This window comes from Varanus komodoensis, unplaced genomic scaffold (assembly GCF_004798865.1).
Source record: "Varanus komodoensis strain SLA01 unplaced genomic scaffold, ASM479886v1 scaffold55, whole genome shotgun sequence".
NCBI classification, from domain to species: Eukaryota; Metazoa; Chordata; class Lepidosauria; order Squamata; family Varanidae; genus Varanus; species Varanus komodoensis.
The window spans coordinates 4,855,796-4,995,841 of NW_025336157.1; the positions used below are offsets into that span (position 1 = coordinate 4,855,796).

Sequence of the window (140,046 nt, forward strand, 5' to 3'; positions counted from 1 at the left end):
GACGAGCCGCGCCCGCCCGCCGCGCCCCCGACCCTGGCTCCGGCGGCGGCGGCGGCGGGCCCCCTGCGGGCTCCTCCCCCGGCGGCCGCCCTCCGCCCTGCCTCGCGCCAAGGCAGCCAGCCCAACGTGAGCGGCGAGCACTGGGTGGCCGCGGGGCACTCGCCCAGCTCCAGCGGCGGCGCCGGGGGCGGCGGCGGCGGCAAGCACCGGCAGGCGAGCCCGCTGGCGCACCGGCGGGACAGCAACCCCTTCACCGAGATCGCCATGAGCTCCTGCAAGTACAGCGGCGGCGTCATGAAGCCGCTCAGCCGGCTCAGCGCCTCCCGTCGGAACCTCCTCGACGCCGAGCCGGAGGCGCAGCCGCTCCAACTTCTGGGCGCCGGCGGCCACCCGCCCGAGATCGTCATCTCCCGCGAGGACAACCACTCGCCCCAGGGGCTGCTGCACCCGCACCCCAACACGGCCGGCCCGGGGCCGCCGGGGGGCGCCCACAAGCACCCGCCCGCGGCGGGGCCGCCGTTCGCCAAGGCGCCCAAGCGCAAGAACCAGAACATCGGCTACCGCCTGGGCCACCGGCGCGCCCTCTTCGAGAAGCGCAAGCGGCTCAGCGATTACGCGCTCATCTTCGGCATGTTCGGCATCGTCGTGATGGTCATCGAGACGGAGCTGTCGTGGGGCTTGTACTCCAAGGTAGGCGCGGCCCCGGGGGGCGCCCCGGAGGAGGGGTGATGGGGGCGCCCGCGCGCACACGAGGGGGGCGACCCCCAAAGCGGGCTCCCCGGCCTCTCCAAGCCGTGCGCGGCCGGCCTCTCCAAACCAAGGCTCGCAGTCGCGAGGTGAGATGCATGGAGATCTCGGGGGGGGGGGGGGGGGGACGTTCTCCAGAAATAAATTGGGGGGAAATTCGGGGGGGGCATCTTGCCCCCTTCGAGGGCAGTTCGGTCTGGCAGGGGGCGGCTCGGGGGGGCGGAGGAAGAAGGCAGAGCACCTGTGCCGCCAGCACGAAACTTGCGCGCATGGGTGTTCCCCTGGTAACGTTCGTTCCTGTGCAAGTTTGCCTCGGCGTCTCCATTCACAGCCGCGGCGGGGTTTTCGCGAGGGCGGGGAGGAGGTGTGGAGGGGGAAAGGGAAAGGCACCTTCCCTGCTTCGGGCGCTCCCGCCCCGCCCCCCGTAGCAAGAAGCCTCGAGGATTATCCCCCCTTCCCTGGTCTCTAGTAAGAGAGGGACTACAGGTGGTGGGGGGGGGGGGGGGGAAGGGCTTTGGAAATAACGGAGGAGGGGGAGGAGGGCGGGGTCGTTTTGCTTTCCCACAATGGCTTGCCTTTTCCATCTGGCTTCATCTATTCCGCCCCCCCCCCCCCCCCCCCCAACGGGGCCGGGTTCCCCCCAAACGGGGGGGGGGGGGGAGCCAGGGAGAAAAGGGAGGAAATTCAGCCCCCCCCACCCCCCCCCCCCCCCCCGCTGCGGCTTGTTGGCAGCCTCCCTGCTGTTCTCTCAGCAGGAGAGAGTTTTCAGAGGTGGGGGGACAGGCAGGGAGAGGAGGAGAGAGGCTGCTAGTGAAAGCAGGCGGTTGCATCCTAGGAAAGGGTGGGCAGATGGGTTGCTAGCTGGTTGGTGAGCATTTCCTTCCTTTCCCCCCAAATTTATAATCTTTAGCAAGCCTGGTTTGTGCTTCCCTTCAGAGGCACGTTGTGGGGGGGGGGGGTCTGCTTGTCTGTGAGGATCTGGGGGCAGATGGCTGGCAAAGAGGCCCCTTCCCACGCCTTGCAGCCAAGAATTTGGAACCAAATCGACTCTCTTGGGGGTCCTTTCTCCTTGTTCCCACCTGATTGGCCCAGCAGCGATTCAGCTGAGGGCAGATGGGCAGAAATAGGTTCTCCAGCCCTTTATTTAGGGGCCCCTCTCATGTGCCACCCTAGTTTTCGGGGAGAGCACTCGCACATGTGTGCGCATTCTGCAGGAAGAGCCTAGAGGCCGGTTTGAGGGTCCACGCTTGGTCCTGGCTTGATTCTGCTCTTTCCTGGCCTGACGCTTGGGACCCAAACGTGGGGGAGAGGGCTTTCACCATGGAGCTCCTGGTACTGCAGCCCTGGATCCTGCGTGAGTTCAAATACTGCAGGAGAATCCTTTGGTGAAGATTTCTGAACCAGGAATGCTGCAGCCAGCTGTGGGAAAGGAAAGGGCCGTGTTCCCTCCGTTTTCTGGACCCTTTCTCTTCCTGTCCGAGTCTGGGCTGTCCGGTGGCATGGAGTTCCATAAGCTGATTGAGGGTGTTGTTTATGCTTCTCCCACTTCTCTCCATGTCTGGTCTCTGGATTCAAGGCACGGCTGTGGGATTGGGATCCTCGGCTGTGGGCCTCGAGGGCCACGGCTGATATGCGCTGCATCTGGCAACATCTGGCTTCAGGAGCAGCACTGGGCATCACATCTGCACAGCTGGTGCTTGACAGAGCCGCCTCTCCTTCCCCGAGATGCTGCAGACTACACCTCCCATCCTTTTGCCGGGGCAGATGAGATTTACAGTCCCAAGCACCTGCTGGATGCTAAGTCAGGAATGGCTGTTTTCAGAGCAGTGTAGGCAAAAGAAGTCCCTGCCCGAAGGAACCTACAGTAAATGTGGTCACAGGTCCAGTGGGCAACAAAGAGGGGCAAGCTGATCATTTACTGCTTTTATTTTTAAGGTGCCTCCTAATCAATGGCCGCAAGGGTTGGGAGAGAAACACAGGAGTGAGCTGCTCTGACCTAGCAAAACAGGACTCCGGGGCTCTGTTTTATCTCCGAGCCAGAGATCTGTATCACCCCTGCTCTTCCTTTCCCTGTCATTTTTCTCCAGCGTCAGGCATTCGGGTTTCTCTTTCGCCACCCACAAAACCAGAGAGCGCAGATGTTGCCCCCGGATTAAAGGGACCGTGTGTGTCTGGGGCTCCCTCCCTGCTTCCCCCTTGAACAGTCAGGAGCGTTGCTTGGCCTGAAGATGTGCAGTCCGGCCCCCAAATCCATTTCCCTTTCTTCCAGATCCCTTCCGTGGAACCCTGAATGCTTTATTGCTGCCAGCCGGCTTTTTCCCTTTAGCTTGATTGTCATGCAAGGAGGCTTTCCTTCCTCCACCCCCCCCCCCCTTTCCCCCCCACCCCCCCCCCCCCCCACCCACCGATTCCGCTTCCGGAGCTCCCTTTCCACTGAGACCAATAGAAAAGTTAGGCCCAGAATATATCAGTTGCCTATCCATGACTCTCTCACCAGCTATGAAAATTCACCTTGATATATGCATGTTCATGTTCTCATCCTTGCCAAGGGAAGAACTGTGCTTTATTTGGTGCCTCTAGTTCAGAATTTCTCCCATGGGAACCGACAAGAAGCAGAGCATTCAGTCTTCTTATCGGAAAGGGTTAACCTTGGGGGTCCTGCATTGACCCTACTCCTCCATCTTACGCTCTTCCCAGCCCACCTTGCAGGGATGTTGTGCTGCTAAAATGTGGTGGCAGGAGGAGAACCCCCTGCAGGAAGGTTTGGGGGCTGAGGGTACGTGGTGAATAATGTGGGGTGAAGAACCCAGGTGCTCATGAGAAGTTGTCTGCTTGAATCTGGAAAGCCCACTTGCCCTGGGGCCTTAAATTTTATTTATTTTATTTTATTTTTGATTTATATCCTGCCTTTTTCCTACAAAGGGCTCAAGGCAGCTTACACCATTCTCCTCCTCCCATCTTATCCCCACAACAACAACCCTGTGAGGTAGGTTGGGCTGAGTCTGTGACTGGCCCAAAGTCACCCAGTTGGCTCCATGGCTCATCGGGGACTAGAACCCAGATCCTCTGAGTCCCAGTCCCAGGCTCTTAACCACTACACCACATTTATTTATTTATTTAAGGTTTTTATATGCCGTCCCCTTGCTGCATAGCCTCGGGACGGCTCACAGGTATAAATAAATAAAGCAATAACAATTACAATTAAAACCTGGAAACACACTGGCTGCACAATTAAAATCTATAAATATTAAACATTATTAAAATACTGCAGACTGCAAGAAATCCTGCTCAGCTGGGATTCCAGGGCAGCCTTCTGGGTTTTCTGATTTTCTGGCGGCTTCCTGGCTTTGTCATGTTTCTCCTTCCACCCAGGTCTACTGCCGTGCCTCAGGCTTGGTCCCTGCCAGTGAGAACTTCCATATACCTGGGGGGTCTGGCCCCGCCCCCTTCACTTTCGGCCCCGCCCCTTCACTTTCGGCCCCGCCCACCGATGCATTCCAGCCCCTGAGAGCTGCTCAGATGCAGTGCCCTCCTTGGTTTGTAAGTAGTTGACACCCCAGCTGCAGTGTCTCCGCTCCTCTGTGCATTATGGGTATCGTGACACCAGCATCAGCCTGCCTTAAAGGGTTGTCGTAAGAACCACCCAGAGCCCCTTTGATGCAATTCTCTGCTTTGAATGCTCTTGCCCAGCGGCTTCCGGTTCCCTTTCATTGCCCCCCTTCAGATTGTTCGCTGTGGGAAGGTGTTTGCACTGGGGTGGGCTTCTTGGCAGGGGGTTATTCGGGGCCCGGGAAGCACAGCAGGGAGATGGGGTGCTCCCTGGATGTGTTCCCCAGTCCCCGAAATCCAGCGGAATGGGGCGCTGGCACCCTGCCCTCTGCTCGGCTGGCGCATCGGGAACCTGCTGCTTGCGGAGACACAGGTCTCAAGGTTAGGCTGGGGGGAGCGCGCTGGCTTTCTCCTCTCGCCAGTTGGTAGCTAAAAATATCTGTCTTTTCCTCCCTGTCACTGCCTGCCCGGGCTCGGCCACCGGGAAATGGAAGGAGGGATCCGAGTGGCTTGGGGGCGCGTCACAAAATACCCAGGGGGCCGAGAGAGAGCCGGTTCCTCGCTGCCCTGGGTCCTTTGCACGTCCCCAGAGCAGCTTATCCCAGCCGAATGCTTTCGAGTCCAGTGGCCCCAGCTAGCAAGGCCCATGGTTGGGGAAGCTGGGTGCTGTAGTACGAAGCCGCTGGTTAAGGAAGGCTGGCTCAGAGGCGGCTGCTGTACGACCTCCAGGGATGGCACAGCAGCCGCAGACTGGAAGTTGTGAAGCGACGGGATGTTGCGTGTTCCTGGCTGGTCTGCATGTCCCGTCCCGCCGGGGAAATTAAATCTGGGTTGCTTCTGGCCTGTCCTTGAGCCAGGAAGTGTGAATTTTTGGGCGGGGGGAAAACCCCTGGAAGGGAAACTCACAACTCACACCGGCTGGGCAGTCCCATTGGAGGGTCTGCCTGCTAGTAAGTCGTGTTGCTTTCAGTGGAATCACAGCCTGCGTCTCAGAAGTGCCGACATTCAAAGACTGGTCTTCACTGGTGGGCATCTCGTGGCCCTCTTGCTAATCTGGGCCTACAGTTCCCACCACCCCCCTCTGTCGGCTGCAGCCGCCGGGAGGTATAACAAAAAAATCAGGGGGTTCGGAGGTGGCCCACCCACTGCGTCGCGCTCTGGAGGCTGCCATCTCCCGTTTCATGCCTGGAGAGCTGACACTCCCCTGATGCTGCCACACTACAGTCACCATCATCCCCCGCCATTGGCCAGATGGGAAGTGGACTCCAGCTTGGAGAGCTGCAGCGCTCCCAGCCCAGCTTTGCGCAGTAACCTGGCCAGAAGCTCCCTTGGGCTCAGAGGGGCAGACGTGGGAAGGCTCAGAACCGCAATCCTTGTGCCTGAAATGCCCGCAGCTCCCATAAACATCTATTTTTATTCAATGTTGTTCAGGCGGCCTTCAAGGGAACACTTATTACAAGATCTCCTTGCCTTTCTCTCCTATGAAGTAATGGGAGGTGGCTGTCAATAAATTCGTAGGATGGCCGAGTTGGAAGGGACCTTGAAAATCAGCCAGTTTTACACCTGCCTCCTTGTGGGAATGGCAATTGTTTATTTACCATTGTATTTATATTCCATTTTTAACTCTTGCAAGGATGTCCAGTTGGCCTGCGTAATAGCCTCTGTTTTCCTTTCATAACGCCCCCGTGGGGTAGGCTAGTTGAGAGACAGCAGCTGGCCAGGCAGCACCAGGGAGCTTTGTGGCCTCGTGGTAGATCTCAGCCTGGGTCTCCCAAATCCTGGACCAACCTCTGACCATTATACCGCACTGCCTACTCCACAGCTGCAGCATCCATGCGGGATGGCTGTCTAGCCTCTGTACCTGCCTCTTGAACACAGTGCCTCGTGGAACCGGAGTGGATGCTGTGGCGAGATTGTGTGGTCTTCTGCAGAAATTCACGTGGCAGAAGCGTTGCATTAGCAGCTGGAAGCAGGAAATTAAAATCCTAATAAAATTTGTTAGTAAGCGTAATAGCAATAATCCTCTGATAGTGATAATCTTATAATCTGATTCCCTGTAGTCTCAAGATGAGTCTTCTGGGCTAACTTGCTCGCCTCCCGCCTTTCCCCCACGGAGCTGGACTGAAGCCTTTCCTGGCCACCATCCCCCAGGCATGTGCCACTTCACCTGGGCTCTCATTGGAGGAACGTCCGTGCAGACAGCTTACTCTTGCCAAGGGGGCCAAAATCACTCTGTGCATGCTCAGGGGTGGGCTTGCATTTGACAGTATTCCCATCTGATTGTTCAAGCCAGAGGCAACGTGGACGGGAGGAGCTAAGTGGGCACGGTTAGAGGAGGAACTCAAAGAGGAAGCGCTTGTACACCAGAGGTGCAGAACCTCAAACCCACGGGTCAAATCCAACCCGGCTGCTGTTTTTGTCTTCCTGATCATTGGAATGCAGCCCCCGAGAGGGTTGATGAAAGGGGATTTGGCCCTAGGACTGTGGCCCTGCTAAGTGGAGTGCATAGGATATCATTTCTCTCTTCCCCCTTAATGCCCCCCCTCGCCCCCTGCCCTGCTGCTACGTACCAGATCCACCCATTAGGCCAACTTGCCCTGGGGGCAGATCCCCAGTGCACAAGCTAGTACCCGCCAGGGCTGCGATCCCATATCCCCCTCCTGCCTCTATGCAGCCTTCACCAGCCTGGCCTCTCTGAGCAGTCTGGACTCCAATCCCCATCAGCCCGAGCCGTCATGGCCCGCAGTGGTCAAAACCTGCTTAAAACGGAGGGCGTAGGTTTCTGAGGTTGAGGCTCAGGCAGGCTCTTTGCCTCGCAGTGGGCTGGAGATCCCTGGAAAGCTATAAATAATGCCGCATAACCCCCCCACCGCCCCCTCCCCGCTCCACTGGCTGGTGTTCCCTCCCCGCGAGTCTATTGTGCTTCGGAAATCGGAGCTCGCTTTGGCAAGGGGCACCCTTGCGTGGGCGGAGGTGGAGGGCGGGAATTAGCAGCTGTGAGCTGGAGCGGGCAGAGAATTCCCTCCGCGTGGCACAGTGCCAGCGGCACCCTTGCGGGAATACCAGCTGGCTGAGCTGCGTTCCCGGAGGCGATGCACTGAGGTCTCCGGACGGCCTCCACGCCTGAGCCGAAGTGGAGTCTCTTCCTTTCGGAACCGCTCTGCTTCCTTTCTCCGCTTTCCAGCAGGGTGAAGCTGTTGCTGGTTACAGGGGTGGGGGGCTGCTTTGTTTGCCCCCGGAGCAGTTGACTGAAGATCCTTAGGACCCTCGATCAGAGCGGTGCAGGGGCTGACGTGTTGGGCTGGGACTGGCTCGCCTGCCCGTCAGCATAGCCTACCTCGCAGGGCTGTTGTGAGACAAGGTCGGGGAGGACCACATAAGCCAGTTGGGGTTCGTGGCATGCCAGTTGGTGGGATGGAAAGATAATAAATAAATAGTAAGTGATGATCTATTTTAAAATACTGAGGTTATTCATTTTTCTGCACCACAGGTGCAGAAAATATCTTGGGCAAAGGAAATAGAATGGGGGGGAAGCAGAGGGGCTGTTATCGCCCCATCTTTTGGCCTAGCCTACCTCATAAGGTTGTGGTGAAGATAAACAGGCTGTGAGATTATGATTCGCGTCCGCTTCCATTTATATCTCCTCTATTCAGAGATCCAGCCCCATAAAGTCAATGGAAAAACTCTGTGAAAATGTTTAAGATGTTTAAAATTAGAACTTTCTATCTGCATGCTGTAAAAGTGACCTAGGAGAACAGGCAGGGTGGATTTAAAAAGGGAACTAAGAAATAAGAAAATGTAAGTTTTCTCCGTTAATGGGGACCTCCTGCGGGTTTCCTTCCTGGGCTGATGCTTTCGCTATCTCTGGGGCTGCCTCGTTCCTGCTGCTAAGAGCCAAGCAGGACTGGCCTCTTCAGGAAGGAGTCCTGGGTTGCGAATCGCATCCAAGGGATGCAGGGGTCCACCTGGCTGGTGTGTCTCCTCCAAGGAAGCTTGACAGGCAGCTGTGGCTGAGGAACTGGGGTTACAGGAGGTCGCTGGGCAAGCTGGTGCCTTTTTTCTTCTGGGCTGCTCTGGTTTGGGTGCTCTGCATGCGAGAAGAAGGCTCGGCCAAACCGGGGTGTGCCATCTGCAACAGTCAGACCAGAATTAATATTTCAGCGCCGTCGAAGCCGTTCCCGACTCAGACCGCTTGCCAGCTGGGGGCCCAAGAGCAGCCTGCGAAAGTTTCGCTGGCAGAAGCGAACGGCACGGAAGCTGTTTGTCATCGGGTAGCTTTTCTAGTGACTCCTTCAGCATTCCCGATGTTCATTGGTCATGCAGGTTGGGGCTGATGGGCCCTGATGTCCAGCAACACCTGACAGTGTGACAGTAGTTTCCCACCTTTGCTGAGGGCTTTTCTGTGTGTTCGCTACAGGAACGTTGGCTGAATTGGAAATTATATTAGATTTCTTTATCCTTTAAACTAGGGCTTTCTGAATCTCAGATCTGCTAGCCAGCTCTTACCTCTTACACCCCATTCTGACCCTCTGTGCTTCCTCGGAAGGAAAAGCTCCCTTTCTTGCAGCCCCACGTGTTTGGGGGATGCCCAGCTTTCTTTCCATTTGGAAAGGTCAAAATTCCAGGACCAGCTTCAAGCTAAAACAGGCTATTATTTATGGGGTTACAAAGTTGGGGTTTGCCTTCTCCCACTCAAAGACTGAGATGCAAGCACCTGAGAGCTGTTCAGAAATGGAATTCGGCCTTTGGCTGAAAGATGTTCAGCGCCGTGACTTAAAACACTGGATGTGAAAATTTAACTTCTCGGTGATTGCTTCTTCCGGCACCTTGAGATGGCACAACGTGAGATGGAAGAGGGAGTGAAGGTTTTCCGGTGTTGGATTTAATATTATCCGAATAGCACTTAATAGGAAAGCTATCACGCCTTCATGGACTCCTGCAGTCTTGGTCACCTTCGGATAAATACATCCACCCCCCCCCCTGCTTTTGCAAAATGTTTCTTGTCTGTTTGCCTATGGCGAGTCTTGAGCTCTTCTAGAAAACGGGTGCGAGACTGTTTTCTAAGAGCCTGCCCAAATTTCTTGTACTGGGAAGGGGTTGGCTCTCAAACCCTGCAGTTCGGCCCAGCCATCTCCATTAATGGGAACCGGTAAATGCCCATTACACCCTGTGAATTAGCACTTGGCCTCGGCACTGGGGACACCAGGTCACTTGTTCCTCCTGGAACAATTCACAAGGGGTTCACTTGTGAGGAATCCTAATTGGGTTTCTGCGGATGAGGAATATCTAATTCTCAGGGCTTGGAGAGGGCTGGAGCTGAAGGGAAGCTTTTTGTGGATGTTACGGAGCAAAATAAGATGTCTTTTTGGTAACTGGGGGGCTTCTCCCCACACAGGGAAATCAATGCCTGGCCATAGAGCGGATGGTAGAGAAACCTTGCGAAGAAAAAAGCCTAGCTTTTTTATTGCCTGGAGAGGCCTTTCTTTTAAGCTTCCAAACTTATCCTCTTCCAGAGTTTGGCAGCTTTCCTCTTTGGCAGAGCTCTTGTACCTTTTTATTACAATGGATCCACAGGTATATCCCCTGTTGGCTCTGCATATTGTCCAGACTGGTCAGGATGGATGGAAATTATAGTCCAGTTGCACCTGTGGCTGTAAGGCGCTTTAAGAGTTGCAAAAATCCAGGAGACAAAACTTCTTGCAAGCCACCATTGCTGCTGAATTTCTGCTTCTTAAAGGATTTTTTTTTTTTTTGCTTTGCTTTGTTTTGTTTTGTTTTGTTTGTGCCAGCAGACTGGCACCAGCATTATCTCATGGACATTTCCGAACACAGCCCAATTGGCTTCTGCTTGGACATAGACCAGTTTTTAAATGAAATTTTAAAAGCACACACAGGGAAGTGTGAGTGCGATGCCCCTGAGCATGTACAGAGTGCTTCCTTGCAAATAGCAGATGAAAGCGCTAAGTGCACCTGCTCACTCTGTCTTTTAATTTCATATATGGACATCTTTATTTCATTTTCACTAAATGAAAAATTTGTGACATTTTCTTCTGCGGAAGCAGAGTGAGGAAGGGAAAAGAAAAGAAGAGAGAACCTCCAATTTAATCAAGCTGGAGAAAGAAAGGACATTGTTATTACCCAAATGATGGCGTCAGTTAATGGGTAGGAAAGAAAGAATGGGTACCCCCGGGCAACCAAAGAAGCAATTACCTTTAAAAAACGAAACGCAGCCAGGGATACAGGCTTGGGTGATAATGGCATTTGACTGCTACTTTCATTTCCCTTAATAAACGATAATCAGAGTTTTGCACCCATTATGACACCCCAAACCACCCAATGAAATGATTGGCATGTTAAAAGTCTGAAATGACTTTTTGCCCTTTTGAGCGTTATCTGGGGGTTAAAATGGGGTTTCCTAACAGTTGTTTTTTTTTTTAATTAAAACCAGCCAAGGGTGGGGCGTGGAAATGTGGCAGAAAGGAAGCTTGTCCCTTCCCCTCCCTCTGTTATTTTTCTGTATCTAAATCTTTACCCTGTGCCGACTCGTTCTTGAGTAATGCCCCAGTTTTTAATCCAGTTTTTTACCCTCTTCCGTTGTCCTGCCTCTTTCCACCCAGTACTGGTGACTCGGTGGTTTCCCCGGCTTTGCTGGGTTTCCCATCCCCGGATGCTGTCAAGATGAAATGCCTCTCCTAAAGTTTGCTTAGAGCATTTTGCAAACATCGGCTGGGAGCCTTGGCTTCGCCCATTCTGCCTTTGCCTCCACCCCAACCAACATGGCTAGAAAGCGGCCTTTCCAAGAACATCTCTGAAACGGCTTTTTGGTCTTGTGCTAAAAGAGAAACTACCCCCCTGCTGTACAGTAATCCTCATCATGGGGACGATTCTTTCTACATAATTTATGTATGTCTGTATGTATTTAAAGTTTTTATATGCCGTCCCCTTGCTATATAGCCTCGGGACGGCTCACAGAAATAAATAAATATAATACAATACAATTAAAACCTGGAAACACCCTGGCTGCACAATTAAAACCTCTAAATATTAAACAGTTAAAATATTGTTTCAATAAAAAGGTCTTAGCCTGGCGCTGAAAAACAAATAACGACAAACAAATAATAATTTGTTGTTTTTCCTCTTGCAAGGCACCTGAGGTGGCTCACATGGGCCGCCTCCTCTCCATTTTATCCTCACAACAACCCTGTGAGGTAGATTAGGTTGAGAATCAGTGACTGGCCGAAAGTCTCCCAGTGAGCTTCATGAACAAGAGGGACTAGAATCTTGTTTTCTAAGCCCTGGTCCAACACTCTAACTGCAATGCCAAATGGGGTTGGGAGAGGGGGATTTCTTCTGGGAAATCGCATGGGGAAGGGGGATAATCCTATAGTAACTCCCCCTCCAAGAATTGGTCCAACCCCCTTTTAAAGTCACCTAAACTCACGACCATCACAACGTCTTCCCCCATGACTTCCAATATTCAACTCTGTGCTTGTCCTTCCTTTGATCCTTCCTCCGTCATCCTGCTAGGAACTTCATGGGAAGGCACCATCAGAATCTAGGATGAAGCGAGAAGGAGAAGAGGGCCGATGCCAAACCCCCTTTGGGCAAGTCAAGCTCCACCGCTTTCCTTCTTTTTAGATGGCCGGGCCCCCGATCTGAACTGGCCCACCACCTTTTTCCTCGAAACGTCGCCCAAGCAGGAGTGTGGCATTTTTCTCTGGCAGCCCTCAGTTCTCCTTTAAGTAAGCATGTGGGCAGAGAATCAAGGACAAAGTATTTCCCTCCCTATTTTCCACCCACAATACTAGGATTCAGGGTCAGAATCCCCTACTTAGAAAAGGGGACATTTCTACGTTGTCCTGGCCTTACCGCTGCTCTTATTGTTAATCACGCTTAATAACGCTTATTGTTGGAAGCAGCAGTCACACCCTCCTCTGACGCTGTGACAAATTTGTTGTGATAATTGCCGGTCTGTTTGAATGAAAAGCAAAGCTGAGGCTGTGGGACAGGACAGACCTGAAGGTCACTTGGCATTGCTACTCTGCAGATACACTGAGACACTTGCAAACTCGTCTGTACTGGAAAGAAACTTCTGGTTTTCTGGCCCGTATCTCTTTAACCTGCTATTTCTTTCTTTGCTTCCCAGGGCTCCATGTTCTCTCTGGCACTGAAATGCCTTATCAGCCTCTCCACAGTCATTTTATTGGGGCTCATAATTGCGTACCACACCCGTGAAGTACAGGTATGTCCCTGCAGTTCTGGAGTTGATACGGGATGGGGATGATGATGTGCTTTTTGTTGTGGGCTTTTTCTCCTATTTCTTTTTAAAACCTTCAGCAGAACAGTAGGATAGAGCAATAATACAGTGTTAGACTGGAGCGTGTGGGGAAAACCGAGGCTCAAATCTGTTGTGAAATTCATGGGTTGACCTTGTCTTCCACCTGGCAATTAAGTTGCAGGGATGAAATTGATGGCAGAGCAAAGAAGCCCCTGCATTTATTTATTTATTAATTTAAAACTTTTCTAGGCCATCCGCTACAAGTGTCTCAGGATGGCTTACAAGAAAAAGAAAAGGGAAATAAACATGAAAATATACAATGAAACAAGGCACTGCATCCAACCTCAATATTAAAACTCAGAATAAAACTAATTAAACAGTAAAATTCTGGGAAAATATAAGGGTTTCGTCTGGCCCTTAAAAGAATCAAGCATGTCACCCTGAACTCCTTGGTGTAAGGAGCAGTATGTATAACGGTCATTGCAGGCTTCTGAGTTCAGGCTTGAGTGCTGGCCAAGCCAAAAGAAGTGCTTTTTTTCAGGTGATTTCTCTGCCTTCCTGGCCTGAAAGATCTTAGATTGCTGGAAATTCAAATGTGCTGGCAACTTTGATTTTATTTGGTTGGGACTAAGGTTTGCTCATTGGGCCAGAACTGGTGTTATTTCCATCAATTGCTCTTTGGAATAATCACGGTGCTTCTCTTGTGTACGCTTTGGTCTTGATGAGGTCCTCCTGGATTATCCTTTTGGAACACTCTTGTCTTTGGATTTTGTGGGTAACAGACCCCCCTTTCCCTCCATGCCAGTGTGTGTGTGTGTGTGTGTGTGTGTGTGTTCCAGTTAACAGTCTGGCTTCTGTCAAAGTAGGTCTGTGGAATCATATACTGCAATAAATCTGTTAGTTTTTAGACTGCTGCAACTCTTTATGTTTGCCGTAACAGAATTAGCATGGTAGCCCTTCTCAAATTGTAGGCAAGAGCACAGCTGAAAGAAATGGCGTGTACTTGAGCTCTCATATAAAGGGTATAGGGAGGTGGGCAGGATTAAGCCACCGTTTTTGGAGTTGGCAGATGTACCAGAAAGCCACCTGGGTCTCCTCAAAGGCTCAAGACCCAGTAAGCCACGGATCCTCAGCATGGTGCCTGTATGCATATCAGTTTTTAAAAAATTATTTCCTTAAAAATGTTTCTTTTTTGTATGTGCATTTGTATGAAATGCATACAGCTTCCTAGCAGTAAACCTCAACAAAAGCAGATCCAAAATCCGAGAAGGTATCCATTTAAAGTTGGCAATTATATGCCACCAGTCCTTATACAGAAAGTGTTTCCAGATCCCCAGAAACTAAATTGTATTCTGGGAGGTGGTGTGCTCAATGCTTTTTTTGTAAAAAAAAAAAAAAAAAAAGTGCCGGAACTCACGTCTTGGGGTCACACTTTGACACTAAAAAAGATTTTCAGTTCACCAACTTTTTTTGAAATAAAGAACTTATTTACCTTTTGCACGTAGCCAGTCACTCTATACACACATAAACATAATGGTCCCGAGGTTTCGGCAAGGGGCGGCATAGAAATGTAATAATAGTATTAATAATAATAATAATAATAATAATAATAATAATAATAATAATGGTTGCCGCCGGCAGTAAGCACACACACCAATCCCAAGCTGAGCAGCATCCCAAGCTGAGCAGCGCCCTCAGAATCAGCGCCAACACACAAGCAGCCCGCATGCACCATTTTAATGATTTTTGCCGCCGACCTGCTACGCCCGACAGGGCGATTCAAAATCACTTGGAAAAATCCAACAAAAAAAGGTGCCGGAACGCCGTTCCTCTGCATTCTATGACAAAAAAAGCCCTGGGTGTGCTTATCCTTTCTGCGTTGTAATATCAGAATTTTAGCTGGCAAAAGGATATAGGGAATCCATTTCCCCTTCTATTTGTCAATTTGCACAAAGCAGGTGAATAATTTAGAAGAGTGTGTATACCACTGAATATTAAGGACTGTCCCAGTATATATTTATCTCTGTAAAAAAGAAGCAATGACTGGACATTACCCAAACAGATGCTTAAAAGAAGCACTGACTGTATTGCAGTGCCAGCAATTAAACAAACCATCCTTCGTCAGAGAGGTGTTGCGATATCCAGTAAATATGAAATGAAAAGCTTTTGCTGAATAAGATGCAGTCGAAGATCCTTATATGTGGCAAGCAGACTCCAAAGCAGCCGTTCTGTGGTGGTGCCAACGGCAGTTTCTCAAATTCCCAACCGTGCCCATGGGCCTGGAAAGGTTGAGGACCTCTGCAGTATGGTGTAGTGGTTAGTGCTGGAGTGGGGCGAGCCCAGTTGCTCCTCGGCTATGGAGCTGCCTGGCAGGCTTGGGCCAGGCCCTGCCTCTCGATCTGACCTACCTTGCAGGGCTGCTAGGAGGATAAAATTGGGAGGGAATCCCTGCGAAGTGCCACACATTCCTTGCCAGAGAAAAGCTGGTGGGGAGAGATACATAATAAGAGTATAAAATGAGCTCTGCCTGGCTAGATTGGAAGGCGGCCCGGCCCCGATTTGCAGCGAGTAACGGGGTGGTGCAGGGGGCTGCCCGTGGGGCTGCTTTGGCTGGGCATCCCCCACTTCTGCACCATGGCCTCCTCGGTTTGCCAGACGCCAGGCGCGCTGCCTCGCTAGGCCTGGAGATGGCTGCCATGGAAACGGCTTCTCTCTCCGTCTCCCCTTCCTCTCCCTCAAATTTGGGTGTGGTGAGCCCTTCTTGGGCCTCCTGCCTGGCGAGGCATGTGGTTCCCTTTCTTCTGGGTCTCGCCTTTCCGCCCCCCCGGCAGTCCTCAAGGATGTGGGGACGGCGCCCCACGGGGCCCTGCAGTTTTGGGGCGCAGGCCGGATGGGGCCTCCCAAGGCCAGGCGGAGGGCGGCAGTGAGACTGAAGGCCCTTTTGCGGCTGCCGGCAGGCCGTGGGTTTCCATGGCGACCGGAGGAGCCGGTGCCATTTCTTGGCACGTCTTTCCATTTTATTCCGGTCACTCCATCTTCTCCTGCACACACAAAATACCCCGGCTCTCAGCTGGTCTTTCCGGAGGGGACACTAAGCTGCACCCCGCTTCCCACGTGTGGCCTGTCCAACCCATGCCCTAGCAGTGTGGGGCTTTTCCCTGGAAGAAAGCCCCGGGACGCCTGGCTCAGGCCTTTCCTCAGAGTGCGTGCAGAGTGCATTTCAGACGGCATTGAAATGGAGGTGGCGGAGAGGCACATGGAAGCGGGACTGGGGTGGTATCCATCAAAGAAGAGGACGAGGAAGGAGAGCGAAGCAGGTTAGACCTGGAACAAGGACCCCATGAGACCCCTGTGGTATTTAGGGGGGATTTTGGTTGATGTGGTTTGTCAGCTTGCAATAGGGTTGCCCAAATGCAGCCAGGGGGCAAATAGGCCCTCCTTTTTAACGTCCCCACTAGAAGGATGGGGGGGCCCCCACAACTTCCACCACCCATTTCTTTGTCCCTCCTTGGTCTTGTTTTGTGGACTTTGAGATCTGTGAGTGGCGATCAGGACATTGGGATGTATATGACGAACTACCGCTGGCCTGAGGTGATCATTTTAAGTGGGGCAGTGAATCTCCCAGTAGCAACCTGGCACCCCCTCATTAAGACAGGAGCAGGGGCATTTGTGACCTTCTAGCCATTGTTGGATTTCAGTTCCCATCAGCCTTAACCAGTCTAACCAATTGTTAGAAATGATGGGAGTTGAAATCCAGCAATGCCTGGAAGTTCGCACATGTCTTGCCTGTGAAATAAGTAATTTCGTGGACAATTATGTGACTGTTGAGACAGAAAAAATCCTCTAATCTCAACTAGCATTTCACAGCTCTGCACTGAACCTGGGGTTGGGCTAGATGACCTTGGAAGTACCTTCTGACTCTAAGTTGCTTATATTTGGGAGCACGCAGGAGCCTTTAATTGTTCCTGGACATAAAAAGGGGGCTCTATAGGACTTTTTTGTCCAAACATGTAGGGTTGCACCCTTAATAAGCAATCTTTGTACCCCTCTCTCTGTCCAGTACAGGGCACCCTTGAAAACCAGCTAAAACATGGAAGTGGAAACACAGAGCAGGCTAAATTGCAGCCACAGAGCCAGGTTTCAGTGTGAAACATTAAATCTTTAACATTAAATCTGCGACTTATCCTCAATATTCCCTAAAAGAGATGTCCTAACATGCCATCTAAAGCTCATATTCATATTGTCCTAATTCCTCAGTTAAGGTTTTAGTTTGGAAAAAGACATCAGATCATAGATCTAATCAAATCATAGGTGGAATGGCCTGGGAAAGTGGGGTAAGCAGAAGTAGTGGGAGGAATTATTTTTAAACCCCCTCCCCCCCGCAGATATTTAGATTTTATTTTTTATTTTTTTTTTAGGAGAGGTGGGGTTTGGGGTTGCAGCCTTTACCCTTATTCGATGTGGCTTCTGTCCTGAATTTATAGGAGCTCTCCATGGTGCTGAACTCCAAAGCCCCAAAATAGTTTCATCAGCATGGAAAGCCTCCATTGAGAGGCTGCCAATTTCCTACCAGGATGGGTTTAAGGTTGGAGTATTGACTTACAGAGGCTGGAACTGCTCTGGTCTACAACACCTGCAGTAACACCTTTCCCAAACTGAATCTACCCAGGTACTATCATCAGCATCCAAGAACTTCCTCCATGTGCCACCTCCGAGGAAGCTGGGAACACAGAAGCAGGCAAGAGGGCCTTTTTGGGGGTTGCCCCCAAATTTAGGAACGATCTCTCCACTGAGACCCATCCGGTGCCAGGGTGGACTTGATGTACACAAATCAAATTACAGATTAAATCATGATTTAAATCACTAGGCAGTAAGACTAGATTTAAATCACGGGTTTACATGCATGCCTGCCTTACCTGTAGGTAGCGGAACTTCATTCAAATATTCCCAGTGTTCTTTTTATGGACTGCTATTAAAAGTTTTCTCCTTCAGGGAAAGAATAATGGGAAAAACCTCAGGTCCAAAGACTTGTGGAGTATTTTGCTCAAAAGCGAGCACTTTCATTTTTACTGCTTGCCTCCCTCCTCACACTTAGCTTTTTCTGTGCTGATCTATTCCTTTCCCAACAACCTTCTATTTGTTGAAATTCTGAAACTTAACACTTAAGAGGTAAATCTGTATACATAGATTTGCAATTAAGGCCTTTTTCTCAACTCTGTATGCTCATTTTGTAACATTTTTGCTTTAAAAAAGAGGCATGTGATCTCTGCAGATACAAATGCATAGTTCTGAGAACTGTAAAACCAAGCATCTGTGATAATATCTTCTAGAGAGAAAAAAATACCCAATAATCTTCCAGAAACCTCTGGAAGAGCATGACATTGTGAATGGATTAATGGAATTCGTTTACCAAAAAATGTAAAGATTGCATGAATAGACAGCCTCATGCTGCATAATTAAAAACTAATCCTTATTGCATGAGGAATAACCTTTGGACTGTAATATATCTTAAGTAGAAAACTATCTTTAGATAGAGTTTTCCTCAAAAAGCATTTCATTTAAAAATCTAACATAACATTTAAAAATCTGAATTATTAAAAAATTATTTTCATCCACCCTGCCTGGCGCCAGTTGGTCATTTTGAGGGGGGCTAGATGCAGCCTGTCCTTTACTCCCAGCATTTTGTGGTATGTAAGAGTGTAAGATTGGGGCATTTAGGTTAGCTGTCTTATTCTCTTCTTCCTATTCTGTTACTTATTTCTTTAAAATCATTATACTGCCAGTCGTGAAAGTATAACCAGTCTTCTGTTTTTATTGAAATGGTTGTTTGCTGTTCAAACAGTTTTAAATTTTATGTCTTGCATTTTATTTGCTTCTTATGAATTGTTCTAAACTGTACAGAGAGCTGCTGCTGTTTAGCTGTATAGAAATGGAATCAAATGAACGGTTAATACAGTTTAAAATTATGAATAGTTTAGGACTTGAGAAGTCATCTGTTCCCATATAGATCTGCCTGAACTCTTGCCAAAATCTCATGGTTGTCCCACTTCTTACAAAAGCTCATCATTCAACAGCTCAGAGAAAAGCGTCCTCTCTGTTGGTGTCTGTAATTTAGGATATCCCTCTTCCAGATACAACCAACCCCATTAGAATTTCAGCATCTGTGGGAGACCTCAGCATTCATTATTTCTTTAAAGTATTGTTATATCATATTTCAGCTCCAAAACCTCCAGAGCAGCTTACAATGAATCAGTAAAGCAAGAGTGTCTCTCCCCCGCCACCACCCTGGCTTGCAATCTAAAACTCATGACATGCAAGGAAAAAGGGATGGGGAGGGAAGAGGAAAAATGAAGTCATCTTTCAGGCTGACTGATGGGTCAGCCATGTTTCCCTTCTCCTCTCCCTCTGTTTTAAGTTGTTTTTAAGCACTAAATTTGCTAGAGAACTTGGTATTTTATTATCACTCTGGATTTTTTAATTGCAGTTGGAATATATTTGTGTGCTCTTTTCCTTGGACACCGACTGGAAATTGTGACACAGTATATTGAAAGGAATGAATAACTGTGACCTCAGAGCAGTGAGAAAATGCATGAGTTGAGAGTCGCATTTGTGCACTCTCAAGACACAGGCACCCCACTGCTTACACCCCATCTCAATTGTCTCCCATGGAAGACCAAAAAATGAAGAGGTGGAAAAGCATCGTGATTCCCACTGCCCCTCATTCCATAATGGCTTATAATTAAAAACACCCTTTCTCTCTCCCCCACCAGCAGTTCCTTCGTGATCTGCCATTGCTACGGTCATCTTGACCCGTCAATCCTTCGTCCTCTCCCCACAGATTTTATTAGCGCCATATCATGCCAGGAAAGCTGCAGGAAGGAACGACTCCTCTGGGTGCATTTTCCTTGCCTGTTAAAATGCTCTCCGCCAGATGGAATTGCTTCTCAGTCTTCTGCCCTCGTGGTGTGAATCTCTGAACTGGGCTGGCACGCTCCTCGTCGGGTCTAGAGACGGACAAATCTGTCCTTTCCCATTTCTCATGTTTCCAGTCTGACCTTCCTCTGGTTTCATTTTCACATCTTTCCGAGATTTTTTAGAGATTTGCACAAAATTCTGCATGTGTATTTTTAGGAACCTTCCCTTTCTCCAACGGTGCATATTTTGTGTGCAATTTTGGTACTTGCAAGCGATTTCCCTCAAGGTAACACATTCAACACCATTTTTGACCTGTGTGCAATACTTTGTATGCTTTCTGTGTAACAATACTTGTGTTTGTATCAGAGGGAAAGCATTGCAGAATTCTGAGAAGGGCGAATTTTGGAGCATGATTGCAGCTGGATTCAAGTATGGCAAAGTTGGGGAAGGGCACACAGACCCCCAGATGTTGCTGAGTGGCAACCCCAAGCACCCCACACCCCTGCCTGTGGTGGCTGGGGCTGCTGGAAGTTGTGAGTCTGGCTACATCTAGAAAGCTGCATCCTGCTCCTTGTGTATTAGTACAAGTGCAGAAAAATAAAAGGATGCAAGAAGAGCTTGGCTGGGTCAGCCTGGGAGTCCATTTCATCCACTATCCTGTGAGAAATGCACCAGCCAGACAGGAGGGCAAAGGCACCCTCCTGCCCATAATCCCCAGCCATGGCGGTACCCAGGCTGCCTCTACCACTGGCGGGAGCACAGACCCACCACGACTAGTAGCCCTTGGCAACCTTCTCCCGCATGAACTCACCACCTTTAAGGGCATCAAAATTAGCACCCATCACTCCATTTTGGGGTGCTGCATTCCATCATTCCAGGGCAAGCCTTCCCTTTATCTCTCTCAAACTGCCAACCCTTCACTTTGCTCGGATGTCTCTGCTGGCAACAAGAGGGAAGGAAACTGTTTCCCTCTGTACTTTCTTCATGGCAAGTGTGATTTTATACATTTCACTCATGTCTCCCTTCACCGGCTTTTTCCTAAGCTGAACGGTCCCAGACCTCATAACCTTTCCTCGTAAAGGAATTGCTGCAGCCCGTTCATCATTTCTTCGGCATCCCCAGCTGTATCCACAGTGGAGTGTTAGCAATAGGTAATTCTGGAAGTCCATTCTGCTCTCTGCTGTACCTCTCCATCTTGAGAAAGCCTCCTTTGTTATAAATGCCCTTTTCTCGTGTGCACAGGAACCAATAGCTCTTTTAACATTTCCTCGAATCCCAGAAGTCTTGCAGGCTGTACCAAATTTGAAGTGCAGGCACTCATCCTATCAACCCATCCAAAGGAGCCCAGAACTGCAGGGGTCTGTGGGCGTTTGATGCACATAGTCATGCCCAGTGCTCATGATGCTCGATTTTTTAGAACAAGCTGACTGTCCTGAAGGAGTGAGCTGGGACAGGCCGATATTGTGGTTAGTGTGTTGGTTGGCCTTTGGCTGGAGAGACCCGACACGGCACGGAAAAGGATGGATTCCTGAAGGCCCTGGGGGAGTTTCTGGCTGACAAGACTGGTGCTCCTGTCGAGGCCCTGGTCGAACTGTGGAACGAGGAGATGACCAGGGCTGTTGACACGATCGCTCCTAAGCGTCCTCTCCCACCGGGCAGAGCCCGCTCTTCCCCTTGGTATACACCTGAATTGTGGGCGATGAAGCAGGCTGGGAGACGGCTAGGGCGTAGGTGGAGGAAATCACGGGATGAATCTGACCGAACACGCTTAGGAGCCCATTATCGGGCCTATGCTGTGGCGGTGAGGGCGGCGAAAAAGAAATTCTTCTCCATCTCCATTGCCTCCTCAAAATGCCGTCCGGCGGAGCTTTTTCGAGTGGTACATGGCCTGGTTTATCCTGGCCCCAAGAAAGATCTGGTTTCACCCTCAAAGGCCTGCTGTGACGACTTTGCCAAGCATTTCAGGGAGAAAATCACTCAGATTTGTCACGAGCTAGACTCTACTAGTGACTCAGAGGTTTCTGGGGGACACCAGTGCTGCCGTCTGGTCCAAAATTAATGGATGAATTTCAGTTATTGCGGCCTGATGATGTGGACAAGGTGCTTGGACAAGTACGTCCCACCACTTGCCTATTGGACCCTTGCCCGTCTTGGTTAATAAATAACGCCAAGCACGGGATTGGGATCTGGATCTTGGAAGTGGTTAACGCTTCTCTGAGGGAGGGTCGGGTACCTGCCTCTTTAAAGGAGGCGGTAGTCCGACCGGTCCTGAAGAAAGTATCACTTACAAAGCCCTAAACGGCTTGGGTCCTGGCTACCTGAAGGATCGCTTACGTCCATATATGCCCGCCCGCCCCCTGAGATCAGTGGGAGAGGCCCTTCTCCGGGAACCCTCCGGGAAGGAAATTAGGAGGATAGGTACTCGGAGGAGGGCTTTCTCTGCAGTGGCGCCCAGTCTATGGAATGCGCTCCCCAGAGAGGTCCGCCTGGTGCCGTCATTTGTTTTTCGGTGCCAGGCGAAGACCTTTTTATTCAAGCATCATTTTAATTGTTAATGTTATTTTTATTTTAAAGTTTTTTGGCCAGGGCGACTTATTTTATACAGTTATGTGTATTTTATATTGTTATTTATGTATTTTAATTTATTTATTTATAAGCTGCCCCGAGGCTTTGGTGAATGGGGCGGCCTAGAAATTTTCTAAATGAATAAATAAATAAATATCTCACGTCCCCAAGCAGAGTATGACCGGTGGCTCACGAATTTCCAGGCGTTTCTTTTCTGAGCACCACGAAGATACAGTTTATCTCAAAGTCAACAAGCCAACCTCTACCAGGAGCAAGACTTCTGTAAACTGAACGAGCTGCAGGCTTTAGCTCTTCACTGCGGGTTTTTCCCCTCTTCCTTGCTGTTAGTTTCTCGCATCTTTTTCCTTTAAGTAGTTTCCCCGTTTTTTGCATTTTTACTTGAGTGGAAGGCACTTGAGTCTTTTTGCTGTTTGTATTTCAGCCAGAGAGAGGACACTGGGCAAATTAAAAATAAATCTAAGCCATCCCTAAAAGCTTCGTCTTATACCAGAGGTGGCTCACAGCAATATACAGAGGAAGGGTCTTTTTTAGCAAACATGCTCAAGGTGCGAGATGTCTCCGTTGTCTTTTCATTACTGAAAGCCTTCCAGAGGTAAGCGGGAGCCGGGGGAACTTGGCTGTCGGAGCCCTTGCTGGCCAGGTGACTGCAGGTGGGGACTGCAGGTGTGGAGAAGGGGGGAGCTACCTCTCTAAATGCCTCATTAAGCACCTCTGTTCTCTCCACGCAGCGCTGCTTATGAAGTAGATTTGCTCATATCCCTTTTCCAGCAAGGGATCCCCTGCTTCTCCTCACTTCCCCCAGGTAGCTTGGCAGTGGCCACCTGGTCCAAGTAGTGACCTTGGGATTATTTATCTATCTACCATATCTGTATGCCCTACCATATCTGGACAGATTCCATAGCAGTGAGCATTAAAAAAGGCAGAACAAATAAACACACCAAGGGAAATATATTTTGAAAGGATAACTTTTGTGGCTGGTCAGCAAGGAAGTCTTGCTAAGAAGTATTCAGGAGGCACCAAAACCAACATAAAGCGTCTCCCTTCCTGGTCTCCAGAGGCAGGGAGTTCCACAGGAGAGGAGCCACCACACTGAAGGCCCTTCAGTCATTCTGCCCTTTGGGAAACCCTGGAGAATGTTCTCCAGGGATGTCTTGTGCCTATGACCTTCCATGTATTCATTTATTATAAGGCTATGCCACCGAAAAGCTGACGCTGAGCAACAGAATGTTGTAACTTCCAGAGAGCTTGGAAACACACAAACAGTCCAGAGAGCGCTTTCAGATTTTGCTTCTCTGCCGTTTTCTTGAATCCAACGACCCTGATTATCCTTTCAAAGAATAAAGGGTTGAGAATGTGAAGCAGACTCAAGCCAGGAGGAAAAAGGCAAAGGGGAGGCTGGATTGGGGAGTTTCTGCCCCCACCCCCATATTGGAGGATCTCACTGTGTGCGAGAACAGGGCCCGGAAGTCACTGTTCACCCCTGTATCTGCCTCCTCCTGAATGAGGGGCTCCTGGACAATCTCTTGGCACCAAACATGGTGCGGCAATTCTGCATCATGGCAGGATTAGGGTGTGTAGGTTCCCGGCTGCCAGGGCTGCGCCCTTCCCCATTCCACCCTGCTGTGGCCAAGAAGCTGCGTCCTAAAGAGAGAAAAGGGGAGAACAGACTGGCGATGTGGGATAGATTTGATCTTGATTCATGGAAAGCCTGCAAGTAATGATAGACAGAAACTCCTGCGGGCTTTGAGGATTTCCTGGCTTCCTTCTGCCAACTTTTCTGCTTTCAACGTAACTAGCTAATTACTGATCTGCAGGCCGCCCGTCTCTTGCTTTCTGATGAACGTTGCCCAATCTTCCCTTGAGTCCATCCTGCAGGGAGGCATCTGTTGGTCATGACCAGCATGTGAAGGCAGCGCACTATTTCCCTGGTCCTTTTGCATGAAAAATACACACGCTGCCTCTCAGGGCAAAGCTGGCCCACGGCAGCTGACAAAGCTAATCCAAATAACATGAAACATTTAATGCAACATTTGTTTGCAGACAGCCCGATTATAAAACTAAAAACCGCAAGGCCGGGAATGGCACTTTTCATAAGACATAAACTGACATCATTCAAAGGCTCATCTAAAAGCTAAGGGGCCATACGTCAGGAGAAAGCTCCGGAGTTACGGGGCCAGTACGAAAAAGACTGAGTTGGTAGTTTTCTCCATAGAAGCATAGTGAGTCAGAAGGGGTCTCCCAGGCCATCTAGTCTGATCCCCGCCTCCAGACAGCTCCCCACTCATGTATAATAGAAATATAAACCCTAATTAGACTGTTTCCTATCTCTCTAAGGAGTTCAACTTGCTTTGGTGGCCAGCTCCAAAATATGTGGTCTCAACTCTTGCCATCCGCTGGGGAAGCGGGCAGTTTGTTCCTTGTCTCCAGATCTCAACACGAAGTCCGGGGCAAGCTGTGGTGTCTCCCGTCCTCCACCTCCAACCTGGGGATGAGGATGGGGGGCAGTTCCTGTACTAAAAATATTCTTCTGATTCTCCAAGTATCTCCAGAGTGAGAGTCTCCAGAAGGTGGTGGCAAGCTTGCCATGGCAAATAGCATTTCTCTCCACATTTGAACTTCTAGCCATCCCGCCGCCATCAGAGACATGGTGCAATATGGAAGATTGCATATTTTGCTGACATTTTTTAAGTGCGCCGTTTCGGCAGCTGAATGCTTTGCTTCTTGAGGCTGTATTTTCAGTTCTGTCAGCCTGTCAGAACAATTGTCTTACATTCTGATGGCATCTTTTTTTCTTAATGAAAACTCCTGTAGCCTGAGGAATGTAGCTTCTGCAAAATTCAGTGGTTTTTTTTTTAACTACCCATTCAAGTAGTGACTACTTCAGGGCTTTACAACTTCTGGCTTTCAAGAGGTTTGTCCTGTAACTCCCATGAGGCCACATCATTGGCTAATGGGTGTTGGTGGCCAAGGTATCTGGAGGGCCTCAAGTTGCCGACCCCTGGTGTATAAAGAGACGCAAAGTAACATAGGCCCTCTCATTGGTTTCTATTTATTTTGTTTTCTTCAGAGTCCCAGCTTCTGAAATTTGTCTGACTATGGCCACTTAGAATCATAGAACAGTAGAGTTGGAAGGGTCCATGAAGGCCATCAGGTCCACCCCCTGCTGTTGCAGGACAGCAGTTTACACTATCCCACTCAGATGGCTGCCCAGTTTCTCCTTGAATGTCTCCACTGTGGGAGAGCCCCCCACCTCTCCAGGCAGCTGGCCCCACTGTCGTGTTGCTCTGGCAGTGAGGAAGCTTTTCCTGATGTCCAGCCTGAATCTGGGTTGTCACAACTTAAATTGATTATTCCCTGTCCTACATTCTGGCATCAGCAAGAAGAGATCTTGACCTTCCTCTTTGTGACAGCCTTGAGGGACTTCTAGAGGGATACCATGTCCCCCCTCAGTCGTCTCTTCTCAAGGCTGAACATGCCCAGTTTTCCCAGTCTCTCCTTACAGGGCAGGGTTTCCAAACCCTGGATCTTTTTTGCTGCCCTCCGCTGGACTGTTTCTAATTTTCCTGCATCTTTCTGAAATCTTTGGTGCCCAGAACTGGACACAGTCTTCCAGGTGAGGTCTGACTAGTGAGGAATATAAGGGAAACTACTCCTCTTCTCTCATGATTTGGAAGTAATATTCTATTAATGCATCCCAATATTGGAAGTAATATTCTATTAATGCATCCCAGTCACCATTTGCCCTTTTGGTGACTGCATCACATAGTTGGGTCTTGTTTAGCCTCTTTTCCACAATTACTCTGAGATCTTTTTCCTTTTCAGTTCTGTCGAGCCACGTATTCCCCATCTTGTATCGATGCCTTTGCTTTCTTTTTCCGAGGTGGAGGACTTGGCACTTGTCTTGAATCTCATTGTGTTGCTTTCAGCCCAGTGTGTCAGCTTATCACTTCACTTAGAACAATCCAACAAATGATCCCCAAGTATCATATTCTTGAGGTCTAGAACCATGCTTTTTGAGCCCTACTCAGCTTTCTTCAGGGTTTGTGGATCTGTGCATGCCAGGATAAAGATTCCACTGTTCAATTGTGGGACCAGTTGCGGCTCCAATCATCCACTCTTCGGGGTGGAGCAACCTTTTGATGCTGCTGGGGGAGCACTCTCAGTTCAGTGCTTCTAACAGGGGTGAGCTGGCTGTGCCTTTTTTAGCACCCCACACCCCAGACGCCTTCTTGCCTCTACGTTGATCCGTGATTCCCATGATGGATTGCCGCGTTTAAAGTGTATTCTGTTCGGGAGTGAGCTGTCCGTATTAATTTGGAGTGAGTTGGCTTCTTTGCTCGTTGATTTAAATTCATTCCCTCTTCAGACAGGGGCTGGGGAGCGGGGGGGAGGGAAAATGGGCCGCATTTATTTGTGTCAGGCAGCTGTCAGAAAGCATAAGGTCAGTGGAGAAGTGGAAAGTTGGGGAGACCAAACTCCCAGGAAGGTCACAGAGGGGGAGAGTCCCAGCTTCATGGTACAGGCCCTGCCTTTTCCTTTTGGAGCCCAGTCTAGGATTGTTTTGATGAGAAAAAAGAAGAGACAAGATAGACGGGTACAAAATTATGCATAGACCCTCTTAGATCATCCTAGAGCCCAGGTGTGTTGTCCTGAAGCTGGTTTGGGGAAGATCCAGGACAGAGCAAAGAAAAAATGTCTTCAAACAGCGTGGAATTTGCTTCGGCAAACCATGGTGACAGCCAGCAATCTGGGCAACTTTTGAAGCAGACTGGACCAATTCGCGGAGGAGAAGGCTGTCCCTGGCTACTAGTCCTCATGGTGACTGGTTACCTCCAGGATGGGAGGCAGTATGCCTGAATACACCAGTGGCTGGGGCACATGGGCAGGCAAGTGCTTTGTTCTGCTGGTGGGCTTCCCCTGAGCACTGGTTGGCCCCTGTGTGAATGCAGTGCTGGTCCAGTTGAACCCAGAGCTGCTTTTATCTTCCTTGCCCTTTTCAGCGAAAAGGATCGCTGCTGGCAGAGACGGCGGTTCTCTGTCTGAGAAGCTGGAGAAGCAGCACTGGGAAGATACCGAGCCGGGTCGATAGAGTTTAAGTGCTTTTGTCACAGAAGGGAGAAGGAATTTCATAGACCGAGACTCGGAACGCCCAGCTTGATGCTTCCTCACCCCATGAGTGTGATCAGCTGTGTTTGAGCTCATCACCGAGCCAAAGAGGGGTCTTTCGAGAACGTGCAAAGGGCTTGCTGTTGGCTGCTGTGTGATCAAAGCCACCAGAATCCCCTGGGATTAAGCGAAGGATGGAATCCCTGTCGCTGACCCCGTGCTTCCAAGGTCCGGGGTACTCGAGCTCAGATGGTTTAGCGTTGTGACGATTATGCTCTTAATCGCTACGTTGGAAGCAGATCTCAGAGTCAAGAAGCAAGGCTAGACCAGGCATGCGGAAGCGATTCGCTTATCCTCCCCTTGTGGACACCACTGGGTCCAGCTCTCTCCTCAGAGCTTAGTTGCGCTCCACAGGTAGCTGCAGGAGGGAAATGCGTCTCGCCTGCAGTAATATCTAGTTCTCTCGGTCTTGAATGGGCAGCAAAGACTCGTTTGCTTGGCAAAAGGCCTGCTTATGGTGGAGATAAAAATGACTGGAGTTGGGCCACTGATGGGAACCATCCCTCTGCCAGCATTTTCGGATTCTCCTTGGGAGGGGGCGAGGGGAACTTTCACGCCGAGTGCCAAACAAACAAGCCATCCTGCAGAATATGCAAGCTTCTAGTCCACTGTGTTTTACCAGCCTGCTTCCCCACTCCTTCCAGGAGTGGTCTGCTCCAGCCTTCCCCAGTCTGGTGTCCTCCAGATGTCTGGAAGGCCCAGGATCCCTGACCACCATTGGTTATGGCAGTGGGAAGATGATGGAGCATGTAGTCCCAGCTCCTGAAAGTCATCAGGTTGGAGAAGGCCGGTCCGCTCTGAAAAAATGAAAGAATGAGATCCTTTTTTCCACAGTCCTGGCTGCTCTCTGGAAACTCTGTGGGAGAACGTGGAAGCGGCTGTTTTCCGAGGGGGGGTGTGTGTGTGATGGAGAGATTCAGCCAGAGCTGGCTGGTGTGCGCTCTCAACAGCAGTGCACAGATGGCCCTCGTGCTCAGCCGCTCTCCGACGGCCTTTCAACTTGGCTACACAGGGAAAGAAATAAGCTTCATGTAACTAAACATAAACCCAGCAGCTGTGCCGGGCACTTATTCCTTCCCACCCTGTGCCGAGCATCTGCTTTCCACGGATCTCAAGGGCTGCCCTTCCCTTCCAGCCTCTCCCGCTGCAGCCAGCCGAGATCATCTCCATTCTGTCTCAGAGGTTTTCTGTCTGTTTTCCGGAGCGTGGAAATGACGCCACCGCCAAATGACGTGAGCCGAAGCCTTGGCGTCCTTCAGATGATCCCGGACTGCAGACTCCCATCGTCCCTGACCTTTTGGCTGGGGTTGATGGGGTGGGAAGCGCAAGCATCTGTAGGGAATCAGGTTGCTTCTGGCTTAGAGCACTGAACCGGGCGTGGGAAACGGAGGTTCAGCTTCCTGATGGACTTTGGAGCTGGCTGAGTGATCTTCTCTCTCTGTTGGAATGGACCGCCTCGAAGGACTGTTGTGAGGTTGAAGGAGCGGGAGCCATGTAGGTCTCTTTCTGCACCTTGGAGGCAAGGCTTATGCAGTGACGCGACGTGGGGCCTCAGGTCTTAAAGTGTGGCCCAACCAGGATCCAAGCCTGGCCTGCTCGGTCTTCCCAAATGGCCGTGCTCCTCCTCCAGAGCTGCTTTTCTCTAATCACCAACGATTTGGTGGTTGCCTTGTTTCTGTGTACTTTTCCTCTACCCCCTGCTTTGCAACAGGTTTCTATTAGTTGGTTCACATCCTGCTTTTTTTTCTTAGAAGTGGCTTATGGCATTCTACTCTTCTTGTTCTCAGTCTTATCCCCACAACAACAACCCTGTGAGGTAGGCTGGGCTGAGCGTGTACGACTGGCCCAAAGTCACTGAGCTGGCTACATGGCCAAGCCAGAACCCAGATCACCTGAGTCCCAGTCCCACACTCTTAACCACTACACCACACTGTCTCTCTTTAAGCCTTATGTGCCGTGAAAAAGAGTTTGGCCACGCCCTCTTGATGTTGGCCCCTCCCCTTTGACTTTGGCACCACCCACTACAGAAATCTAGCACCTGGGAGTTCTGAAGTTGAATTCGGTCCTTGGGCTGATAGAGTGGTGAGCTGCAGGTAGACCTCTGAGTGAATTGTTTTTTGATACATTTTAAAAATTGTTGTAATCAAGCTTTATTAATGATTGCTCTGAGTGCCTTGAGTCCCTTTCTTTGTAGAAAGGTGGAGCACAGATGAAATGAAGGAATTAAATTAATGCAGCAGATTTCTGGCTCCCGGGCATGAGAATAGTAGGAACACAATGACACACACACACCCCACTGCCCTAAATTACCTGGCTAAAATGAAGAAAGCCTGGGGCAACCAGAGTGGGTTTTCCAAGGCTGCTGTGTCTGCAAGCTCCATTTAGTGCTGGTGCTCCAGATAGGTTCCCGGCTGAAAATTTTTAAATGCCAAGTACTTATCTTGTAGCTAGGTCTCTGCGTGGTGGATCATGGAGGATCATTTATTGAGCTGAGAAAAAGGAGAGCAAAGAGCAAAGACGATCCCACGAGCCTAGCATTTGCCACCGGAGTTCTACCCTGATGGTTGGTGTCCATTCTGGGCCTTGGACAGAAGTCCATCCAAACTAGGAGGTGGCTATTGCCCTGACCCCGAAGGGTGCTAGTAAGCACGGCAGCTGTGTGGGGCCTGAGGCTACTGTAATGTGCTGTCTGTGGGGCTGCCCTACTGCCTGGTCGGGATGCTGTAGCAAGACCCCAGCTGTGCTCCCACACCACCTGTGTGGAGGAAACTGTGCTCTTCACTTCCGAGCAGTGTTCAGGTTTATGCCGCTGCCATGCAGACTTGGGACTGGGCTACCCAGCTGAGCACCTTCCTTTATAAACACCCAATCCGAAATTTAGGATTGGAAGAGGAAACCTTACAAGTCATTCTGGAATTAACAGAATGCGCCTGAGTGAGGCCCTGACGGAGGGCCTTCTTGGTAGTGGCCCCGACCTTCTGGAAACCCTCCCCTGTGCAGTTTGAGAGGCAGAAAATGCAGCACCGTTCTGGCGCCTCCTAAAAATGCATTTCGGCACTTTGGCTTTCCCTGGCTCCTAATTCAATTCATCGTGACGCCCCCTTTCTTTTCCTGTTTGTGTGTCTCGCTCTGCTTTTGGAACTGAAGTGGTTTTGAGTTTGAATTGTGTGTCAAATGCGATTTCAGGGATTGCATGTGAACCGCTTAGAGGTTTTATTGTATTTAAGAAGTATGCAAACATCACAAATGGCTAAGTATGCCTTAAACTCCGATCTTGCCTCAGCTAAGCCTCCCAGACTGACAGAGCTGCCCTGACTTTAAATCTGTACCTAGCTGTTATGCCGCGCTTCATGATATTTTCTCCAAGTGGGTGCAAGCGTCCTGATCCAGAACTGGAAAAGCTGCCCAACCCTAAATCTATATGTCTAATCCAGACTGGGGGTCCTTTGGCTGCTGAAGGGTAAAACTGTGGAGGGGGAAACGTAGGCACTAAATATGGATTCAGTTTGCATGCTGGCTTGTTTTGCAGTGCGTTTTACTCACCCTCTTCAGCCAGAATCAGCTCCCAGAGCAGCTTACAGAGATTAACAATAAGACAGACCCTGCTGTCAGACATACAATCTAAAAGGCTCGACGCAAAAGGAAAAGAGATTAAGCACATGAGAGTTAACAGAGCCCCAGAGCTGCATCAAACCTACAGTCCATCTAGTCCAGCATTCAGTTCACACAGGGGCCAACCAGCTGCCCAGGGCATCCGACGACAGGACCCTCCTGCCCATGATCCCCAGCAATTGGTGCACAGTGGCAGATGGCCTGTGATCCCGGAGGGAGCACGGCGCTTTGGGACTGGCAGCCACGGATTGGCCAACCCCTTCTAAAGCCACCGAAATTGGCAGCCCTCCCCGTGAAAGAACGTCCGAAGGGCTGGATCAGACTGAAGGTCCATGAAGACTAGCATTCTGTTCACTCCGTTCAGCACCGACGCAAGCCAGGATCTGAGCACACGGCCGGTTTTTCCTTCTCTCCTGGATGTGCGGGGCCACGCTGGTCTACCCCTCGGGAATGCCAGAGTCTGCAATCCCAGGTGTGGGGGCTCCTTTCAGCCTGGAGCTCATGACATAAGCTCCTTGCAGCTTCCGAGTGATGGATGGGGCAAGGCCGGTCCCCCTCGCACTGCCGCCACCGCCACCCCTGGGAGGCAGGCTGATTTGGCTGCAAGAAGCCACGTCTAGGTGGACAGATTCTGGCCTTTATGGACTGCGCTGCCTCTTGCATAAATCAGTGTGCAGGAGGGACGGGAGGTTGCTAGGAAAAGGAGTCGATTGACTTGGCTTCTTTTACCGCTGACATGAATCTTAACCAGGCAATTACTTCTCCGTCTCTCAAGAGCTGCGTGCGGAGGGTGGGTGTCCCCCGCCGCGGGGGGGGGGGGATGGGTGCCGAGCCGGGAATTGATCTGGCGAAGCTCGGGGCCGTTGCAGCGCGTGCCGGGGCTGCTGGGTGCCTCTGCTCCCCGCTGAGGAGTGGGGCCAACGCAAGAGTTTGAGCCCAGGAGCGTCTTTGCATGCATGGGCGCTTCCTCCCAAACATGGTGCCCACTGGATTATAGTGCACATCATTTGCAGCCATTGGCTTGGGATGATGGAATCTAGAGTCCAGCACATGGGGGAGCAGTAGGTTGAGGATGGCGGAGCTACGAAGGTGAAATCCTTCTGGTTTTCTGGGGGGGGGATTGGTGAGGACTGAAGGCAGGACTGGAGAACCCCAACATGAAACCTGGAGAACTGCCAGTGTGGAGAAAGTGGAGGGAGGCCTCTTTCCCCCTCTGTCGTCACCCCACAGCCCAAAGGGGCCACCTCTTGAAGCCGAGTGGGTGGTGGTCGCGGAATCTCTGGAGTTCACCTCTCAAAGATGTCGTGTCGGGCGCCCATCTGGACACCTTTCCAGAGGTACTAGTCCATTCATGGAGAAGAAGTCTCTCCATGACCACTAGTCTTGACGGCTGGCTCTGTGCCTCCCCGAGTGCCATCCCCAGTGTACACAAGGATGCTTGTATACACTGGTAACTGGGGATCATGGGTGAGAGGGTGCCGTTACACTCAAGCCATGCCTCCCATGGGTACCTGGCTGGCCACTGTGGGAATGGCGCTCTGGACAAGTCAGATGCAACCAGATCCTTGATCTGATCCAACATAAGCATTCCTCTTATGCTTTTATGAGCCTCCTCATCCAGCAGAAGTCTACCCCCGAATGCCAGCTGCTGCGAGAAGGAGTAAGGGGAAGGATGTTGCTGTCGTGCCCCCTTGCTGGTTGCCTTCCCATGACCGGCACTGGCTCTCCTAGGATTTCGGGGTGGGAAGGTGGCTTCCCTGTCTATCTGGAGATGGCAGGATTTGAACCTGGAGCCTCTTGCACCCAGAGCCAGTGCTCTGTCCGCATGCCACATCGTCCTGTGCTGTTCCATGACATGTTCCACAGATGCACACCTGCTCACCACAAGCCTCCACGGGAGGAGAGGGAATCCTCGTATGGCATGCCCCCTCCCTCCCTCCCTCGCTTTCCTTCTCAGCCACTCCTGTTTAATTAGCACTTCACTCTGGGCGATTCCAGACGGGTTTCTGTGGAAATGAAATTGCAATCCCACGGCAGCCGCAAGAGCATCATAAAATCTCGACACTCGCAATCGGGGAGCTGGCTGTCAAGCCCCGGGCACGAGCCAGGCGTGGTCGGCTTGTTGATGCCACGAGGGGTAAAAGGCTCAAAAAAAGGAAGGGCTTCCGATGGGGAAGTCGAGCCAAAGCCATCTCTTGATGCTCTCTGCAAAGATGCTTCTCAGCATGGCTGGCTCTTCAGGTCAGGATTGTGGAAGAGGGACTCTGGGAGTGAGTGTTTTATTCGTCTCTGTGCTGCGTTCGTAGACCTCCCTCCCTCCCTCCCTCCCTTCTCCAGGGAGCCCACAGTGGCGCTCCATGGCCCTCTTCCACACCCTTCCTCACAGCAAACCTGTGAGGTAGGTCAGGCTGAGCCTCAGAACTTGGCCAGAGACACCAGCAAGCTTCATGGCTGAAGGGGGACCAGAGAGTCCCGTTGGGCTAGTGAGCGGCATATAAATTGGAAAATACATAATGCAGATAAACAAGCCTGGCCTTGTTAACCACGGCCCCGCACTGAGCGCCAGGAGGCTTCTACCCCCCAGGTGGGTTTCTGGGCTGGGTGAATTCAGATGCTGGAGCAGGTTCCCACTGGGGCTGTTTCATGCCCAGCCGCGGCCTCTTGTACAATTCGGCCCTTGGCTTGGAGCCTTTGCTACCTAGGTAACAGCCCTTGGCCACTGGCCGTAACTCTTCCGCTCTGCTATTTTTCCCGTTTCACCTTTCTCTGCCAAGTTAGCATCAGGAAGACTAATTAGGTACCGCCGGACCTAAGGATGCAGTTGCCACGGAACTCCGGTAGCAACGTGGCAACGTTCGCAGGGTAGGTAGGGGAAGAACCCTCTGTGGGTTGACACAGAGGAATGGACCCAGAGTCGCTTGGGAGGCTGCATGCAAGGGATCAAGTGCTTTCCACTTCCCCTTTGGCTGGATTGTGTGTATGCGTAATACCCCCCACCCTGGGCAGGAAGGGTTGAGCTGCCTGGCTGGCACTTGGCCCTGGATTTTTGGCTCCCTTTAAATAGATCGCAGCGTCCTTTGTTTAGGCAAGTCGGGAAAAGTTTACAAGCAGGAGCCAAAAGTACGGCTTGGTCTGGCCTTTGTGTGGTCATAGCCACATTTGGCTGGCACTGGGGACAGATTTCTCCAGGGACCTCACTGGTGTTTTAATGTCATACTTCAGATGCAAAGTCAAACAAAAATGTAGTGAATTTGTGCTGGTTGTCCACCTGTGGAGAGACCATCCATATGCTCAGGTGCATCACTGGAAGTCCATACACACTGGTGCAATCAGTCAGGCATATTCAGTCAGCAAGGAAGTGCTACAGTCCCCACAGAAAATGCTCTTTTCTATCTTTATTAGTTTGTGCTTTTATTTATTACTAAAAATTCATTTATTCGAGGTATTTTTATTCCACTGCTCAGCCCCAGGGTAGCAGAGCAGCTTACATGCCATCAACCCAACAAGCCCTGCTTGTGGGCTTATGATCCCAAAATACGACACACAAGGAAGAAGGGCAGAGGAGGGAAGAGGAAAATGGCCCTCCTGTCCCACCTGCCTCTCTCTGAGAGAGAGATATGTGCGCTGGTGTGTCCGAGAGAGAAAGACAGAGAGAGATACATGTGCACAGTGGCTGATTGCACCGTGGCTGGCCTGAACCACAGCCCAAAAGGGGACAGAGGAACATAACCGCCCACTTGGAACAAACCAGTGCTTTGTCTAGTTTGACATCCTGTTTTCCCACACTGGGCTGGTCTTGGGGCTGCCTGCCCGGGAGCGCAGGGCCTGTTCTCACCAGAGGTCTGAATGGATTGAAAGAGTCCAAGGGCTGCAGATTGCCCACCCCTGCTTTCAGCCTGTTTTTCTTTTGGAGGCTCTGATTTCATCACTGAAGGGAAAAGCAAGTAGGATCTGCAGTGCAGTGTTGCGGCGTATTCCCAACCCTAAAACCAGGGTGTTGAACTGGAGGCCCGTGGGCCCGATGCAGCCCTCTGGTGGCTCCTCAGGGGACCTTGCCGCTTCCACATTCCCCAGCCCGCCGATGGTACGGTTTTAGCATCCTCTCTCTGCCAGCCTAAGATGTTGACTTGGCCCTCCGAAGACTTCACATACTGGCTGTCAGACCTGAAATAGGCTGGCCTTTGTCCCTCTTGCCCCAACCCTTATTCTCCAGGCCAAGGCCTCACTGCTGACTTTTCCGTAACAGTTGCGAGATTTAGATGCTTGGTTTAAAAGGGGGGGAAAGGAAGAGACCAGATGGACCAAAGGTGTACTGTTCCCAGATTCACTTCCCTTCAGGACCTTTTGCTGGTGGGATTTCTGGTGATTGATTTTGTAAAAAGGAAAGACAGAGAAGAGGCTTTTGGGATCAAGTCTAGCGGAAGTGCTTATCAGGCAAGAGGTGTGTTTTAATTGACGCTCGCAAGGAATTCTAGCACGGTTCCTTCTGGAAACTTAAGCTCTTACCTGTTTGATTGAAAGCTGTATGGCCTAGTGGTTAGAGGATTGGGCTAGAACTGAGGAGGTTTTGGTACAAGTCCTTACCTAGCTGTGAGGCTAGGCTAGGTGACTTGAAGCCTGTCAGTTCCTCCTGGTCTGGCCTCCTTTGCAGGGTTGTTGTGAGGAAAGTGGGGAAGAACTGTGCATGGTCCTTTCCACACCTTTGGAAAGAAGGGTGGATAATGGGTGGAAAAATATATATGCTCATAATTTTAATGAATATGCTTATATTATACCCCTTCAACTGTCTTTGCATCTTTTCTCGGAAATTAGGTGTGTGGAAGTGTTTCCAACCCAGCTCAGGAAAACCTCCGAGAGCTGAAGCAGGCACTCATTAAATCTGTATCTCCTTTTCCTTCCACATTTGCCCCATTCGGTCTGTCAATCCCAGTGGGGCAGAGCAGTTTCCAGCCGTCTCCTCCACTATCCTGCCTGCAGCCCCAGCATTTCCTTTTCCCAGAATTCCTGGGGTAGCGGGGCAGGCAGAAGCCTTCCAAATCATGGTCCAGATTAGAAGGTGGCCCGCTTTTTAACACTCTCTCCTTCCTGCCCAGTTCCGGTCACTTCTCCCCACCCTCCTCGGTTGTTTCTCTTTCCCCACCCCATGCAGTGTTTTCTTTTATTCTGGAAGCAGCTTGCAGGCAGAGACCCCTCTGTATTTGAGCAGATGGCCTTGTGTAAATTCCCCCGGGCTTGGGTTCTGCCTGGAGCAAAGCTCGTGGCATTGCTTGGTGGCAACAGGGAGGGGAATATGCCAGCTCCTTGGAAGAGAGATGCTTTCTCAGTGCCAGTTGGCCTCCCGTGTTCCACCTTCCCCACTTCCTCAGGTCTTTTCCTGCCTCCTCTCCCAGGGCAAACCTGCCAGGTTGCTGGGGCAACAGGAGGCAGGCTTGGCTTTGAAGCGTAAGTGCCATCTCTGCCCGCCCTGGTGGGCAGCAGGTGAGAAGGTCTTTCGGCCGCGCTGATCAGGCCTGGTTGTGCTTTTGTGAGCTATGTGGGCTTGGACCTCCCACGGATTTTCCATGCCCTGCCGTTTGGATGCCTCGCATCCAGTCCTGGCAGGTTGGAAGGAAAAGGGCTTCTGTACATGCTTGGAGGACAAGTCATCCGCTTAGCTAGGCTCAGGCTCAGGCCGTGCATTTGGATGCTGGTTCGCCTCAGGTTCTGATAGGCAGCTTTTGTGTCCATCCCAGGAAGGCATTCACATAAAAACATGAAAGCAGCTCTGTTAACTCCTTCCCAGCCCACTGCTCCCCCAGATGCAAAGCCGGCATGGTTGGGTACACACCGAGCACCCGCATCCCAGCTGGGGCCTGCTGACGGGACGTTAGACCATCTTTCCAGCTGCCAATATGACCACAACTTGCTTTTCATAAGCCATACACATGCTGCCAAAAAAACTGTGTATTTTCCCTGCAAGCTCTCTTCCCTTCTTTCCCCTCTGTTTCCTCCTGTGTCGAACTCATAGATTGTAAGCCCCTGGGGGCAGGGACCTGTTGTCCCCCTGTTGTCCCCCTCGATGGCACATGATTACTACACCCTCCCTCCCTTTCCCACCTCTGTTCTGTGGCAAAACGTTTTTCATCCAACTCCCTGCATACCAGCCAGTTCTGATCTGAAGCTCTTACTGCTGGTAGCTCTGCCTAAGCAAGTGCATTTCAGTCCCTTAGCACAGGGCAAAAAACAGCACACAAGCTGGAAAACCATCGTGCTGTGTGCAGCTGGCCAGGAGGAGGGTGGAGGCAGAGAACGGGGCATGGCCATATGGGGAAACCCTGAACTGGGATCCCAGGTGGGCTGATTTTGGCCTCTAGACCCCACATTTGTTTCTCCTTCACTGGGGGAGAGAAAATGAACAGCTGGAGAATAGAATAGAATAGAATAGAATAGAATAGAATAGAATAGAATAGAATAGAGAGTGTCCCAGGACAGGTTATGGCCGGCTGGCCCCCTGAACAAGAGACCATCGGTCGCCATTTCCTCAGACAAACAAACTGACTTACCTTTTACTGTGTCAAATGAAATGTGAATGTGGTTTAGAAGGGACGGCTAGCCCTCTAACTCTGTCGGGTGTTTCTCCCCGGCCCCTTCTGCATCCTCCCAGCTTTTCGTGATTGACAACGGCGCCGATGACTGGCGGATCGCCATGACCTACGAGCGCATCCTCTACATCTGCTTGGAGATGCTGGTTTGTGCCATCCACCCCATCCCCGGGGAGTACAAGTTCTTTTGGACCGCCCGGCTGGCCTTCTCGTACGCGCCTTCGCGGGCCGAGGCAGACGTGGACATCATCCTCTCCATCCCCATGTTCCTGCGCCTCTACCTGATCGCCCGGGTGATGCTGTTGCACAGCAAGCTCTTCACGGACGCCTCGTCGCGCAGCATCGGCGCCCTCAACAAGATCAACTTCAACACGCGCTTCGTCATGAAGACGCTCATGACCATCTGCCCCGGGACGGTGCTGCTGGTGTTCAGCATCTCGCTGTGGATCATCGCCGCCTGGACGGTGCGTGTGTGTGAGAGGTGAGCTTGCGCACGGATGCGCCTCGGGGAGGATGGGGTGGGCGGGGGGGGGGGCTTGGCGGGGGGGGGCGCGGGGGGGGGGGGGGGGGGGGGGGGGGGGGGTCTTGGCGGGGCTGCGCGCCGGGGCTAAGCAACCAGAAGCCTGCAGATGACGAGACTTGGGCAGATTTTTAAAAGAGAGTAGCTCCTTTTGCCTTGGAGAACTTATTCTGCCATGTTTTATTTGCATCATGGATTCTGGGAGAGGACCCTGCTGCTCTGCCCACACCTTCCTATACATTCTTTCAAGCAGATATTAACAACCTTCCTGAGGGCTAGAGTGTCTTTTAAAACTGACTATTTTAAAAATAAATTTCCCACCAGGCTAATGATTCGAATTCAGTCTGTAAACAGTTATTAAGCAGGTTTGCCATGTATGTTCTTCATAATCTAACGTTTAATCTCGTATTGAGGATATTCGATGTTACCCAGTCACTAACTTTAGTCATAAGTGCCGTAGTCCACAGCTTCTTTTCCCACTGATTGATGGGTACCCTAAGCTGATTGTCAGTTTTTTGCCAATGTTTCCTTTGCTGCCATTAGCACATGTTTTCTGCTTTAAAGTGAATTCTGCACCGAAATTGCCACATTCCGTTTTCTGCTTTTCTGCTTCCATACTCCTAGAAAATGTACAGGACTCTGGCCATCAACTGTGCTTGTGTGAAACTGCATCTCCCAGTTAAAAGAGTGGCTTCTCACTAGGAGAGCATCTCTTGGATTGAGACCTTGAAAAACCAGAGATGGTTAAACAATCCTGCAGTGGATTTTTATTTATGTTTATTTAGGTAAAGTATTTTGATCCTCCTCCTCCGCCAAAATGGCTCTCAGGGCAGATTACATGCGATCAGTAAATCAGGCTTGCAGTCTAAAATGACACGACACGGGAAGAAGAAGCGATGGGGAGGGCAGAGGGGAAAACAAGCCGTTTCTCAGCAAGGCTGTGCTTCAAGAAGTATTGCTAAGTCTGGATTTATTCTACAGATCTCTTGTTTGCATTGGTGCCATGATGGTCCCCCCCCCCCACCGCCTCAGGTTAATTGCCATGCAGGGACCACTTTCAAGGGGGAATGCCGCCGTGTTCCCCTTGCTTTCGAAATGACTTCAGTCAGGCTTCAAATGAACTGAAATGTTTATTTTATCTGAGATGATTTGCATGAGAAATTAATGAGCTGGCATTAAAATTTAAATACATCCAAGTAATTATTTCTAAATGTTGTATATGCAGATATCTATCAGCACATGTAGATTTCTATCCTGTGGGCCTGAGCTTGGCATCATTTTAATGCCTCCCAGAGTGTTCCCGTTCCTCATTCTCTCTTTTTGCAACCCTCTGGATTGGCTCCCGGATGGACCAATGATCTGCCTTAGGCTGAATTCTCTGGTTCATTCCCAAATATTGCATTGGAGCGATGCCTCACAAGTCCCAGGTTTGATTCCCAGTTTCTCCAGTTCAAAAGGCGGGAACAGGGAAAGACCCCTGTGGCCCTGCTCAAGAGAACCAGGACCGAGATGGAGGCAGCCTTCAAGTACCTGAAAGGTTGCCCTGTAGGAGATGGAAAAAGTCAGCTCTTTGTCGCTCCAGAGGGCAAGGTGAGGGCCGAGCGTGGAAATGGAAGGGAAATGGCTTTTTGCTGCAGATTAGGGGAGGGTACAAAAAAGTAAAATTTGATTGCTCAGAGCTGCAGAATGATTTTGCCTCATGCCAAATCTTTCTCACACGTCTTCATAGGACCAGCTGGAAAGAATGGGTAACACAACTCAGCTTGCATTCATAAGCAGGGCATTTAAAAACACCTTATTACTTCTAGTCCCAGGTAGGGGATGGAGAGGTGAACCAGAGGGAGGACTTAACTCCGGGGTACAGACTCTCTTCCAGCCCAACTTCCATCTTGGAGGTGTCAGATCCCAGCACAGGCAGAGTAGGAGCCAAGAGGTGAGGGAGCAGCCGCGTTTCTGCCGAAAACACCCACACACGTTAGCTTAAAGCATTTCTGAGTAACTAATCCTTTGGAGAAGCGTTTAGGAAGAGAGGAAAACGCACCAAGCCCAGGAAAGTGCCAAGCGACTCGTGACGGGGGGAACGTGGCTCGGAGCAAGGGACGGAGCCCGAGAAGGCCGAGCGAGGACCTCTGAGGGTTGGCTTGGCCCCTCAGCTGCCCCCTGGTATAACTCCCCCTCCTCTCCCCCCTCCCTGAAACCGCAGTCGCGGCCCTAACGAGCACGGCACCACACTTGCGCAATCAAGTCACGTTGGCTCTGCCCCCTTCGCAGATCCCTCGTGTTCTGCACGAGCCGTGCAGGAGGTGAGCAGAGTGGGAAGAGGACTCTTTCACGCCGGAACCCCGTGAGCACTGGAATTACTCAGAGTGGAAGGAGGCGGGGAAGGAGCGTGCCGAGCGGAGCTGTCTTGGCCACCCAGTGCTCCTCCCGACACCCCCCTGGCGGCTCTCCAGGCTTCCCCCTGCACACCAGTGGTTGGCACAGACTTAATTCTTCTCTTCCCGTCCACCTCCCAGCCTGGCAGCAACGCGGGTTACCAACCTCCTTTTCAGCACTTGCCAAGCTGTAATTAGGCAGTGGGCGTTTGGGTGGGCAAAGCTTAGTCAATCCTCTTTTTTTCCCCCAGGGATGCCCGCTTGCGGTGACTTTTCCTTGGCATCCATGCTTACAAAAATGGTTCGGGCTGATGCGCAGTCTTTTCTTTTTTCCTCCTTCAGCAGGATGGTGGTGGTGGTGTTGTGAGCCGAGGTTCCTCCTTTGAACAAACGCTAGCCACACTCCATTTTCCTTGTCATTGGATCTCTGAGCATGCACAGAGTGGTTTCTTGAACCCAATCTAGTGATTACTTCCAAGAACTCTCCTTATGAAGGCACCTGAGGCTGGCCCGCCTCCTTTCTGCAGGCCAGTCACCTGATTGGGCCTCTCGCCTCTGCTGGCACCTTGCCGTGGGGTTCAGCTTAGAGGGAGGGGGCTGGTCTGCACCTGGGGGCACCTCATCCCCTCCCACTGGCTCTGCGTCCACCATTCCCAGGATCTGCCTGGCAGGGCGAGGCGTCTGCCCTTGAGCTAATCCCTTCTTGCATCCCAAGACCTCGTGGCAGACCCTGCTCCAGAATCTCACCAAGTCGGTCTCCATCACTCAGATCTGACTCCGCACCTGGGTATGGCTAGTGCCCCATGGGAACGCTTGCCCCGCCCCGCCATTCCTCTGGCCCCCACAGGATTGATGCCATCTACCGCAGGCTGTGCCCCTGGAAGTTTCACCAGTTGGGCCGCATTTCATTTGAGTCATCCGTACCCTGGGAATGTCAGCCTAGGCTTTCAGTGGACTAAGGTCTTGCCAACTAGCCCACCAAAAATCTTTCTAAGTGGTGCACTGGGGTTCTATCCATCTGTCTAATTTTCTGCCCCCACCAGAGGTATGCAGCACAACGTTTTGGGAGGACTAGCCTCAAATTAGCTTGTCTTGTCTGTAACGGCCTTCAACTGGGGTGCAGAACCCCAGAGCCAGGCTGGATGGATGCAGCCCTCGAAGGTCCCAATATGGATCTCTGGAACTCCCCACAGCCCTGCTCCTTTGCCTGCTTCCCTGCCACCAGAAGACTCAGAGGTCTCTTGCGAGCCTTAGTCAGTAGCTAAAATAGGGTGCCATTTTGGCCCTTTTGCCCCATCCACCGCCTGGACGCAGCCCCCGAGAGTTTCTCTTCAGGAGATTTCGGCCCTCGGGCTAAAAGGGTTGAAGAGTTCCGGTCTGCTCTGGTGGCACCAGCTCTCCAGACCTTTTCCCATCCCCTCTTCCTGAAACATTTCAGTGGAGAGCCCAGAAATTGAACCTGAGATTTTTGGGGTACAAGGCAGGCACTCTGCTGTTCCTTATCGAAACCCAGTGCAAGAAAAAGGATCTGTCCTCGGCTCTTTTTTTCTTGGAAGGGAGTAAACAGGAGCTTTGTGCTGAGGCGTGCTTAGGGAATCCATCCATCTCGGGCAGTCACCCTGTTTTTCTCTTTGCTGGTTCCCCCCGTACCTGCTTCCTCCTCCACAAAGCACGCGACAGCACGAAACAGACTGGGGTGATTGTCCCCAGGGAGAAAAATCTGCATTTGGCACGAGCGGCCCCGTCTCCTTTCCATCCTCTTGGCTTCGGGGGCAGTCTGGGTGGAGGCCAGCCATCTCTCGCTGTAACAAAGTCCTGCTGCTTTCCGTGAGCTGCTTGATCCCTCGGCCTGGCTGCCTGCCGTCCTCGGCAAATGGTTTCTGTTCATGTCGCTTCCCGATACTGGGTGGGTGGGGGCAGGCATTTATTGGGCGAGGGGGGAGAGTTTCAGATCTTGACTGCGATGCTTCCACCCTGTCTGCCCCGCATCTGGTGTCCTTTCCAAATTTGCAACCCGGCGGGGAAGTAAAGAGGCAGGGCTTGGGGTGCTGCACCTCTTCTCTTCTGCAAATACCCCTCCCCAGAGCAAGAGCATTCCTCAGCAAACGGGGAGTTGCTGAAATCATCGCACTGTTATTTTGGCTCCCCAGACATGGCAGCCACGGAGTCCACACAGCAGCCTCTTACCGGGGATGTGCTAAGGAGATCAGGCTGCACGGGGAGGCAGCCGCATGTGGGATGTAGGCGGGACTCCCCGGTAAGTGTGGAACTGGAGACGGGAGCTCCCACCTGCTCGGGCGAACGGCTTTTGCTGCATAGCAGGAATGGAGCCAAGGATGAGAGTTGGAGGGTCGGAGGAAAGACGTGTTGGTGGAGAAGGAGACGAGTCTGAGTCAGTCTGAATTCGCGTCTCCATCGCCGGGTGCCACGTGCCCCCTGCCTGAGGGCTGCCTAGGAGGTCCGGCCTGCTGTGATGGCCAGGCCTCCTTCACGAAGCCCCGTCCCTTTCCCCTTTCTCCTCATCATTCACTGGTCTCCTGGTTTTGTGAGCTGTTCTCCCTTTTCTGAAAAATGCATCTGCTAAGACTTCATCGGTGTCCCTGAGAGCTTCCCGTCAACGTGCGCAGGTCTCCTTTGCCTCTGGCACCACCCACGTTTGCATTCCTATTTCCCACACACACTCGCGTGTGGCCCCCAGAGATTCTCTGCAAAGGGGTTCGGTGCGCCGAAAGAGGCTTTGCACCCATCTTGCACAATGAGCCTCCTAGCAGTCTTGAACCCGGCGCCTCTCCTTTCAGAGGAAACCCCTGAAATGCAGTTATGGGACATAGAAGTGGGCCCTGCCCTGCCTGGCTTTCAGGGCATAGCCCCCTTTCCTCCTGTTTTTCAGATACTCTTGGCTGAAGGGATGAGGGTGTTGTTTAATTAATTAATTACTTAAACGGAGCTCTGTTTGGGACTCAACTCAAGGGCGCCACCTACTGAGCCCTCAGTTCTCCACAGTGAGGTTCCCACCTGCCAGCTCCAGAGGATCACTCTCTCTTTGCCCAGGGCTGGGCAATTTTTCTGCTCCTTATTTTTCTGCTGCTAACATGAAAGTGGAGGAGCCTCCCTTGTGCTGGGCCATGACTCAGTCCTGAGGTCCCAGTCCACCAGTTGAAGACCGGCACCCCAGAGAAGCTACTAAGAGGTCTTCTGAGTTCCTTTGTCCTGCTGCAGAGTTCTGTGTCACCCCAAACCTTGCTTGTTGTAAGAAGAGCCCTGCATTCTCCAGAAACTGACATCAAAAATGTAAAACAAGGACCAAGCCCAGATCTTTGTTGTGCAAGGACTCCCATCCTGGTGCTCAGTATGTTGTATTCAGGGGTCAGGCTTTGGCACAGTAAAGGAGGATGAGTGAAAGGACCATGGCTTTGCTGCTACCTGCAAATGATGGGATTTAGAATTCTGGGAAGGCCATGTTTCAAGCTGAGCCTTCTAAGGCGCACGTACCCTAGTCACATTTCACTTTTATGCTCCAGTATTTCATTAACTTCTCCACATCCTGGAGACATGAGGAATTAGATTGCATGCGCAGAGGGGTTCCCACTCTCAATTTTTGACATAACCAAGAAATATGAAAAGATCGTGTTGCAACACCACTGCTCTTTCCTTGTCCCCGTCTAACTCAGAAAGCCATGAGTTAGGAAACTTGGATGAATGGATCAGGAAGAAACAGCTGAAGGAAACCATCTGCCTTTTGCCTTTCTAACAGATCCAGTGGAGACAGAAACAGAGAAGCAGAGTGAGTCAGAAGGGGTCTCCCGGGCCATCTAGTCTGACCCCTGGCTCCAGCCAGCTCCACTCACGACATGCCCACCATGTGCATGTCCTGCCTGTCCTTAAACACCCTCACCGACAGGCCCTCAACCACCTCCTGAGGAAGCCCATTCCATACCCTGGGGGTCCTAATAGTCAGGAAGTCCTTCCTGGCATCCGGATTGAACCTTGGCTCCTTGAGATGCTGGAAGGAAGATATTCCTTGGGACGTGCAGTGGTGGAAGCCAGCCACTAACGGCGGTGCTTTCCTTCTCTCCGTGGGTCCTGTTTTAATAAGGCACCAGCTAGCGCAGTGTGTCGCACCTCTGGCTCCTGGTAGCCTGGGCCAGTCTGAATAAGGTGTACCTGCACATTTCTGCCCCTGCAGCGGGGAAGTAATCGGTCTCCAGATGTTTGCGTGAGCCAGAGAAAGAGTTTTGTCTGTGTGTGCTCATCCCCAACAAATTGCAGTAGGGCAGGGATGCAGAATGTTTTCGGCCCGAGGGCCACATTTTAGTTTGGAGATGCATCTGGGGGCCATGTTGTGGGGTGGAGGGGCTGACTGGGAGAGGGGTGGGGCTTTAAAGCCTTTGCCCCCAGTAACAAAGGCTTAGGAGGGGTGGGACCAGGGGAAGTGTTTTTTGTGGGCTGGATTTGGCCGTGAGGCCTGGTCTTCCTTGCTTCCGTGGGAGTTATAGACTTGATGCTGGACCATTGATCCACCCAGCCTCTGAGTGGACACCAGCTTGACTGGGATCCACTGGGGCTGGGCGATCTGTCGTGTGTGGCATGGTTTCCTGGTCCCTGTTAGTTCAAATGCAGCTGAACCCAGCTTGGGACCCTCCAGAGTTTCTGTCCTTCAGCTCCCATCAGCCCCAGCCAACATGCGTGGCCAGGTATTCTGGGAATTTGTCACCCAAAAGGCCTGGAAGAAGCAGGTACGGGAAGCAGCAATTAAAGTTACAAGTATTTTTTTTTTCCATGGGGCCCTCTGAGTGGGGTCATTTATCCCCTGGGCTCTGTGGACTCGATCATAAAACTTTTAGAAACAGAATATCCAGGTCATCCAAATTCTGCAATGAAACCACCCACTAATTATGTAACCTTCATGCAAATGAAGCCTATTTGTGTCTGTCTTTTGCAGAGTCTGTTCTGAAATATTTTACTTCCCCCACTTCTCACAATTCTGGTTTTGCGTGTCATTTCCATGAATGCAGGTCACCGGAAGTTCCTCTCCAAACCCTCTCTGTAGTAACAGGGACTAGGAACTTTGCACAGTGTGTGTTTGCAATGAAAACAAAGGTCTTCTACTCCTCCTGCGATGCTATAGGGACCTCTTGGGAGAACTAATTGCGGGTTGTGCATTAAGCAGCAGAGTTCAAGCCAGCCAACCTGTACCTGATGCCCTCCAAATGTACTGGAGTAGAGGACGCATCATTGAGCCAGGGATGATGGGAGTTGTACGTGGAGGATGCCAGGCTGTAGGAGCTTAGAGCCTTTTCTTTATCGGCCAAACGGCCTCTCCTGCCATTTTATATTCTAATCCCAGCTTGCGAGGATTTGAACCTGCTGCATGCATTTCTCCAAAAGGGCACCGCCACATAATGCCGGAGAAAATGACCGTTCCAGCAGACGGAAGCCATTCATTCCGGTTCCTGGCCCTGCTCTGCTGCCTGATCCATGCCGTTCACACGCGTGTTCGGAGCAAGGGCAGCAATTCTGCCTGCCTTGCAGCCCCTCAGCACTTGTCAGACCCTGCTGGAGGGGGTGCTGGTCCTCACCTACCCCCTCCCAGGCCTTTTGCAAGTCTCGCCGCCCTGCACTGCAATGCCAGCTAGGCTGAGGCTCTCCCGAGGGCCAGTCCTTCCACGCACCTGCCCCTCTCACCTCTGCTCCACCTGCTGAAGGGCCAAATGAAGGAGGATGTAATTTGGACCCGGAGCTGCAAGTTGCTCACCCCGACTGGTGCCTGGGACAATCGGGAACCGGATTTTGCTTCCGGCACAGCCAGAAACCGAGGGGGCTTAATTCTGGGCTGAAGCCTGCGAGTTACATTTGCAAAGAAAGCGACATTTGCCATATCTTCACTAGAAACCCATAAAATAAACACAGTTGCAAGGCTGGTGTAATATAAATCTAGAAATCTGTTGGCTGCCGTGGAGCGTTCTTTCCCTCCTGCCTAGGCCCAGTGGGAGGCTGGGACAAAGAGATGATGCAGTTTCCAGCACCCTCGCCTGATTGCTGGTGGAGAGCTTTCGAAGTTAGGCCGAGGTTCTCAGGCTGCCCAGCCCCGTGTTGGAAGAACCGACTGTTTAATTCCTTTCCTATTTCAGAAAGGACGGGCGGCTCTGAGATAGCACAGAGGGCTGTTTCCCAGGACGCTCTAGGTTTAGTCCACCACATCTCTAGCTGGAAGGATCTTAGGTAGCCAACAAAGAGAAAGTCCCTTGAGGCAAGGGAAATGAGGGTGGCAATGAAAATAACTCTATACATGCTCAGAGGTACATGCTGCTCCCTTAAAGAGGCATGGACTCACGATTGCCATCTAATTATTCCACACACCCTTAGCCCAGGGGTGGACAGACCTCACACAAGCGAGGTCTACGTATTTTCTCGACTGAAATCTCAAGGTCAGATCTGGGTGTGGAAGGGTGCCTTGGGGGTTGAACCCAGCCACCCGCTGTATCCCGTGAGCTGTATGCTGGGATCAGCTTGCACACGTGAGTGCAAGTTTGTGTCTGAGTCACAACGGAACAACTGTTGCTCGCATTTTGCAGGTGGGGATCACTGGAGCAGCCAGGTATGTGAATAGCACAACACCAGCCCCAGCAAAGAATGCTTTTCTTTGTTGAAATGGTGATTTCATGTATGATTGTTACACAGCTGGGATTCAGAAGCCCCCGATGTCCTACAAGGAAAACTATTGATTCATCATTTTTATATCCTTTTTTTATCATCATTTTTTATTCATCATTTTTATATCCCCCTTGCAAAGAGGCCACGTTGGCTTGTATAGCCCTCCTCCTCTAAATGGCATGCTCTCAACAACCCTGTGAGGTAGGCTAGGCTTAGAGTCAGTGACGGGCCCAAGTCACCCAGTGAGCTTCGTGGCTGTGCAGAGGCAAGAACCCCACTCTCCCTAGTCCCAGACCAGTGCTCTAACCACTAGGCAACACTGGCTTCGGCTCTTTATATTCTTTCTGTCGTCTGCCCGCCCCCGACCTAGACCGAACAAGCTGGGTTTTGTTGGGGAGCCCTGTGGGGCTGTTTCTACGCCTCTGGGGCCGCGCCTGACGGGTGTCTCTCCTCCCTCTTTAGGTACCACGACCAGCAAGATGTTACGAGCAACTTCCTGGGTGCCATGTGGCTGATTTCCATCACCTTCCTGTCGATCGGCTACGGCGACATGGTCCCCCACACGTACTGTGGCAAGGGCGTTTGTCTGCTCACGGGCATTATGGTAAGAGGCGACCCCTGGGAGGGGTGGCCCTGAGCTCCTCCTCTTCTGGGGGATCCCGGCCCCCATCATATACCCCCAAATTCTGGGGCGGATACGAAGGAGGCCTGTTGGAGAAAGGGTCATTCATTCTACCTGCTGGTTGGGGAAGATGGGACATGTGGCCTGGTCCAATGGGAAAGCACTGGGCTGGGGAAGGCTCTGCTTCAGGCGGTCTCGATTGTGTGGATTGTGATTACAAAGCATTTATGCCCAGCCTCTGTTTTTGTGACGGATGCAAGGCAGCTCGCGTAGCGCCATTTTATCCTCATGGCAACAACTCTGTAGGGGAAGTTGGGCAGACTGGTCCAAAGTCACCTGGTGAGGTTTATGGCTGAGTGGAGACTCGAACCCGGTCTTTAGTCATGCAGGTCTTTCCTCCAGCCCTCTCGCCACCACGCCGCTCCGGCATAATGCCCATGGCCCTCCCAGGAAGGTCATTTCCAGCATCTAGTATTCTGAGGTAGACTGCTTCTTCCCATGGAGGCTCCATTGCTTCCTAAAGGCTGTCGCTAGTCCACAGCCTGCTGGATCTGGCCACTAGTCCATCCCACTTGGTAACTGGATTCCTGCTGTGGCTGGCCAGATACCTCCAGCAAGCACGGAAGAAATGCCTCCGCTTTGCTTCCATCTTTCTGTCCCCGCAAGCCTAGACAAAGCCTCCGTTTACTTAGTGTAGTTCACATGTATCAGTAGTCTTGACTCTCTCCATCGGGTTGTTTTAGGGCAAAATCCTATGCTAGTTTTGAAAAAAAATCTGACAACTCCCAGCATTCCCCAGCCAGTTGGCTGGGGAATGCTGGGAGTTGTCGGATTTTGTTTCCATTCCAAACCACCATGGGATTGTGCCTTCCATCTTTTTATCTAAGCATCCTTACAAATACTTTGCCCTGTGCTGTTACAGACTAAAGGCTTGATCTAGGCAATAATCCTTCCTTCCTTCCTAAAAATGCTTTCCGTGCTCCTCTCCCAGTCACCCCACACCTGTGCCCTTCCTCGTTTTCCTAGTAATTATAGCAAAGGCAGTAATTACATCTGAGAATGGCAGGCCTCGCCCGTTCAGTTGCTATGGTGACCACGAAGGTCACAGGCCTGCACTTCCAACGAAATGGCTAAGGGTGGCTATGAGGCGGCAGGTGTGTGTGTGTTTGTGTGTGTGCGCACAAACGTGCAAGTCAGGAAGGGGAGCCTGTTGGCGTTTTTTGAAAATAATTTTAAAATAAGGCGCCATCAGGTCTGCCCTTGGATACCCGAAGTGGCTGTTCGTGGCATCCCCTCCTTTCCCATGCCCTCACATCCCTCGACTCGCCATGATGCCAAAGTGTATTCAACCTATTCGCGTGAACCTGGGAACGAGTCCCACTGGCACTCGATTTTATAGGATTTGCAGCCCCAAATCAACACTATTTATAGACCAACCCCCAGCAATTGCCTTCATGGATAGGCGTGTGGGCATAAGCCGACGAGCGAAATGAGATTTCTTTCGGATCATGGTGCGACACGCAAGGGCCATCGCTTTAGCGCGAGCTTTTTCAGGAAAGCGCCACGCTTAGGCCACTTGTGGGCTAACATACAGTGATGCCTTTCACATGCGGAGGTATGTGAGACTGTGCATACTTGCACATGTGCTGCCTCTTGCGCATGGGATAAGGCAGAAGTGACTCATGCAAATTGTGCGTTTCCCTTTCTGAGGCGCCAGGGTATAAACATATGCACGGAGAGTCAGGCATATGGTGCGATGCCCCTGTGGGAGTCCATGGCGGAGAGAGTTGGCACAGACTTGGGGGACAGAGTCCCGACTGGGCATGAAGAAGGCCCCAAGTTCCGCACCTCTGCACAGGAGTGATGGTTGAGCACTGAACCAGGCCGGGCAGCTTCCCATGTTTACATATTCCATTCTCGAGGAATAACATGCCTCCACACTGGCTTTGCTTGTGCGTGATGTCAATCCAGGGCTTCCATGGAAAAGCGCTCAATTGTTCCCTGAACCACTGCCTGGGTTCACCTGTCACAACAAACAGTGGTCCCACGTTGGAACGGTGTGTGCTGTTCCCAAGGAACTCCGCGGTAGCTACACACCAGGACCGTGGAAACCAAGATGCTGAGTTCAGACGATGAGAGCTGCCAGGTTGTTAACGGGGACCGGCAGATACTCCCATATCGCGCCGGTCCTATATCGTCTGCACTGGCTGCCAATTGAGTCCGGGCCCAATTTAAGGTGCAGGTAATGACCTATAATGCCCTAGGTGGCTTGGGTCTTGGATACCTGAAGGACCACCTTCTTCCCCAGGTGCCTGCCCGCCCCTTGAAATCTGAGGCAGAGGTCCTTCTCCGTGAGCCCTCTTTGAAGGAAATTAGGAGGGTGGTACCTGGAGAAGGGCCTTTTCGGTGCTGGCACCCCGACTTTGGAACATGCTCCCCAGGGAGGTCCACCAGGCACCGTCACTTTATTCTTTTCAGCATCAGGCAAAACCCCTTTTGTTTCCCCAACATTTTAACATTTAATTGGTTTTATCTTTGATTTTATCATTGATGGTTGGATGCAGTGTGTTGTTTGTTGGTATGGGTTTTGTTTTCGTTTGTTTTTTTGGCAAGCCATCCAGAACTTCAGGTTTTGGATGACATATAAAAACTTTAAATAAATGAATAAATTAGGGGATCCGTGGTGAAGTGTGGAGACCATGGAACAGACCATTGTTTCTTGTGGCTTCTAAAAACCGAATGGGTGATGCTGGAAATCCCGTGAGAGGGTTCAGCAACTGCCAATTGTACTAAGTGAACCTGCTCGGAAGGTCAGACAAGCTGTGCAGCTCCATACCGGAAAAGTGGTTGCTCTGTATTTGACCGCCAGCGCTGCAAGTGCATTGAGTTTTTTGAAATAACGTATGCGAGGCACTGTTCCATGTTCAGAGAGAAATATTTGAGTTGGCTCTGCGTATGAGTGATCGTGTGGGCACATCTGTGCAGCTACATATCTGAAGTTTGCACGAAGCCCTGTGTTTTAGATCCATCCATCCAGCATTTTGCTTTCCACAGAAGGCAACCAGACGCCTGTGCGAACTCCCCACAAGCAGAGGGCAGGGCCTTCTCGGTGGTGGCCCAGGTTATGGGAATTCTCCCAAGGATCATGTGGTTGGCTCCATCCCTCCTGGCCTTTAAAACAGGCCTTGGAAAAAACACTTGTTGCTTTTAGCGGAAACAGCAACGTTTCCGATTTCATAAGTATCCTGTTATTCCCAGCTCTGAAGTTGTTGTTTTTTTCCCAGTGGTTTAATTATTTTCATATAAATGTTGGGCCAGATTGTGAGATATTTTTTAACTGCTGTTTGAATAAGTGGCTGTATTTTACTGGAGTAGGATATTGTCTTTTTGTTGGTTTGCTTGCTTTAAATTGCTTTTTATGTAAGCGGCCTTCAGGGGTAGATTTGCTCACTTTTACCTGTCAGGGAGAGAGAGAGAGAAACTTTCTTTTTTCCACCATCTTCTTTTTAACGGATAAATCTATGATGCAACCACATTTGATTTATCATACACAGCTCTGCTTCCTCCATCTTAAGAAAGGAAATGGTCAGCTCGGAAAAGGTGAAGGAAAAAGGCAACTGAATGTAGCCAAAGTTTTCAAGCACCTTTACTCCCCGATAAACTTAAAACCTGGCTTGGGGCCCCTTCTCCACTCTCATGCATTCCAGGTGTGTTGGATTACAACTCCCCTCATTCCTATCCAGCACAGCCAGGGAACAGGGGTGGTGAAGTTGTTGTGCCAGACATTGGGAAGGTACCAAGTTGGGAGGGGACGGGGGGGGCAAGGGAGGCTGAGTAGTGGGTGGGACTCATTGCCACAAGATACAGCGGTTGCCCTTGGGCAGATGGCTCTAAATGGGTCTAATGGAGGAAGACGTGAAGGAGAAGAGATCTGTCAGCGGCTGCTAGCCGAGGCTAAGTCTGTGGGGGTCCTGGCAAGGGCCACACGCCAACAGGGGCCCACTGATGAGACACCCCCGGACTTCCTCCTCTGCTTCCTCATTGCAGCCTGCTTGTGTGCCTGCTTCTCACTCTGACCCAGACAGTGGAGGAGGCAAGAAGGAAGAGCAGTAGATGCCATGCCCTCCGTTAATCGCCCTCCCGTCCCCCACAAGAAGGGGTAGCAAGGCCAAGGCGCCATCGCAGCTGGGGGCAAAGGGAGCTGGAAGGCCGATCTGTTGAGGGAGGGGCCCTGGAGGGCATCTTGCCTGTCCCCCCAAATCCAGAGTCAGCCCTAGCTTTTGGCCTTGATATCTGAGGCTAAAACGTCAATGGAACCTCAATGGTCAGAGGCAGTCTACCCCTAAATCTCAGCTATGGAGGCAGATGGCCTGCTGTGGGCAGGGGCTGTTGTCCTCACACCCTTTGCGGCAGCTGCGCCTGGCAGGGCTGTGTGGGAAACAGGATGCCGGATGGATCTTTGGTTCAGATCCATCTGGGCTGTTTCTGCATTCCCTCTTAGCTCCTCGACTCTGGTTCACGTCTTTGCAGAGCTGTTCCAGATGTCCTCTGGAGTCCACGAGCCAGGAACATCTCCCCACTCCCGATTCCATTAATCCTGGCTGCTTCCCTATTAATATCTGTCCTCCACCCCCCCCCATCACCACCCTCCATCTTTGGTTGTTTATCTTTCGCTTAATGAATGGGCTTGATTGAGTTGCCCCCAGGGGAAAATATGCAGCAGTAGCAACCAGCATTCTTTCCAAACGTTGCTGAAGCTTTGCAACTGGGAGGAGATTGTCTTGCCAGAGGTTCTTTCTTGGAAACTGTTCCCCCAATCCTGCAGCCCTGCTCCGAATCCCAAAACTTTGCACCCTCCCAGCAGGGGCAGTGAATACAGAGTTAGACCCTTGTGTGTTTGCGTGGCAGTTACATAGGAGTGCAGGAGGAAAACACATGCATCACTCTCTTTTTGAGGGGGCTTTTATCTTTAAAACAAACATCAAGTTTCTAGGCCTCATGCTAGAGAAGATTCACTTCAATGCTTGTGTGTAGTCTTGGAAGCCAGAAATGTAGCTTAATATAATTTCCATGGGTTGGTGAAAAGAGGTGGGTGATGACAGGTCTTCGCAGAGCTGGTTTCCTCCTGACCCCAAGGAGGAAAAACAGAATGAAATGGGAAAGAGCAAGGCTAATAAACATTTCCAAGGAGCTATGTACATTGCAGAAGTGGAAGCTTCCTGAATTTGTATGACACAGGCAGGATACATGCAGGAGAGCCAGTGTGGCGTCGTGGTTAAGAGCGTGGGACTGGCACTCAGGCGATCTGGGTTCAAGTCCCCGCTTGGCCATGAAGCCCACTGGGTGACTTTGGGCCAGTCCCACACTCTCAGCCCCACCTACCTCACAGGGTTGTTGTTGTGGGGATAAGATGGAGGAGGAGGAGGAGGTAAGCTGCCCTGAGCCCTTTGTAGGAAAAAGGCAGGATATAAATCGAAAAATAAATAAATTCTTGAAGCTGGGGGATGCATGCTGGTGATCACCAACAAGAAAAGCGGGGGGGGGGGATACTAAAAATGTCTCTAAATAAAAGCAGCGCGTTCTGTTTGAAGCTCCCCTTGCCAGAAAATAAGCTTTGGAGGAGCATTTAGAACAGGGGTGGGAAACCACACAAATGCCAGGAAACCACCAAGGTTTCGGGGAAAGGAGGTATGATTCAGCTCACCGGTCCAAAGTCTGGGCCAATATTGTCACCGGTCTTTTGTTTTTACCAACATGGTTTATTTCTCAGTCCTTCCTGGAGACATTGAGGAATGAATCTGGCCCTTCTGTATGCCAAGCAAATACCTTGCCACTGAGGTATTCTGCAGCCCCTCATCCCCAATCAAACATTTATCCCTCTTGTTCAACACTGCCTGTTGTAAAGCAGAATCTTGGCCTTGGTTCTCTCTCTGCCTTCTGCAAGAAAACGTTTTTCCTCCCAGACGTTTTTCTCTGCCAGCAGTGTTAAAAACACCACTTATTGAGTGACTCCATGGAGATCAGTTCTCTCTGGCAAGTGTAGTGTTAGATTTACAGCATTCCTTGTTCTTTGCTCCACCACCCATTCCCTCCACCCCTCCACAAAAACGAAATCACACCACGAAGGAGTGTCTTTTGGGGGCTGCCTAGAAACTTCCCTTCTGTTCGGAGTCTCTTCATAGGAGCTCTTAGGAGCCCACGAATCCAGGACTCGTGCATTTCCACTTGATTGTCAAGAGCTTCGTCACGGCAGCCTTCGTGGCTAAGCTCTGCTGGGACTACACCCCCCACAAGCCCCAGCACGCATGGCCAGAAGCCAGGATTGTGGGAGCCGCCATGCAAAGCACCCCAAGGGCACCGGTTTGCCTGTCTGTGCCCCATACAATAGAATCGTAGAATCATGGAATAGCCGAGTTGGAAGGGACGAAGGGGGGCATCGGGGCCAACCCCCTGCTCTTGCAGGACACGGTCTCCCAGCAGCCTCTGGGCCCTGGCGCTGACGTGCCGTAGTTCCAGCCAGTTGATCAGCTCGACGGCTACCTCTGTTTCTGATGTTCGAGCTGTAAATGCCACTTCATTTATGCGACCAAAGCAACACCATCTGTTCACAAGAAGGATGGTGGCAACAGACTTCAGGGGGACTGCCAAGCTTTGCAGAAGCACAACAAACATTTCGAGGGATATGCAGCCTAAAGAGGGAAGACCCCCAAGCCGCCCCCCCCCCGCCCAGTCCTCACTGGACATATTCATTGGCTGAAAAATGCCAGTTGAGTACAATGGGGCGAGGACGGGGATAGAATTGAAAAACGGGGGGATCAGGAGCAGCCCACCAAGGCGGGGGGGGGGTCCCTCTAGCATGCACACGCTGCCACGGTCCCCCACCTGCCTGCCAACAGCCACCAGTCGTTCGGTGTCTTTTAGGTGCGAGGTTAAGCATTTATCTTGCCTTTCCAGGGTTTTGAAAGGTTTTTAAATTGTCTTTTAGTGGCTCTCAGTGATTAGATCTGCTTCCCCTGCAGGGGAAAGCATGGCTGTTCTAATTGCTTGGATGGCAGCTTAGCATTGTTAAAAATGTATTTTGCTTGAACTGCCTGGAAAGTCATTTTGTAGAAGGTGGAGTCAAAATGTTTCAGGTCAAATAACATTAGGTTTAAGAACGGTTGTTCTGCTGCTGCAATAGATGCACATCATTGAGAGAGGTGGAAACGCTTTGAGGCCTTGAGGATTGTGATGGGGCCAGTGAAATATTTTTTTTTCCTCATTGGTGTCAAAATCTGCATCGCCTATGCATCTGGATGAATGCTCCATGCTTGTTACCAGTGGGTTCCCATGGACAGGGATGGTGGGTGTTGCAGAGTCAGCCAAAACATCTGAACTCACCAGGCTGGGGGAACCTGCAGCAAACCACAGTTTAGTGTGACAAGAAAAAGCAGGAAGGAGTCAGAGTAAAGCTGGACTGAAGTGCTTCCTGCTTGCCCCCTCTTTGACCAGATCTGAAACCTCTGCTAAATCTTAACCATGATTAGTTTTAAAAACCTAGCTTCAGAAGCTGGAGTTTCAAGCTGGCTTTGACATCACCCCTCTTTAACACCAACCACAGTTTGCCAGTCAGGATGACACAACCAACCATGGCTAAGTGAAAGCAGATGTTTCTGAGAGACTTCAGATCAGTGTCGGACGTTTTGGGAGATGATGCAAAGGCCTGCGACTCATTTCTGCTTGTTTGCATTGTGTTCGGTTCAGGGATGGGGAAATTCTGGCCCACACGAGGCTCACTCTCCAGCCTGTGGTGTCTGCTGGTATTTCGTGGACTCTTTGGGCAAGCACCTCCTGATGAGCCAAGAGAGGAGAGTACGAACAGGCTTATCCTGCAGCATGTCCCAATTTGTTTGCAGTCTCTGAAAGTCCCCGAAGCTGCCTTGAAAATCCACAGGACTAGTTGATTTATTTAGGATTCTTGATATCCATCCTTCCACTCTCAAGACCAAGATTACATTGTTTTTAAAAGGAGACAAAAATATTCAACAAGAATTATAACAGCCACGAAAGCTGAGACAACCTGCCGCAGATAAAATGGATGGGGAAAAGGCTTCCTGGAATAGCCCTGCCCTTTTCCCCCAACCCTGGGAGGTTTGAAGGTTTCCTGGCTTCTGTGAAGTTTTTTCACCATTCTAAAAAGTTGACATTTCGTCTCCAAAACTTCATTCCTGCCAGGAAGGATGCTGGGCAAAAATTTGCTATTTTGGCTTTGTCCCTTCTGGTTTTGACCCTGCTGTTTTTCTGCTTTTACCTTTGGCATCAGCTATTCACTGGAATCCCCTTCCCCCTGGTATTTGGGTCTCCTGTATGAACAAGATGAAATATCCTTGGCTTAAGAGATGGAAACTCTGTTAAAAGAAAGACGGAGGAAATCTTGTACTCCGTGCAGAATTCTACACTGCCGTGGCACAGCTGCAGAATACCCATGCTGGATTATATCAAACCCTGCAATAAGGGAGAAATACAGTTCAGACCTGAGTAACCGTGGCCGTTTTTTGGCAGTTCATCCAGAAAACAAGTCTCTCGGCCTCCCAGGGTTTCCTCTCTGCCACGGCTGGTAGATCGCTTCGCTATAGAAGCACTGAGCTTTGGGGTACCCTGCTGCTTCAGGAACAAGAGGGAAAGAGGAAGCCAGCAGAAAACTGTACATTGCTGCCAACACTCCAGCATTCTTGCTCCGTATTTAAAACCAAAAACCGTTTCACCCACATGATGCTTTCAGGCGGAATATTGAGTCCGACTCTGGTCATTGCCCCTCGAGGAGTTGGAGAAGGTGTCAGAAACAGCAACTCAAGCGACTGAGGGGCTGGAGCCAGTCCCCTATAAGGGAACTTTGCAACAGGTTTATGTAGAAAAACAGCAAGCCTGGGAGGCTCTTTTTTATGTATGGATGTGGAAAGGGAGCAGTGAAGAAAAGTGACAGGAAAAATGTGGAGCAAGAAAGCTTTGCAGATATTCTGGACCGACAGAAAGTTGGCCAAGCAGAACGTGCCCTGGAAGCAAAAAACGAGGAAACTGTCATATCTCAGGGACATTTGGATGCTTCTTGCTATTGACTTTCATAATTACCCTCTTTATCACAAAGCCAGGCCTGGTTGGCCAGCTTTAAAAAAAATCTAAGATGAGTTGGAAGCATCTCTTCTTGATCTGCTAGGAAGGGGGAAAGAAGGAGGCTGAGGCTGCCATAGGCCAGTAGTTTAATCCGACTGAAACAGAGCCTTTTCCGTGTGTGTGTGTGCGTGTGTATTTGTGCGTGCATGACACTTTCAAGCAGTGGGCATGGCTGAAAGTAGGTCTGGCCGGAACTCAAGGTGAGTGTGCCAGGGTCCAAAGTGGATCAGGCCAGAGATGTGACTCCTTTGGAGCTGACTTGTCCCTCTGCACCCCATCAGCTGTGCCAGTTCTGGGCAATGCAGGGGAGCAGGATGGGATAAATCACACGGATAAGCTAGAGCAAGGTCAGAGGGGGGCCTGGCCTGGCTGGGAAGGCTTTGGAGATCTCTTTTTTGTTTTATTTACAAGCATTTATATCCCGTCCTTCCGCCAAGCGCTCAGGGTGGCTTTCCCCGAGGCCCTGTGCTCGTACTCCCGGGTTTCATCAGCTGACCACCTCTTGCATCCAGTCTCGCCAGGGCTGTGCTCCAAGCCCTCTTCAGCCCAAGGGCCAAATTCTGTTCCGCTTTCTGCCAGTAAGAACCTAGGAGAGGTATTTCAGCCTTTTAAAATGGGGGCGAGAAACTAGTGGAAAAGCTGGGAAACCAGCGGACAGGTAAAGGCTGGTAGAAGCCTGGCAGGGCCAGGAGATGGAGTCACGGTCGTCCCTGGAGCCCTGGACCTGAGATTCAACACCTCTGCTATCAGGGTTTGGGCCACCCTGCCTGTGTGGGCTGTTTTCCACTCAGCTAAGCCGAACTGCAGTTCTTCCTGAAATGCAGCTTCCTATATACCTTCACTCTCTCTCCATGCTATAACAAGGCAATTTCTTTTCTTTTCTTTTTCTTTTTTGAGATGGCAATTTTAAAAGCCGCTTTCCATAGCGGGAATGGAGGATGTGGTCTTGCGCATTCATGCGCTCGGAAGCGCCCAACCCCAGTGGGCTGGGTCTTAGGGGAACATTTGAGAATTCAGATTAGACCAGGCTGTTAATTAGACTCTGTTGTGCCGAGATGGACTTACCGGCGCCGGTAATCTCTGTGGATGGAGAGTGTGTGGAGTGGGGAGGGAAAAAGCTTTCTGTTAAGCTTGAATGCAGATGCGTGCCCACTCTGAACTCCTCTTGCTAGGCCTAAGAAGCACTTCAGTCCAAACTTTTTCAGGCTGTGACACCTGTCTGTGCTTAGTGGAGAGAAGATTTCTTCACACCTTCTCCCAGATGCGCCAGATGGGCCATGCCTCAGTCCAGCCTGACTGGGATTTAGTCACTTAGATAAAGAGATGTGGCCAGCTGTCACCGTTCTGGCGAGAGGACCAGTGGGACAGGAGAGGCACATGTACCGTTTCGAAGGGTCTTGAGGTCAGAGGAGGAAAGAGACGGGTTTTGCAAGAGCTTGTCTGCAGAGCCCGTTTGCATGTCTGGTGGATTTGAGGCATTCTGAATGCTTTCCGGAACCAGAGTCCGGATGCTTCCTTTTCCATTGGAGTACGTTGCATCTTGTAGTACATTGTTCGCTGCCATCCCATGATTTCCATGCTGGAGGACAGTTGCAGAGTAGGCTAAGTAATCGGGCATTTTTCCCAAATGCACCTGGAGACTCTGTTGCTGCAAAAAAAAATCCAGATCTTGCAGGGCGTGACAATCATGAATCAATCCCGTTTTTTTAGTTGCAGAAAAAATATAGCTGACTTGCTTATGTTTGGTTTAAGAGTTCCATTTCCTAGTTGTAACCTGCTTCCTCTAAGCAGCTGAATATATTATTATTATTATTATTATTATTATTATTATTATTATTACTATTACTATTACTATTACTATTACTATTATTATTATTATTACACCACCACCCCATTGGCCCATAGGGCTGCCTGGGCAGTGTACAATATAAAACAGAATAAAAACATTCATATTAACATATTGAACATTTTTCTACAAAGCTAGCATTTAAGATACATTTCCACATAAATCTTACTAAAATACATTAAAGCATACAAGTATCATAAGCAGGGCCTTCTCTGTGGTGGCACCCAGGTTATGGAATGCGCTCCCTGGAGAGGTGCGCCTGTCACCGAGTCTATATTCTTTTCAGCGCCAGGTTAAAACCTTTTTATTTAATGACTATTTTAAAAATTAATTTTATCGTTAACAGTCACTTTTTGTTTTTTGTTTTTATATAATTTTATTGTACTTGTTACTGTTTTATTTTAATTCTACATTGTAAGCCGTCCCAAGATGCCAAGACATGTGGTGGCGGCTTATAAAAGTTTTAAATGAATAAATAAAATAAATCATAAATGGCTTAAAATATAAAGATGGACCAATACAGACATTGCATTAAATACATATCGAGCTGCTACACCTTCTGCCCCATAGGACCCTCGTATGAGGGAACAGGGACTTTAACCCTTGTCTCCGCACTGTGTGTCTTGTTCAGGCACCCCACCTGGCAGCAATTTTTATTTTAATCTGATAATTTTAATTTTATATTTGTAAATCAATGTATTTTTTGTATTTTTGTATTTAATGGTAATTTATTATGTACTATTGTATTTCAATGTATTTTATCATGTTGTAAGCCGCCCCGAGGTTTCGGCAAAGGGCGGCATAGAAATGTTATAATAATAATAATAATAATAATAATAATAATAATAATAATAATAAATGGGGAGGGGTGGGGAAGGGTAGCTGTAAGTCACGTCTACTTTGGCTCTGCCCTGCGGGTTTCCCAGAGTAATCAGGGGAAGTTCCTTGAATCCACACACCCTCGAATGCTTGGGTTGCGTACCATGGCAGGCCCCGGTCTGTGGCTAACTCGTTTTTGTTCCACCAGGGGGCTGGCTGCACTGCTCTGGTGGTGGCTGTCGTGGCACGAAAATTGGAGCTCACCAAAGCCGAGAAACATGTGCACAACTTCATGATGGACACACAGCTCACCAAGCGGGTAAGCAGCCTCGCCGGGGTGTCCCTAGGGGGGGCCAGGGGCAGAGCAACCGGCTGGATCCCCAGCAGCTTTGCTTAAAGGGGCCAACCCGCAGAGGACGAGGAAGTCCCTCCCCTGCATGATCTCCTGGAGACACACTGCAAGTCAGTCTTGACCTTAAGACCTGACCTGGAATATTGTGTCTAGTTCTGGACACCCAACATATAAGAAAAATGCAGGTAAATTAGAAAGGATCCAGCGGAAGGCAACAAAAATGATCCAGGGTTTGGAGACACTGCCCTGTGAGGAGAGACTGAGGGAACTGGGCATGTTCAGCCTTGAGAAGAGAAGACTGAGGGGGGACATGAGATCCCTCTAGAAGTCCCTGAAAGGCTGTCACAAAGGGGAAGGTCAAGATCTCTCCTTGCTAATGCCAGAGTGTAGGACATGGAATAATCAGTTCAAGTTGCAGCAGCCCAGATTCAGGCTGGACATCAGGAAGAGCTTCCTCACTGCCAGAGCAACATGACAGTGGGACCAGCTGCCTGGAGAGGTGGGGGGCTCTCCCACACTGGAGACATTCAAGGAGAAACTGGGCAGCCATCTGAGTGGGGTGGTGTGAATTGGTGTCCTGCAGCAGCAGGGGGTTGGACTCGATGGCCTTCATGGCCCCTTCCAACTCTACTATTCTATGATTCTGTGTAAGGAACTGAATGGATCGGTGGTTTGACGTAATATAAGGCAACTTTCTGTGTTCCTGTGTAAATCAGCCCTTTATGCAGATTCATGAGGACTGCGGTCTTGCTTGATTTTTAAGGGAAGAACTGTAGCTCCATCATGGTGGGCTGCTTGTTTGGCATGCAGATATACCAGGTGGAATCTCGCACATTTCAAGGAAGTGCTAGAAAATTCCTCCCTGGAGCGCCATCAGTGTTGACCATACTGGGCTAAATGGACCGAGGGGCCGTATGTTCTCCGCCACCTTAAATTCTGCAAAACTCTCCCACATCCAGCACAGTCTCAAGGCACCTTTCCCAATCCATAAACTCCACAAAACTGCCATCATGGAAAAACAACTGAATGAGCATTTTACTGGCCGAAGGCAGCGAATACAATCAATACTCATTAACTGCGAGGCATCTCATGAAACGAAGACCATGCGGCCTGAAATGGATTTGAGCCAGATGGGCACCTGCGGGAGGGGGGAAAGGGTTCCTGTGTGGGGAAGCAGAGAAAACGGATTTGTCATGCTGTCTGAACCCAGCCATTCCTTAACTCTTAGCCTGACCTACCTCACAGGGTTGTTGCGAGGAGGAAACGAAGAGGCTGCTCTCAGGAATGAACGATGGGATGCAAACAGGATAGCAAAATTCACCACAAAACAAAGCATGCATCCTTCCAGAGGGTTTGGCCTTCCCTCCCCATTGGCTATGCTAGGTAGGACCAGTGGGAGGTGAAACTTTTGGGGGGGCCACCAATTGCCTGTCCCATCTTAGCCCAATATTTCTGGACAGCCCAACAGGTCTGCCAAAGATAGCCAAGATTCCAGCTGATTTCTTTCCTTGTGCGTCCAGCTTGAGATGAATTTGGTGGCTTCCGAGTGAGAAGCTGCATCAGCCTAGCAGTTCCGTCATCCCACGTGGTTCCCACTCCTCACCGCCTCCCTACGCCCAGCCAGATTCATTATTCGAATCGCTTCCTCCCAGGCCTCTCCCCGTAATTTTCCTCACCTGGTGGTAAGGGCAGCCCTTGACCCTGTCTCCAATTTTTAAAAAGCAAGGCGAAGAAGAGAAGGATAGTTTCTAGGGCAGAGTTCCTTCCCGGAGGCCATGGGAAGGGGCGAATGGGACTGGCTGCGAGAGAGTCCTAGACCCTCTTTGAGGAGGGGAAACCCCAAATGATTGATAAAGCCACACCTGAGGCAGAAATGCCTGTCTTGAGCGGGTGTGTGTTGTGTCCATCACAGCAGGATCAGAGCAAATTAACTTTCCGGGAGCGGTTTATTCCAAGGCCTTGTTTATGACAAGTTTCCCAGCTCTCACTGTTTGTGCAAAGGTTGTGGAGGAGCTTCTTCTGCATGTCAAACCAAGGTGTGTGCGGTGGGGGATGAGCGATTCGGCAGGGCAACATCAGTGTGTTAATAGATTGTTCCAAGTTCCTGCCACCTACACCCCCTTTCTTGGCCAGCACATGTATCTATGCGCTGTCTCTTCAGATGGCTTTTTTTTTTGCATTCTCTTGCTTCACGATTGTGCCAGTTCCCAAAACAGGAGGGTAGGATCTTTATTGTTGTTATTTTTTTAATCATTTAACAGCAGCAGAAAAACCTCACAACAAAACAACAGGGCACTATTAGGAACTGGTTTGAAGAAGGATATGGTGGCTGCTGAAGGAAATTTGACTCTAAAAAGAAAAGAAACAAAAAGGAATGAATGAAAAATGAGATCAGCCTGTTTGCAAGTCCTGAAAAGATCGGCCAGATGGTCAGAACTGTATACCTTTTGTGGTTCTTTTTATTCATTCTGCTGCTGACAGAAAGACTGTGTGGTTCAGCAGTTGGGACAACCTTCCCTCAGCCAGGTTCCCTCCAGCTCTGTGGGATTACAGCTCCCATGAGCCCCAGCCAGTATTGCCAACAGTTAGGAAAGCTGGGAATCCTTGTCTTGAACATCTACAAGGCACCAGCTTGGAAAAGGCTATTAGAAATGCTCTTTCCTGATCGTGTGGCATCTGGAAACCAAATTCAGTGAAGAATGGTTAAAAGAGCTGGGTATATTTTAGCCAGGAAAAGAGAAGTTTCGTACCTAAAAGGCAGAAACTGGAGGGCTTTGCAGCTCTGGAGAAAATGATGGGACTAATTTATCTTGTTTAGGATTTATATTATATTATTGTAAGCCATCCAGAGATGACAGTGATGGACGGCCTATAAATGTCCTAAGTAAATAATAAAATAATATCACTGGGAGAAAATGGCTGGGAAGCAGATTTGGCAACACTTTTGGATGTTGGTGTTGCCATCTTTCATTCCTTGGGATCATTTGGCTGCACCTTTTTTTTTTTTTTTTTTTGTGTCTACTGATATTACAATGCCTCTTTGATGCGGGATTGTCTAATTTATTTGATTGTCGGCACTGCAATGCAACTGATGCTTTTCGTAAACATTTGTTTTGGCAATGCTCGGCTGTTGCTTCTCTGGGGCGAGAAGGTTATCACACAGGTCCACTCTGCACTGGGACAGTCTTTAATATTCATTGATGTTCACGCTCTTTCAAGATTTACCTACTTCATGGAAATTAGCAAATGGAAGGGAAAATGGATCCTGTGCATTCACTTGGCTGCTAATGGATGCCCTGCACCCTTTTGATCTTAACAGTATTGGAAGGATAAACACTAAACTCTTATAACGTGGTGGATGGAAGGACTTTACGATGCTTTTAGTCTATGAACAGGTGGCTGTAGAGGCCAACTTGAAATGGATTGTTTTCTGGGGTTCACTTTGGTTGAAGCTTATGGATCAGGGTTAGATTCCAACAATAAAATGAAAAACAATAAAACTGTTGGATGCCTGCAGGCACTGCTTTGGAGGGTGCCCTCTATAGACACCATGCCAGGGGCCCCCGAACTTGACCATCTCTGTGTGCCCCCCGACTCTGCTTCTGTGGCAAATAGGCCTGCTTTTGGAATGTGTGCAGTGTGGCTTCTAGGCACGGGCCGAGTGCTTTGTGATTAGAGCTTCCTGCAGGGCTGACTCTCTGCTTCGCCCCCGCAGATCAAGAACGCCGCAGCCAATGTCTTACGGGAGACCTGGCTCATCTATAAACACACCAAGTTGCTAAAGAAGATCGATCATGCCAAAGTCCGGAAACACCAGAGGAAATTCCTTCAAGCCATTCACCAGTAAGTGCGGCTCTTCTTTTCCGCTTTCCTCCTCCTCTTTCTCCTTTTTTAATCTCCGGCAGAAGGACGGTGGGGGCGGTGGCGGTGGCGGGAAAGGTTTGTGGCTGGGACAGCGGGAGCAAGGGGTGCCGTGCAGAAGGGCTGGTCTTCTTCTCTGGGGGAGGGAACCATCCAGTCACAGCCAAGGATGGGAGGCAGCGGATTTGCCCCTCCTGTGCAGAGGCCATTGGCAAGCACAGCCAGAACAGTAATTCATACAGAGCTGCAGCAGGCAGCCTCCTCTGAAGATGATGCTCCGCCTCTTTCAGCTCCAGGGCCAAACGCAGAGATGCTCTGTAGGCCACTTAGCCGGCAGGCGCTTGTGCGGTGGCAGGTGTAGGGTGAGTGGAGATGGGGGCTGAACATTTGAGTTTTCCCCTGCATTCCATTGGTAGCACTGGCTGTCTCGGTCTCTGTCCAACGTGCCAGGTTTCTAGCCCTCCTTGGGATCCAGTGACAGAGTGGAAAGAGGAGTGCTCAGACTAGGATCACTGGGGAGAGGGGGGGAGGGAGGGGGCATATCTTTTGATGCCGGCATGCCAAAGGCCTCCATCAGTCGCTCTCCCCCCTTTTCCAGGTTAAGGGGCGTGAAGATGGAGCAGCGGAAACTGAGTGACCAAGCCAACACCCTGGTCGATCTTTCTAAGGTAACTCTTCTCCTTCCCCCGGGTCCCTCCGAAGGCTCACGCGGGGCGAGGCGGTGGAGCAGGTTACTCTGGACTCCGGGGCGCGTGTGTGTTCACGCGTGCGGTTGCGTCCAGGATGGAGCAGCATCTTGCGCGCCCTGCCGTCCCAGGCAGAAGGACGGAACCCTTTTGCAAATTGCCTTTGCTGGGAGGGGTGCTGCTGAGACCAGATAGGGCTCCTGCTCTGGGGTGCGCCTGCTGTCGCACAGACAACTTGGAAGGCCGGTGGTCCTCGGCTCGGCCCACAGCATCTCCAGGCAGGACTGAGAAAACACCCTCCTGAATCGCCGGCAAGCCACTCCTGCCAGTCTGTGTCAGCCGTACCAGGCTGGACTCAGTGTGGGGCAGACTCCCATGTTCTTATTTCAATCGGCCCTTACTCAGAGCCATGAGGACTAGAATCTTGCCCCATTTTTAGGGCAAAGGCTGCGACACAAAGGGCAGCCTTGCTTCTCTGCAGAGGCTCCGGGCTCAGTCTCCAGCTAAAGGGGTCAGGTGATGGGGAAAGACCCTTTTCTGCCTCAGATCTTGGGACGCCGTTGCTGCTGAACACTGGGCTGGCTAGACCAAGGGTCTGCTTCGATCTAAGCCAGCTTCCTAGGTCCTTGCTTTAAGCAGCCTCCGTTCTGAATCATGAGGACTGGAAACTCGGCTTTTAATTTCAAAGGGCAGGCTGTAGCTCAGCAGTAGAGCCTCTGCTTGGGACGGAAGGGGTTCACCCCTGGAATGAGAGAGCAGCTGCCGGTCAGAGGAAGCAGGACGGAGCGAGATGGGCCGAGGGCTCGGAGGTTGCTTCCTGCTTGGCCATCTGCAGAGATCCTGAAGGGGGGGGGGGTGGCGCTGAGGTCAGGTGTGTGCGGGAGGGTGTGCCGGGAACATTCGGAGAGCTTCCACCCTGTGCGGGCTTCCCCGCGCCTTCGGTTGCCAGGCAACCCCATGGAAAGAGGTAATCCATCTCTCGCTGCTCTGCTCGAACCTGCTCTGAATGGGGAATGGTGGCGTGTGTCTCGGGGTGGGACGCGTTTACCTCTTACAAGCTTCGTTCCACCCTTGTGGGTAGCCGCGTGTGCCTGCCGGTTTGCAGCAAAGAATTCGCGTCCGCCACCCTCCTCCCCCTGAGAGCCTCCGGGGGCCCTGCCCCACGGCTCACCCTATGGCGTGGGGCTTAGCTGATGGTGGCAGGAAGGCTGCATGGTTCCAGCTGCTTTTTGCTTTCTGCCCTTTGCTTTCTGCTTTCTGCTTTCCTTCCTTTCCTCCGAAGGAAAGGCAGTCTTCTCTCGGAGGAACAAAGCTCCCGTTTCGAGCAGAAGTAGGTTTGCCTAACCTGCCTTCCCCACAAAATGCACCATTTTCTGGACTGGAATTCCACCCCCTTACCTTGGAATAGGAGGAATGCCAGTGCTCTTCCTGTATCTCTCCTTCCCACCTCCACTTTTCACATCTTTCATCGGGATCAGTACTTGTTACAATAGCATAGTCCTTTGAGCTCCGTTTTCCCTACAATGTTTTATTCTAGTCTCACATTTTGTAATTTTGCATAGATCTGATTTGGCTTACAAACAAAAAGCATCTACTTATCTCCAGTGCTACTCCATTGTATGTCGATGTTGTAACTTTTGAGAGACAGTGTGGCCTGATGGTTAGAGTGCTTGCTCGGAGACCAGAGAGATCTGGGTTCTAGTCCCCACTCCGTCACAAAGCTCCCCACGCTCATGCTCAGCTTGGCCTACATTGCAGGGTTGTTGTTGTGAGGATAAAATCGCCGTGGAGGAGGATTAGGAAAGCCCCCTAAGGGTTCCTCACAAGAGGGAAAAGCCTGGGATACAAATGCAGTCAAATATAATCATGATGGTCTTTGTAAATCAGCCGACGAGACATTTGGCAGTTGAACATTATAGAAGCATGGCAGTTTCAGGAAATGGCAACTCCTCTGTTTCGTGTGTGTGCTTAGCGGCACGGGGGGAGACAAAGACAATGAGATTTTCGGGGAGGCTTTCCCCTTAACCTGGAAATGGAGTGTCCGGGGAACGGGTTATGCCGTTCTTCAGCTCTGATAAAATCCATCTTCCTTCGGTTCCGTTGCCCCCGCAAAAAGGGCACTTGATTTAATGGGAAATAGAAATGCCAGGCTATTCGATACCTTGCGATCCACAGTGACTCTGCCTCCTAGGATACTGCTCTCAACCCTCTTTGCTCCCACAGGACCCTTTTCCCTGGCAGCCTCTGGAACTGTCCTGTTCTTTTTTTTTTGTGGGGTGGGGGTCCTTCATTTTTTCTCTTTGTGGCCTTCTGCACGAAACCAAGTTCTCTTGGCAAAGCCACGCTACACATGGCACCTACTAAGCCTGGCTTCTTTGTGTTTGTGTCGGCTGCGCTTTCTTTTTCCACCTGCTTCCCCCACCCCCCACCGCTTTAATTCAAATTCCCAAGCCATTTCTCCTCCTCCTGTTGCTCGTCCCGATTTGGCATTTTGCGGAAATCAGGCAGTGTGGGAGAGCTTGTGCCGTGACACGGTCGGAGTGCCTGAATCCTGGGAAATCATCCTGAGAACACACTGAGAAGGAAGCTTTTGAGCAAGTCTGCTCCATCCCATAAAACCACACCCTTCCTCCCAACCTCCTGGCAAAGATTCTTGATAAATCAAACATTGAATTAAAAGAAGATTATTCCCCGGCAAAGCACCCAGTCCACATTGTTTAAGAGCAATGATTTCCCAAACGGAAGGTTCAGGCCAGATTGGAAGCTGCCATATCTGATCTGGGAGCTATTCGTAATTCCAGAAGTTGGGACTTCGCTATTATTAGAGGGAAATTACTTTGTACAGGGCACAGGTTGCAGGCTGAATCCTGCCAGCGAAACCCAGTTACAGAATTTAAATTAAGCTCTGCTCACCAGCAACCAGTTCTTTTTCACCTCAATCTCACCTCATCTCCTTTTTCCCGTCTGGTAGGACAAGTCCCATAAATCCATGCAGCCTTTGTACAACTGGGGTAATCAAATTTTTCGATCGAGGGAACTCTAGTTTCATTTTTTTAAATCACGTTCCTAGTCCTTATGATTGCAATGGTAAGCATGAAAACATATTAATGAACAATGCCACTCTCCTCCCAGAATTAGAACACTGTTCCAGGATAATGTACTATTTTTTTCCAGGGAAGCTGAGTTTCTTGCTCTATAGATCAAATTGTGCAAATTATTTATATATGGTAGAATTTCTCGGTGTTAGGTAGTTGCGCAGAAGGGTCCAAGAGTTAAGTAAAACCCCGATTGCCTTTTAAATGCAAACTGAGCTTCACAGGAAGATTCTGCATGGAAGCGGAAAGGAAAGCCAGTGTGGGGCTGCCCTGTCCTCATCTCCCTCCCCGATGTCTCTTTGCAGATGCAGAACGTCATGTACGACCTCATCACAGACCTGAACGACCGGAGCGAGGACCTGGAGAAGCAGATGGGAGGCCTGGAGTCCAAGCTGGAGCAGCTCTCCGCCAGCTTCAACTCGCTGCCCGTACTGATCACGGACGCTTTGCGCCAGCAGCAGCAGCAGCTCCTGGCCGCCGTGCTCGAGGCCCGGGGGGTGAGCATGGGCGTGGGTGCCCCCCCAGACGCCGCTCCTGGACAGTCCCCTGGGGGTCAGCTCCACCTCGTTCCCCACCCCCTACACCAGCTCCAGCAGTTGCTGAACTGCAGCGAGGGGTCTCCTGCCGCCCGCGGGTCTTTTTTTAACAATCTCTGTGTGGGGGCAGCTCGTTCCCAGTCCAGAAGGGGGCTGGAGGGACCCGAGCCGCTCGGGGTCGCCGGGGACCCAGAACAGTACGCTCTCGGCTTCGGTGCCTCGGAGCAGGGCTGGGAGGGCGGGAAGGAACAGGCAGTTTCGGCGGAGTCCCTCGCCGGCCGTGTTTGGTGGACTTCCGGAATCCACGTTCAATCTCAGGTCTTCAAATCGAACACAAGCCAACCCGAGGGTGCGGACGTGACGGAGCCGGGGCGCGGCAGGGCAGGGCAGGGCAGGGCAGGGGAAGGACCATTCCACTGTGTCGGACCCCACGGTGCTGGGGTTATCCATTTCCTTCGTGCTGCCCCCTTTCCAATATTCTTCCTCCTTCCCCTCTGTTTGTTCCCGGTCTTGCCAGCAGAAGTCAAAGAAGAAATGGGAGGAAGGAGGGGAACGGGCCTTGGCCCCCATCTCCTCCCTTTCTCCTGCATTCTTAGCCGGATCCCAGCAAGGGAATGCCGTTGCGCCTCCTTGTGTGTAAAGGTCTCTGTGGGAGCTGGGCAGGGGTCTGTCCTGGGTTGCTCTTGGGGGAAGCAGGTTTTACAAAGAAGGCAGCAGGCAGGTCTCACCTTTGCATAAGGTCTCAGAGCAAACTTGAAGCTGGTCCGGAGAACCAAGAAGCCGCCCCATCCCATCTGCCGCCAAAACTATTCTCCCCCAGAGGCCTTCGGTGTCGTGGGCGGAGAGCAGATGGGGGCTTGAGGCCGGCCAGGACGATGGTCACGGCTCCAGGTGAAGTGGAAGCTCCTGGTTGGAGTGATGCCTCCCTGCTGGATCACACCTGGACCTTCCCAAGGGGAATCCGAGGAAGCAGAGTTTCCTTTGGGTTTCATTTGGCTTTGCAAGGGGGTTCTCCCAGGCCTTCGCACCCACCAGCGGTTCTCTGAAATCGTATCCTTCATGTACCACAGTGCCAACCCGACTCCGCACTCGTCCCTTCTCTTGTCCAGCTCTCAGTTCCACATACGGCACTTTCCCAACACTCTGCTAAAATTCCAGATTGCTTTGCTACTCGGATTCTCCAGGGCTGATCCACTCTCTGAACTTACACCTGTCTTTAACCAACTCACTCTCTCTCTCTCTCTAAAATTTACTAGAGCTTTTCTTCCCACAAACCTTCCTGGGAATTATCGTTTGAGGGACAGGCTTGGGAGCTGGGTCACAGGTTTTCAGGCTGCCTAGCTTGAGAGCTCTGGCTATGAAAAGGCTTAACATTTGCAGCATAGACATGCCTCCAGGTTTTTTTCAATTTATTTCCAAACAATTCAGAGGCTCTCTCTTGCACGTGCTCGCTCTCTCACTCTCTCGCTCTCTCTCTGCCTTGTTTTAAATATTTTTCTTTTTCCACCACTGCAGCAGCAGGTTGTGGCACTGAGGTTTGGGTTGCTGCTACACAGAAGCAGGGTACAAGTGACCAGATTTCAAAGAATTGCACAGTTAGCCAAGGCCACCGCCATGATCCTTCGTCTGTTTTTATACAACCTGAGTGGTCACGGCTTCTTGCGTGAAATCCCTAGATTATTCCTTCCCCTCACAGCATCAGCCAGCTCTCTGAAGAATCGGCCAAGCCTTTTTGAGATCCTGCCCCTGCTGTTTTCAGCTAGCTTTTCATCCATATGGACTAGAACCATGCTTGTGGATTGTTGTTGTTCTTTCAAAAGAAAGCTCATGTTTTCTGGGAGCTCCATCTGTGAGCCATTTCTCCATGTGGTGGCATGGGATGGACACCACCCTTCTCTTGCAGGGAATATGATGGAGGTGTTGGAAAGAGTACACCAGGCTTGGGCAGCTTCCAGTCTGAAGGTCTGCCTTGAATGTTGTTTGCTTTTCATTTCGGTTTTTGCTCAGCCCCTGATACCTACCAGCCCAAGCCTGGGACACGTGCTTTGAATGCGAATGTCGGGGCCCAGAAATTTGTCTGAAGGACAGTTGGTGGATGGCGCATGCACAGGCCTCTCAGGCCAAAATTCAGTCCTGGTTTTCTCATTTCAGTAATGGAGAAACATTTTGTTCCCTTCTGTTGTTTACACCGTCGAGAGTCGGGCTGCAAAGCACACCACGGCCTCGCCGCTCTCGCCTTGGTAGACCTCATGGAGGGCCTCCCTGAGATAGAGCAGAGACTGCAGTCCGCGGACCAAACAGCCAGAAGAGGCAGGGTCCATATGCAAGTGTGGGGGGGAGGGGGCAGCGGGGGTGCCGCTGCTTCGTGCATGGAAGCCCCCAGAATCGGCTTCAAAGCCTGAGCTGCGGAAGATGAGGAACAACTTTCCTTAGCCTTAAGCTTAGGAGCATCATCGCCCATGATCAGAGGAAGCAGAGTTGGATAGACCAGGGAGGCCTGGGTTTTGCTAAAGGTATTCTGTCTGTCTGTTGCAGATTTTCAGCCATCTTTCATTCTGCCGTCCGCTCCTTGCTGGACTCGGATTCTTTCTACCAGAATTTCGAGAACTTGGCACTAAAGTGCATTAGTTCTAATGCGCACACACGCAGATGTGCTAATATACATTAATTTGGATTAGTACAAGTCTGTGTTAGTACAATCCCCTGCACACACGAGCAAAATGCCCACACACAGGTTGGACTCACAAAAATGGACATTCATTGGAGTCTCCCTCTGGCTGTTTTCAACAACTCCAGGATTCGTCAATGGCTCATCAGAGCACTCCTGTGAAAAGGCCTTCCCTTTCTGGACAGGTAGGACTGCAGCCCCCATCATCCCCAGACAACACAGCTGGAGTGATGGGAGCTGTCGTCCAGCACAACCCAGAGGGTGCTGGGCTGCCAAAAAGCTGGTATAGAATATGAGCTCCATGCCGGCACCCTCGCTTTGATGCAGCCTTAACGTCACACACCAAAGAATTCGTTTCCAGGCCTCCGGTTCTCCACTGCGAGGGGCTGAAGAGGAGGGCTGGAAAAATAACTCCGAGAACTCACCCCAGTTCATTGGAAAAATCTTTCCAAGGGCGTCTTGTTTCCTTTCTTTTCTTTTTCCCCTGCAAGACATGTAAAAAGTCTTGCCTTGTGACTCTGGGGAGAGATCCAGAGTAGTTAATCTGCAGCGTGGAGGCTTTGCTGATGGGCCAGGACCTTGCGCTGTGGCGTCTGCAGCCTTAAAGCTTATCTGGCCTTTGTTACCGTTGCGTTGCTCTCCGCTTCTGGAATACTGCCCGTTCTCAAGGCACAAAGGGGCCAGGCCCTGCCAGAAGGCAGGAGGCCAAGTTCCACTCCAGCTGGCCGGTTTGGGACGAATCCATGCATCCTGTCGGAGCAAAAAGGCTGTTCCTCTGGGAGGCCCCAGTCCCCGTTTTAAGCCTCATCCTCAGTGCCAACCCCACCTCCAGCTTTTGTCAGCCGAACGGCTGGCCGCCGTCCAGGGCTTTGCACTCAGCCGGGGAGGCCTTGGAGCTTTGCTTCCAAGCCCTGTGGGGACCATGCTGGCTCCTCTGGATGGAAGCTGAACAGGTGACATTTTATGTCTTTTTGAGCAGGCAAAGCAAGCGTGTAATTGCCCGGCGATATTAATTACGTGCTGCCTGCAGCGCAGGTTAATTGCAAGCAAAAAGCCGACGTGCCGCCCCAGGTACGTGGAACAGCCTGGCGGTGGGGGGTTCTTTCCCTTTTGCTTTTTGTCTAACTTCCCTTCAGAAGCGGTGTGCAGCTTTCCAAACGTTACAAAGGCAGATTAAACAGGATGGGGGGTGGGGAGCAGGGGAAGGAACCTGCTACGTTCCCACAATGGGTAGGAGGTGCGTTCCCTTTCGATTGATGTTGCTTAGGAAACGAGCAGCCCTTCGGGGAAGAGCGCCTTTGACGCCCACTGCTATTTCTTTTTGGCAGCGCTGGTGACATGGCGGTTTTATTTCCCCCCCTCCCCGCCCCCTGCCCAGGGCTGGTTCAGCACAAAACATTTAGGAATCTGCTCAGGGTGCAGCCCACCTTTAATCCCTCTCTGGGAATCGCATCAGCCAAGCGTAGCATCTGAGGGAATCCGTCATCCCTGTCATCTTGTTAAGATCGGCGGAGCATGCTTGGTCCTTGGGGCAGAAACATAGAAACAGGGCGAGTCAGAAGGGGCCTCCTGAGCTATCTAGTCTGACCCCCGGCTCCAGCCGGCTCCGCTCACGACATGCCCACCATGGCCTCAATCAGAAGAGCCAGCAGTGAGTAGCAAATTTTGGAGCTGTAGGCCAAAATGACGAGGAGGCCCTATCCGAAGTTAGTTGGTGCATGCTGGGAACCGAAGTCCCAACACAGCTGGAGGGTGCCACGTTTGAGCTGGCGGCTCTATCTGAAAGAGGTTTTGGGGTGGACCATTTAGGAGAAAATTCAGAATCTGGCCCAACAGCCATCCAAGGCCATTCCCGCTTCTAAACACTGACGCTGGTATACCCGAAGGCCAATAAAGCAACACTGTTGAATGTTTTGGTGGCAATCTTAATTCACAAAGAACAGAATCATCCATCATGAACCCTGGGGGGAGTTGTGGGTGTTTTGATATTAAAAAAAAACTCTCTACTCTTTCCCTGCTTTATGAATCCGGGAAATGTAGCTGCCTGCTCTTGATACAACAATGCCCAGTTACTCTTGCAATGGTGAACAGGGGGCGTTCAGCCGTCTTTCGGTGCCAGAATGCAGCTCTGGAGAGGCTTTCTCCCCACATGCCGAAGGACTCGTGTTTCGCGTGGCCCCGTCTTGGCCTCACAGCAGCCTTGTAAGGTAGCCCAGAATGTTTCGCACGGCCCCTGCTGCGGCTTCAAAGGGTGCAGCAAAGAGGTGTTTCTCCAAGACCACCTCGGCACTGCAGGAGGTGCTCTCCCGGTTCTTGGGCCAGGCTTAAGCACTGAGCCAGCCCCTTCCCCAAGCAGTTAAGCACAGCTTCCTGTCGGATTGCCTTTGAGACTTGCCCCACCGCGTGGGAAAGAGCACGAGTTCAGCCCGATGCGAGTTTCAGCACCTTGGACAGCAGTCAGGCCCTCTTTGGTCCGCTGGTCCTACGCTTCTACCTCACTGGCTGAGGAAGCGACTCTGTCCTTCCAGCCTTATCAATAAAGGGCCCCAAACATTTGATGTAGGCAAAGCCAGAGAGAATGCCCTGTTGCCTTCGTTATTTTCAAAGCAGCCCCGACCTGCCCACAGCCTGCTAATTTGATGGGGGAAATGCATCATCGTCCGGATGAGACTCTCACTATCTCAAGCAGGCTGTGGGCATAGCAAAGGGCACAGGCCCTCTGAGAGCAAATTTTGAGTAGGGGGAAGTTTTCGGACAGGTGGAAGAGCAGCTCAGGAAAGGGACTCGCTCCCGTCCGCCCTTCTCCCTCCACCTAGTTTGGAGCCCCACTCCTGATTGATTCTGGATTCTCCCACTTCGGATCTAGTTTGGCTCTTAGCCCAGAAAAGTTACTCCACTGCCAGTTTCCAAGTGGGGCTAAACAGTGATACTAAAAGGGGGAAGGACTGGGTCTTCACCTCCCTTTGGAGGGTTTGCTAGCTCCACTCACTCCCAGCCACCAGGCAAAGATCTGTCTCTCCGTTGACCTTGCTCTTGCCCCTGGAAACACCCCTGGGAGCCACCCGAAAGCCGCTATTGAGCTGGCAGGACTGAGGGTACCATGTAGGGGAAGGCATCCTTTGTACATCCGTGTCTGTGGGTTTCATTGCTTGCCACGAGCACAGCACGTTCCGCTGGAAAGGGGAGCGTGGACAAAACTGCACGGGCCTTGGAGAACCCCCCCCCCCCCCGGAAGGGTCACAAGATGCGTTCGGTTGAGTTGTATAGCGTGATTGCTCCGAGGGAATGAACGATACATTGAAGTATTCGAAGAGGTTGGTGTGTACCAGCTACAGTGCCAGATTGAACAGTGTTCTAGTGATGTCTGGGCTCGTTGGACAACGTTCTCCAGGTGTTCTTGCTAAATCGGAACGGCTATGAGGAACTCTTCTTGTCACCAAATACGCAAATCTGATGCCTTAACAGTTTTTTTGGGGGGACGCAATATGCATGTTGAGGAAGCGTATGTGGCACAGCAAGCTTGGCGACCCCTCGATTCGGCAGGAGGGGTTGGTTGACGCAGTGGGGCTCCTTAGCCTTTGCAGCTTTTATCCTGAGCTTGATGTCCTGACATTCGCCACCATGGACAGCTCAGGATAAATGCCACCATGGGTAGGGGGCCCCTCTCACGGGCGTGTTACCAGCGTCCCCTGAAAATCAAGCTTGCTTGAGGTCCCAAATGGTCCCCCCCCCCCCCCCCCCCCCCCGATCGCTCATGGTTCGGCAGTTTCCCGGCTTTGGCGTGGTTTTTCCTCATTCTGTGTCTTTCCTAAGCGACTGGAAGCAAAAGCTTTAAGCCGAAACCTTCTGCCCTGGTCTGCCTTCAGCCTTGTCTGCCACTGGAAAGTGGCTGCTGATGGTTCTCCAACGTGGAGCCCAGCCTTCGGACCAAGAGGGGCTCCACACACACGCGCGCGCATCTTCCTGAATGTAACCGTTCAGACTGTGCCACTCCAGGCGCAGGGGCGGCGGGGGGACGGAGAGGCTCAGGAAGGTCGCAGGAGGCTCCTGCCCCAAGGGGCACGTTCAGAGGAGCGGTGCAAGGTACCTTTCTCACGTTCCACCAGTGGCCCTTGGCTGCCTGCCCGTCTTGTCCTCTCGAGTGGTACAGCCCTGGCAGAGCTGTTCCCGGTGCTGGCCCCTCACACACACACACACACACACTCTTCAAAATGTGTGCTTTGTCTCCAAAGAGGAATCCTCATGCCAAGCAGCGTTGGTCTTACAGTCGCCCTGGAGCAAACCTTAAGCCATCTCCTGGCCTCAGGGTGACACACCCTGGACCCCGCGGGGTCTCCGAGCCTGAGGAAAACCATTCGGAAGCAGGCCCAGTGAAGGACGCTCCCTCTCCAGCGAGCGGCAGTGGTGGGCGAACAAGGAAAAGCACAAGAGGCTAAATTTCGAAAGGCGGGCCACCCCCCTCCACAGCCAGCGTCGCTTCCCCTCCCGCGGTTCGTGCTGCGCCACGGCCTGCCTCCACCCAGATCCCGACGGCTTTCCCATAGCGTCCCTCTACTAATAATCCCACTCAGCCGAGCGTGGCCAACCTGGAAGAGGCGGTGGAGGGGCAGAGGACGGCGACCTGGCCCACCACCTCCGACTACACCCCTCCAGCAGCTCTCCATGCCCTCCCCCCCCCAAATTCCTGTCCGTGCATCCCCCACCCAAGAGGGGTCAGCCACGCACCTTTCCTAGGGCGGCTGCCACCCCATGCCTGGCGCTCGGACGACTGCTCATTAAATGCAGAAGCTGCACTTAACAAGGGGGGGGGCGGGACTGTCTTGCTCGCTTTCTGTTTTCTTCTTTTTTTAAATTAATAATAAGATTACTAGGGGAAAACATAACCATAGTTTATTTTACCTATGAAATATATTGCTATATTATAAAGGATGATCATGTAACGTTCAAGTACTTCTTTTGTATCGAGCTGTTGAGGCAGGCCGTGGGACTCCCTCGCTTGCCCCTCATGATTGTTTCTGGGGTCGGAAGAAAAACCACCTGGGGAATCGGGACTGATCGCAAATGCACCCCCATCTTTTGTGGGCCAGCCAGCTGGATATTTGGCAATGCACCGAGGAAAGGGAGTTTGGGTTGCCCTGGGCGGAAGAGGTCGGAATTGAGAGGCCGGAATTCCTGGGATTCCTTTAGGGAAGGCTAAAGGACTCCCAGCTTGGATGACAGCACCCGAGAGCATGGCCCAGTGGCAAGGCTAATCCGGAGAGACTTTCTCTCCCTCTGACTTCAGACTAGAAGAACCCACTGAGGTCATTCCATGATGCCGGAATTCCCTACCATAAAATACAATGATAGCCACTAATCTGGACGGCTCTCAAAGGGGATTGGATGCATTCATTAAGGGGGAGGCCACTGATGGCTACTAGCCCAGATGGCGCTGTGCCACCTCCAGTAGCCGAGTGTCTGTATGCACCAGGGTCGAAGAGTGCTGTTGCTTGTGGCTGCTTGTGTGAACGATGGCAGACTCTGTGGACGCTGGGACTGAGTCCGGCAGGGCTTTAGGTTCGTGGCGTCTGAAAAATGAGTGCTTGAAATGGTCTAGTCCCAGCTTGTGACTTGGATTAAGTCCAAAGGGGTTTGGTCTCTCTGTGGCAGTTGGCACGGGACCTCAGGAAGAGGGGTTCAGAGCGGAAAGCTGCGGAAGGATCCCAGGAAGATGGGAAGGAGGCTGTTGTGGGTTTTGAAACGATTTTACATCTGGAGTTTGCTGCTGGGTGGCACCGTCCGTCAGCCTTGCAGCTTTAGATGAGAAGTGGACAAACCTGTAGAGGAGGAAGAGGCGTGCAGAGGGTGCTTGCGCCCGTGAACGCCTGGACTTGTCCCTTTCGGCTCTTGCTCCAGCCTAAGAGTGGGGAGAATCAAGGCAAAGGGTGCTGCTCCCAGCTCAGGCACGGAGCAAGTGGGGGCCATGAGGAGGAGGAGGAAAGTGGCTGACCGTGCGGGTGATGAAGCAAACCGAAAGTGAAGGCTGGAGACCCTCCAAAGCCTGCACCTGGCATCAGGTCCGTCAGTGGTGGTCAGTGAGCAGAGCTTCCCCATGCAAGGCCAGTCTACCTCCGGGGCATAACTGCCCAAGAGCAAACGGAGGGCAAAGCATTTCCCTTCTGTGCCCTGGAAAGCTGCTTCCTCTCTTTCTGTGCTTCATCCATGCCCCCCAGCCCATGTGTGCTCTCAAGTTCCTTTAGTCTGTGCGCAAGTCTCTGGGTGGTGTTGGACTACAGAGCCCACCGTGCCTGGCCATATTGGCTGGGGCTGATGGGAGTCATAGTCCAAGATCATTTGGAGATGGTAAGTTCCATGCTTTCTATGCTGCTACAGTCGAAGGGGCTGTTTCCCTTCTCCCCCTGTCCAGTTGGGAAAGCATTTTAAAAGGGAAGGCTTGTTCTCCTTTCTACACCCCCTTCTCTCTCTCTCTCTCTCTCTCTCTCTCTCTCTCACACACACACACACACACACACACACACACACACACCCCCACCCCCACACACCCACATCTCACCTTTATGTAGGTCTTTAAGACGCTACAGGGAGGCAACATAATTGACCCTTCCGTTTCCCAAGCTGGAGAGACCTCATTAAGAGCCGGCATTTCACCGAGCTTCGCCTTTTAGAAGTGCAAGGCCTTTCCCCGCCCCAGTGCCACCTTTGCCGTGGCAGCACCTGGCTTTCTGTTTTTAATAGGGCCTGGCTTTGGGGAAGCAGCAGCACATGGCTGAATGCCTGCTTCGCTGCAGAGTTCCTTTAGAGAGGAAAAACCCCGCCTGTTTGGCCAATTGCCGGCACTGGTGCCCACGGCAGAGCTGCCCCGCACCCAGACTGAAGAATGCCAAATGGATCTTGGTCTCGGAACTCCAACTTGACCCAGATTTCATTATTTTTGGAAGATTCAGAACTCGCACGCACGGTCCTGCTTGTGTCTCAGGAGAGCCGATGCCATCAGGGTCTGCTTGGAAAGGAGCTGGGGGCTGTGATGACAAAACAAGCAGATGGATTGTCCAGACATTGAAAAAAAATCAAGTCCAGCTATTGATGCTCAACGGTTGGCTGCCTCTGACCATGGACGTTCCGTTCCTCTCATGAGGACTAGTAACCTAAGAGCTTAGCTGGATCAAACAATGATCTAGTTCAGTGTCCTGCTTACTCATGGCAGTTGGTCAGGCTTCTCTGAGGGAAGACCATGAAGGCATCCATCTCCTGGTGTTTGGGCCCAGTGGCTGGCATTCTGAGGTAGACTGCTGTTGAATAGGGAGGTTCTGTTCATAAGTCATTAATGCAAAAGCATTCCAAAGGAAGCTCGGCATCCTATATCCTGCTGAGGTCCAGAGATAGACTGCCCCTAACCTTGGAGGCGCTGGGGCCAATAGACTTGTTTCTCTTCTGTGAATCGGTCTCAGCCCCTTTTAAATCCACTAAGACACTGCTCCTTGCTGTATCTTGTGGCCACCAAGTTCCATGGCTCTGCAAAATGTCGTGTCAAGATATGGATGTGTCCTAAAAGCTGCACCTAAAAAAAGCCTTTCTGAAACAGACCCAATTCGTAAAAACCTCCCTCTGGCCCAGTGTCTTGTTTCCAAGCACGGTCAGTTCAATGTCTCCGGGAAGCCTAGAAGCAGGTTTCCTCCCAAATGAAAATCCGATTCTAGTCCTCATGACTCACTAAAGGTGGCGTCAGGAAGGAAGGAACGCCTGCAGCACATCCCTACCTCTGTTTGTCCCCAGAACCCCAATCGCAGAAGTTTTATTCCACTATTGCACCGAATAGGCCTCTTTTCCTCCTCCATGAGTTCATCCAGCCCTTCTGTGAGCCGTGATGACAAAGGGCTTTTCCCGAACTCGTGTGTTTCCTGCCGGGTGAGCTGGCTGCACTCGGTGACAAAACGGTGATTCTCGCCCCAGAGCCAGCGCCGAGGGTCGGAACAGTCGGGCTCGTGCCAAGGACCCAAACCCAGCAGGGCCACACAGACACCCCCCTCCCAATTTGTTCTTCTGTCTTCGCTCTGCCACTTGCTAGCTTCCCTTTTCACAACAGCAGCCTGGAGGAAGAGGAGGAGTTGTTGACCACGGTGGGGAAAAACTGGGCACACGGAGGGTGAATATACACGCAGAAGATTTGGCCCTTCCATTGCACAGGAAACTCCATGCAATGTTGCAACTTTGTGCTGGCTTTTGCGCACGGAGGTGGCAGAAGTATGATGGGAAGCAAAATGGTGGTCTCTGTTGGCTGGCTGGGGTCTATTTCCCACCTTCCCTCCCCGCGCTCTGGACTAATTCATTAGGTTGCCAACTGACCAGATGCAATGCTGCCGGGTTTGCTCCTCTGCCCTTAAGATCAGCACCGTTTGGAAACGCGGGTGATGCTTTTTCCAGCATAGCGTTAAAAGCACAGACCCCTGTTGATTTCAGCAGGGTGAGCTGCTGCATTGGGTTGGTGGAGCTGGGGGGGAAAAGGTGGCATCCCCTCCGTGGGCAATCTTTCTCCCGTCAACTGCATGTCAATTTATTCTCCAGTCTGAGTTGGAGGACTGGGTGTTTTGTCTATAAAATAGGGTCCTCGGGGGTACCAGGATATCTTGAGAGCTGTGGATGATGGTGCTGATTGGCAAACATTGGCAGAAAGTTGAGTCTCCCCAGAAGCAATCATGTCTAACTCCAAACTTATGGCTTTAACCTGTTCACTGTAAAGAAACGAAAAAGTAAATGAAAAGTGCCTTGGAATTTTAATTTAAGAGGTCAATCTATACGTCTTTACCTATGTGGGTGTTAAGTTATGTAGATCTCTACATAGAAACACACACACACACACACACAATATACATGGTAGACAACGCTAATATAAAGACTTTGAAACCCTTGTGTTTTCGTTTTCTTCTCTATCGTCCTGTTATTTCGCAGGGCCCTCCAGACCAGAAGAGAAGAGAGTAGAACATTTCTCCCTTACCTTTTCCTTTAATTTTGTATTCAGTTTTTCCCAAATCCATCTCGGTTTACAATTTCCACCCTGGCTTTAGATCATCTTGCTGTACAGGTTGGTAGAAGCATCGAATTAAATCACAGAGCGTGTGAACTGGGGGTAGGGTGGACAGTGACAAAATAGCATTTTTGCCAATTCACCCTTTAAAAAAAACACCGCACAACCCTTTACAAACAACCAGATGAGCCTGAGAAATGAACAGTCGGCAGTAGCTAAAATATCCGGTGCTACTGACTGCAAGAGTTCTCTGTCTTTAGGCTGATTGAAATGATCCTTCTCTGCAGCAGCCATTAACTTTCTTGCTGAGTGTTTCGGAGTGTTTAGAAACATTCCCACTGCTCAAAGGTTTTCAAGCTTCTCTTCCCAGGTTTTTCTGCAGTGTTGTTTTGGTTAATTCTGTTACAGTTCTTACCTGCTCATCGGGAGGCCAGGAAAACCCATCAGATGACAAAACATGAGTTTGCAATACCAGTACCATGTTCCCGAGTTTGTGACTCATTAAAAATGAGAAATCAGGTAAGCCCAGAAGAGGTGGCATTAAAAAAAACCCTGATTTGGTGGTGGGCTGTCCTTGTGAGGTCTCCCTGCTTCCCAACCATTGGCTTGGTTGCTGAGTTCTGGAATATTGTGGAACGTTCCAACTGCTACGAAGTGGAAGAAATTTGGGAGCCCCTTTCCTCCCTCCCCACCCCGCCCCCGTATGCATATATTCAACATTAGATATATTGTATGCATCCCATTTAAATATGAATATATTCAAGGGTGGGCTTTGAAGAACACCTCCCTGCAGATTGCATGCCCACCCCCTCACCTCAAATCCTGATTCAGGAGTAGAAAAAGATTTCCCAGGCTGCAAATAATTTTTGGCATGTACGGAACACCAAGGAAGAAGTAATAGTCTCCCCTGAGACAGAAATATAACTACTGCCTACTGCTTGAGGCCTGAACTATACCGTCTTCACGGAGTAAATCATTTTCTAGTCTCTTTGTTCTCTGGTTAAACTTTCACAAGCTGAGGCTTTGGAGAATCAAAGTGTCCAGGCGTGGGGGGGGGTGGGGGGGTCCCTGGAGCCATTTGTCTCACTTCTGTGCTCAGTGCAAGAGATCTGGAGTTGGAAGTCGCTGAAGCAACAGAGGCAGCTTGCGGGGACGTGGGAAGCAGGAGGGTTGCTATTCCCATGCCCCGTACTCTTGCCTGCTGCATCCCACATCAAAAGCAGGTGGGCCAAGCACCCCCGGTGCAAATTGGCATCGCCCGTCTAGCTGGTAGGAGTCCTGTGTCCCAGCTGCCTCAGTCCAGGTCTTTTCTCAGAATTCAGAGAGAATCTCTCTCCTGGGGCGATTGCATTTTAGATTAAAACAGGCAGTAGGCAGAGAGGCAGTAGCCAGGGAAACAAAGGGAATGGGTAAGAGGCAGTAATGTGTTCAGAAACAGAATATTATCACTGCAGCGAGCTGAAGACGTGCCTCAGAAAACTGAATGAAAACTGTGGGATTTGGAAGGACTCCTATCGCTCATCTGCTGTTGCGTGAGCCACTGCATCAAGAATCAAAACCCAAAGGCGATGCTAATCCGCTTTCTGCCGCACTGATCGCTCTCTCACACACACACACCCTTTCATGCACAGTAGGAAAGCCAAGATGTTGTCCTCGGATCAGAGTGAATTGCCCTAAATTTTTGCATTTTGCAGAATGAGTACTGCAGTAATTCACCAGAAGCCAGAACCCGTCTGTCCAGAAAAGCCTGCGTGCTAAGCCCCACTCGCAGCAGGCTGAGTGCAGACGGAAAAGGATTCTGCACATGCCAAAATCTTCCCTCTTGTGTTTCTTAGCATGTTCAAGGTTGGAACCTGGCCCTCCGGGAGCTGAAAGGGGAACACACGACCGTGTCCTGCTATTCTATTAACATAATAAAAGGCATAAAGCAAAGCAATTAAACAGCAAAGCAAATCATCACCCCCTAGCAGAACTTTTTCAAAATAGATTTAAATGATTTGAAAACAGTGTAGGAACCTGTTATCGAAATGTGTCATTTGTGTCAAAAGGGTGTCCGGCTAAACCAACTGACGAAAACATATTTTGGACTGAAACGCTAAAGGCTTTTCTTTGAGGGAACGCATTGGGTTTGCTCTCTGTCTGTCTGCTGGTTATCACTGATCCACCAAGGCTGCCAAACTTCTGAAGCCAGAAGGACAACCGTAGACGCAAGCGCTCCGTAAAGCCAGAGCTGCAAATGTTGCATCAGTGGTGCCCACACATGTCTGCCCGACATGTGGCAGAACGCTCTGTGCCCGTATCGGCCTTCTCAGCCGCCTGCGGACACACCGTGGACAGCTCACGACCCGTTCGATGTCAAGGCCCTCATCGAAAACGATGGACGAACATCCTCCTCCTCCCTGATGGAGGCTGCCAGGCACAAGAACCTCCGTCTTCCACGTATTTCTTAGGATTTTCCATAATCTTGGTGCCATGGCAGAAAAGACTTCTCTGTTGAGCTCATCCACCAAGCTCCTGAGACCAAAATAGCGAGCTGGACCTAATCAGTCAACCTTGGGCAGGTCTGTATGGAAATGCATCATGATTGACGACGAGAACGATTTTAACAGATTGTGCCTCTGGCCACGTGCAGAGTGCTGATCCCTCAACTGCTGAATCCTTGTGAATCCAGGCCAAACTTTTCAAGACTGGCTTGTCTCCCCTTTCACAGATAAGACCTGGGGTGAGCAACGTGTGGCCCTCCCTACACCTCCCATCATGCACCACTGATGGTTATACTGGCTGTGGCTGATGGGAGTCGCAGGCCACAAGTCGACCACTCCTGGATTAGCTCTACCAGACGTGGGTGAGAGAGGGCGCTCTCGCCATAGATGCTTGAAGAGAGGGAAGTGAGCTGCCAGAACTCCAGCCGTTCTGGGGGGAAATTGCTGACGCCCACCTAGCAGGGAAGCCGCGTGTGCAGCTGCCAGCCAGTGCCGCGCTCCGTCAGACTCCCGGTGAGCTTCGCTCGGGGCCGGAGCGCCAGGAATCGGCAGGTTCAGACGATCGGGAGCTGAGCTGGGCTCGGGGCCCGGCTTGCGGGAGCTGTCCGGGGTCCTGGACGCCCCTTCCGCGCTCTCCCCGGACGCCCGCAGGCCCAGCCAGCGCCGCGCCGGCTGCTTTCAGTTTCATTCGGTCCGTGGGGTTTTTATCCCGCCCCGAAGCCAGCTGCTTCCTGGGCAGATCCAAGCCCGGTCCCCAGGCACCGCCTGCGGTGGCCTCCACCCAAGGTCGCCCGGCAACACCTCGGAGTGAGGAGGACACCGCGAGGAACCTGACATGACATCTCTCATTTTATTCCTCTGCCTGTCATCAGCGGCGCTGTTGAAAGGGATGTTCGCTGATTGAACTGCTTTGGAAAAAGAGGAGAGAGAGGCACGGGGAGGGTAAAGCAGGTGCCGGATCTATTCTTGGTCGAAATGTCAGCAGCAATTACTGGTCTCTCAAGGTGAACAGAGAGACGGAAGCAAAAAGGCATCTGTCTGTCTCTCTCTCTCTCCCCATCACCTTTGCCTGGCTGGAAAGTACATGAACCTCTCTCTTCTCGCCTGAATCAGAAATGTCTGTGCGTGCCTTTACTAGGCTTTCCAAATATGAGTCAGCGACGAGTCTTCAAATCTCTTCCCCCTTCGATAAAACCACACATAAACTGGCTGGTTTCGTTGTTATAACCAGCTGCAGCACGAGGTCCCAGGGGAAGCTTCCCAACCTGCCTGTATTTTCCTGGCCCGATAAAATCCCTCAGTGCGGGTCAGTGCCTACGACCTCCGAGACTTGGCTGTCCATATCGGAAGGACAGAGCCGGCCCAGAGGTCAAGATTCAAGGCAGGGGAGCGCTCCAAGCACAGCCAGGTCTGAGACCCACAGTGACAACATGGGAGCGAAGGGGGCAGAGTGTAAATTCCAGAAGGCAGTTGTGTATTGCCGGAACTTGCTGCCCAATGTGGGCCTCGCGCATTCTCCAGATGACCTGCACATGGTTTCCAGTTTTTTCTGCAACTCCCCAATTCTGAAAGGCTGGAATGCCTTTCCCACCGTTTAATTCATGGGTTGAGAATGAAACTTCAAGCTTGCTGGGCAGGATCCTTATTTCCTCCCCCACTCACCTCTGCTGGCCCTTCTGCAGACGGTGTGTCACCTGTGTTAAAGTTATTAGAAACATAGAAACACACAAGTCAGAAGAGACCTCCTGGGTCATCTAGTCTGACCCCGGCTGCAGCCGGCTCTGCTCACGACATGCCCACCATGTGCATGTCCAGCCTGTCCTTAAACACCCTCACCGTTGGGGCGTCAACCACCTCTCGTGGAAGCCCATTCCATACCTTAAGGGACCTACCCATCAGGAGGTACTTCCTGGCTGCCTCGTGCGGTTTAACAGAGGTGGAGAAAAGGGACTTGGGAGGAGCTCACCCCTTGCAAAGGGTCCTAAGGGTTAGAGCTTGAGGCCAAGCCTTCTGGAGGGCCCCAAGGAGACTCCGGATGCTGTGCACAGCGGCGGAAACTGCTTTCAGCCCACCGGCTGATCCCCATTTCAGAGAGCCGGAAATGGGGAAGGAGGCCCATTCCAGCACTGGGTGGGCTTGGAGGCAAAGAGGACAGGGCCAAAAATACTGCCCCCCCCCCCACCCCAGTATGTTGGTTTGAGCCTCTTTATTTAGAAAATGCATTGCAGCATTTGAGAATGGGGGAATAAACTACAAAAGCTGGAACGATGGGGGGATAGGGCATTTTGGGGGACACAGGGAGGTCGGTGCTGCCCCCAGACTGAGATCCCACACCCCTGCTGCGTACCAAAGCAGAGGCACATGGGAAGTCAGTGCACTGGGGAGCACATGTCTAAGGTGTGTTGGGGGGGGGGGGGGGAAAAGCCCGGCCAAGGCAGGCACTTGGTATTTCGAAAGCTGCTGCCTGGGTGGAGCTTGGAAAGAAGCAAAAGTGATCAAAAGCAGCCCCCGTCGGCTTCCTGGGCTGAGTGACGTCAGCGAATGGCTCTGGAAGGTAGCGAGTGGCTCCGAATCCAGACCCGTTCTCTTGACTCAAGCCCGGCCCTGCTGCAGACGGAAATGGCTCAAGTGGGCTTGTCGAAACGGACCCCCCCAGCTGGCCACCCCTTGGCCCCGTGGAGCCAGGGTCCCCGCGGCGGGACTTCTGCGTTCAACAGAGACTTGACTGGCCTCCTCAGCCCTTCCGAATGCAGCCCCGATCCTCATATAAGGCAGGTGAGGAATGGATTTTCCCGGCAACCTTTTTCCCAATAACAATGTACCAGTCCAAGTTATCCCTGCTGCAATGCCAAATATTTGGAGGCAAAACCCATTGGGATTCCTTGATTCCAGTTCCCATCAGCCCCAGCTAGCATGGCCAAGGATCGGGGATCATGGGAGCAGTGGCCCAACCACGTCTGGCAGCAATGCCAGCTCTAGCATTCTGACACTCCGGGGCGAAGCGACTTCTGCTGGCCCCCTGAAGCATTGAGTCCCTCTCCTCACTGCTACATCCAATCCCATTTTTTTCCTCCTCTTCTTAGTGTGCAAAGCAGGTACCTCGATTTAAGTACCTTTCAGATTCATTTAAAATCTCATCATGGGATCCGTTCATTTGTGCTCTGTTAATTTCCCACGCGCGCGCACACACACACACATCATTTTCTTAAACTTCATTAAAAAAACACCTTTATTTTCTCCTTTTCATTATGGCTTTTTCACGTGTAATTGTGCTACCTTTATAATCCTGCTCTCCTCCTCCTGCACACACCCTTGTTTGAAAAACTCACATTTTCAATATGTCCCGCCTAAATTACGTAACTCTTCCGAGCCTGTTGTTATTGCAACTTAATTCTCCTGTGCAGACGAGACTCGATGTTTTTATGGGCCAGCGATTCAGCCAGAAAGCAAACAAGGGGAAAATGAGGAAGAAAGGTGCACAGAAAAAAGAGAGCCAGTGTGGTGTTGTGGCTAAGAGTGTGGGACTGGAACTCAGACGATCTGGGTTCGAGTCCCCGCTCAGCCATGGAGCCAACTGGGTGACTTTGGGCCAGTCACAGCCTCTCAGCCCAACCTACCTCACAGGGTTGTTGTTGTGGGGATAAGATGGAGGAGGAGGAGAATGTAAGCTGCCCTGAGCCCTTTGCAGGAAAAAGGCAGGATATAAATCGAAAAATAAATAAAAAAATAAAAATGTAAAAAAGCTAGCTAGTGGCTGAGGCCCTGCCCTTGCGGGGTACCATTAACAGCAGCAGCAAAATTTAGACTTGCTCCTTCGCTTCCGCATCGCGACGTCCTGGTTTGCCGGCTGAGGCCCAGACAAGAGTGGTGGTGAGAAGGAGGATTAGAAGATGTCACAGGTGAGCTGCTCCCCAGTTCTCTGCTGCCAAGCAAGCAAGAGTGGGTCAAGAGGAGGAAGAGGAGGATGGGCAAAAGCACCTGGTAACTTTGGTGGGGAAAAGGTTGACCCATGGAGGGAGGGAAGTCCTCAAGAGTGGTTTTCCTGAGACTCCAAAACCTAGTGCCAAGACTGCCGGAAAATCCACACCAATAACTCCCTTCACCTTCTCCGTCCAAGAGATAACAGAAGGGGATGCAGCCGGCTCTGCAGTGGCATTCCTAGGCTTGTTGCCACCACCAAGAAGGCCCCGCCTCTCCTGTTTACTGGCTTGCGTGTGGGGCTGAACGGTCACCGAGCAGGGCCTCTGCGGCAGAGCAGCAAGCTGGGTTTCCTCGCAGGAAGAGACGGATGGGCTGTGAGGAAACCCAGCTCCGGTGCTGCCCTTGGGTATTTTGGGCCACAGACCCCATCAGAACTCACCAGTGTGGCTAATCGTCACAGGTCATGGTAGTCGTTGTCCGACAGAGCCAAAAGGTGCCATGGTCAGGGCCTGCATCAAGGTTTTGGCAGGGGCTCACACTGAAAAAGTCCGCCAGCAAAAGCCCCCGGGGTGGCTCTACCTCGGCCCGCTTGTTCACCTGCCCTCATCAATTTGCGCCTTGGGGATCTGAAAAAGAAGCAGCTGGGGGGGGCCCAGGATGGGGAGAAGGTCAGCTGGCCGCCATGAGCTGGTCCCAGGGCCTGGCAGATGCTGCCCTCTGCCGACCGCGAGGGGGATGCCCGGCCGTTTCCTCCCTGCCCCTTGGAAAAGGGGGGCAGGGAGACTCATCTTTTCCCTCCCAAGGACCATGCGAGTCTGGGGTGCTTGCCTGGGAGAAGCCAGCGGCCCCTGGCCCTGTTGCGGTGAAAAAGGGTAAAATTCACATCTATGGGTGTGCACAGATGGGGTGTGTCCCCCAAGGATCTCCCGCATTCACAGTGTGCCCCTTGGGCTGAACCTCCCTCACCCCCTTGCTACTTAGGCGGGGGAGGGTTAGGAACAGTGCCTTCTGATGTTTTGGCCTACAATTTCTATCAGTCTCAACCACTGGCCATGGGGCTGATGGGAGTCGTAGTCCAACCTTCTGGAGGGTACTAAATTGCATTACACCCCGGACGGACTAAGTTTAACCTCCTCGGGTAGCAACCAAGATCCCCTAGCCAATCATTTCACCCAAGATGCAGGAAAGACACAAATCATGACTTAAACGTTGAGTTAAAATTCATGACAATGAATGAAGCAGTTTCGAGACGTCCCTTTCGGTTCCGTGGAACAGATATTAACAATCATCCTACCAAGCCGGTAGTCTCATTGTTTCCTGTCTTTCCCCTCCTGACTGCACCTACTTCAGTTCCAGAGAGCCAGCACCCAAAAGCTGTTAATGCTACATGGCTCCAACAGGATATTAAAGGGGGTTTTTTTGCTTAATGAAACAGATAGCAAGGAGGGAGGTTTTATTGATGTGTGCTTGGGGATGGCATCGCCTCTCCATGAATCTGGAGATTTGTAAGCTGGCCTTGATTACTTTGTTCCATGCATGGGTAAATTTTTATGCCCCGCAATGATATACAGGTATATAAACCTCCTTACAGATAATCCCAAAGAGATATACAACTGTGCAGAGATATGCAGCCGCTTGGAACAGCAAGAAAAATTATAATAGACTCGAGGCCGGTTTGCCCAGCGATGATGGGAATGGAACAGAGTGGAACGCGACCTATTATAAGCTAGGTAAAGGCCATTGCAACTTTCATTCCGTACATGATGTAAACATACCGTCAGCCATTAAAATAGGCATTAACATTATTCATCCAATCAGGCATGAGGAAAATCCAGATTAAAATACCATAATTAAATATCAGGATCAGTGAAAATGGCTATTCATGTTAGACAATCCACTTCAATCAAGAATCAAATTTCTTTCCTCTGCTGGGGAGACAATGTGGTACAGTGGTTAGAATGCTGGACTGGGAAGAGCCAGGTTTAGACAAAACAGCAGTCTTGTAATAAAAGGCTTTCTTAAGTCAATGCAAGCTAGTTGTGCTGGCTTTAAAATCCAGATGAAATATATTGGAGCCAGTGTTGCCTAGTTTGCAGAGAGCTGGGCTAGGGCTCCAGAGATCTGGGTTAGAAACATAGAAACAGAGTCAATCAGAAGGGTCTCCTAGGCCATCTAGTCTGACCCCCGGCTCCAGCCGGCTCCGCTCACGACATGCCTACTAGTCCACATGCACCCACACAGGTCACTGCATGACTTTGGCCCAGTTGCTGATTCACAGCCCACCCTACCTTACAGGGTGGGTGTTGTGAGGTTAAAATGGAAAACAGGAGAATCTTTTAAGCCACTTTTCTTCCTTGCAGGAGGAAGAAAGCAGGCTATGCTATGTGATAACACACATAACATTGCAGAAATCAATAACGAGCAAGCAAGCAAGCATGGTCAGAATATCAGCTATTAAAGTGGTGTGAGTTGGGAGTAGGTGGATTCTAAACCGAATATCCTTCCTCCCATCCGAACACAGTTGGTCTTCCTGCCTCCAGGCCAATCCCCTTTGCTGAACCCAGATGCTCATTCACAGGCTCAGTTTGGCTTCCCACGGGGTCTGAAGCGAGGCCACTTCTGGCCACCTCTGGATCCCCGGCCTTGCCTTCCCAGCTGCAGATTCCAAACCCTCCTCCTCCTCCTCCTTAGAAGGCCCTTTTGCGAGAGAAAGGGACTCAGCCCCAACACTGGCCATGAGGCTCACTGCCTTTGAGCCACTCAGCCTGACCTACCTCACAGGGCTGTTGTGAGGAGAAAACAGAGAGGACCACAGAAACTGCCTTGGGTTCCCCGCAGGAAGAAAAACGGTGGGCAGAAATGATGTAGTAAGAGCACTACATGCGATAGCTGGCGTACTTTTCTACAGCACCTGGGTGTTGGGGGAACGGCTCATGCAGCTCCTGTCACAGCCCTGCATTTCCCTCCTTGTGGATCTCAGTGCAGCTGGGGAGAGTCATTAAGATGCTACGGGGGACCTTCGAGAAAACAGCCCTGCCGGCTGCCTCTGTCCAGGTTTCACGCTGCTGCTTTCCTGCATCCTCTTAAGCCAAGGTTTGGCTTGGCCTGAAAGGGGGTTGCTATCATTTAATGTCTTTTTCCTAAGGCCCATCACTGCGGCTTGGATGAAGTTTCAATCCTACCATCAGGGGTTTCCTAGGTGGTCGGGCTGCACCCCCTTTCCCTGACCACCCAGTATTTTCTGGCTTCTGCAGTTTCCCCTTGTTCGAAACGGTTTCCTTGATGCCCAGCAGAAAGAGCTTCACGTTCCAATGCGCTGGAATTCCAGCCATGTCCAGGGCTAAAATGCAGTGCCCTTGCTAGTCGGTCTTTGCTTTTTTATCTCAGTCCGTAAGTTCAAAAGAAGCTGAGTTTTCCCGACCAACTTTTGTGCAAGGTGGGTTCATACAAGGTACGCGTAATTATGATCGACAAGGTCTAGGAAAGCGTGTCCCTCACATCCTATCTCAAAGGAACCCGCTCTGAAATTTTCTGTGCTTATCTCAAGCGGTGGGGCTGCCTAGAGATATTCTGGTCTCTTTGCCAGATGGTCAATTACACACAATTATTTACAGGAAAAGCAGCAAATCAACTGACAAGCACAATCTGCTTGTTGCCAGTAGTTCTCATGCTAATCAAATTAAAAGGGATTTGCTTTCGGGGCAGAGAGGGAGGGACTGAACAGTGAATCCAAATTAATTGGGGATGAATCCTCTCAACTTCCATTTTTAAATTGGAGTAGCTTGATCCGCCTCCACATTCCTGGAAAGCGACATGAGAAGAATTTCAAGTAAGCGTTGGAATAAAACTCTTGAAATGGAAAATAGATTAAGAAATGAAGGTGAGGCGCTTGGGCTAAAAAAAGGGGGCAACTCAGATGTCATTTTGTTTGGTCTGACTCTGTACGCTCTGAGTTAAAGTCTTTTTCTCTGGACAGAGAAAAAATAGCCGTTTGGAAGAAAGTGACCAAGGCAGCGTCTCCTGCACAATTTGGGAACGAGGAGGAGGGAAACTGGAGTTCTTATTCAAAGATGACACAGTTAACTGAGGAAGATGTATTTTGAATCCGAGAAGGAAAATGCAGCCCCTTTTTCTTCTCAGTTCAAGTTGTGATGAGCAAGATCTCATAGCAACTCACGCGGTACACAATTTGTTGTGTCATGCAGAATCCCAGTTTTAAAAAAAGTATGGAGGGGTTTTCCTCCCAGGTGACTGTACAAGACCCTGGAGCACTGGTGCTTTGGAATGCAGAATACTTGACTAGATACACTGAGACAGTTCGTTGGTTTAAAGCACTTTGTGTATGCTCAGAGGCATTTCACGCTTTACAACACACCCACGTTTGAAAATATTTTTGAAGTTGAATCTAACAATTCATATTATAAAGGTACTATAAAATAAAATAAGCCATGTTTAGATCAAATGCCCAGACTCATAATTGTAGGTTTCTAATTGTTTCAGTGTTTTTCCTCTTATTTTGGAAAAAAACATTTCCTACTTCTGGGGTTATCAGGTTGTAATAGGACACTCTGGTACATCAACATTTCTTGATGTTCCTGAGTCCAAAATCCATGCTCATGGAAATGCCTTTCTTATGACTGGGCAAAACTTCACAAGAAAATGAAGGCTTCTGAGTTCTCCAGATGTGTTAGACTACAGTTCCCACCATTCCTGGCAACGTCTGGAGGGCTTGAGTTTGGGGAAGCCTGGATGACTGCAAAGTAATACTACTCACATTCCCTTAATGATTGTGTTGCCTAAATAAGTACTTTTGGTTTTGAATGTTTTTAACCAAGGAGCTTTTTGTACTATATTATGAAGTACATTAGTGGTTGATATTGTAAACCTCTTGAGCAAGATTTTTATTTTGGGAAACAGTATTTAAACTGGCAGAAATGTAATAAAATTCGGAGTCGAGAATTATATTGGCACCATAAAGACTAACACATTTAATATAGCCTAAGCTGTTGTGAAAACCGTCTGCTTCATCAGGAAAATTATTTTTATCCCACTTCTGTGCTGAAAAGGCTCTTACTGTGGCTTTCACAAAATGAGTTAAACAAGGAAATCTCTTCCTTAGAACCTAAAAAGTTAGGACACTGAAGGAAAAAAGGAATGGGGAGGGAAAAAGAAAAAAAATCTAAAACCCCCAGCTAGGGACTTGTTTTTCTGGCCCTCCAAATACAGGATTGTGTTCTAGCATGTCAGCAGGGCTGCTGAAAGGGCCCTGCTTCTCCTCTAATTTTCCTCAGCACATGTTTTGGTGACGCTCATCAGAATCATTTAAAAAAATAAGTAAAAATCCCTCCTGCTTTTTGTCATTCACAGATACACTGCTCCTGCCTATGGAGGCTCTACACACAGCGAGCCATGTGACAACCGGTCACATGACAACCACGTGACAAACAGTCCACAAGCCCGAATCACATGACCCAGACGCCTCGGCCCGGTTATGTCGGGCGCGTCCGTGTGACGTCATCATCGAGCACCCGGCAAAAGGATGTACTGAGGAGAAAAAGCGAGAAAGCGGGCCTTGGAGCAGGAAGGCGGAGGGGGGAGTTTTTTTCCCTGTTTCGGAAGTTTCTGGGCCGGACGTGGCGAAACCGGTGAGGGGCCCCGCAGCCGCCGAGCGGAGTGGAACCAAGCGGGGCGGAGGGAAGGGAAGGGAAGGTAAGGGAAGGGCGGCGGGCGCTGCGCGGGAAAGCGGGGCTGCGTCGCGCATGCGCGGCGCCGGCGCGAGGCGTGCACGACAGCCTGCGGCCTGTAGAGCGCATGCGCGCCGTCAGAGGTTTCGCGTTCGGCTTGCTCCCGGGCGCGCATGCGTGCTGCTTGCCGCGTTATTTCTGTGTCTTATGCTTGACGGCAGCGGCGGCACGTTCGTTTCGTCCCCATCTCGCTGCCTTTGCGCCTCTTTCCGCCCGGAGGGGAAACTTGAGGCGGCAACACCCGCCTTTCCTCCTCCACCCCCCAGACTCGTGTCCTGCTGCAGGGTGTTGGACAGCGACTCCCATCATCCGTAGCTTGGGGATGATGGATTTTGCAGCCTACTGCAGTCTAGAGGACAGCAGGTTGGAGGAAGACTCCTCTCCTGTTTCTGGGACTGAGCTCGACGAAGCTTTCTTCTGAGTAGACAGAAAGGGATAGGATTGCATTGCTAGAGCATTGCTGGTTTTGTTTTCCTCCATTCCCTCGCGTTGCCACGTGAATTGAAGTGGGGGGGCTCTTTGGCAGGGGAGGGCGACCCGATCTCCTCCAGAAATTTTGCACTGCACCTCCCAGCAGCCCTTGGCAGCATGGCTGGTTGCAGGGATAGAAGTTCCTCGAGCCACTTCTTTCCCCCTGTTTCGCCCATGGGAAAGGAACGCCTTTAAAACTTTGGCTCTTTTTCCCCTGTGCCTTGGAAGTAGATCTCGGGTGTGTTGAAAATTAAATTTCCATGTATGTGAAAGCACGGCTGCAAAGTTGGCTAAATCGATTTTAAACAAGCTGGGTGAAGTAATCAAACTCATCCATGGGGTTGCAAAAGGTTCCCTTCAGTTAGCCAGGCATCGTGCTTTAGAGTCGCGGAAGAGAAGGATGCCATTTCCTTCAGCACTGCGCTTGTGTGAGCCAAAGGCCAGAGAAGAGGGCAATAAACTGAGATGCACCAAGCGCGTAAGGAAGACACAGTCTTGAGTTTGCAACAGCTGAGCAGGGCTGTCAAGGGTAGAAGATTTTGGAGGGCGTTCACAGGGTCATCCCAAGTCAGAGGTGACTTGGTAAAGGAAGCCGCTACCTTGAATTTAGAACAGCTAAGCAGCCATGGCATGGATCGGACATTCATTCATGGGGTTGCCTTAAGTTGGAGACAATTTGGCAGCACGTAACAATAGCATCTGAGCGGAGACAGCCGGTTGCCCTTTCTTTTCATTCTGGTCTCCAAACCGGGGGCAGGAGGTCGTTGACAAACCTTCATTTGTGAATAGTTCCGCCTCCCTCGCTGTATTCATTCTTAGCAAGTGCTGCTGTGCAGCTTTGAGTGAATGTGCGGATCCTCTGCTGCTGGTAACTATAAATAGGGGACCGACTGAACCTCTGTGCATCCCAGTGCATGGATGGCCTTGGAGCGGGGGGGGGGGGGCTTCCCATCTGTCACTGAAATCTGTAAACCGTCCATTCCCAGATCTGCTGCAGGAATCAAAATAGGCTGCCAGGAAAGTGGAGAGCTTGAAATTGGAACAAGGGGGACATGGGAACAAGAAACCTGCCATGTACAGCCTCCACGGTGACTATTCCTGAGGTTGTGAACCCTTTTTTTAACAATACGAAAGTAGGTTTCTGACCTTAATGTTGGGTGGGGGAGGATGTTATCCTTGTTGTGTTCCCCCCCCCCCCCATGTGTGCATGCAGTTTTGAATCTTTGGGGCAAAGCTTAAGAAAAATTGGCAGCAGTTCTAATATCTTGGAAAATAGCCTACCTTTGAACTTGGCAAAGGTGATGCTGGGAAAGGGAAAGCTGGTTGGATAACTGAATGACGGGTCGGGTTGGGTAACTGAACAATACTTGTAAAACGCTTATGCATGTCGTGTTCTTCTGGTTTCCATGATATTGGACTTACTCTGACTCGATGACAATTCATTGGTTGCTTAGTTGTAGCAATATTCATAAGTAATATATAATCAAATGTCCAGTGGATAGCTGATCGATCATAGACTGCCATTTAGTCACCAACCAACAGCAAGGGATTCTTTTTCAGTTTTCTGGTCCTCTCTGTAATGCTTCTCTGAGCAGACTTCTGGTTGTGTTTGTGTTTCATGCAGCAACAACAATATACCCCAGTATTTTATACATTAGCATTATGAGTAACCTGGGATGGGAACAGGTAGCTCTTTGTGCAGAATGTAATTATGGAATTTGCTGCCAGATGCGGACTTGCCACTGTGATGTCTACCGGCTTAACTGAATGAGACAAATTTACCAGTGGCTGTAATGCACAATGGTTAGATGGAACGCCAAAATTCGGAGGGAGGAAATCCAGGACAGATAAAAAGAAAGGCATTTACTTCCACAAGACAGAGGTGGCCACCAGCCTAAATGGCTTTAAAGGAGAATTGGACAACATTGTGGATGAGAAGCTATATTTTATTTATTTATTTATTTATTTATTTAGAGTATTTGTATGCTATCCTTTCGCATAGCCTCAGGACAGCTTACATAAATAAGAAAAATAAAATAAAACATAATACAAATAAAATCCAGATCCACCCTGGCTGCAGGTTAAAACCTACATAGCTGATGTTAAAAGTTATTAAAATATTGTTGAAATAAAAAGGTCTTAGCCTGGCGCCGAAAAACAAATAACAACGGCACCAGGCGGTCCTTTCTGGGGAGCGCATGCCATAGATGGGGTGCCACTGCAGAGAAAGCCCTCCTCCGGGCACTTTGCCTCCTGATGTCTTTCATGGAGGGCTTCCGGAGGGGGGGGGCAGGAGGGCAAATACGGAAAAAGGCGTTCCTTTAGGTATCCAGGTCCCAAGCCGTTAAGGGCTTTATAGGTAATAACCAGCACCTTGAATTGAGCCTGGACTTCGATGGGAAGCCGGTGAAGCTGGTAGAGGACTGGGGTTATATGAGAGTAACGCCCAGTCCCCATCAGCAACCTGGCTGCTCTATTTTGCACCATCTGAAGTATCTGGACTGTCTTCAAGGGCAGCCCCACGTTACAGAAATCCAACCGGGAAGTAACCAATGCATGTGTCACTGTCGCTAGGCAATCGTCCTCCAGGTAGGGGCGCAGCTGGTGGATCAACCGAAGCTACTGGTTCTAATGGGTGTATCTGGCTGTTGGCACCAGTTGCTGGGGCGCATGGGTAGGAGGGTGGTGTTGCAAGCATGCCTACCTGCCCTGCTTGTGGTTTTTCATGAACAGCTAGTTGGCCACTATGTGGGCAGAAAGCTGGGCCACGTGATCCTTTGGTCCGATCCGGTATGACTTCAGTGTTGTTATAAACGGATGCTGGGAAGCGGTGACAGCGAGAGGACCGTTGCCTTTATTTCTGGGCTTGTGATTTTCTTTCCCGGGTCTATTCAAGCGAGGCAGTTCTTATTAGCCACTACGGCCCCCCGTTTGTGGACTAGTGCCGCGCATCCGTTTGTGGATCATGCTGTGGAAAAGCGTTGCTGACTTAGCTGCAGCTTCGATGTGAGCCAGCAGGGGGCGCTCTTGACCGTAGTATAACCGCGTTCGCCTTCTGTCAACAAATTCAGTGCTTAGGCGAAGCACGCCTATAGACGCTTTGAGTTGCCCAGCAGCACGTGCAAATTAAAGTTACCTCCATCCCATAGAAGCCATGTAACTGGACACTTTTGAGTCTGAAAAGACAGCTGAACAAGTAGATCTGCGGCAGCTGTGCTTAAAACTGCTGGATGAATCCATGGAGACAGGCTTGTGTGGTGAGCTCCCGGGGCTCTTTAGTCAAATGTAAGTGTCAGCATGCTCGGTCTCGCCTGGGCGTACGCTCACGGACTGAGACTCTCCTGCCTCAAAACTCAGAGGGGGCAAATCACGGTCCAAAATCAGGAACTTTCGCTTTCTGAGTCACATTGTAGTTGGCTGCTCCCCCCCCCCCGACTTGAAACTGGCACGGGCTGGCGCCCCTCGTTCTTAAGAGTTACGCCTCTGTCACCCTGAAAGATTCACGTGTGACGACGTTCATCTCGCACGGCTTTATGAATGGAGAAGGATAACGAGCCAGGATGCTTTGGATCCTGCAGTGTCTAAGTGCGGCGGCGGCTGCTCTTCCTCTTCCCTCCCTCAGGGCTTTTCACTGCTTTCCTTTTTCAAGGAGAGGGGCTTGGCGCGTCTCTTTCGGGGACTCGGCCCGCTCCTCCGCACCCGCGCCGGGAGAAGGGCTGCGGAACAGGGCACAGAGGCTTTGCCCTCTCCAAAGATGGCGGCCCCGGCGCTGCCTCGGCCGCCGCGTGCCCTGTCGCCCGCGCCAGCCCCTCTGCTTCGTGCGTCATCACTGCTCGCCGGCGCCTGTCGCGCACAATAGAGGCGGCTGCTTTGGACGGCGACCCGCAGGGACCGCGGGGGGGAAGGTAAGGCCGGGCCTGGCCGGGCGAGGCGAGGCTGCGTGCGGGCGGGCGGGGTCGGTCCCCGCGCTCCGTCGTGGCGGGAGAGGCAGCCGGTGCCGGTGCGCGGAGCACGAGGGCCGCGCCACCCGCCTCCCAGCCCTCTTCCCCGGGCCTAGGGCCGCCGCCGCCGTTCCCCTCCGTAGACATGCACTAACCCGTCCCGTGCAGCGTGTCCTCCTCCCGCGGAGTTCGCCGCCATGGGGTTGTGGCGGAAGGCGCTCCTGCATGCGGTTACTCGGATGCAACCTCCGCTGAGCTCGGAGGGGCTTCCCTTCGCGTAAGAGAGGACAGAGGATGGCCGCCTGAGGGGGCTTTAAACGTAAGTTAGGTGCAGCTTGCGGTGGGGGCTCATTTATTCATTTATGGCCCATAGATGATCCAGGAGGCCCCTTCTGACTCACTCTGTTTCTGTGCTTATTGATGGGGTTTTTATCCCACCCCCTTAGCCGTAAGGCTCCCTTATCCATTCGCAGCCGCGGTCTGTAGAACCTCCAGGTTCAGAAGCAGTACACCAGTTGGTTGGAAGGGAGGGGAGCAGAACTGCATGGGCTGTCAGCGTGGTCAAATACAGAAGCGCACAGGGTTTTCTACACACCTGTTAAAATTTGTATTTGGCCACCTTAGGTACTGTATCTCATGGCCTCCTGAGCACTTCTTGGAGGTCTGTGCATAGGACAAAATGCCATACTAGGCAGGCCTGTGGTTTGATCCAGAAGAGCAGTTCCTGGCTTATCTCTCTGTCTTACCCACCTTCCTGCATAACTACCTCTTTCCATTCCAGCTACTACCAGCGTAGCTCTATGCCCTGTTCCTTATATCTGCAGACATTGCCCATTAGATTTAAGGCAGCGTTTGTACACAAAGGCATCCAAATACACAGTGCAGAGCAGCTTTCCCTCAACCTGGCACCCTCCAGATGTTTTAGGTTGCATTCTCCACAGGTTCCACCTACTGGCCAGGCTGGCTAGCACTGGTGTCAGCCCTGGAAAGTGGTGCCTCTCAGATAGGCATCTCAGTTGTGGAACTGAAATGATTTGAAGATGTCCCTTCCTAATGATGTCTGGCCATAAACTTTCCTTATCCTTCTCTTTAACAATAGGAAAAGGGCTATCATATATCCATATATATTAAATAGGGAAAGGAATCTGATCTTTGGCCATGGAGACTGGGCTAGTAGAAATCAAAGTCTAAAGGTAAAATCCTATTCATGTTTAGACAGAAAAAGAGTGCTGCAACTCTTCTCTGCCTGGACTTTTTTCGGTCTAAACATGCATAGGATTGCATGTTTAAGTCTGTTACTGCAAAAAGGCATTTAGTGGTTACTACCTATAGTCAAACTGCAACTGTCTGAGTAGAGAGACCCATGGTTTGACTCAGGAAGAGGCAGCTAATCCTGGGTTTCAAGAGCTTTTCAGGTTTGCTGTGACATAAATCCACAATTTCATGCACAAATTGTATAGAGTGTTCAGCAGCTTGTGACACCACAAATCAGTCAGCCTTCTAAGATGTCACAAAGATGTCACAAGACTTCCTTTCCTGTTTCCTTCACTCTGATTTCTGTGCATGCCCTTTTAGCGGGTGCTGCTGCTCATCTGATAAAATTAGCTGTGTTTCTCCACAGCACACATTTGTCCTTGGTTACTCTTAAAAGCACTGGTTTTATAAAAGAGGATTGGTAACCACCATGGCCAAGGAACCTGGTCAGCAACTTGTTTTACAAGGGCTGCTTTGCAGAAGGGATGTAGACCAGCTTCCTTCCCACCCACCTCCATCCTGCAAAGTGGACCATCAGCGAGGCCTGTTGCTACAGGCATCGTGTGTTCATGTTTGTAGGGGATGCATGGCTGGGTGCTTTAGAAAGACAGACAAGATTCTGGTGCCTCCTGTTGCTAATAAAAATATAAGAACTGCCCTGGATTAGACCAGCAGCTGAGCATTCTGTTACAGTGGCTGCCTAGATACACCTGGGAGGTCCTCAAACTGTGTGTGAAAGTAGCAGCTTTTGACAAGCTGCATTTTAGAGGCAGACTGGCTTTGAACTATGTGAATTCCATCGTTCGGTGATCATGCTGAAGCTATATGAGTGAAAAGCCATTGCCAAATTGTCCAATGAATACACAAAACCAAAACACCTTCATGTTGGTAAAGAGCTGTCATAAATGCCTAACCTGTTGTTTGTTTTTCAGGGTGTCTTTGTTCTATCTGGTTGCAACTAAGTCATTAATATTTTCTGTTTCTTGCGAAGTTTTCTGAATATGTGTTGCAGAGAAATAAGAGTGTGGCCTTCTGCATGTATCGTGTGTGTGGTTGGAAATGGTTGTATTGATCCGAGGAGATGGGATGAAGGTTGGTCTCCCTGCTGCTTCTCTGCGTAAGCACTTGATTCGTGGAACCAAATGACAATTGCTTTCATCTAAATAAAGGGCAAGGCTACGTCTTAGAAAATGGGGAACACAGTAGAAGATGCTTTTTGTATCTTTATATATACAATGCCCTTCATATGTTTAAATAATCAAGTAGAGAGCCAGAGTTATAATACTATATGTCGTTTTGGAGTAGTCTTGTAAATAAAGTCATCCGGTCACCTGTGACAAGTCAGCATCTTTTCCAGATGTCACAATTTTTGGACCAAGTAAAACATCATTTAGCTGTTTCTACTTTGATTTGCTCCATTTAGCCCTATCTTCCTTTGCCAGACTTGTTTTATGTGATCAGTTTTTAACTGGAGATGTCAGGAGTGGAAGCTGGATGCCAAGCATGTGCTTTTGACCACGGAGCTGTAGCTCTTGGATTGGATCTTTCTGGGCCTTCTGGTAAATAATGGTTGGTTGGCTGATTATGGATTTTGTATGTACGCAAGGCCTTATTTGCATGGCCAGTGTACATCCTTTTAAAGGCTCCGAAGTCTGCGACTGTGAGGGCTGCCATGTTTTGCAGACCGTTAAGTGAATATATAGCTCTTATTATCTGGATACAGTGACCTGAAAGCTTTGGAGGGTAAATATCTCCTCTTAGGAAGTGTCAAAGCTGCCTTGGGGGAGCGGGAGTTCTCTGCATTTAAGGACCAAAGGAAGGAAGTACCTCAAAGATGTGTCCACCATAGCTAAGGAAATATGTGTATTTACGGGCCTAAAGACATGGTTGTTTTTGGAGGTAGTGTAAATATTGGGCATGTACCGTTCCTCTAGGATACAGTTACTCCCCTTGAACTCGGTTGCGCGGTGTAGAGTATGCACTGTCCTCGTGATGTAATTTCACCTCCCTGGCTCAAGTGATCAGGCAGTTTGACCAGGCCGGAAAAGCTGCTGTCAGAACGCCAGGTTAGGCAAGTGAAGCGAACTGTGGCCGGCAGGTTTCTTTGTATTGCTCTTTCTTCTAAGAGCGCCTGCCTGGATGCGAGGGAAGATAGAAGCAAACTGGATTGCCTCTTGGTCTCTCGCTGGGAGTAGGAAGGAGAGTATGAGTTTCTCTTCTTCTATAGTTCAGATTTCATACCTCCTCCTAGGAATTTAAGCCGGATAAAGCAATACAGTGACGCTTGTGTGACTGAAATTTGGGGCTTCTTGGTCCATCTAGTCCAGGATTATTGGCAGCTACTGCGGTGCCTCTCCAGAGCTCCAGGTGAGGTTCTTTCCTCGAGCTGGCTGGAGATGCTGCTGATTGACCCTCCGCCCTGAGGCACAGACTCCTGGTGCCCGCCAAACATCCTGGAGCTCTGCAGGTGGGCTGACACAGCCACTTACCAAGTGGGAGAGTCCTCGATAAGACCGATAGACCAGTGCTGAATTGCAGAGTTGCTCCATCATCCTATAATAACAGCCTACCTCCTGCTTCAGACTCAGGTGCAGTTCTCATGCCCCAAACGGAAGGGTGGAAGCTTGCATCTAGGCTGAAGATGACGCTCCAGGGGGCTGTAGCTTGGTGGTAAAGCCACGACGTTGCACGCAGAAAACCCCAGGTTCATTCCTCAGCGTGGCCAGGGAGTGCCGGGGGAGCGGGGGGCGGGGGACCCACCTGAATCGGGGGAGAGCCACAGCTAGTCTGCGCCAACAGTGCGAGACTAGCTGGAGCAAGAGTCCGACTTGTCACAAAGGCAGCTCGCTGTGCTGCGCTTGAGCACCAGACCCCTCAGCATCGCATAGTAATCACTTAGACTAGCACCCCTCAAGCCCCTCATTCTAACACTTCTGGAGGCGCACCAGCTTGGGAGCCTGTGTGAGGCCTCTGTGTGGTCAAGGAAGCGCACTTCCTGCAGGGGAAGAAGTGGGGGGGTCTTGCCGCTTTGACCTTGCATGGCTGATGTTCTCAGGGGTGCTTTCTGTCACTTGGAGGTGGGCAGAGATGGCTGAGCATCTTCCCCACCCACCCCTGCTATCCAAGGTTGAGGCTCGGGGCTCATATTCTACCTGCGGCAAATGCAGCGTGACAAGTGTGTAATTCTGGCCACCTGCATACAATCAGTGTGATTTATGCATTAAGGCCTCCTTGGCTTGTGTCAAAACCTTGAAAGTGGTTGTTTATAGGCAGAGCGGCAGAGTTTTCCGTGCCTTGACGTACCTCCTCGTATTAACACTGCAAATGGTATAGTGGCTTGTCCGACTGTGTCGACTCAGCAAGGACTTGACAGTCACACCCAGTGCGGGGACAGGTCTCCTGCTGCGTGATTTAGCATAATCTGCCTACTGTCATTCCAATCTAATTTGCGCAAAATCCTAATCCTGTATAAACTTGTGATGAAGAGTATGCTAATCTCTTCAATACAAACTTAATATATTTTGGTTAGTAAAGATCAGGGCTTTATGTACGAATGAATGTCTTTGTGCTACCGTAATTTAGGACTGGTGCATGTTTATTTATGGGTGAATGCAAGGAGCCAGGCTGTTAGTCACAGCATTTGTTGTACGCCTTCCCTGTTGGCTTTTTAGGCACCTGCATTTTAAATGCAAGAGAGGTCTTCTCCATTGTGTCCTCGTTCTGCTTCCTGGTGTGTGGGGTGCCATTCAGAGTTCTATGTTGTGTAATGCCACACCTGCCCAGAAATGGTATCAAGTACTAGTCCAATAGACCCATTCAAGGTCACATGATGAGCTTCGTGACTGAGCTGGTTTGAACCTAGCGCTGTAGCTGCTCCTTGCTTGTGATTGATGCTTGCGTGTCTGAGTCGTGTTTAATATGGTAACAAATCGTATATAAGCCATTGTAAGCTGCCATGGAGGTCTCAGTTGGCTTTCCACGCCGTCATTCCCCACCAGGTGCCCTCCAGGTGTGCTAGACTGTATCTCGCATGGCAAACCTGGCTAGAGGGAACAGGGTTGGGGGATCGTTCTTGAAAGATTCCACGTGAAAGAAAGGGCCATGTCCTGATCCAAGCATTAACGGAGAGCAGTGAAGGGTCCGGATGAAGCTCGGGGCTCGCTCTTCTGGCAACCCCGTACGGCACATAGAGTGATATCGCTCCCGAGATGGCTGTTGTCTAAAATGGTGAACCACGAACGGGACTTAAAGATGGCTGGCAGCCTGCAGGATTCACAGTCCGCACAGCACGTGCAAGAGGGGCTTTGGGCAGCCCACTGCCCGAGACGGGGCAAGTGCCTCCGGGCTTGGTGTCCGCTTGCACGACGCTTGTGCAAACACTGGCAGGGAGAGCTCTTCTGCAGCCGCTCTCCGTGTGTCTCATTTTGCACCTGGAAAGGCAGCAGGTTATCTGAGCTTGTTAATCAACACCAGGGAGGAAAGTTTAGGCCATACTGTTGGCAGCTTGCCCTTGACCTGATCTGGGATACTTCTGCGTCGCTTAACGCTTCCAGCATGAGGTGCTGGACAGCTTCTGGGGCTCCTTTGGCAGCCCAGGTTCCCAGGATGTGTCAAGAAGAGACGACTGGGGAAAGTCTGCCGTTTTTGTGTCATACAATAATCACGAGCTTGTGTGTGGAATAGTGTCCCTTAAATTTCTGAGCCCTGAGGTTCTTTGATTTCTGACCTAAAGCTTGCAGCTAATCACGTCCCCAGAGGGTGTGTTAGACAAGAGAACCACCCAGCCTCAAAGGTAGCCCTTTTTCTGGGCCTGCAACCTTTGAGGGCTGGCCTTTCTGTTTCATTTACTGGGACTGATGTCATGATTTGATGGCACTGAGTGCCATAGGAGTGACTGGCCCCAGTGAAGGCTGATGGGAAGGAAATGAGTCCCGAGCAGTGTTAAAGGTGGGTAACCCAGGAGCCCTTATCAAGCCAGCTGTGCTCAGTGTGTAAATAAAACAGAATTTATTTGCTGGGGATTAGAAAGAGATAAATCCAGAGTGAAGTTGTAGTGCTTTAAATTCCGGTGGCATATTCAGCTTAAGCCAGTATCAAGAGATGGTGAGTGCAGTTTTGTTGCGGGTGTACAAGCAGAAGAACGTTACAGCTAAATCAGACGTAGAGGAAATACAGGGAGTATGTAGGGAGCCCAACAGTAACGACGAAGGAGGATTCTGTACAGGATAGCAGATAATATGTCCCTACGAGCCCACTTAGGTCATCAGTCGGAGCCCTCCGTCGTGCCCGCCGTGAGGTGTGGGGAGAACTGAGGAGGAGAAGGGCCTTCTCAGTCGTCACACTTGACCTTTGGAATTCTCTCTAGGGAAGGTGCGAGTGGCACCTACTTTATCTTGCTTTTGGCACCAAGTTAAGACTTTTTTATTTGGTATCTGTTTTTAGATTAGATTATTGGTTTGCTGCTGGTTTATTGTTTTATTGGTTGCTGTTACTAGTTATATCGTTTGTTTTCCTCCTGTTTTATATGGTTGTTTTTATCTTGTATTTTAATTTTACTATGTTTTATGGTCTGTTGGTTATTGTCATTTATTTTTATTTGTAGTTGATGGTGGGCTGTGAGCTGCTGAGGGAGCCTCTGGCTTATGGGGCAGCGTGCAGAGGCGATAAAGAAATAAATATAAATTGAGTGGATTAAGATGCAAGGGTCAAATAGGTCAGGGGGCTCAGGGCAGACATCCTTTAGCATATCTAAACTGGGTGTGAGTGAGAAACAAGACTTGACAATCCAGAGAGGTGCACCTGGCACGAACACTTTATTCATTCAGGGTGCCAGGTTAAAACCTCCTTATTTACCCAGCATTTTAAGGTTTGATGGCACTTTTAAGATAGGAATTTTGTTATAAGTGTTTTCATGCTAGTTTAATTGTGCCCCTCTGCTGTGAGCCGGCTTGAGACCTGCTGGTATAGACGGGATGTAAGTGCTTTAAATAAAATGAATATATAAGTCTCCTGATGTCCACCTTAACAGTTTAAAGCTGTTCTGGTCGTTTTAGGGCTCTCTGCAGCCACATCATGGCTGTTCTTTGGCTCAGTTAGTCCTGGCGCTAGCTTTCCCCAGCCTGGGTCCTTCTAACTCTCCCGTTTGCATCTGTGACTGGGGCTCATAGGAGCTGGAGTCCAGCCGCAGAGAGCTGGTGCCTCGTTTTATGTGGTGCTGGAATGGAGGGCCCTGAATCTGGGGACACGTCCGGCATCCCTGGGTCGTGGAGAAAGGAAAGTCTGGCCTGAGCGCATGGGCACGAAGCCAGTGGGACACGGCCATGATGCGAGGAAGGACTTTGCCTGGCAGCTCGAAGCTGTAATTGCTCCTCTCCACTGGGGAGGAAAAGGAACCAGACACGAGTATAGTATAATCGGATATGGGGCAAAAGTGCCCTGCTGTTTCCTTCGGGCTGATGCATCGGTTGTGGCCCCACCCCTGCGAGTGAAAGGAGAGACGGCCAGATGGGGAAGAGGAAGGCTGGCCTTCTGGAGAAATGAAACTGAAATTTATCTCTGCCTGCTGCTGGTGTGCCTTCTCTCCCTCCCTCCCTTCCCTCAGCCCCGCGGCCCTCACTGTGGCACAGCCCCAGAAGAGGGTCCCACTGCCTCTCGGCACACAGAGGTGCTCGCCCTCTCCCCCTCCAGCCCAGCCCCCTCCTCTTCGGGGCGCTGCCTTGTCTTGCCAAGAAGGTTTGGCCTCTTGTGTTTCTTGCCACTGGGTGCGATGCCTGGGCTTTACCAGCGCGGAAGAGAAAGAGGTAAGGATCTCCCGTTTCCCCCCACCTCCTCCTCGTTTTACAGGCTGCCGCCTCTTGAAATAGGGATCACCCTCCCTCCCTTGCCCCCACCCTCCCCCAGGTTTGCGTGTTCTTTGGCCGCTCGTAAGGTTAAGGTAGTTGGGTGCTTGTTTTCTGCAAGAAGGCAGTTGTGGGGAACAGATATAGGGCTTGTCTCTGGGACCTTCAATCAATCCAAGAAAATCAGAACGTGCTTGTGCCCGTGGAGAAAATGAAGAGAGGGGGGCGTTCTTAATTGCTACCAAAAAGACCCTTGAACACTAAAAAATTCATCATGGTGTATAGCACAGTAAGTCTGCGACTTCTGAACTTCTGCAGTAATTCTCTTGTGTCCAAACGTTTGCAGGGTTGCAAAGTAAGTTTGAGTGTGCTTTGGAGTAAGGTGTGTTGAACCCCCCCTGGGGCTTGCCTAGTAGATCTATATAGGGTGGTGTTTTAAGATGGCTGTCCCTCAGTGGTTCATGGAATACGATGCGTTACTAGGTTAGGGAGGTTCTACAGGTTTGTTGTGGTTTCAGCCCCCAAACCCATCACATCTCCAATAGATCTTGCCAAAGGCGTGTCCGGGAGATCTGGATCTGAGGCCTGGCACTAGTGAGATTTACTAGAGTACTGGATTGAAGGGATCCTTAGCCTGGCCTGGTAAATAAATAGATACTCTGTAGTCCCACACTTCTGATAAAATTCAAGTTGTGCTTGGACCGAATGACAATTTCTCTCCTTCTGCAAGGTGTAGCCTGTAAGAACACTCCAGTTCTTGGTTGCAGCACTTTGCTCTTAAGTATCTAGGAATTAAAATCTCTCATTGTTCTTTCAACAAACCAAAAAAGATTCTGGTTTCTTAAGGACCAGGGAATTATTTTTCACTGCTCTGGATTCTACACTCCTTCCTCAGTGAGTGACTGGGTTCGTACTTCTGAGCCAAGCTAGTTTGTTTTGTGGAGGTTTTCCCCTCCCTGCCTTTGAGGCAGTTTTGTACAGTTTGTGTGTGTGTGTGTGTTGTGTGAGAAGGTTGAGGAAGAGGACTGTGATTGGAAGTTGCAGAAAAGTGATGGAGGGCACAGAGCAGAGTCCTGCAGATGTGTTTGTGCGCACAAGCTAAAAGGAGTCCACGGAAAGGTCTGCCAGATATTAGGGTGAGTCTAATTTAGGGTGAGTCTAACACATTCTTAGGGTGAGTCTCTTTCTGCAAACAGGTGGACTAAAAACTCACTGCTCCAAGACAAAAAGAAAAATACAGCTGAGTCTGTCAGGGGTTTGCGGTTCACTTGCCATGGAGATCAGCCTTGCTGTTCCTAGGGACAAAACTGTTGGGCTTTGGGTGTGATTTTATGCATGTTTAGACAGAAATGCTCAGAGCTACAACACATTTTTCGGTCTAAACATGTAGGATTGCTCCCTTAACCAACTTTTTGGCTGTGGGCCACTGCATAAAGTTTGGACAGCTGATACGGGCTTGTCTCCTCTTTTACTGGTCTCCACTGTCCTTCTTTGGACAATCTTGGTCATACCTTTGCAAAAGCTAAGGCATTTCCAGCCATAGGGAAAGCTGCAGAAAGGTTGGGTCTCCTTATAGAAGACTATCACTTCAGTAATTTAAGCTTGTTTAGTTTGTGAAAATGACCACCACAAGCTGAGGCCAAGAACACTAGCTTTTATTTTTTTTAATTTATTTATAACATTTTTATGCCACCCCCATCGCAGAGAGCCTCGGGGCAGCTTACAAAGCAGGATAAAACAAACATAGAATAAACATTAAAAATTCGGGGCATCTCGGCTATATCATAAAACCAATAAATGAAAACAACAGTTAACAATTAAAATATCGTTTAAATAAAAAGGTCTTGGCCTGGCATCAAAAAACAAATAACGACGGCGCCAGGCGGACCTCTCTGGGGAGCACGTTCCATTTTAGAGAGCTTCAAAGCTGGTGACTAGACAAATTTGAGGGTCGTGGTCTTATCAGTAGTTACTAATCATGATAGTTCAGCTGAATGTGTGAAAATACCATAGCAGGGCTGGGGAGATTCTTGCCTTCTCCTCGGAGTTCATTGGCTAGCTCCTGTTGGTGGCAGGGTGCTGGGCTCGATCGGACTACTGTTTTCTTTCTCAGTTGTGTCCTTATCCATACTCCTGCTCCCCTGCGCACTCACAGTGTTTGCAGATGAGTTACGAAGCTATTCGTTGCCTTCCTGCCGCTCTCCGCATCCATATTCTGCAAAATAATGGGAGACAGCTCATGCGCAGGCCAGACTAAGAGAAGCTTCTCCATTGCTGTGCTATGAGAAATCCTATTATTTAGAATGCCAGCGAAGTTGGGTTGCTTGCCTCTCTTTTGTTGCCCAGGAGAGCCTGGGTCAAGCAGAACGTGCTTTGGATCGAAGCCACACCAGCTCTGGCTTGGAGGAGCATTTCTCAGTCCCTGACTCGTTTGTAGGCCCCCTGGGTTTCCTTCAGCTACTTTGCTTGCAGTAAGAGAAATGGGCTGCACTGCTCCGGAGGAGGAGGAGGAGGAGGAGGCAGTTGGTGTTGCCCGGTGTGATCTTGGGAGGTGGGGCAAGGGGGCTGGTCAGGTCGAACCTTCTGGACGCCAGTCGGCCTGTAACCAAGATCTAAAACTCGCCCTGTTCTCTTGTTTTCTCTTTGCCAGGCCTCTGCGCAGCAGCTCCCGTGAGAGCGACCCCCAGCTGCCCCTCATCTGGTGCCCACGTGCCCACTCACACCCTCGTGCCCCCGCAGCACGCTATGAGCAGAGGGGCCATTCGAGGCAGAGGTTCAGATCAGGCACCCCCAAAACACAGCGGCCACTTTAACCCCACTTTCTTTAACGGTCCTGTTGTCCCGCAGGGAGGTGGCCCCGAGGATTTTCACCAGCGGCAGGTCTTCTTCCTTAAGGGGCAAATTTCCGAAGCGCCACTGCTTCACACCCAGACCGAGAGACCCCACGTGTCCCGGGGCTACTACCAGGCTCCGAGAATCTCCTCTCTACCCACTCACCCGAATTTCTCCTGCAGCCATTGGGGTGGGGTAGCCAGAAGGCCTCCCTATAGCAATAACTGGCTGGAACAGAAGCAGGCTTCTCAGCCCCAGCCAAAGTACGGCAGCAGAAATCCAAGGAGTAGTACTGACCTGCTTGCCTCAGACTTGCAGAGGCTGCATGTAGACAACAACGGTGTGGAGCAAAAGCTCTTGGCCATCTTGGGGCAGCTCGCGCCTGGGGAGGCAGAGCCAGCTCGCTGGTTTGCCCGTAAACTCAACATCCAAAAGAAGGAGGTCAACCATCATTTCTACAAGCTTCAGAGGCAAGGGAAGTTGTGCAGGATAGAGGGGACCCCTCCGCTGTGGAAGCTAGCGAGCTATCCCAAGCCCCAGGCCGCGGCACGGCAAGCGCCCCTTGCCAGCTGGAGGGATCAGGGCCAGCTCCCAGGTGTTGGGGCTGGGCAGGAAGAGGGCGCTCTCTCCGACTCGGAGCACCCTTCCGACTCTGCGGACATGGCCGAAGTCAGGGAGAAGATCTGCAACTTTCTGTTCGGTGTCGAGGACTCCACTGCGTTCAACCTCGCCAAAGGCATCGGCTTGTCCAAGGCCAGGGACGTCCACGCCACCCTGACGTCCCTGGAGAAGCTGGGAGACGTCTGCAAGGAGAATGGCAACCCGCCCAAGTGGTCCCTCACCAACAGCAAGCGGCAGAGGATGCAGCTCACGCTGAAAGCCAGAGAGCTCCGAGAAGTGGTCCCCCCCGCCCCCCCCCCCGCGCATGCAGAGATGCCGGCCACTGTGCCAGCCCCGCCTCTCCCATCCCCTTCCCCTTCGCTGCCCCTGCCGCCGCCGCCGCCGCCCCCTCCGCCGCTCGAAGGTGAGGAGGAGAAAGTGGAGAACGGGCAGCAGGCATCTGAGCCGGTAGAGCAGGGGGGCGGCTGCTCCCCCCGGACAGGCCCCCCTCGCAAGCAGGCCCGGTACCACTGGTCCTCCAGTTACGACAACTTTGAGAACGGCAAGTGGGCCACGGATGACATCCCGGAGGACCTGAACGCCATCAGCAACAACCAGGACGAGTCCCGGTGCATCATGGAGTCCCCGCTGTCCCCCAGCTACGCGGCCCAGTTCGAGACGGCCTTTCAGTGCACCCCCTTCGAAAAGCTAATGGTGTGTCAGAAAAAAAACCCGGTCAGCGGACTAATCGAATACACCCAGTACACATACCAGCACTGTGAGTTCGTCTTGCTGAAGCAGAGCGGGCCTTCGCACGAGCCGCGGTAAGGAAGCGTTTCTCGGCAGCAGGGGGGCGGCGGCGGGGACTGGGGGAAGGCCCTCATCCCGCCTGGTTCATTCAGTTTTTGTGAATGCATGCCACCCATTCAGCAAAGCTTCCCAGGCGGTGGGCAGTACAAAGCTTCCACCCGCAAGAGTGGAAGGAGCAGGTTTAGACATAGCAGGAAAGCGTGTGTCTCAACAAGAGTTATACAGAGTCGTAACCAAGAATAAAAGCCAGCAGCAGGGCAGAAATCTAAAAATGCACTGACACCGTTTTTAAAACTGAAGGCCTTAAGAAGCTCACAAAAGGAAACAGAAGGGCCTTTCTCTTTGGGCTTTATTTAATTTGTCTTAGCTTCCTGACAACCTTGCAGAACAGTTTCATTGGCTGAGTAGAGAGTCCGACTGAGGACGGTGAATGGTCTTGCGGTCCAGAAATGAGTGTTCTCTTTCAGCCGCTTATAGCCCGATGTTCCAACAGAGTTTCTCAGAGCGCAGATGCGTTTACCTAAAAGGGTGATTCCTCCCAGCTAACCAATCCAGGGTTGTAGTCTTTGTTTCTCCTCTGCTTGGCTAATGGTGCTCTCCTAGCGGTTACAAAGCACCACAGTTGACCCTAACGGTTAATAGCAGCAAGATTTTTCTGGGCCTCTGTAAAAATCCAGTCATTCATCACTGAAGTGCAGGAATCCCTCTTTTGATCTTGCTTTCCATCCCCATTAAACTCTCTTTTCTAACAGTCTTGGCTAAATTATCTAATAACGTCCCTCAGATCTGCGAGTCTCTAAATATAGATTGTAAACTCTGTGGAGCCGCGGAGGTGCCATTGAAATGCTGTGGGACAATAGATTTCGCCTTCAGGAGGCTTTGTGAAGTTGGGTAGCATCAAACGCATGGCGAGGGGAGATGGTGGAAGCTGTGTGTGTTGTGGGGGAACAGAGGTCCCCTTTCTGCCCCCTGCTTCTTGGCTCTGACTTGCTAATAGCCCCTTGAGAGTTGAGAATTGCCCCCCTGTGAAGAGTAGGAGAGTGGAAGCGAAACTGAGTTAAGAGTGCATGAAATGGAGAAGGGATGCTGGAATGGACGGTGCTAACCCACTTCCTCTCCCCAAATGTTTAGTGGGATGCTCAGTTAAAGCTTTCCGATCTTCTGCAGTAGTGAATCTTTGGTCGCATTGCGGCAGGGTCTGGACGGGCCGCTTGTGTCAGTCTCTGGCGGGAAGCCTCTGCCGCCATGCAGAAGGGACACGGCCCACCTCCTTCTCCACCTTCGGTCACTGGGGAGAACTGGGTCGGGTTGCTGTGCTCCCACTCGCGTGCGTTCTGTCGTCACGATACTTAGAGCGCCTGTGCAGAGGCAGGCTCGCCACTTGCCTCGTTCAGCACCTGCGGAGTGCCAGCGCTCGCCACCTTCTGAGGCCTCGGTAGACCCGCCAGACAGGAAGAATGGCCTGTCCCTTCCCAGTCCTGAGAGAGCGCAGGCTGCCCTCACTCTTGGGCACCTCTTGAGGCCCTGTTGTAACCTGGGCCAAGCCTTCTCTTCCCTGTTCGCCTTGGCTGCCCCCTGAGCGTGTCTGCGTTGACATCCAGACCATCAAAGCTTCTTGGGAGCTTCCTCCATGCAAAGTTCCGTTATTTATTTATTTATTTATTTATTTATTTATTTTCGATTTATATCCTGCCTTTCTCCTACAAAGGGCTCAAGGCAGCTTACACCATTCTCCTCCTCCATCTTATCCCCACAACAACAACCCTGTGAGGTAGGTTGGGCTGAGAGCCTGTGACTGGCCCAAAATCACCCAGTGGGCTCCATGGCCGAGCGGGTACTCGAACCCAGACCGCCTGAGTCCCAGTCCCAGGCTCTTAACCACTATACCACCCTGGCGGCAGTAATAGCGTATTACCGTAATCGCGGTAATAGCGGCAAGTTCCCCAGAGAACTCAGATCATGGCAGAGGCCTTTGCCAAGGGCCCCGTTAGTGCATGCGCAGCAAGCATGAAGCCCGCTGACCAAGAGAGGGAAGGGCCGTGTCATTCACAAGGCGAAAGAGTTTGCTTTGGTTAGGACCCAGAGCTTGGAAGGGAGCCCGCATGTGGCGGCGTAACTAGAACCACGAAATCCTTCAGCCGATAAACCCAGCGAGGCCGCCTGAGTGCCCTTAGCAGAGCCGGACCCTCTCCACCCCTCCAAACACAAAGGGTTGTTATCGGGATCCACGTCGGTGCAGGGACAGCCGTGGGAGCTGCCCCACGCTCCTTGGATAAAAATGTGGGACCAGGGCACCCGCTTTCTCGAGACATACAGGTAGTGCGTGTGCTCGCGTATTATTTTTTTCACCCATTTCTGCAGGTTTAAATTCCAGGCTGTGATTGATGGCCGCCGGTTCCCTCCAGCGGAAGCGGGCAGCAAAAAGCTGGCCAAGCAGGAAGCCGCGGCCAACGCCATGAAGATTCTGCTCCACGAAACCGAGCACGAGGGGGAAGATGCCATGGAGCCCGAGAAATCTCTCTATGAAGACAGCTCCCTCAGCGAAGCTGAGGTGAGAGGTGGCTGGCAAGAAGCGGAGCTTGCACGGGGGAAGCTGGGGGTGAGTTTGGACCAGGAATGCAAATGGGATTGCGCCCCGTGTAAAGCGGCGTGGCATCCGGTCACGCTACCTTGGCATCCTTCTAGGCGCATGGGCCCTTCCCCAACCTGGTGCCCTCCAGCAATGTTGAGACTATAAGCTCCATCATTCCCAAGCAGCTCCTAATCTGTCCAGGCCCGGCCCTCAAGCGTTTGAATGAGCCAAGAGGCTACCTGCATGCACACAGGGGTGTTCCACACATCTCCTGATCAAGAAACCCCACAAGAGAGCCAGTGTGGCGTCGTGGTTCAGAGCCTGGGACTGGGACTCAAGCGATCCGGGTTCGAGTCCCCGCTAGGCCATGGAGCCGACTGGGTGACTTTGGGCCAGTCACAGCCTCTCAGCCCAACCTACCTCGCAGGGTTGTTGTTGTGGGGATAAGATGGAGGAGGAGAATGATGTAAGCTGCCTCGAGCCCTTTGTAGGAGAAAAGTAGGATATAACTCAGAAAAAGAAATTAAAAAAAATCATTGGCATGCTTGGCTTGAACTTTCTTTTAGAATTGGGTGGGCACGGCACTTCCCCGAGAGGTTGCAGCCTGTAGCCCCTGCGTGCAGAGTGTGTCTGCCCTAGAACAGGTGACCTGCGGCCTCCCAGGCGCTTTGGACTACAGCTCCCATACTCCCTGGCCATTGCCCATGCTGGGCGGGGTGTGTGAGAGTGGCAGGCCAAAATGTTTGGAGGGTACCCGATTGACTGGAGAGGCTTCTTGCCTTGCAACGCTTGGCTTTGGTAGCAGAAGCCCGAGGTGCGAAGGAACTGCTTTCCAGTGCATGAAGCGAGAGTGCTAGAGGCTCGGCGGGTCAGCGGGATTTGCATTCCAAATCCGCAGAGAGTTCCTCCAGAAAGTAGCATCCTCAAAGCATTGCTTGCCAGTGGCCTGAAACTGGGCCTGGGATCTGGCCGGGGTGGCATTCTTTCATTTCTACCCCCTCTCTGTCTGTCTGTCTCTCTGCCTGCCCGCCCGCCCTCCTCCACCCCTAGCCGGAGCAAAGTGAGCCAGAGTCTTCATCAACGACGTCGCAGCTCAACGCGCTCTCCGGGAAGAATCCCGTCAGTGCTTTGATGGAATATGCACAGAAGTCAGGCAGCATCTGCGAGTTCCAGCTGGTCTCTCAGGACGGGCCCCCTCACGATCCAAAGTAAGGATCGGCCTGTGTGTCTTAGGAACATGACTAGGCTGGCGTCCGTGTGGGTCGACCAGCCGTAAAGCTGTGTCTCTCCAATGGAAGAGTGGGGAGGGCTGGGGCTTGGGGCAAGGATCACGTGAGGATTTGCAGGCAGCACCTGCCTCGAACAGGTGTTGCCCCAGTAAGGGTGTCGCTTCTCCCCTCTCCTGGCGGGGGTTTCCCCACTGAGAACGAAACTATAATTCTGTGTGGGGTGGCGGAAGAAAGAAAGGGGTGCACACCGCACAGGCACTGGGCTGGTTTTCTGCCGTGGCAGCTGCCACCGCTGCTGCTGACCCACGGCAAGTTGAACCTGCTCCTACCTGCCCAGCCTCTCTCATTTGCATGGGGTCAACCTGGTTACAGCAGAGCCTGACCGAACACCGGAAATGGCTCTGGATTGTGGTTGATTAAACATGTAACTGAGCTATATAGATACTCATCCCCTCTCTACTTAATCTCCTTCCCCATGTCACCACTTCCTGGACTGTGAGCCCCTCGAGGACAGGGAGCTGTCTCTCACTGTCGAGCGCCGTACACATCCCAGGCCCCTGTAGGAGCAGGAATGATAACAGCAATGCTTAAGTGGGCCTCCGCTAAGCCAGAATTGCATTGAGCTGACCCCACGCTTTGCCATGGCCTCCTATCCAGGTTCAAGTACTGTGTGAAGGTGGGTGACCGCGTGTTCCCCACCGTGGTGTCCAACAGCAAGAAGGGAGCAAAGCAGATGGCGGCCGAAGCCGCCATGAAAGGCCTCAGCGGCGATCCAAGCAGCTTCCTCGAAGAGGTAGGCAGGTCTTTCCCCCCTTCTCCAGGCGTCTCTGCCTAGCCTCCTTGCTCCTCCTTAATAGGCCCCTGTGCTCTCTCTGTCTCCCTCCCCCCCCGCCTGCCTCTCTCTGCTTGCTTGACTTTAGATAGAGGGCCAGGACGAGCAGCCTTCAGAGGCGCCTGGTGGTCAGTCCATAAACCCGGACGAGAGCAAGGCGGCGAGTGCCAAGGGTATCGGCGAGCTGATCAAGTACCTGAACTCCAACCCCGTCAGTGGCCTCCTGGAGTACGCCCGGACCAACGGCTTTGCTGCCGAGTTCAAGCTGATTGACCAGACGGGACCCCCCCATGACCCAAAGTGAGTTGCTGCACTTGCTCCTCCGAGCGAGCCGCAGCGTCTAGCGCGCAGTCTGTGGGATGCGCAAGCCGAGCCAGACCTAATCGGGACCCTTCGTTCTGGTGGGTGGCGGCTCTCCAGGCTCTGCCGGAGGTCCTTTCCCTGCCTGGGTGGCAGATCTCCTTTCTGCGGAGATGAGGCCCAGGGTACGCCGAGCTGGAGCCCTCGCCTTGGGAAACGGCCCGTAAAAGAGGGTCTGCTGCTCACGAGGACTTCCCTCCCCGTGGCAGGTTTGTCTTCCAAGCCAAAGTGGGAGGGCGCTGGTTCCCGGCCGTCACCGCACACAGCAAGAAGCAAGGCAAGCAGGAGGCAGCCGATGCGGCTCTCCGGGTCTTGATCGGCGAGACGGAGAAAGCGGAACCTGCGGAGGGCATGACGATCACAGAGGTAGGGCTTGCTTGCGCAGACTTGCGGCACGGTCCATGGGGGGGCTCGCCCCCCCTTGCTCCCCCCTCCATGGTCTTGCATCACCCCGAGGGCTTAAGGCTCGTGTTGCTGCTGGGCTCGGCTGGATTTTTTGGTGTTGCGCTTTGTTACGAGTGATGAAGCGAGCTTTTCCTTGAACGAGTCTTCATTCATGAATACTCCTCTGTTAGAATACACAGAGGGCTTCGCTTGGAAGCAGGGCCTGTGCTGGGTCATTTTGGGGTGTATTCCCGTTCCTTTCAAACATGTCTTGGCAACAGTAAAGATGCTTTTATTTAAGTGGAAAGCAGAGTTTGCCAAAGCACCGACTGCCCTACCCCTTTCCCTGTTTTCTGGGAATTTGGAGGTATTTCCCAGGAACACAGGGACGAAAGCTGAGCAGCAAAATTTGGCTTTTCGATCATCTCTGAATCTTAAGCCATCTGGCTTGGAAACTGGATATAATTGGGAGATCCAAATGCCTGTAATTGGGAGATCCAAATTCAAATCAAAGACTCGGCACTGTCCAGGCCTGCCTTGTCAAGGTGTGTAAACTTTCTGCAGTTTAGCTCTCCATTCTGTTCCTGCCGGACTAGCTTTCGGTGAATCTGGGGGTTTGGCGGATGCCCCGTTGGGTTTCACGTAACAAAAGCAGGGATTCCTGGTCATATCCTCCTCCCTCTCTCTCTCTCTCTCTCTCTCTCCTGTCCCCACGCTCTCTCTGGCATGGCAGCTCCCCGTGAGTGGAAGCACCCTGCACGACCAGATTGCGATGCTGAGCCACCAGCGGTTCAACACCCTCACCGCTCGCATCCAGCACAGCTTGCTCGGGCGCAAGATCCTGGCTGCCGTCATCATGAGGAAAGGACAGGACGGCCTGGGCGTTGTAGTGAGCATTGGAACAGGTAAGGACGGAAGGCCGCTTTTCCACAGAAGTGGGACCAGAAGCCCCGTGGTTCAGAAATTGCTCAGCTTAGCAGTAGGCCTGGCTGAATTGTCTTAGGCTAAAGTCTCCCTGCTTCTGGGATGGGAGGATTATACTAACCTGCTTCACGGGCTGCTATCATGAGGTTAAAGCTTTCCCATTGCTTTCAAACCTGGTTCCTTTTTTTTTTTTTTTTTGGTGGCTGTCAAATCAGAAATGGTTTCTCCGCAAGCGTACCTTTAAAAATGGTAACCATGACCTTATTTATGTTAAGAATCCCTGTGCCGTATTTCGGGACAAAGGCTTTCTCCAAAGTAGCTTCCAAGCAACAAAAGTGAAAATGTATACAATACCATATGAAATGAATACAATTGCGCATGGCCATACAACACCAGCCCAGAATATATGAAAACAGAACCCAGGGCAATAACTACAATTTTTTTAAATGGTTTGGCCGACAGGGTCATGGGTCGCAGTTCCACGGGGTGTAGAGTTACGGGTTAAGAGCCAGTGTGATATGTAGTGATTCATGTGTTACACTGGGGAGACCAGGGTTCAAGTCCCTGCTCAGCCATAAGCTCATTGGGTGACTTGGGGCCGGTCATCCCTACCTACCTCACAAGGTTGTTGTGAGGATAAAACAGGGGAGGGATTCTGGAAACCATCTTGGGTTCTTTGCAAGAGGAAAAAAGGCAGGATGCGAAGGTGGTGGCAGAAGTAACAGGGAGAAGAGGAAGAGGAAGGACATAAAAGCAAGCTGACGTACTTGTCCACAGCACCTTGGTGTTGGGAGGAGGGCTCACCTGCTCCTGTCTAGGGTGTAACACAGTGCTGCGTGCCCTTCTTGAGGGTCTCAGAGAGTCATTAAGATGCTGCAGGGGGGACCTGGAACAGAACGGCTTCTGCCCAGGCTCCCAGTGGCTCTGTCGTTCCATCTTGTTCCCCTCCATTCTGTGTCCAGGGAGATTTTTCCGGTACTTCTGGAGGCTCCCGTAAGCCTCCTGTACCTCCCTCTTGTGTGTGGGGGGCACTTGTGTTCGTCCTAGAAGGGTTTGGTACTCAGCATAGGCAGCTGATGCAGAGTGTGGTGGGCAAGGGGGGGCAGCAACAATCATAACGGAAAGGGCATCGTTCCAAAGGGAGAAATGAAGCCAGGACTTGTGTTTCCTGTCTCTCCGGCCCCCCAGTTCGTCGAAGCATCCTCTTGACTGCTAAGATGCCGAGTGTGCGTCTCCTTCAGTCCCGATGGGGCAATGAGGCAGGGACTGTGCTGACACAGTCAGTGGCCCTCGGTTCCAGATTTGGGGTTCTTGATTCCTTTGGAGCAGCTGCTGTTGCTGCCAGTGAGTTCTGCACAGCAAGCCAGGGTTCAAAACCGGATCCCCACGTGGGAGTTTTCGGTCGTTCTGGTTGCAACTTCCAGTGCTTGCTGTGCTATTGGAAGAGACCCTCCTGGGGCTGTGGTCAGTGGCTAGGATCAGCTGGGCCCTGCTTGCTGACTGTTTGTTTTCTCTCTCCACCGGCCAGGGAATCGCTGCGTCAAAGGGGAGGAGCTGAGCTTGAAAGGAGAGACGGTCAATGACTGCCATGCGGAGATCATTTCTCGAAGGGGCTTCATCAGGTGAGGTGGAGGCCCCTGGATGAGTCCCAAGGAGCCCCTGGGGCTACTAAGCAAGGGAGGGGAGCAGGCGGATCTTGCATTTGGCCTTCTTCGAGAGGAGGAAAATGCAGGGAGGCTGTAAACTGTGCCTGAGAAAATGGGAAACAATCCTATTGAACCGCAGAAAACAAGCTCCTTAAGCGATAGCCTTAATAAGGCACTGATCTGGTAAGCCGGATGGAGGCAGACCACCCCCTTCTTAAGACATCAAGAGAAAGAAAAATGTGGCCCTTTGCAGACTACCCCGTGAGGCAGACCGAGGCTGCTCCTCCCATACGGCAGAAGCGCGGGCTGAGATGGACCCATTTGCTGAAAGTAGAAATGCCAAAGTTTGTGAAGGAGAAACAAATCCTTTTGCGTTTTCTAAAAACGTCCAGGGGGTTAAAACGGGAGTCATAGGTCTGAGCGAGAGGGCTAAAAGTTTAATGCTCCATGTTCTGACACTCCGTTCCAGATTTCTGTACAATGAACTCATGAAATTCGACCCCTCTGCGCCAGAAGACAGCATATTTCAGCCACTGGAAGATGGCAAGCTGAAGATCAAGGATGACATTACTTTCCACCTGTACATCAGGTGAGTCCAAGCTGCGACTTGTGCACTCGGGTGGATTTGCCTGCTGAGATGAGCTGAGCAAAAAGAGGCACAGAATACAATAGCATTTGTACTAAGAGGTGCATGAAAAGCACCCATGACCAAATTAACTGCTGAAACCAAGTCACACCATGTGGCATTGTAAAATCCTGACTGGGTTCCTGGCCAGGGAGAACCGATCTTTAGGGCCCACTTGGCCTTCTGCAGCAGAGGGCCCAGGTGGACATCTGCGGGAACAGTTTCTCAGGCAGGGAACTGCAACCAAGAAGGCCCCGCTTCACTCTTCCTGGGGCTCCTTTGAAAACACTGAAGGAGTTGAGGGGTGGGGGCGGTCACGTGCCGGCCAGCAGTTTGGCTGAAGGGAGCAGGGAGAGCCCAGAGGGGGAGGAAGGAGGGCCTGGAAGGAGGAGGGAAGAAGTGACTCCGGAGGGCAAGGCCAGCTTCCCCCTCGCACACGGCACACGAAGGATCCTGGTACGTTTTGGAGCTGGCGGTTTGTTTGTTTATTTAGAGTTTTTGTATGCCGTCCCATTGCTTAAAGCCTCGGGATGGCTTACATAAAATAAACACAATACATATAATACAAATTAAAACCCCCGATTCATCCTGGCTGCAAATTAAAACTTATAGATAATATTAAAAGTTGTTAAAATATTGCTTAAATAAAAAGGTCTTAGCCTGGCGCCGAAAAACAAATAAGGACGGCGCCAGGCGGACCTCTCTGGGGAGCGCATTCCACAGGCGGGGCGCCACCGCAGAGAAGGCCCTCCTCCGGGTACTTCGCCTCCTGATGTCTCTCCCAGAGGGCTCCCGGAGGAGGGCCTCTGCTGCCGATCCCAAGGGGCGGGAGGGCAAATATGGTTCCCATGAGCCCTGGCTGGCCGAGGCAGTGGCATCGTGCAGAGGCAGTCCGGTGCTGCCCGGAGGAGTTCGGCGTTCGGAGTTCCCGCATTGGCCATCGGGGGGGCTTCATGCAGGGAGGGGCAGAGCGTCTCCAGGATCCAGACGTGGGGCACAAATCCAGGATGGACGTCAGCCCTGTGCCTGCGGTAGAATCCGGCTTCCTTAGCAGCTTCCCTTTAATATTAAAAGGAAGTCTCTGCTCTCTTATATGGCTATGAAACCCCTGAAAGGCTCAGGCAGCGCCAGGAGAGAACCTCGTGAGCCAGAGGCTTGTGAATGACGGGGGGGGGGTGTTGGGAGGAGGGGGTTGCCTTTCCATGCCCCTTCCCTCCTCCCCGGTGGAGGAAGCACTGCAGCCCCCCCCCCCACAAAGTACGCCTAAAACTGCAGTTAAGCAATCGCTTGAGTAATCGCACAGGACTTGTGTGCCAGCATCTTCACCTCAGTCCATACATGTCTGACTGGAGCTATTGAAGCATTGTGTAGAGGGTACTGGAACCATCCTCCACCTTCTGGGATGTCGCAGGTCATGACACTGCCTTTCCCTGACTCTGCCGGAAGCCATTTTAGGTACCTGCTACGTGGATGTCCTGGTCCAGCCAAGGCATCCTATGTCATTTTCTTAGGAAACAGGGCTACAAAGACAACACAGAATTAATTGAATCCCCCAGTGAAAGAGGCATGTGGGTTATCTACAAACACATCTCCTTTCTGTTCTGTCGGCTCCCTAAATAGGCCAGCAGCCTCCTTCCCCTGGGATGTGAGAACAAAAGAAAATGCCTCTTGCCGTGGATTTTACGCGGTTGCACTCTCCCACTGTTGCCGGGCCTGTCGAGGTGCAGCTGGCTCCCCACCCCTGCCTTTGCCAGGGAACAAAACTATCTCAGTGAGGCAAACGGCTTCATTCCCACAGGACGTCGCTGCAGAACCGCTGGGCAAAGCAGCTTCAAAGCCATTACCTGGTATTCTTCCTCCTAACGGGATTCAAGGCCATTGTTTTTGTTGACTACACACCCCGCACAAACTTAGCAACCGTCTCGCCATCATGCCAGTCGGGCCTGAACAATACAGCATGTTTTGTCGCTTCTTCTTCAGCACAGCACCTTGTGGGGATGGTGCTCTCTTTGACAAATCCTGCAGCGACCAGGCCAACACCACCGGGGAGGGCCAGCACCAGCCGCTTTTTGAGAACCCGAAGCAGGGGAAGCTGCGTACCAAGGTGGAGAATGGTAAGGACCTGGAAAGTGGAGCTCCTGCAGTTTCTAGTCCTTATGGCTTGCCCCGTCAGGTCCCTGCGGATGAAGTTCTACCTTCTCAGGTCTTAGGCGGCACAGGTGTGTGAGCCTACCAGGAGGCCGTTTCCTACTAGGGCAGACCAAAGAGAACCCTCTGACCTCAGGGAGGAGGTGCTTCTCAGAAGCAGAGGCCCAGCTTTTCACACTGAGGGACCCAGCTGCCATCCCCAGCCTGTCCAGGTAGGACCGGGAAATTGTCTGCCTGAAGCCTCCATGTTGCCAGCACCGTTGCAAATTCCGGGCTCGGTGGAGCAAAATTCCGGGCTCCTAACAGGGGAGATGGCTGCTCTAGATCCCTTCAGCCTGAAAGGCTTGTTCCAGTTATTTTAATTATTACGGCTTTCGCATCCTGCCCTCTTTCCATTTGCAAGGAGTCCCTGCTGACCTACAGCTCCTCTTCTTCTGTTTATCCTCACAGCAGCCCTGGGAGGGAGGTCGGCCGAAAATCAGCAGTGGCTCAAATCGGCCCGCTGAGCTTCTTGGCCGAGTGGGGACTCAAAGGTGCGTCTTCCGGGCCTCAGTCCCAGTCCAGCGCCCCTTTGCCCGACCTTTCTCTGCGTTAACTCGCTTTGCCCCTCTGCCGTGGCAGTAGATGGTATGGGTTCTCCTACGACCTTCCGCTCCACCGCCGAGCCGCTGCGCCAAGCTTTGCCTTGCCGGCTCTTTACCCGCAGCAGCGTGTGCTGTGGCGGTTTCCACGAGAGTGTGCCAAGCTCCCTGGCAGGCAGTGCTGGGTTACCGCTCTGCCAGCGTGTAGTTAGAGTGCTATTTAACCATCGTTGCGTTTGATGGGACTCGCGGGCACCCCTTGCTTCAAGCAGTGAGACGGATGGTCAGGCGCCAGCTGAGGCAGCTTTTGACACCGACAGAGATGGTACACCGAGGATGAATCAGCCTTCCCCAGCTGGACATCCTCGGGAGGTTGGGCGATTCTGGGGAAGCATCTTCTGAGTGGCAGGTGTGGAAGGCTCCTCTGTGCTCAGATGTGGTCTCTCCGTGCGAGGGCGGTACCCATTTGATACATCGGGATATTCGACTGCCCCTGCCTACGTGCCCTGGGGTTACCGTCTGTCTGGCGGTGAATCATAAAACAGGAAGGGGCCATGAAGGCCATCGGTTGCAGGACTCCAGGTCACACCACCCCACTCAGAAGGCTGTGGCTGGAAACCACAGCAGCACTGACCTTGGACCGTTGCTCTGACCCAGAGGAGCACTATCTGGCTGAGGCTTGCTTTCTCACAGGGGAGGGCACCATTCCGGTGGAGTCGAGCGACATCGTTCCCACCTGGGACGGGATCCAGCATGGCGAGCGCCTCCGGACCATGTCCTGCAGCGACAAGATCCTGCGCTGGAACGTGCTGGGCCTGCAGGGGGCGCTGCTGTCCCATTTCCTGCAGCCGGTCTATCTCCGCTCGGTCACACTGGGTACGTGGCTCTGGAGGAACCTTGCTCTCTTCCCCGGGAGTCTCTCGTCATAGCTGGAAACTCCCGAGCGGCCGACATCAATCACGGGGCACACGGGGCGGTCTGCAGAAGAGCACGAAGCACAAAACACTGCCACTCGCTAGCAAGACGGCTCTGCCAAAGAAAATAAGGCCGTTGGAGTGGTGGAGCTCAGGCGTAGTTTCCACCTCCGCCCTTCCGGGGAACCAGGCGACGGGGCAGCGTGGAGGCCATGGTGCGGCAACGGGGCAGCCTTCCCCTGCCGGGGTGCCGCCGCGGCCGCCCCACCTTTCCTTGTCCTGCCCTCCCCGTGAGCTGCTCTCCAGGTTCTGTCCGTCACCGCTTCTCTCTCTCTCCAGGCTACCTGTACAGCCAGGGCCACCTGACGCGTGCCATCTGCTGCCGCATGTCGCGAGACGGCAGCACGTTTCAGACCGGGCTGCCTGAGCCGTATTTTGTCAATCACCCTGAGGTAGGGCTCTCTTCCAACACGGTTTTCTCCTTGCATTTTCCCCCGGTAGCCCTGCTTACCAGATGCTATTAATTGCTTTTTGTTCACGTGAATCCCCCTGCCTCTCTCCTCCCACCCGCCAGCCTGGCACCCTGCAGATCTGTCAGACGCCAGCAGCTGCTCTCCCCAGGCTGTGTGTTCCTCGGCCAAGAAGGCTCAGTTTAGGCACGATCACCTAAACCGGGCTGTCCTTGCCTGTGGGCTTACAATCTCAAAAGTCAAAATGCACAATGAAAACGAGGTGTGTCTTGGGGAGGGGGATGATTAGTCATTGCTGTCGGACTGGCCATACTTGGGCCTTTCATCTTGTGCTCAGGACAAAAAGCCCCCATGCGCCTTCTCGTGGGATGGGTGGACTGGGCCTGTGCTCTCTCTCTCTCTCTCTCTCCCCATACTCCTTGCAGGGATTTCGCTAACGGAATTCTTGCTTTCCTTCCGAGAATCGCTGAGCAGAATGTGTAGCTCCCCTCTTTTGTCAGTTTGCCTCCACAACAATTCCGTAGGAGAGTTTAGGCCAGGAGACCGCTACCAGCCCTGGGTTCCTCTCTGGGATTCAGGGCAGGCTGGGAGAACTTCAGGCCTGCTTGGCCAGCCCTCATTTAGCCACTGTACCGCAGAGCCCCTTTTTCCGTGAGCTGGTAAAGACGCCCACTCCTCCTGTGGATTCAGTGTGCTGTACCCATTTCTGTGGCCACAAACCATACCCCCTTAGCAGAAGCCTAATGTACCGGACGCACTGTGGATGTATTCCTGTTGCATCCTTCCCTTTTTCCATCCCAAGGGACCCGAGGTGGCTCATGTAATCCTCCTCTCCCTTCTGTCCTCGCAACAACAGCTCTGCAAGGTGGGTTGGCTAGTTCACAGTCACCAAAATGAGCGTCACGGCCAAGTGGACACTCCAGCCCACTCCTCCACCTAGCCCCTTTCCAGCCGCCAGCAACCCCTGAGCTCTTCCCACGCTTCCATCAGTGACTTATCCCCAGGAGCGGGCAGAGAATCCAGTCTCGTCATCCCTGTCTCTTTCTCTCCCCCCGGTCCGCCTCACCCTCTTACGGACACACAGGTCGGCCGAGTCAGCGTCTACGACTCTGCGAGGCAGACGGGCAAGACAAAGGAATCCAGCGTCAACTGGAGCCTGCCGGACGACACCGACGTTGAAGTCCTGGATGGCACAAAAGGCAAAGTGGATGGGTAAGGGCAGGCGATTGCCTCTCCCAGTGGCGGGTTGTTGGGGGGGATACTTGGGAGGTGGTCCTGCTTGGGAGGTGGGCTGAGGGCATGTGCCGTGCTTGCTGAAGCTGCCCGGTTGCGTTCCTGAAACCTCCAGGTGGGGTTGAAGGAACCCTGCGTTGTTGCCGCTGGTCAGTCTCCTCTGCAGCCTGGTTCTGAGGTGGCCAGCCAGAATAGCAGTGTGGGATTTAAGCTCAAACCAAGGATGCCCACCCTAACCCTTTGTGTTTCCCTAAAGCACAAATCAGACCTACCGATACACATACTGCTTGTTCCATATCACGTTTAATCGTACTGATATCCCACGATTTTTCCTACAAGGAACCCAGGACCACTTGCCTGGTCCTCCTCCATTTTATCCTCACAGCAACCCTGTGAGGTGGGCTGGGCTGAGAGACGGCGACTGGCCACAAGTCACTCAGTGAGATTCATGCTCAGGTGGGAACGAGAACTCCTCTCCCAAGCCCCGGTCCAGGGCTCTCAGCACTAGGTTAAACTGGCTGTTTGCGATTAAAAAACCCCATCAAGCTTCCACAGCAATCTGAGACAGCGAAGCCCTCGCACAGAAAAACGGGAGCGGTAAAAGCATTCTCATGAGACGGAGGCACATCGCTGAGCGGGAGCCTGGCAGCCATCCTCAGCCTCTCTTCATGCTCATGAGACTTCGGCGCAACATCCAGCGCTGCACCTAGTGGTGCAGCTTTGTTCCTAGGTGGGCCGCTTCCTTCGCACGCCCCCCCGTACTTCTAAAAGCAATTAGCCATTCCAAGGCCTCGAGGAATTCACGGGCCTGGTTGTGAACTTAAATGGGAACTGAAACCTAATGTGGCACTTAGAGTGTAAGACTTAGGTTCTCCTGCCCCATTAAAAAGACACGCGCAGCATTTCTCCGATCCGCACGCTTTGCATTTTGCACGCAGAGGTCCGCTGCAAACCGCTCCATGCTTCAGCTTCCCAAAGCGTTTACCCTCCGTTTCCCTCCTGTGTCGACAGACCAAAACTGGAGGTGTCGCGGGTCTCCAAGAGGAACCTGTTTGCCCTCTTCCAATTGCTTTGTGCCAAGATGGATCGCAAGGGCCTGCAGAAATTTACCGTGTATGCAGAGGCCAAGGAAGCGGCCGTCACGTACCAGAGTGCCAAGCGACAGTTTTTCTGGGCCTTGCAGGAGATGGGCTACGGTAGCTGGATCTGCAAACCCCAGGAGGAGAAGACCTTTGGTCTGTCTGAAGTCTAGAAGCTGTGCATTTTATTTTATTTTATTGTATTGTATTTTTTGGATGCAGGGGATTACAGGAAGGGGTATTTTTTATGATTTTAGGTTTCTTTGTTTTTTAACAGGAGCAGGAAAGCTAACTTAAGGGTTCTGGAGGCCTTCCTTCGGGTTTAAATTGACAGCACGTTTTAATTCTGTTGGGAAGGATGGAGCTCTTCCCCCTCTTTAATTTTTACCCCTTTTCAGCAAACATGAGCGAAGGAATGATCCAGATGCGTGTCCAAAAGAGAGAGAGAGAGAGAGAGCGCGCCACCAGCCTCCATCTGTGCCCAAGTCCTCCCCTGTCCCTTTGCTGGTCAATAGGCTGCCTTCTTTCTGTCCCTCCTCTTGGATTTTACGAAGAACCCCTTTCCCAAGCTGTGAATCAGTGTACTGGTAGCTACACAACACTTCCCTGCCGCCTTAGCTCCCTGGGTATTTCTTTCGTCGCTTGGTTTGGATGGGGATCCAAAGGCTGGGCCTACCTCACGCCTGGGGAGACCCCCCGGAGTTGGCCGGCCTCGTTTTAGGCGGGCTGAAGCCCTCCCGCAAATATTTGGAATGCCGCCTGGCTCCACCCGGCTGCAAAGCGGAGGCCAACTCCCTGCTCCTTCCTGGCCCTGTGGGGAAGACCCAGCCTTCTTTGAGGTGGCTGTTCCATAGGCGACCATGCTGCAAACTCCTGTGGCGTGCCAGCACCTTCCCCACCTGTGTCTGTCACTGCCTCCTTGCAGGTGTGTTCTCATGGCAGCTGCTTGATGGTTGGTTTGAGCTCAGCTGCCCCTGGCCGGGGCGAGGGAGGGCAACACGGACCAGGGCAAGAGGGCATCCTTCAGTGAAACAAGCTTGCGGGCTTCTGTTGGCAGGAAGGCAATCCGGATGGGGGTGGCGGCAACGCCTTGGGTCTAGCACAGCGGGGCACAGTGGTCTTCCCCTTGATCGACGGGGGGGGATCTCTTTCTCCTTCCCTCCTCGGAATGGGTGCTTGGGCGGTGTAGGTGTTGTTCCTCTGGAGCACAGCCCTCGTGAGGCCGAGGGGTCTCTGCAAGGTGACTCGCCTTCGACAGCCACCCACCTCCTTTCACCTCTGTGGTAAAACTGCATGGCCGGATCGTAACGTGCGGAGACTCTCGTAAGGCATCGGATGTTCGATCCTCTTGGAGCTCCACTTGATCTCACCCCATACGTCCGCTGAGGCAAAACTCTTCTCCAGGCTGTCCCATTTCAGGATGCACGGCTCTGGCTTGAATCGCTTTCTCCTCCCTGGGACGATGCGGAAATCCAGCACTGCAGCGGGAAGCTTCTCGGCCAGTATCTTCTATGCGACGTCTGTCCCCGAAAGAGGACATGTACGGAGGCGCGTTTGCACCTACGGAGGGGCCGCTTGTGCTCCGTCAAGGCACGGCTCAGGACTGCCACCTCCGCTGCGGTTCGGTGCATGAAGGCGGGTGCTGAGTGCCGTCGGACTTCCGTGCAGGATCGTGCCCCGAAACCGTGAAGGGAAAAGTCACCGCTTGGCCTCGTAGCTCCTCAAATGCCCTTCCCCGGTCCTTAAGCAAGCCCTGTGTCTCGACCCCACAGCCAAGCTCTTGGCTGCTGCGGAAATGCTGGAGCTGGTCAGAGGTGGTTCTCCTGGCTCCACGGGACGCCTTCCTCTGAGGCTACCCAGAGATGCCTTGTGTTTGTTCTTCCATAGATTTTGGAGGCTGGAAGCAAAGCAGAGCATCGCTGCGGTACAGCCAAGGGCTTGGAGCCGTGTTTCACCAGCTCCCCTTCCCGCCTGGATGGCTGGGCAGTTGCGGTAGTGGTGTAACGGGGGAATTCTCTTTATGCAAACTTTCCAATTGAAGGCAGCCTCTCCAGTGGCACCACCACCATCTTCCCACCCATCCCTTGTCCTCTGTAGATCATCTCATTCCTTAGTTGTGAAGGCTCCGGTGAGCAAAAACAAAACGCAGCTGTAAATTTATCGGCGGCAAATCCAATCATTCCCTTTTAAGTGCCCCTTTAGGTACCATTGTTGAAGTCATCACATTCCGCCTGAAATAAAACATATTTTTTTCTGTATCTGGTTTCTTCGGCGTCATTCTTCTGGGGGAGAGGGACCCAGGGCAAGTCTGACCCCTCCTTAATTCACCTGAAACGAAAGCACTCCCCTTGCAGACCTTCGCGTTCGGCAAGGGTGTCCCGATATCCCTGGGATTGCGAGCTGGCGAAACAGCTCTACCCAATGCAGCTTGATTCCTTCGCGCTGCAGTGTCACACGGACACCCTTGGACTTTTAACTAAAAGAGAAGGGGTGGATCCTGCTAGGTCAGTCGCAGGCAGCTTTCCGCTTCCTGACAGCCAGCCCAATCGGTCGCCGATTGCAATATTGCAGTATTGATGACTTTGCCTTGGATCTGGTCTCTCTCCATTTATCTTTCCTCAATGAAAGAAAAGAAAAAATAATAGGAAGGTTTTTTCAAAAAGCAGGACCATCCGCCAAGTCCTGAGTATACACGCATCTCCTGCTTGTGCAAAAGGGAGTCTCTCTCACTTTTGCGTGGGATGCGAGTTGGCCAAAACCACACGCCTGGGTGAAAAGGCCGAGCCGGGAAGGCTTCTGAGGCAGTTCCAGTATGCTGAGCTTTTCTTGGAGCAGAACTGGGGGTGGAACACAGATCGCTCGGGAATAGCAGTAGCTGCACTTCACATGTACATGTGCACACATTTCTGGAGCTGTCCCTTTCACACACGTGTTGTGGAAGGCCCAAGAAATAGGTGTAGCAGTCTGACAAAACGGCCCTGCTGCGGGAAGGAGTTTCGTACCTGTTTCCTCATGAAAGGTTTTGGCTCTGGCTGGCTGTCCTCTGTATTTCCAAAGCAAGAACAACTGTCTAGTATTCCTTCCCTGTCTTGCGGTTCTGCTAAAAATTCTCATGACTTGCTTTCATTGTGTGGTTTCAGGGTAAGAGAGGAAAAAGGTGAAGGATAGCATCTGTCTCTAAATTTAGCTATCAGCTCCGCAGACCTGTCAGAGGTAAGGTTTTCGGTGGGTAGGAAAACTCCCAACGGGGACAATTTGTTGCTGGATCCAACCAACCTTTGTGGTGTCTGGGTGTGATGGAAGTTCTAGTTTTTAATGTGCTGGTGGCTAGTTTTGGAAAGGCTGGCTTAAGCCGTCAGGCAGGGTTGACTTTGGGAGAGTCTGGAAAAACTGTCAGCTTAATCTTTGTTCTGGAGCCATTGCTGCAGCACCTGCTCATGGATAAACATGGCTGCAAATTTGATCTCGGCAGGATTCCACTTTGCCAGCAGAGTGGGAAGCAAGCTGTATTTTGGGAGATGGCAGCTTAGGATTGTATAACCAAGCTCCCTTGTAATGTGTGAGAAATTAAACAGCTGCCGGTAGGTGGGAAGGCAGACCAAATTTGCCTTTTTGTGGTTTATTAGTTTCATAATGAGGAATAAAGAATTTTGCCTTTTGAGAGGTCAAAGCTAGTCCAAGGAGGGTGAGAAGCAACCTGGTAAGTAGAAAACGGTGCGTGTGAGGGAGGAGAGGTTTTTCCTTTCTTGTAACATTAGATCCCCAGATGGTCAGAACAACATGGTGGCAGATCCTGACTATCAACTTGGATGGCTTTAAAAGGGGGATTAGATTCCTGGAGGATGAGAGCTTTCTAACTGGGCTGGCAATATATTACCCCCGGTATCCGATAGCAGTTGCTGAAGAAGAACAGGAGAGGTTGTTGCCCTTCTATCTTTCATGAAAGCAATAGCTTTCTCTCAGCGCTATCTTCTAGCATCTGCTTACAGATAGACTGCCCCTACACACAGAGGTTCCACCACACAGCTAATCAGTGCCCACCTTTGAATTTGCCTTTTTTCCTTTTGGGGAAAAGACTGCAAAGAGTACACCTGTCTTCAGTTTGTGCCTGCACTTGCTTGTTGCAGATTGCCTTATCTAGGTTCTTGCGACTGGAGAAAGTATCGGCAAAAGCACGAGTGAAGAACACGAAACTGAAGCGGAAAGCAACAGCAAGACTAAGAGACTGCCTGCTAGCCAGGGGAGCCGAGAGATCTCAAAACTCCCGCAGTTGGCTGCCTTGCCTTGGCAAAGCAGGAGGAAGTGGGGCGGCCTCCAGTCCATGTGCTAAGTGCTCAGGGAGGGGAACGTATGGATTCGTCTGGAAGTGGCTGATTCTGCAATTGGAAAACCTGCTCAGAGAATCCAGCACTTAACTCCATTGTACAGAGGAGCTTGCTGGATTCACAGGACCAACTGGACCTCAGAGTCTGCTGGTCTTGCCATGTTTGGTGACAGACAGTGACTCTCTGGCTTTAGGCACACTGTCCTCAGGACCCGTTACTTGAGATCAGTGGTGTCCTTTCAGACTGAAACTTGCTTCTGCCCAAGAGTAGGAGTGTTGAAGCTCAGCCAGCGGGCCAAGTGCAGACCCCCGAATGATCTTGCTCCTTCCCTTCGCCCCACTCTTTCCCCCTCTCTGTAGATCATGTGCCAGCTTGTAGGCTTTTCCGTGTCTCCTCCTGCCTCCCGTGAGAAAGGTTGAAAGGCCTCTCAGAAGCGTAGTTTAAGGTGATATAGCCGGGTTGCTTGTCATGTTTACACCCTTTTTACACAAGGTTTACAAACTTTTACAAAAGTTTACACACTTTTGCTTTCAGTCTTGCCTAGAATGCAGATCCCAGAGATTCCCTCCAAAATCAAACAACTGGACTTTGTTTTCTCGACGGAGCAGGTGGATGGTGGTTCCGTGGTGGTGGGGCTAACGTCTACCCCATTGTCATGGTCGGACCATTACCTGGTCAAGTTTAGGTGGCGGCCTCTTTTTCCCCTCTGCAAGGGTGGTGGATCAGTTTGAATGATCCACCCCGGAGTCTGATGGATGCTGAAGGTTTCTGAAGGGCTCTGGGGGATTGTCCGGCTGATCCGGTGGGTGCTCCTGCTGATGCCCAGGTTGCCCTATGGAATAGGGAAACGGCTTGGGCAATCAACACGATGATGCCCAGGCGCCCTCTCCCCTCCCACCGAGCCCGTGCAACACCCTGGTATGGCAATGAGCTGAGGGCAATGAAACACAGAAACAGAGCGAGACAGAAGGGGTCTCCCGGGCCATCTAGTCTGACCCCTGGCTCCAGCCAGCTCTGCTCATGACATGCCCACCATGTGCATGAAGGGAGACAGCTAGAGTGCAGGTGGAGGAAGTCTCATGATGAGTCTGAACACGTTATGAGCTCACTCCATGGACAACCTTCCTCCAGGCCTTCCTGTCCTCCACCATCCCCCGGAGTCCACCTAAGCCCACACCCACTGCCCCAGGGACTCCATCCAGCCATCTCATCCTCTGTCGTCCCCTTCTCCAATGGTCCCCAGCATCAGGGTCTTCTCCAGTGAGTTGCTCCATCTCATTCGGTGGCCAAAATATTTGAGAGGTGTGTCTACTGAGGTCACAGATGGTAAAGCATCCCATTTACATGTACTGGTGAGACGATGGAGGGAGAAACTCTAATTCTGCCTAAATTCTTGCCCAGTTGGTACCAGTGACCGAATCTGGCACCTTTCTCTGTGCAAAGTCGTTGATGTTGATTTCTACCCAACCAACTTCAAGGAATCGTAGTGACCTGATGAGCATGAAATCTCCTCTCCGTGATGCATTCGCAAGAAGCTGTCAAGTCGGAAAAGGTAAGCCCATTCCGTCCTCTCTCCCCACAGAGGCAGTGTTGGGGGGGACCCATGCAGGATGCACCCCCAAATTTTGCACCTGAAGCCCAAATCTCGAGGAGGCCGTCCACCTCGCGTCTTGCTGTCCACTGGTACTTGCCGAAAGTACGATACCGGAGCTTTGGTGATCGGTTGCACCCGGGCCCCACCTTGCCTTGGATTAGCTTCCCTTTTGCCTGAATGTGCTTCGTTTCTGACTTGAATCTCTCCGCCTGAGGTTTTCTTCCAATATCAAATGTTCCCCTCTCCTCTGTTCATTACATCCCTTTTTACAAAAATGGGGTGTCCACCAGGAACAGACTCCCTTAAATATACATACGGAGATACTTGCGAGCCCATGGAAATTAGTATATGCAAAACTGTTCATTTTGTTCTGCTCTGTGGGCCAGAGCCCCTGTATCCCCTGCACTGTGTATCTTCAGACTGTTGAACAGGATCAGTGCTTTCCACATGGCCAATCTTTTTAACCAGAGGAGTTGTTCCAGAGGTTTAAATATACAGATTTCCTCATTGCTAATTCTTTTTGTCTTTCCTAAAGCTCTTGCATTGAGAACAACATTCGGCAAGGCACAGAAACAGTGTTGAGATTTTAAGATGCCCCCAACACTTGACAGAACCCCCCTGTCTCGCCTCCCAACACGTCTTCCCCAGCTCAGCCATTTTCAGATTTCTGATTTTCCTTGCTCTACTGAGGACTAGCAACCTGGTGGTTTTGTTTTGCTATATAGAAGGAGGTGGTGAGGTTCTTAGATCTTTGGAAAAGCAAAGCAAGGCTTCTGTTTGGGGACTGTCGTCTCTGGATCAGTTCATGTCCAGTTTGCTGACCACAGGACTGAGGACACAAAGCAGGCATTACTTTACATCCATATTTAGCAGCCAGATCTTTTTCCATTGTTACTTTAGAGTATTCACTGGAAGGGGACATCCCAAAAGCCCTCATCTCGCCACCATACTCCATCTGAACCGGCCCCCGTGCCTTCTGTAGAGCAACCCCCCTCTGGCTAGAGACATTTAAACAGATACACCCTCTGTTTGGCCATTAAAAGCCCTTCACCAAATGCTTCACAAGCACACACCCCAACACACACACACACAGGCACAGTCTAATGAGGGTCCGTTCCCATTGATGTGATCTATTTTATTGGTTTTGCGGTGTCAGCATTGGTTTTCGGGGGCAGGAAGACACAGTCCCTGGCTGTACGGGGAGGACCCCTTGGTCTCTCTCCCCAGGCCGCTGGTGGTCATCAAATGTGGAAGTCCCCACCCTGTTTCATCGGTCCGTTTTCCTCCTCCTGTGCCCACGCACGTACTACTAGGAAGGTGTTCTCGGCATTGCTGTGTCATGGAAGAAGAACGTTGATTAGATCTACGCAAGGTTGGCAAGTCAGTGGCTGACACCCCTCACAGGGCGGTGCAAACCTCAGAATGACTCTGCTAGAGATCGGCTCTTTCTGTTCCGTAACTTCCCCTTGAATATGTAGGTGGCATGTGTATATATGTGTATTTTTCCCTGAGTTGGGAGCTGGTACCCCATTCTTGGCCCAAGCCAAGGGCATCTGGGAGAGGGAGAGGTGGTACCAAGACCCCTTTGTGTCCCCCCCACCCCCCAGGACTCACTGCTCTCTTGACCTTACATTGAATGTGTTCTCCTGGCTGTTCAGAAACTTGGCCCGTCCCTGCAGCTGTTTGGAAGGAAGATCAGCATGTTTTCCTCGCGAGCTTTTGTCAGTCTTAGAGAATTCCAGCCAGTTGGCCAGCTAGTCCAAGAGAACCTACAATGCCTAGGAGCAGAGAAGAGCTCGGGGAACGGATGTTCCCCCATCCCATCACCTTTGTTTGTAATGGTAAGAGCAGGGACTGGACCCCTGGCCTTCTGCATACAAAACACGTGCTCTGCCTTTGCCCAACACGGCCCCCGGCCCCCCAGCCAAGGGATGCATCCCAGTAATCCGTCCTTTCCGTCTGCTCCCTGTTCCTTGAGCAGGTCGTGGTCCAGGTCCTAAAGAGAGAGCTGGGGAGACAAGGAGGCATGGAAGGAGTTCCTTTTCCTAGGTCGCACTTCGAGGCAGTGTCCACAGAAGGACTGGGTGGGCGGGGGGTCCCTTTCACACTCTCTTTCCTCTGGGCAGGGGGGCAGAGAAGAGGGGCAGCCCAACCCCTATTTGGAGCTGGGCACGCCATGGTTGATTTGCAGAAGGGAGTTGGTGGCGTAATTTTGGAAGAGCGGCTGCAAAAACATGCCGATGGTACCGAAGACACAGACGAAGACGAAGATCCACAAGAAGAGGCGGTCGATCACCATGGCCACGTACTTCCAGTCCTCGCTCACCTGGGAGGAAGCAAACACCTGAGATGAGCGGGGCAACGCATTTTCTGCCCGGTAACTCATTTCTGTGAGTATTCTATGCTTTAAAGTTTTTTGTCTCCCTCCAGAAGGTAAAAATGCCCCCGAAACCCCTCACAGTTGCTCACTCTTGTGGTCGGGAATAGACACTGGCCCCATTCCAGCTTAGCTTTGCTTACACAAAATGAGCATCTCCTGAGAACCATGAATCTGCAAATATAATTTAAAAGAAAATAGGAGAATGCCCACAAACAGCATACAGTTCTAACTTAGGAGAGCCAAATCCTTTGCCAGGAAAACAGGAAAGAGACTCGTACAGATGGTTCTCCTTCCTTGCCAACAAGTGGCTTTTTGCCTTCCTGCTGTTAAAAATCATAAAGTCTAGGAACGTTGCTTCTCTTAAGTCGAAGGCATTTCCACCTCCCTCTTCCTTCGGAAGTGAAGTTCTCTGCTGTGAAATGCTGCGTTTTGCCTTTCCGTTGTGTTTGTGCTTGTGATCGCACACTGCCCCGATCGATAGACGGCCCCTGCCAGGGGCCCACAAATCCAACGGGACAAAAGCATCCAGCCCCCAGGCGAGCAGGAGACCACCCAGCACAGTCCAACCTTGGGGGGTCTCACTTCTGCGGCCGTTTTTGGAGCAGTTCTGTTTGTTCCTCCCTCCCAAACGCTGCCTCTCTCCGAAATCTCTGCTGATGACTGCAGAGAACACCTGGATGGTCCCAGGTCTGTCCTGCCTCCCCGCAGCACACGCACTGGACGGAGCCCCACTGTTGACATCACCCATCATGTGTTCCAGCTCCCCCCCCACTCCCCAATCTTCAGTTCCTATGGCGACCACTTCGAACTGGTCCTCTGAGCATCTTCCGCGGAAGAGACAGGATGCAAGGAACTAGCTATGACGCACTGCTGTCCGATCGGAGATGACAGTGTGGTGGGGGGAGCGGGGGGTGGATTTTCACAGTGCCGAAACGCCCACCGCCGCGTCAATCGCTGTCGGCTGCCGTCCCAACACCCCGAAAGAGAGTCTTCTCCTACTGTGTCCCTGCGCGTGAATATTTCATGCACCTTCAGCATCAGGACGCAGCCAAGCAGAAGCGAAATATCGATTCCAGAGCTTTGCTGCTCGGTTCGAGAACACGGACACCACACACTGGGGATTTGGGGGGGGTCAGCGAAGGATAGACTTCTCTGACTCATGCTTCTGTGGCAGAGCGGAAGCCTGCATGTCCCTGGGAGCACTGACAAGCCCTGAGTGTGAAATGGCCACCCGTGACACAGACTGGCAATTTTGGGATACGGACCTGGCAGGCCCATGACCTCCCCTTGCCCTTCTTCAGATGCTAATAGGAATTAATTCTTGGATTTCAGAGACTCCGGCCAACGGCGCTACGGTAGCTTCTCTCTCACCTCTTCATGTGCTCCGTTTCAGAAAGCAATGCAAGGTTTAACACACAGATGGCCAGCACGGGTCACGGGTGCCTCTCCTCCCTCTCTCCAGATCACATCCCACAGATCCGCCCTCAAGGTGATTCCCAAGCAAGTCAGGGAATTAGCGCTTTGGAAGGGACCTGGAGGCCCTCCAGTCCAGCCCCCCGTGCTTGGCGCAGGCTGGGGCCTTACCCTGAAGCTTGCTACTGAATTTATTTCAACCGGAGCATCGCTTTCAGTGCTGGAGGGGCATTCAGGGGCTGAAGTGGGGTGGGCGAGTGGGGCAGAGGCACCGGGGGTGGGCCCAGGAAGTACGGGCAGCTTGCAGCTCCGACTGCCAGGAAGGAAGCCTGGGGAGGGGCATTCTGATCTCGGGAAGGGAAGGGAAGGGAAGGGAAGGGAAGGGAAGGGAAGGGAAGGGAAGGGAAGGGAAGGGAAGGGGGAACTGCGCAGAAGCCAAAAGAGGGCCGAGTCGTGGGAGCAGGATGGGGCAAGCCACCTGGGAGCCTGCCGATGTGTCCCCTGGCCTGAGGCTCGGTTCCCCCGTCCCGCCTTCCCCAGCACGGTCTTCCCAGCACGTCGCCCCGGCCACTCACGCTTTGGTCGTCATCTTCGCTCCGCATGTGGTCAGCGATGAAGCGCACGCCGTCGACGGCCTCCTCCAGTCCGCAGCAGCAGTGGCCGGGCGGCGGCGGCGCCGTTTGGCCTGGCCTGTCCCGGTAGCCGTTGAGCCCATCCGCCGCTTCCAAAAAGGGCCTTCCTCCTCCCCCTCCTCCTCCTCCACCGCTGCCTCCACTCCCTGTCCCGAGCTTCTTGACAGTGGACGGGTTGGCATAGCAGGTGCAGGAGTGGGCCCCCTCCCGCAGGAAGAAGCCCCCGGAGGCCCGCTCCTGGCTCTGGCGCTTCTGCCGCAGCCGCTGCCGGGCACAGTTCTGCCGCGGCTGCTTCATGAAGAGCAGGGTGGGCAGCTTGTCGAGGAAGACCACCTTGACCCACGGCGGCATGGTGTGGGTGGTGGGCGAGCGGTGGTGGACGTTCAGGACGCAGACGCTGGTGACGATGGAGAAGGTCACCAGCACCATGGTGAACATCAGGTACTTGCCCACCAGCGGCACGTCCAGCGAGGTGGGCGGCACGATCTTGGAGATGAGCAGCAGGAAGACGGTGAGGGCCAGCAGCACGGAGATGCAGAGGGTCATCTTCTCGCCGCAGTCGGAGGGCAGGTAGAAGACCAGGATGGCCAAGGACGTGATGAGGATGCACGGGATGATGAGGTTGATGGTGTAGAAGAGCGGCTTCCGGCGGATGATGAAGTCGTAGGTGATGTCCACGTAGGTGGAGTCGTTGGGGTTCTCGTTGCGCCGCCCGGGCAGGGCGATGATGTCCCACTCGCCGCTGGGCGTGAAGTCGTCCAGGCTGGCCACCTCGTTCTTCAGCACCAGGTCGATCTCGGTGCGGTCGTAGGTCCACGAGCGGAATTTCATGGTGCAGTTCTGCTGGTCAAAAGGGAAATGCTTCACCTCGATTTTGCAGGCGCTCTTGTAGATGGCTGGCGGGAGCCAGAAGATGCTGCCGTCGTAGGACACCACTGCGTTGGAGTAGAAGGACACCTCGTACATCCCGTCGGCGCTGGGAAGAGGAGGGGGAGGAGTGACTCCGAGCTGTAGCTGCTTTGGAGGTGTGGAACCTGGCAGTGGCCCGGGTTTAGATGGCCCGAAGGGGGAGCCAGTGGCCGGATGGCGTCCCTGGGTGGTGGGAGTGGGCTTGGGTGGGCTCCGGGAGAGCCTGGAGGAGGGTTGTCCGTGGGGTCGCGACGGGTCAGGCATGAGTTTGCGACTGAACAACCAACAAGGGTTGGAGCTTCGGCCTGGAACTCAGGAGACCTGGGTTCTAGTCGCCACTCAGCCATGGGGCTGCCTTTGCACCAGCCCGACTCTCAGCCTGGCCTACCTCACAGGGCTGTTATGAGGATAGATTGATATCGATAAGAAATAGCCATGATTACTTTCCTTCCTTGCAATGGGAAAAACGGGAACTGATATAAGTGCTGCTCCATAGAGGAGGGATGGAAACGTTGCCTAAATGGACCCCAGAGCCAGAGGTCACAGGAGGTACCGCTCTGGTCCCAGCCCTTCCTCTCTCGATCCTGTTGATTTGGGCCTCCCCTTCCTTGCAAATCTGGCCAGACTCCCTCCATTTTCCATCCGGGGAGAAACTGCCTGGAACACTGGGGTGTTCAGAGTACACCCCATTTTTGCGGGTGACCCTTGGAGACTTTGAATCACGTCCCACCAATGAGGCCGAGAAGAAGGAATCGGAGGTATGTGGCCTGGGAATAGGGTCACTAAGAAATAGCAGCATTGCTATTCTTAATAAAATATCTTTGCTATTACTAATAAATGTTAACATTACCGTCACTAATACGGACATGATAAATGCAATCTATATAATTTTGCTCCAGCCTTCTGGAACCATTGGCTGGGTTGACCAGACATGATGGGAATTTTATTATTTTTTTTATTACATTACATTTATACTTTCTCACTCTTGCAAGGAAACCAAGGTGGCCTTCAAGGCTCTCCTCCTTTGTGATTTAGTCTCGCCTCCTTTGCCATTTATTCCCACAACAACAACCCTGCGAGGTAGGTTGGGCTGAGAGTTTGTGACTGGACCAAAACCACCCAGTGAGCTCCATGGCTGAGCGGGACTTGAACCCGGATCTCTCAACACCATGGTACACCCTCTCATCAGCCCAACACGGATGCCAAGCTGTAGGTTTGTGGCCCTTTACAGGCCAGTGCGATTTGTGGTGGTGCCGGTCGCCTCTTTCTGTCTTGCGCTAGAGTCCACGGCCTCTGGCAGAAGCTACAGGGGGATGGGAAAAGCTAGGAAGAGACCCAGGGTGTTTAAAGTCCTGCTTTTAAGCCATGTGGATAATCTTCCGACTCATATTGGAGATCAAGGGTACGCCATCTACCTGTTTGGGACCAGACTTTACCCCAGCCCGGGGACATCTGGAAGCGTTGGGCCACGGATCTCAAAATCCACAGCCAGTGTGGCACCCGGCACATTCCAGACCTTGGCGTGAGCACAATCCAAGCTGTGTCAAGACAGCAAAAGCCCTACTGTTTCCAGCATTTCCCAGCCCCCCCAGGGTGTGGAATGGGCTCCCCCGGGAGGTGGTGGAGGCCCCATCGGTGAGGGTGTTCAAGGATAGGCTGGACGTGCACGTGGTGGGCATGTCGTGAGCGGAGCCTGCTGGAGCCAGGGGTCAGACTAGATGGCCAGGAGACCCCTTCTGACTTTTTATGTTTCTAAGGGATAGGACTGCTTCCTGTGCCCCAAAACACCCATGTCGCACTCCCCCTCCCCACCGACCCTTGGCAGTGCTGGCTGGGGCTGATGGGCACTGCAGTCCCAGGCATGCACCAGCCTGCCTCTCTCTGCTCCCAGGGCTGCAAGGATCAAGAGCCCCTCCGGGGCACCTACTTGTTGTACAGCACAACGTCCGGGAGCCAGATGTGCTTGGATGGCAGCCGCACCTTCTTCATGTCGTCGAATTCCTCCGGGTTCCACGTGAGGCGATAGTCTTCCCACTCCTTGGAGGGTCAGAGCAGGCCAGTCAGGTGCCGAGCGCAACTTTGACTCCCCTCCCAGCCCCACCTTTTCCCACTTGGTCTTCCCTTCACCCTACTGGAACTCTTGAAGGGTAGACAACACCGTCCCTGTCGAAAGGGGAGCCATGCTGAACGGCTGTCCCACTGAAGAGCCTCTGGGGCTCCAGGTTAGGGTATTTTTATCCCGTCCCATACACGTCGTCTCTGGACGGCTTACAAGAGGACTGGGACCCACAAGTGGAAAGTTTTGGGTGGTACCAGAAGAATGGCAAGTGAGTGATTGAGATCCGACAGGTAGTGAACACTCCCAGTGTCCGAAACCCAGGATTGTTTTTCGGAGCCAAACTTATTCCGTAAGGAATAAGAGCCTTCCTTACGGCCTTCAGGAACTGCACTGGAGATCACAGTCTTGGGTCGGCCCTCCCAGTATTTTCTTAGAGAAGAGCTGCTTTTGCTGTAAGAGTGAAACAGAAGCCTTACGGAAGCAGCTTTGCTTGCGGGAAGGCAAGGCTGGGGGGGGGGGGGAGCGTGTGCCTGCCGCGTACTGGGGCAGAAGAACTTCATAAAATCCATAGCAAGAGCCTCGCTAAGTTTTCGGCTCGAGAAGAAATCACAGTTTGCTCAGCCAGCTGATTTGGAGACTCCCTGAGTATCTCCTGGCCTATCCCGGGACCCGATACAGCCAAGAAGAGAAGGGGAGTTTCATCTTCCTTTGCTTGTTTATTTTCTGCATCCATCTTTCATCACTGAGTTCAATAAATCGTATATCACCTTTCCTCTTAAATATGTTCTGAACTGAAGTGAGGAACCCTGGCTGAACCAGAAAACAAGCCAATTTTGGCTAAACACTAGCAGAAATTTCTAATTTAGTGCATTTCTAGACCATCTAGTAGCTCTCCTAAAAGTTGAAGGATGTCCCAAATGAGTGAGGAGCAGTCCATCTGGTTTGCAAGCCTTTCCAATAATTATTATATTGCATTTGTTGTCTATCTTATGTCCTTTCGTGAGGAAGCCAAGGCGAATTAAATAGCTACATTTTATCATAGCAACCCCTGTCAGGTAGATTGGGCTGAGAGCCAGTGACAGGCCCAAAGCATCCCGTGAGCTAATTATGCTGTGCTTTAACTAAGGGGAGGGGCCTATTTCCAATTCCAGGCTTGCCCAGCTGCCAAAGCTAAAAATAAATAAAATATGGGTAAGTGCATAGAGGAATCATAGAATGGTACAGTTGGAAGGGTCCATGAAGGTCATCTAGTCCAACCCGCTGCGGTTGCAGGACACCAAGTTACACCGTCCCACTCAATAAAAGGGGGGGGCTGTATCTCACCTGCGTTAGCCATACGTTGGTCGTCATGATCTGCTCTCTCTCGTGCTGCAGACAAAAGCAAAGGAAAAAAAGATTACAAATGCCCCCCCAAGGACTAGATCTTTTCTATCCATCTGTTGAAAGACTTTGCAATTAGCCCACAAAGTTAAGCAAGTGGATGGCCGTCCAGACAAAGAGAAGGGCCATTCTTAAATATTTTTATGTGCCAGCCTTCCCTGGTCTGGTGCCTTCTAGATGTTTTGGACTGCAATTCCCAGCAGGCCTGGTCATTGCTCCTGCTGGCTGGGGATGTTGGGAACTGAAGTGAAAAACATCTGAAATGTGCCTGATTGAAGAAAGCGTGCAAGAGTGTCGGATTGCAACAGATCTCTGATCCCTCCTTTGCTGTTCTCAGTTTCTGTAAACTGTGATATTGCTAAACAGTGACAAATGAGTTTTTCTTAAGTCTGGAGTGCCACAGAACAAGAGGGAAATAAGGCAGCAGACCCGGCTTGTGCCAATTTTAATACGTAGTTGCGTCCTTCTCATTTTGTTCGTTTAAATATTTTGATAGCGTTAAGGTTGCAATCATGCGCAGGTTTATGCAGAAAACAAGCCACGGTGGAGTTTTGGGGCTTAATTCCCCATCCAAAATGCAAAGGATTGCGTCCAAAGACATCTTGGGGGAAGCAGGATTAGTTCGCCTCATGCAAGGCGGCTGTATCCAATTGCATTTGATCGAAACTTGCTCCGTGTCTTCCGTTGGTTTCTCTCCATCTCAAAATATTTTCCACTGCAAGCGACAAATGTCTATATGCAGAACCAGGCAATGGCGAGTTGCAGTCAAGGCACAAATAAAAATGAGGTCTCGGGGGGAGCTGAACCACTGAGCCATATGTAAATGGGGGGGGGGGGTCCTGCTATTTCCGTAATCCTCCGGCCAGAAAAGCTTGGCTAGGGAATGCTGGGAGTTGTAGGCGTTTCTCCCCTTCTGCGCAACGATACTTCTAGGCTGCAAAAGGCCTACAACTCCCAGCATGCCCCTGGCTAAACCTCTGCAGGATTGTGTCTTGTATCTTTCTTTAAAGCAACAACCTGAAATGACCCATTCTTCAACAAAGTGGTAGTTAAGGGTGTCATCCTTTGCAGGCTGCACAATTACCTGGGAGCAGGCCCGCTTGGATATAATGGGGCTTACTTCTGAGGAGACGGGCGAGAGGTTGCTCGGTGCGTCTGCCCTTCGTTCTTATAAGCATGGAAAAAGCACTCGAGTGCAACATGCGCGCGTGTTTCAAGCATACATGCAATGGAAGGGCTGGGCCAGCCGTGGCACATGGGCCGGGCCACGAAGCCGGGTCTCTCGAGTACCACTTTAAGCAAGATCCGAGCGCTGGGCCCAATCCGGAGGGCTTTTGCTGGCGGCCAGTCCGGGAGGCCGGTGCTCCGCAAAGCCCTCTGAGACCTGGGGAGACTCGCTGGTGGCCGAGCGGGCACCGTAGCCGGGCAGGTCCGGGCCCCCCTTGCGTGCCCCCAAACCCGCTGCGTGCAAGGCGCAGGCCCAGCGGATCAGGTAGGCCTCTCGGGGTGCGGGAGGTTCGGGCACGGGAAGGAACTGCGAGGGCCTTTCTCTGCTTTCCTGCAACGGGCAGTTGGGAAGAGCTGCCTCGCCAAGCCTGGCGCCCAGCGCCGGCTCCTCCTCCTCCTCCTCCTCTTCCTCGTTGTGGCTGCCACCGGCTTGCCGGCCGGGCAGAGACGGAGCCAGGAAGCCACGCGCCTCCTGCGCTTTCCCGCCGGGCGAGAAGTGGGGGAAGCGGCGGGCGCGATGGGGAACAGCAGGAGCGGGCCCTGGTTCCTGCGCCCTTGCAGGCGCCCCATCATGCCTTCCTGGTGGGTGCCTCTG

At 51.6% G+C, this 140,046-nt stretch overlaps 3 protein-coding genes across 8 annotated transcripts in view; 2 read left to right on the forward strand and 1 right to left on the reverse strand.

Moving 5' to 3' along the window:
- The first annotated feature begins 11,892 nt into the window (after positions 1-11,892).
- Positions 11,893-72,624, forward strand: KCNN3 (potassium calcium-activated channel subfamily N member 3). The gene is made up of 7 exons (XM_044448491.1): positions 11,893-12,538; positions 37,497-37,915; positions 47,446-47,587; positions 59,629-59,739; positions 63,488-63,615; positions 64,232-64,301; positions 67,720-72,624. The coding sequence occupies exons 1-7, from the start codon at positions 12,449-12,451 to the stop codon at positions 68,686-68,688; spliced, it is 1,929 nt and encodes a 642-aa protein (XP_044304426.1). The 5' UTR covers positions 11,893-12,448; the 3' UTR covers positions 68,689-72,624.
- Positions 72,625-96,128: 23,504 nt separating this feature from the next.
- Positions 96,129-125,790, forward strand: ADAR (adenosine deaminase RNA specific). Of its 5 annotated transcripts, none has more exons than XM_044448490.1 (15): positions 96,129-96,164; positions 106,944-108,549; positions 110,897-111,134; positions 112,158-112,315; positions 112,994-113,129; positions 113,257-113,468; positions 113,738-113,894; positions 114,646-114,817; positions 116,365-116,458; positions 116,952-117,071; positions 119,088-119,221; positions 120,530-120,712; positions 121,090-121,202; positions 122,305-122,432; positions 123,465-125,790. In XM_044448490.1, exons 2-15 carry the CDS (start codon positions 107,039-107,041, stop codon positions 123,703-123,705), a joined length of 3,597 nt encoding a protein of 1,198 aa, XP_044304425.1. In that variant the 5' UTR covers positions 96,129-96,164; positions 106,944-107,038; the 3' UTR covers positions 123,706-125,790. The 5 variants fall into 5 exon arrangements, 4 of the variants coding, with proteins under 4 accessions (XP_044304425.1, XP_044304424.1, XP_044304421.1 ...); XM_044448489.1 differs by lacking the exon at positions 96,129-96,164 and adding an exon at positions 96,361-96,519; XM_044448486.1 differs by lacking the exon at positions 96,129-96,164 and adding an exon at positions 104,056-104,254.
- Positions 125,791-131,073: 5,283 nt separating this feature from the next.
- CHRNB2 (cholinergic receptor nicotinic beta 2 subunit) overlaps positions 131,074-140,046 on the reverse strand; it is a 9,185-nt gene continuing 212 nt past the window's right edge. Inside the window, exons 2-5 of one of the 2 annotated variants that reach the window (XM_044448615.1) lie at positions 138,168-138,212; positions 136,713-136,822; positions 133,820-134,852; positions 131,074-131,777 (exon numbers count right to left, since the gene is read on the reverse strand). In XM_044448615.1, coding sequence (XP_044304550.1) covers positions 131,607-131,777; positions 133,820-134,852; positions 136,713-136,822; positions 138,168-138,212 — 1,359 coding nt within the window. In that variant the 3' untranslated portion in view covers positions 131,074-131,606. Of the gene's footprint in view, positions 131,778-133,819; positions 134,853-136,712; positions 136,823-138,167; positions 138,261-140,046 lie in introns of those variants that run through there. The other variant, XM_044448616.1, reaches the window with a different exon arrangement.

Bases quoted from the DNA above. Each gene is read 5' to 3' on its own strand.
- ADAR (XM_044448486.1), top strand. From the start codon at position 104,221: ATGCCTGGGCTTTACCAGCGCGGAAGAGAAAGAG. The intron at 111,135-112,157 runs GTGAGTTTGGAC...CTCCACCCCTAG, and splicing joins TTGCACGGGGGAAGCTGGGG to CCGGAGCAAAGTGAGCCAGA. The intron at 113,895-114,645 runs GTAGGGCTTGCT...CTGGCATGGCAG, and splicing joins AGGGCATGACGATCACAGAG to CTCCCCGTGAGTGGAAGCAC.
- KCNN3 (XM_044448491.1), top strand. From the start codon at position 12,449: ATGTTCTCTCTGGCACTGAAATGCCTTATCAGCCTCTCCACAGTCATT. The intron at 47,588-59,628 runs GTAAGAGGCGAC...TTGTTCCACCAG, and splicing joins GTCTGCTCACGGGCATTATG to GGGGCTGGCTGCACTGCTCT. The intron at 59,740-63,487 runs GTAAGCAGCCTC...TCGCCCCCGCAG, and splicing joins ACACACAGCTCACCAAGCGG to ATCAAGAACGCCGCAGCCAA.